This window comes from Phoxinus phoxinus, assembly GCF_949152265.1.
Source record: "Phoxinus phoxinus genome assembly, chromosome: 25".
Classification (NCBI taxonomy): Eukaryota; Metazoa; Chordata; class Actinopteri; order Cypriniformes; family Leuciscidae; genus Phoxinus; species Phoxinus phoxinus.
In genome coordinates this window covers 19595286-19739464 of record NC_136900.1, presented here as the reverse complement: position 1 = coordinate 19739464, position 144179 = coordinate 19595286, and the positions used below count along the sequence as shown (strand labels likewise).

The window sequence follows — 144179 nt, the reverse complement described above, 5'->3', positions numbered from 1 at the left end:
TGGCTTTGCTATTTGAATAGATGTTTTTATATGAGAATAGCAATGAGTATAGCAAACAAAAAGGTCTGTGATCAACTGTCTCCTGGTGCAATATCAAAGCCATATTGAATACAATGCACACAAGGGCTGCCAAATTAGATGTGGTGTAATATTGTTTGACAGAGAAGAGAATCCTTGTGACTTTTTATTAGACTTGTTAGACTCGCATAGCATTCAATTTATTCATGCCATTGATGGACTAATGTATTGATATTTATATCTACCACTGTAGGCCTACATACAACTATCAAACGCAAGAAAACACTTAGCATTACGCAAGTGTAACACAAATATAATTGTGTGTGTATAATCTGTGCATATATATATATAGTTAGTTAGAATATATATTTTTTTCTTTTTTTTAATCAATCTTTAAATTGTCTTTTAAATAATTTTTTTAACATACTTTCTGCATTTTTTTTTGCCACTCTGCCATCTAGTTATCAGCATTGTCCATTGAAAAACCTTTAACAGTCAACAATTTATATGTGATCAGTTGAAACAAAATGCTTTAAGACAAATGGAATACAGCAAACAAATATAACCACATTTATTTCTGAAAGTATAAAATATTACACTATAAAGGCCACTTTGCAAGGGTAAATTAACAACTTTTCCAAATATGTACACAGTTAATACCTTTCCCTCTTAGATATTGTCCAGCTCTGTGGCAAACCGAAATGTCATTTTTCTCACATGACCACAGGAAGTAGTTGGCAAGAGTTTCAAATAATTTACTTGATAGCAGAAAATGAATGGCAGGAGTTTTGAAGGTTCCTGATTTTGTTTTTGTACATCCTTCAGAGGCGTCAGGTATTCTGGATGGTTCACGCTCTCCCTTCAAAACCAGTGAAGAGGCACAGTTTGACATCGAATTGACAGGCACTGTATGCCCTTGAACTGGGAGGCTTTAAAACAAAACAAACCAAAAAAGCGAAAATTTGCAGTTCACATTCTTTACAATGGCACCAGTCAAGCCTCCGGAGCTTTCTCTTGTTAAGTGTTAGTTCGGCGTGACAGGCAAGTTTCGCTCGCTGTATTTATGCGCTTTATAAGTTTCCTCGCTCCGAGTCTACTTGCATGTACGTACGTTCTTACTGTATCCATACACTACCGGAGATGCGGTGTCAGAATGAGGTAGAACCGTTGTACCAAAAACATAGCTAGAACTTTAAACCTATGAAGTAACAGTCACATCAAATCAACTCTATAGAGTGGATTTAAAGATCAAACTAAAGCAAAAAATTCACATTCAACCACACCTACAATAGAGATCACTAACACGCTGGAATATCTGAAGTGTTCCCAGAATAAATTCCTCCCTCTTTTCCCTCTTCCCTTTCTGGAAAAAAGGCTGCTTTGTTTTGTCTAGAGATTCGCTTTTTCACAGATACCAATATGCTGCCTCATCCGATGTTGTCGCCACAGGATAAATTTCCTCTTTCTTTGTTTCAAGAGGAAACCAACTCAAAAAGGTAAAGTATGAAGTTGAGCCAATATCACAAAACCTTACTACCCCCACCCCCCACACACACACACTGCTACAACGCAATCTGCAGTTCAACAGAAAGGGAATAGACGCAGACGTACACATCAGACACGCACAAAAATCACACTCCGTCACTTTTCAGTTTGTAACTGAACGCGTCACTGTTTTGCTGGGCTGAACTCCCTCTGCTTCATTCTGTGCCTCTTCCCAAGGCTAGAATGGAGGCAGGGATTGTGCTGGAGTCGGGTGACTCCAGACCAGCTGGGGGCAGTCATGCTCAAGCTAGGCTCTGATCTCCCAGAGCCCTTTCACGGGACTAAGACCATCCACTAGCTGCCATGCCACCGAAGCCGACTGGGCCTTTCTGGGAGATGATACTCTCTGTGGATTTAAGAAGTCTCTCAAGGCATGGCGCGTTAATCTTGGCCGGAGGCGGTCGACTGGGAGCAGACTCTGTCTTACATAGACGGTCCGTGCTGGAGGACACAGAGTTGTCCTGTGTCGCGTCACTGTCCCTGTGAGCCTTTAGAGCGTTCCGAACCGTCTCCTGAGCTTGTTCAGCCGTCGGGGAGCAGATGGGTGATGTGTGGAGCCATTTTAGGTTGGTTGCAGAGTAGGGCCCTGGGGGTGTGAGGTCGCTGACTCTCATTGCCTTGTTACCCATTGAAAGGGCACTTGTGGTGGCAGGGTTTGCAATGCCAGTGAGCAGGGGAGATGTAGCTGGAGACAACTGTAAAGTATCAAAAGAGGGAGAATTACTTAAGATTTCAATGCAAAGCTTTCCTGAGGATCTCTTTGCAATTGGTTTTCTATGATATGCTTGAAGAAAATACTTTTAACTTACCAAATTTAAGAAAACTAGTTTTAAATCTTCTAAAAAATCTAGAAATGTTGGTTTCATATGGTTTTAAAAAGCTTTTATCCCAAGTTTACATTTAAAAATGTCATGTGGTGTAACCATCAAGAACTAATAATACATTTCCTTATAAACTAATTTCATGTAACCTCACCATATCCATCTTAAATATTTTTTAAAAGTTGAAATTATTTTTAATTAATAAATTTCATTAATAAATATCATGGTTTTCTGGGAGTCGCACCACATGGCATTTTACAATTCATATTCATGAATGAATAATTAAGGAACATATTTACAAATCATTGGTTGTATTAAATGCATTTTTACATGTATTTTTGCATTAACAGATCTAGGAGAGAGAAAACTATTAACTATTCCAGTCATTAACTATTACAGTAATAACTTGTGTAGGGGTATACAATCAGCATGAGAATATCCTTTTACCTTGCCGACTTCTATCTGTCCTCTGAAAGCTTTCCAAAATTACCTGCTCTTTTCTGTCATTGTTCTTAGTGAACATGAGATGTGCATTTTATACCTCTGTACTGTAAAAATAGATTGTAATCCCTTCTTGTCTGTCCTGTTCCTCTCTGGCCCAGTGATTACAATATAACAGGCATTTCAGTCTCTCCTTTTCAATCAGCCTGGTGTCTTAACTTACACATGTTCATGACAGCTCTCAGAGAGTCTTACCTTATTTTTCTTAGATGGGGTCGTCTCCTCCATCAGCGCCGCAGTATTGGCTTGGTCGCTTCGTTGAGGTTTTATGTGAGGGAACCAGTTCTTCAACATTTCCTCCATTTTCAGAATGATGTTAACATATCTCTCTCTGCATGGCACAGGAAGGACAATATTTGAGTCTGGTAACCCACAGAAGCACTAAAAAAAACTGTTTGAGACTTAATGTGACTGACGTGACTAAAAATGTTCTGTAACCTTGTTTGGTGTCAGGCGAGTTGAAAGAGCACTTAACCGCAAGTACACTGCATCATGCGTACATGTACACACAGACACAAACGTGTTTCTCAAAATGAGAACAGATCCTGTGTTTGATTCACATGTTAGTACACACACGTGGCCTGGAGTGCAACCGTTTCCCTCGCCTCTAAATATAGACTTAAGCCTGCAGCGGGGCACTGACGTCCACGTCACGGGGAAAAGAAATAGTAGCGCTAAGGAGCAGTGATGCAGACTCACGCACATGGTGCCCATTGACTCGCACCAGTCCCCGACAGATGGTTAATGGGGATTAGTGCAAGTCACATGACAAATTATCTGCTATGGCCCCATTCTCAGCATTTCAAATTTAAATGGCTACTGCCGTAAACCTTACTTTAATATTCCCTATTCTGATGCACCTTTGCGTTGGGGGACTTGCCAGCTGGCATGACGGAATGGTTGAATGATAGCAGGGGTCAGGTGGTGGGGACGCAGCCACGCCCCCACTTGTGTCAGCTTGGTTATGGCTTGGCTCAGTGCCTCGTTCAGATGGCCTGAATAAGTACCCCACCCAAAACCCCATCATCTATGTATTCAGTGGCTGAATACCCACTTCAGGCGTATTTTTCGCCAGGTGTGTTTTCATGCCGCACAGTTTTCAACACTGCTGGACGTGGCCCAAAGTACACCAGTGATCTAGATGTTCTAGACTCTGCTCTCACACGTGAATATTGGACTTTGTGGAGCAGCACAATGCAAAACAATGAGAGCAGATCTGGGCTACGTGCCAGGTGCTGTTAAGAGGAAAAGTAAATGACGCACCTAAGCCCAGCCTGACCCATTATGAGGTCATTCAATGCAACAGAAGCACTGACTCCCCCCACCCCCCCACCCCCCCCACCCCAAAGACGACATCACAAACTTTACATCGTCTAGCCAGAGGAGGGCTAATTAATCGGATGACAGGCTACTCCCTCAAGGAGCTGGGACATTTTTAACGACCCGTGTTTGAGTTCTATTCTTGTCCAGCCATTTTTAGATTTGTGGTGGCAGGTCCGCACTGGCCTAGCAGCCGCCCCTCCCCTCCTGCTGCTCTGGACCAAGCATCATGCTGCGAAGCCATGTGTTTTCACATCTCCTTGTCTTGTTCACTTATACCCTCAGAGCAAAGACATTCACAAGACTTCCAGACAGAGCAGAGGGAGTAGAAGTCATTCGCAAATGACGTGGGATAATTTAATCTCGATTTACTGCTAATGTGCGTCAACACACAAACAACGAAACAACGTTGCAAGTAGTGGATTGAAGTAGATTAGGTAAATGAACACAACATCTCTCAGATCGATCTGCGAAGGAGTGCTGTGCGGACTAAAGCCCCCCCACCCTCAATTGGCCCGTGAGTGAAGTAAAAGAAACCGTAGGGAACTCACCCCATGCAGGGATTCTGCAGGACCCCCATTATCCTCTGGATGCGGTCCATGGCCACACTCTCTTGGAAACTGCTGAGGCCTGTGAAAGGAGAAGATACAGTTTAAACCTTTTCTTTTATGAGCAGTGCCAGCTTATTGTCTCTGACAGGCTGTGCTACGTCTGCGAGGCAGATGGGTTTTTGTGAAACACGTGGGACGACAGACTTGCTGTCTCTCTGGCCAGGAAGTCCAGTGTCACCCAGAGCCCTTGCATTGACAGTAGTCCCAGACTCATGAGCAGGTCCGCCTGGTGCGCAACCTGTTTTATAATACATGTGGGGCTCTAGCCAATAAAACTTTTCTTTAAGTACCCAGTAACGCTAATACCATCTGTTGGTGTTTTACAGTAAGGTCAAGCTTGAGCAAGTTTTCTGAGTTTTAACCAGCCGTGACGCGACATGATTCCAGTAACAAGTAATTTTCCTGTCCGCACTGAAAGTGAAAATGCTTTGCGATGAAACGGTTAGTCAACCAGAATATTGTGTGGGTGGTTCTCTGTTTGCATGCGTAAACTAAAGAACAGTAACGCCACACTTTTCCATTTGGCATCAATTTCACGGTTTCGTACCTTCCACAGCTAGTATATCTTTTTCTAATGTTTGCTGTTTATATGAGGAATGTGATTTTAATCCAGTGTAGGCAGGACTACATAAATGAGAACCAAGTGACCTAAACAGTTTTTAATCACGTTTTGTCGCCTTGTTAGGACAGTGTGACGGTGGAGATTTTACTGTCATTACTTGGATCAACAGTTACAATAGCCACATTAAAAAACTAAATGTTTACAATATTTCATCCCGCTACGCAAGGACACAAAGGAAACAGCTAACCCAAACCCCTGAGCTTATCTCTATAGTGTCTTCGGTATTTCATTGGAGCCTTGCGGTTTGCACTGCTTTAGACATTTGTCTTTCAACCATACACGTTTTATTATGACTAAGCGAGGCAGCATGTGCCACCAGGAAATTACTGTGGTTGATTTGGGTGCCTCATTTTAGTTTCATGACAGATCTCTGTCCCAAATCTCATGGTTCGAGAAGCGTGTCATCACCTGCTGCCTCTAGTTTGGCAGTTCTCCTTGTATACTGATTTTTTTTTTTTTTTTTTGTCAAGTTCTTGAATCAAGGCTGATGCATTAGACCAGGGGTCACCAAACTCGGTCCTGGAGGGCCACTGTCCTGCAGAGTTTAGCTCCAACCCCAATTAAACACACCTGAACCAGCTAATCAAGGTCTCACTAGGCAGAAACTTTCAGGCAGGTGTGTTGGACCTGGTTGGAGCTAAACTCTGCAGGACAGCGGCCCTCCAGGAGCGAGTTTGGTGACCCCTGCATTAGACTATAAGAATGAATAAAGTATTACTTACGTTCTCTGTATCTGCCTGAGCGGAGGCCATTAAGGATTGAGGACAGTGGGTGAATGTAACACTGCAGCTCCAAGCACTGCAAAACAAAGAGCATCATTCAGTATTTCATTCGATTTTGGGATATTAAATTATTGTTTAGCATTTCTCTAATAATTTCTAGAGTTTTGCGGTTTCATTTCAGGGTGTTGACAGTACACTTTGCCAATTACCATAAACAAACATCAAGTTAGGACATTCCTTTGTACGGCTCATAATTTCCCAACAACAATGACACTGATGCAAAAAGTGACTCATCTACTCTCACACATTTATGCAAATGGAACGGAACGGGTTATCACTGCATTTGTACAAGGTAGAGGAAAACACTGCGTTTTTTTCATTCAGTGGCCTCGTGTGACTCATTCACTTTTCACCTCGAAAGAACACATGGAGGAGGGGTCTTCCTGGAAGTGGTTTTGCTTTGAGTATTTTTTATATTTTATTCTGCTCGTTGGAGAACTGGAGATAGATCATGTAGGAGATCTTTCAGAACACCATGTCCCTTCTCTGGCATGCCGGCAAGTCAAAAAAGTAGTACGTCTCACCTTGCATGCGAACAGCCTGTCTTTCTCCATTTGTTCAGGTGTGAGCTGCCTCTCCCTTTGCTCCGGCACCATGGAGCTCCGTGTTCTCTTCAGCGCCTGCCTCTTTTTGCCTATAGGGCTCTCCGGGCACCGGCTGTAATTGGTCCGATCCCCTTGTCCCGGGAGAGAATGGCTGCCATCCTCGCTGTAGTAAGAGCTATTGCAGGTAGAAGGAGAACTTCCCCGAGAACTCATGTTCTCTTTGTCCATTACCTCCCCTTTATCTCCATTCCTCTTTGAGAGCGACTGGCAAGTTTGGACCCCCTGGACGACCCCCGAGGAGGGGGATTTTGGCAAGGTGGTTTGTCCCTGCACTTTGGTACAGTCTGATTCTAACTCGCTATCGTTGTCCTCATCGTCACTGGCCAGCCAGTCAATGGAATAGTCCGAATCTGAAGCTGACATCTTAAGAAGCAGGGTCTAACCAGCATGGACCATCACTGACCTAACAGGGGAAACAGAGAGTATTTTAATCTCCAAATTCAATACACGTTACTAATGAACAACATTATTACACAATACAACACGAGTTGGCATTAAATTGTGTAATAGAAAAGGAATGTTTTCGCTTTCATTGTATTGTCTTGGCACAGCAATATAAAAGCAAAAATTACACCTTTATTAGTCGACCTATTTGCAAGATTAATAGTCTAGCAGATACCAGTGGCCCAAAATGAGAGCTTAAGCATGCATCTTCAATAAAATCCTGTGGGATACTGAATTCATGCCAGCTCAGACCAGCGTGTTTTCCAGACACACCACCTGAGTCTCACACACAGACTAAAGATAAACAGCGGCCATAAAAAAAAAGAAAAGAAAAAAAGACTTAGGCTACTGCAGTTTCACGAACAGTGCAAAGAACGAATGAAACTGACGTTTATGGTTAATTCTTATGTTTTCAATGACAACACCAATTCTTCTGTACATGAACATAACCAAAACAAACCCTAAAAGAATAAATGCTATTACACAAAAAACTATATTAGCCTTATTCATGTGTAATATTGTAGCAACAGGAGACAGTTTTTATTTATTCAAATCTAAGATGTTTGAAATAAGATTATATGCTGCAGTCTTTTTAGAACAATTTTGCACCCTGTGAAGCACGCGTTTGTTTGTTCTGATTGCACCTAATTGAAAAACACTTGAACATGAAGCAATACAGAACTAACAGTCTGTGTTGAAGCAGGTGATACAAAAACAGCACATATTTAAAGCCCTGTTTGTTTATTCAATGCGACCAGAATGCCGCAGCCATGGTGACCACCATTTGACAGAACAAAGGGCCTAGAAATAAACCGTTCTTTCTGCAGAATTTCATTAATAAATTGCTCAAAATCATACATTACTTGCACGTTCGATTTAGGTGCAAGCTGGTAGTGTATGCTGCTTACATTTTAGTTTGTGGGCATGCTTTTAAAAGAGGGTGATTTGAAAAGAGTCTAGGAACACACAGCTGGGACCAGATCTGCAGCCTTGAGCATTACCAGTAATTTTTCAGCTCGTATTATCAATTCCATCACTCCTTGGTACTTCATAATAGACATGCCTTAAGGAATACGCATTAAAGGAGTGTTGACAACGTTGATTAATGAGCCAAACCATGAATATTTGCTTAAAGCATATGTTTAACAGAAGCTACTGCCGACCGACCACTCATCTTTTTATAGACGAGCCAAGGGCTTCTTGTGAATTAACAGGACATGTATGATGCAAAAATATGTTATGCCTAAATGAATAAAAACCCCAGGAAACTGCACACACACTGCATTACACCGTCCTTAATTAATACCAAAAATAGTTGTTTTTAATACAAAAACAGAATCATTGTTACATTAGGTTGAACAAATAAAGTCATTTTATGGGATTTTTTACAGTATAACATTCACTTTCGGTTATTACAAAAGCATTGGGTTTTTTTTCCAAAAATATTTTTAAATGCACTCTAAATGTAACTTTTACATAAATGAAAATACCTTATTATACAATAGAAGTACTTAAACTTTATCAAGCAACTTCTCGTAGTCATTGTGCACGCACGAGGATTTTCAGATTGCCTAAGCACATTCACATCTCTTGGGCATTTAATCTGTCCATCAGCTGGTCGGTATCGTTGCAAACAAATGGACTGCTGAGGCAGAGTTCTGCCCTGCCAATAAAGCCACATTATGTAATAGCTCTACCTTCAAGCACGCGACTAATTGGCTTTATAACAGTTAACGTTACACAACTCTGCCTTCCAAATGGATGTAACTGCTGACCAGCTTTTTCCTGTCAGTACTAGTTTCACCAAAAGTTTAATCAAACAAAACGCCGCGTTTAGCACGACTGCCGTTAGCGAACAAACTCCTCTTTCAAATCGAAAAACTGCCTACATCGGATACTTTACAAGTTTTGTCGACAGCTGGGGACGGGGATGAAAAGGCCCTTTATTAGTTTGTGGTTACAGCTAATTTGACAAAACAAAGACAATCATTGAAAGGTTTATTTTCACAGTGTTTACGTTTGGTTACCAGTGTAAAGACAAAGCGGGCACGTGACAATTATTTAATAGCGGCATTTAGCGCAACGGCAAATGTAGGAAGTCATGTAACCGAGAGGTATTTCTTATACGCCTGCACGTAATATCGGTTGCTATGGGCAACACGTATATTAATATTAAAAAGACTATGATATAAAACAAAACCCGTACAGAATTAATGTAACGTTACCTGTCTGATATGAGGGTGGGGCCCTGGTGATGACTAACACCTTAATAAACCCTTCCAGGACAAGACCACCGCAATTTTTGGCATTTTCAAACACATTACAAAATGTTTAGGCTAACTTACCTTTATGCCTAGAGGATTATAACGTTATTATATTAAAACGAATACTCTCGCAAAAAACGGACATGAACAAAGCCACGAACTATTACTTAAAAGACACGATTGACCAAATAATTATATCAAACAAAAGCTACATTTAATACAATGAATACATGATCAGAATGTAACGTTAGGCTAACGTACATTAAGAACGCATGTGTATTTGTATAGGCGGATGCCTCTGTTCACGCAGCTGCATCTTCCAACATCTCGCACATAACGTTACATAAAAAGCCCTATACCTCACTGTTATTTCTAAATGTGGAATTGTTACCCCACAAAAACATATTTTCGGAAGCAATCGCTGTTATTTAAAACGCGTATCCTACCTCAAGCCGGATGGGACGAATGGCCGCACTGTCCTTTGTTTCAGCGGTATATCCAAAGACAACTGGAGCGCCCGATCGAGCCTCTGTTGAGAAGCGTACGTGGTTTCAGTGATGTAGACCTGCAGTTGTGTGGCCCCGTGTTACTTCTCCCAAGGCAACGTGTCTGAGAGGGCGGGCACTAAAACGCCGAGCGTTCCGATTTGTGCTTCCAGACCCGAATCTGACAAATAGAGATTGCGTTGGAAGCCAGCTCCGGCTGATAGGGGAGACGAGCTTACATATTAAAATAATATGCAAATTGACAAAACACGTGGACACGCGGATCGGTTTCATTCCAACAGGCGGACAGAATGTCAACTGCTAGCGTTTTTTTTTTTTGGTTGTTGCTCACAGTTACTAACTTTTTTTTTTATACCTCATTAGCTCGGATGCGAATCATGCGATGACGCCAGATATGCACCTCCCTCTTATATTTTTGGGTTGAGTTGCTTTTAAAGTCACCATAAAATCAAATTGGACAATTTCAGTATGAATTATGTACATTATTATTTCTGTAATTCTAAACTTCAATCAAAATAACGTCCTCTCCTTGTTTTGCAGTGACATATCTTATTATCTCTGATGTCGTATTTACTGCCGCGAGGGCGGGGCAACCTGTCACTCACATGAGATCAACCAATAGCAAACCACAACCATCTAATCAATTCCTGATGGACAAAATGAGGTCCCATCCTAAAAAAAAAAAACTTCTTTGACTCAGATGTAGGCTACATCACAGTAGGGAAGAATACTATCGCTACTTCCAACTTTAAACCGTATGATGTTTGTTCATAGAGCAAGGGTGTTAATTAATGGGGGAGGGTCTGACACTCCAAATAAAGTAAAAGTTTGTAAAAGTAGGCCACATATATTTTTCACTTTTACTTGTTGCAACAGGGGTTTCAAAGGTTAAGTTAAAGTGCAAATCTACAAATAGATGCAACCAGAAATCATGTTCACCAGATTGAATAACCACAACAACAGTATGTTGCATCTGTTTCAAGAGGTATGTATCATTATGTATAACTTTATTGTGTGTATCGTTTGGGGGTAATTTGGCAGCTAAATGTGTGTGTGTGTGTGTGTGTGCGCGTGCGCGCGTGTGCGTGCGTGTGTTTGTAGATGTTATATGTAGCCTACTTATTTTGTTTATAATTAATTAAAATGTTTAAAAATGGGAACTATAAAAAAAATCAAGTAAAATATCATGATATATAACATTAATGAGTATTTGGGAATAAAGGTGAACAATAACTTTCACAAAAAAACATATTGGTCCTTAAATGGGCTCCTTTTTATAGACATTGGTACATTTACTAATTGGATTTTTCAGTTTTATTTCATGATATTGATCTATGGACTAGGAATTTACAACTTCTACTAGTACACTTTTAGGTCTATTGATAATTTTGCAACTGTAAACAAACCAATGTGGAAACATTTGCATGCACCACGAGCCAGCGACACATGTGTCTAAGGAGCGATTCAATGTGCGCATTGCTACTGTTGCTCTCTGTTTCACTGCATGCAGACGCCCCGTAGCGGCGCTTATCCTTACCTGTCCCCGACTGACTGCAATGTGCACAGCTGCTCGTATGTGGACCAAGTGGATGTGAATGAATGAGGCTGAACGTGATAGGCCACATTCTGTTTCGTGTCGGGTTGCACACGTGCTGCCTTTACGCTCGCACTGTTTTTACACAGCAGCCCGTGGAGTTTCCATGGTGAGGGGGGCAGGGTGGAAAAACATTCACTTGCTGTGTTAAGAATGTTGCGCCTTCTCTAAAAGCCTCACAGCAGGTGAAGTCGTGTAGATCTATTCCGTCATACGTTATTCAGCGCACTTTTTCAAACAGCCCAAACGGGGGGAAAAGGGCACGCCGGGTGGTCTGTGTCCACTGGTATGTTCACGCTCATGCTGTGGTGGTTGTTCAAGTTGGTGGCTGTGACGGTGAGAGAGCAAATGAGGACTCGCAGTCTCTCTCTGGGGGGGGGGGGGGGGGGGGGTGGGGGATCTCTGGTTGGAGTCCAGACAAAGATTCAACGGCTGGAGCCAATGAGTCATAGTCCTCCTCCCCGGAAAACGTGAGCACATGTGAGAGAAAAAACCCACCCATCTTCTGTCTCTCCTTTCGGCTTTGCACAATTGAAAGTCATAATTGATGTGAACTGAATGTTTCTTCCAAATCTCTCCCTCTCAGTTCCTGTCGGTATTTGACAACCAGGAGAACGTTAACAAAACATTGTGGGTTCTGAACCTAGCCAAAGACGCCACCCAGATGGATTAGTGACACAAACTGGTCTGGTTTTAAATGCAGACTTTCTTCTGGGAACGGGTCCTATTGAGGCCAGTAATAGCATGTTCGGGCCAATTTATAAGGTCCTGCTGTGACTGTTTCTCGATATAAAGGCCAGTTAACAACAAGGACTATAATTATAACGATAACTATATCTGTAAAGTTCTAATAATTGTTCTAATTCTATGAGATTCGAGAAGTCCACACCACAACTCTAACGATAATGGCACAGAAGTGTGGAATCACTTGCCGTCCGAAACTTTTTTTTCGCTCTAGCGGTTAATAAACAGAACTGCATGCGTCTTGCGGAAGAACATTGTAGCAGGATAAGACAAAAACACGGTTTGAAAAAATGGATTCATGATGTACTCGCGTATTATATCATTTTTGTAAATTTTGAACAAAAAAAGTTACGGACTGCAGCTTTAAGGTCACATTTACCGTTGCTTGGTGAAATTTTGCAGCTGAAATTCAGTCATTTCAATAGGAATCTGTGCTCTGGAGTTTTGCCTGTGCGAGCGCCAAAAAGAACGTTTTGCAGAAATTAGCTTGGTTTAAAAGTGTGAGCTGTGCTTCATATCGCTATAGATAATGGACCTTTTTTGCCTGCGAAATATAATTTATGTGACTGTAGAAAGATTCTTTATAAGGGCTTATGTGTGGCTCAGCAGATTCTATTTGAGGTTACAACGAGAGGCAAGGGATTGATAACTATATTTCTCAACATCATCTCTTTTAGATGCGAAGAAGGTGTGATGCAAACACTAGACGTGCTGCTAAAAACAGCAGCGGTGACCCTCCCTTTTCGGCGGAAGTCAGCAAATATAGCAATATGCTATTGGCCGACAATCTTTACTCTCTTGTTCTTCCTTTTGTTGGGACACAGTGCAGTCGCACTCGTACATTCTTAACCTGTTTACGGTGTCCAAAACACCCCGCAAAACATCGCTTGAAACGATGGAAAGAAAACAACTGAAAGCTATTTGGAAAGGGGGTTTTCTCAGAGTGCTCAGCTTGGCCACTTTACAATGTATAATATGACGAGAACATTTAGTCCTACGCTGTCAGGCTAAGCAAATGACACAGCAGTTAAGTTTGCAACTTGTGGGAATAAAAGTCCAAAAAAGGAAAGCCTGAAACATAAGCTATGATTCCTATTCTATCAGTCATTTCTCTACCACAATTAGGCAATCAGCGATGATATGTTTCTCTGAAATATTTATTGAAGACATGTTCTAGTTTACAATCCACCTTATCAAAATATACATAGTCTGTTTACATAGAAAGAAACAAACTTGTGGTGTATACAAGATTACAGTGTAAGTGGGAGATAATTATTGGTTTATTGCATTTAATCATAGACCATGAAGATCTACAGTCACCTCAAGATAATGAAAGCTTCCATGAGAGACATATACAGATGTTACATATTGAAGTAGTTACAGAAAAATGTATCGTGCGAAACTTGTAAAGAGCATGTCCGATACTTAAATCAATCATCAGAATTAAAGAAATATAACTAAATAAGAAATTATATTGTTCTTAAAGACAATTAAGCATTTTTATTATTAACAGTCCCATTATCGTTACTTTTTTCATTACTTTAATGTGAGAAAGAAACCGTAATATAGGCTCTCCAGATTTTTTTGGGCTCATTTTAATGAAATGTACTGTATTAAAGTAATGAAAATATGGTGAGAAAAAGTCCATACCCAGATGTGTTATAATGAAAGTAATATGAATGATCCTAAAAATAGTCTTCAGTTTCTTTATGCAATATAAATATATTATTAGTATTATTAGTATTATTATTTCTTATTTTATTTCCTATTTTATATATTTATTTTATTTTATGAAATAAAACCATTTATGTATTTTATTATGTATTTTATACACATTCCATACATTTGTAATCGTGAACAGCTACATCCTTGACTTCCTGAATCATAATCATTTCAAAATGCTGTTAGGGAGCGACTGCTTTCACACTCGGCAATTACAAGGTCCATTGAACACTTGAGCATGTTCTAGCGCTTTTGTATTGGTCTCTCTGCCACACATATTCATACAAGGCATTGATGCTCAGCCCATCGTCCGTGTGGCTGGCCTATACGATGAGTCACAGGTGAGAACTGGCTTGGTGAATTAGCACTGTCTGACGGACCCTGATGATTCACTAGGGAGGATTGCGGGGGGATGCTGGATTTCTCACTGACTTTCTTTATCTCATTCATAAAAAAAAGAGAGAAAATCATCCTCCGTCCTGAATTTCACTTCCACAGGGGGATAAATGAATCTCTGCTCTCACTCTGGAGAAAAGTTTGGTTGGTTGATCAAAAACAGTTTTTTTTTTTTTGGTGTGTGTGTTGGGAGGGTCACTTGGACATCTTGTTCTTGACATCTTATTCACTATATTTAGCTGTGGTTTTGTAGATGCATTGCACATCGTCCATGGTTGGTGACCTCTCACTTCATTTGCTTCAGGGTGGTTGGAAAATAGGAAAATAGTGCCTACCATGGCATGAGGGGGACACTTGAATTGTTTTCAACTGTGCATTTGAAGTAACATGTCCCTTTATTGCAGACAAAAATAAGTTTGTTCAAATGTGCTATTACTTTTCTAAACTAAATTGAGTATACTTTGTCTACTTTTGTATGTACTTCTCAGAAATACAGGCTACTTAAAATTATACAAGTATAATTGACTTTTGACTGAAAAGTATATTTGGCCTGTACTTGTATATCTTTTGATAGAGATATACTTAAAAAGTAAAATTCAAAATAGTTGTTTACTCTTTTGATTGAGTAGCTTTTTTTCACATCGTTTTAAAAAAATCCAAAAAATGCTGGCAGGGAAAGAGTTAAAGTTCAGTTAAAGGTATATTTCAAGTATTAAAAAAATACCAAAATAGGAACATAGTAGTACTTAAAGTGCAAAAAATAATATATAAATAGTAAACTATAAGTATGATGTTAAGTTCACTTAAAGTACTCTTCATAAACAAAAAAAAAATTGTAAACTAAATAGTAAAATAGTTTAACTAGTAAACTATAAGTATACCTATAAATTCACTTATATAAAACAGTTGTAAAGCAGTACTTAAAGTTTACTATTGTTACACATTATATACTGTATACTTAAAAGTGTACTTTTCTTCACTGAAAAGTGAGCTAATTTAGACCCAATTAGTTTGAAATAATACACAAGTATAATAGTAGGACATTGATATTAGTATACTACTACATAAAGTATACTTTAAAATATACTTGAGTATAGGGTAAATTAAGTTTGGCACGTGCTTCTCTGTGTTATAGACTGAACCAGGGCTCTGTGTGTGTAAACGTGAGTGATGGCAGATGAGCACACAGCCTGTGGCCCACATCACAAGCAATCATAAAACCCATTCAGCCCACACCTTCATAGAAATAACGTGCGAGTAAGTTAAATCGTGCCGAAGGGGTGAAAGAACATGACACTCCGAACAGAGTTTTGCGGTGAGCAACAGGCCGTTTCTAAATCTAACAGGATTATTCCAGACGGAGACATTGTTCGGGGTGGAAATCCATGTGCTGTGTTTATTGATTATGTAACTAAGTCAGCTGTACATAACAGGCTTTGAGATCTTCTGCTTTTACTACTCCTATATGTTATGTGATCTTCAACTTTGGGCACTTTTCTGTAGGAGTTGATATATATATATAATTTATTTTTGCTTTTATAAAGAGATTTTTTTGTACCTGTGTCCTAGACCGAGACAATCTTGGGCAATCGAGGCAAAAACAAAAGTGTTGCGTTTATAATTTGTTCAGTGTAGTTTTATATTTAAGATACTTCGAATGCTATGGAATTAATTAGCAAAACAAATGCTATTAAACGCAATAAATTGCGGAAATTACAGTGTTTTGCGGAAATGATCGTGACTTTACAAACTAAGAGACCGTTTTCTTCTGTGATGCATTCACCATCCCCTTTCACACCGCAATCCCGGTAAATTACCGTAAAATTACCAGAACTACTTTTCCGGTAAATACACAAATGCGCTGTTCTCACAAGCAGCGTTCCGTCTTTTTTTACCGATAAGATACCATTCACATATAGTACCAAAATACCGGTAAATCATCGGAAATTACCTTTAAACGATTAGCCTTTTTCTTCATCCAACTGGTCCTGGATGAGAAGTGCGTTATTTTTATTTTATTTACATTTTTATTTTTATTTTTTTCTGAGTGACAGGCGTAAGGAGACACATAATAGTTCATACGCTAGCCTACTGCAGTTCCTATAGAATGCATTAGTACATACAGAGCCGCAGTGCTGATAAATAATAAAGAAGGCAAGGGTCTCGAGCACGAGGCATGGCCGAAAGGATCCACCTCACCCATAAACAACCCTTATTTATTCAACAGTTATTAATATTAACCCTTGTGTTATGTTGGATTTCTGTGTACACCCCTTATGGTTCGGGTCAAATTGACCCTAATTGGATTCAATACAATTCCTCAAAAATGACACTATGAAAAACAACAAAGATTCAGGTACAAATTGTAAACTGTTAATATAAACATTTGTCAAACATTACAACAACAAAAAAAATATGAACATATGATTTATGAAAATGTTTTTTAACCATTTTTTAAAACTTTTTTTGTATTGACAAAATGTTATTATTATTGATTAACAGTATACTGTTTTTTTTTTACGTTTTCATTTTTTTTTTTTTTTTTTTTTTTATGCTTAGAACATCATAACTGATAAATTAAATTTAGCTGTATAATTAAAATAATGTTTACTTTTCCTAAGTTGGCTCAACTTTTATATATTTGTAGACTCATTTCATAAAGTCAAGAAGTTACTTCTGACATGATGAGCACACAGCAAGTGTGTGTTTTCTGCATATGAATTTCTTGCACTTCACACACGGTGCTGGTTTTGCTCTCACACTTGGATGGGCACACCTCACATCACAAGTGCCCTGCCATACATAAAATAAATGTTTTTATTTTGTGTCTGTACAGTTTCTTTTGAATATCTGTCTATGAGGGTCAAATTGACGCTATTAGTAATAATATGAACGTATAGTAATTTTGTTTGTATATGTCAAAACACATCAGCATGTTGAAACTTTGCATGCATGTTCATGATGATAAATGAGAAAAAGTCACAAAATATCAACAAAAAAAAAACAAAGGTTTATTTTTATTTCAGGTAGCTTGAAAAAAAAAATGATAGCTAATTTTTACAATCTGGCTGACAAAATATTTTTCTGTATTGAAATAAATATGGACAAGCTAATTCTTTAGCTTCATAAGGTAGTAAAAAGCCACAATAACAAAATATAACCAATAAATGTTATTATTTTGGGTCGGTACACTTGCCTTAGAGCGTTAAAATATGCGGGTCAAATTGACCCGCGAACATCACGAACGTAATAGTAATTTTGTTTGTATATGTCAAAACACATCAGCATGTTGAAACTTTGCATGCATGTTCATGATGATAAATGAGAAAAAGTCACAAAATATCAAGAAAAAAAACATAGGTTAACCAGTATTTCCAACAACTAGAAAATCGAAACGGGTCAAATTGACCTGCAACATAACACAAGGGTTAAAGACACGTGCATAACTAATAGATGTGACCATAGAATGACCAGGTGGTATAACGCTGGTGAACTGGTGATCAGGCTCATATTTGTGTGCCAGCCCAGATGGTGAGCCTGCGTGTTTTCAGACAGGGCTGGCCAGATGTACCCGGGTGATTATGTGGTTTTTCACGTCAGCTCTGCTCCTTAAAGAGATCAGTCATGGTTGTCTCTGTTGAAGTCATGTCGAAATTGTGTATGACGTGCCCGTCACCCATTAGCTAAACGCACACAGCCAAAAGTACAGCAGGAAGTGGAACCAATCATGCTTTCAGGAGGCCCGCACTGTGACTTTAAAGGGCTGGACGTCCTGCTCATTTTCTCTTTACGCGTGTGTGTGGGTGTGTGTGTGTATGAGTGTTTTCTCGTAAGACTCAGTCACATGTGCTCGGAGAGAGAGCTCTTGGCTCGATTTTCCACAGACAGTTCACATGCAGGCAGGGCACTGAAACTCTGGCAACGAATCACAGTTGAATCTTTAATGGCTTTGTGCGTGTGTGTGTATGAGTGTGTGTGTGTGTGTGTGTGTGTGTGTGTGTGTGAATGTCTGAACAGCTGCCAGCACGGCCCTAGCGGCAGTAGTCTCTCTCTCTCTCTCTCTCTCTCTCTCTCTCTCTCTCTCTCTCTCTCTCTCTCTCTCTCTCTCTCTCTCTCTCTCTCTCTCTCTCTCTCTCTCCTCTCTCTCTCTCTCTCTCTCTCTCTCTCTCTCTCTCCTCTCTCTCTCTCTCTCTCTCTCTCTCTCTCTCTCTCTCTCTCTCTACAGGGCTGAATGCTACATGTGACTGGGGGTGTATTTTAACTGGATTATGTAAGTGCTCTGGCCGAGTCTATGCACAGTGCACGGATAAAGACGGCTGTACATGATTCAGAGGCGTGCTTGCTCTCTTACCGGTGTTCATTTCCAAACAGATTAAGTGATTCTCGCAAAGAGCTGTCAGTTACGACAGACTTGGGCCCTTGTGTTTGTACACCTGTCCCGGTGCATGTGCACGCTATATTTTTGGCACTGTATTTTGACACTTTTTCAGGAAATCAACCGAGATTATAAGTAAATTAATTACTTAATTACTGTACTAGTTGACGTACTTATGGTAAGACATTAAAAAGGAATAGAGGGAAAAATAACATCCAAAAAAGTATGCTTCACCATTAATGTCAGATATTTTTGTTATTTCTATACTGATACATTTAACATTTTGAATGTTAATGTTTGGGTTAATATTTTGCCTGGTCTAGAATAATGAAATCCTTAAGCTAAATAAATTGATAAAGCTGAGGCCTTACCCGATTGGTTATAATATGCTTGACCTCAAAGACCAAAAACATTTCATACATAAACATTCAGTTACTTTTTATTATGTAGGCTATAATTTTATACTGATAATTGCAAACTAAAAATGCTTACATATAAAACATGTATATGTATAATTATTTAAAGAATATAAACAGGAGGGAAATATGTATTAGTTTGTATTTGTATTAATTCATTCATATTTTAACGAATTAATATATTTTGGTTTTGCAATTTTTTTAGTACGGTTTTTACGTTTTAGTATAGTTTTGTTATGTACTGTTCTCCTTTAGAATAATTAATTTTTATTTTTTATTATTTATTTATTATTATTTTTTTTACTATTGAGCTAATTTCAGGTTTAGTTTTAAGTTCTAAGTTCTCTCTCTCACACACACACGTATTATGTAAACATGAATTAAAAAATAATAATTTATGAAATGACACACAAGAATCTTAAACTGCCGGTAGACTATAAATGTCTAAATGAGTAAGTCATTCATTCATGCATTCGATTCGTTCAAATGTCTGATTCATTCAGGAATGAAGTAAGTGGCTCTCTTTATGAATAGCTTGTTTGCAGTCACATGATTCTGATGATGATAAATGTTAAATCAACAGCCCATGCAGGGGATGAGGCATAGAAAATAATCAATATTAAAAGAATATAACAACACAAACATTACATTGTTACTGCCTTTAGATATTATTTTGGAATAAATGTAAAAATCCTTCATTAAATTTATACTTGGTTTTAATAAATAGAACATTACATAGTGCAAAAATACTAAATAGAATTGTATTTAGTATGTCTTTTTTATGTAATGTGTAATTTAACCAGGAACATTAAGTGTAACAGTGACATAGATTTATATTTGATATATATATATATATATATGTAAGATAACTTTGCCTCATTTTAAAACACCACCACACACCACACACACACATATATTAAAATAATATTGTATATATATTAAGCACCCACATGATTCTAATGCGTGCAGGGCCAGTCCTGTGGTGAAATGGTGGTGAACTCTTGTGTGAAAACTGCAGAGTCAAGTGAAATGATCCCAGATCAATTAGACGTGTTTATGGCCGACTGAACCCTGATTCGCTCTCTCTCGCCATGCAGAATGGCTGACTTAATGCTATCAGTTCACCAAGCTGATCACCCACAATCCTTCTGCACCCTGTAATTCAATCACAATGACACCAGCCTGGACTGAAAGCTTCATTCAAAGCTCAAGGTCTGGTGGACTGATATAGTGGCTGTTCTGGAGACCAACATGAGGGACTTGTCAAGCATTAAAACCTGTAATGATACCAGCATAATTTAATCCACAAAAAGGACAAAATCTTTTTCTCCAGTTAATTTTTGACCTTAAATGACAGATTATGATAGGCAGATAGAACTTATTCATTATTGTTTATAGAATATGTCAATGTCAATCATCCAGTGGTTCTGTATAACTCGTATTGACAGCAAAAAAACTAATGTTTGTGTTCAGAATGGGATACTAATAAACAGTTTACCCTAATACTACTGAATAGATATACTACTAATCTACATTATTGCCAAATCACATTACTATGTTGCATGACAATTCAGCCTCAGGCTTTCAGGTAAAAAAACATTATTTTGTATTTTATTTGCATTATGTCTTGGCAGTCCAAGAAGTATGTTAAAATTATATATTTATAATTATATAACAGTTACATTCCATCCATATCTTTCTCAGTTCCCATAGTTATTCTGTTCTCAAGCAGGTCATCTGATCTGAACACCACAGACCTGTTTATAATGCCAAATGAAACTAGATCTGTCAGCAGCAGAGGAGGAAGTACACAGATCGACAATATCGCACTGGTTCTTCCTCTACTCAGATCAGAGCCAAGCTGCATGGGTTCATCTGACATGAGCAGACGTGACCGCGTATGGGTTGGCATAAGGTGGCACCCTGCGTTCCCACAACCCTGAGCTTCCAGTCTCCACAGGACACAGAGCAGGCATTAAAACTCATGCTCACGATGCTTACTTGGGTTTACAGGCGGAGAGAAAGAGAGAGCGTCTGCAGACTTTGCAAAACTTTCCATATTGCTCATTAAAAGCATGTTCTGAAAAGAAATATGGCTTCAGCTATCATTTGCCATCCTGTTCTAACTTGAGAGGGTCGTTGTAATATGTGGCTCCGTTTTCCATTTTGGAAAGAACATTTCTGTAAGAATTTAATCATTCTATAGAAATTTGTTTAAGCCATTTCAACATTTCAAGTCATTATGGCTCTGCTCTATTATGAAGCGTATGGCCTTCAATCATTACCATTCAAGAGTCAACAATTGACTCTTCTATACATATTAAAATTTAAAACGACGACTTCTTTCCGGACTTCTCTAATCATTCTGTCCACTTTGGGCGTTTTCACACCTGAAGGTCCGACCAAAGTAATTTTTTTATACATTTTATACATTCGGTAAGTTTTGGTTTGGTTTCACGCTGCAATTATGCGAGCGCACTAAAGAACTTTATGTGACATGCTTGCGTCCTGTCGTCATCATCTCTGTGGACGTGCGTCTGACCTCAGCGTGTTGTCAAATCAGCGGTAACTTTGACAACAATGAATGAACAGACGCATATCGTTGAAACTACATTGTTATTATTATGGTATTACCACCTGCAGCACCAACTATACGCGAGGCTAGTTCAAATTCGCCAAATGAACGTCCTCGTCGTGCGAACATTTGATCGTCGCCGGCGGGAAAGGAGGAGAAGACGGCAAGCGTTTTTTTCCAGTTGACTTATGTCGTCAGACCATATTTCAAATAAAAACCTTGTCTCCTCCTCTCCCCATGTCCTACCACGGCTCATTTTTCCTGCTATCTATGTCTTCTTCGGCTACGCGGGAACTACCGGAACTTCCTGTAAATGGTCTGAAAGTCCGAACCTTACAGAATATGGCTTTCACACTAAAAACAAACCAAACCTTTTTTCAGTTTGACCCTGACCGAGACTACCTCTTTTCATCGGACCAAATTTTGTCTGTTTGGTCCGGGCCGTGGTCCGGGGGGAGGTTTCACACCTGTTATTTTGGTTCGGATCAAACTGAAAAGTCCGAAAATCCGGACCAAACAAGGTGGGTGTGAAAGGGCCCTTAAACCCCGTCCTTTTCTTAGATCTGCCTCTCACCGAATCAACAACCAGTGGATTGAACCAAGACACCCGTCCTATATTCTTTATCTTTTTGATAATCTTTACACTTGGATGTACACTGCCCAGCCAAAAAAAAAAAAAGTGTAGCTTTTTATTTCTAAAACAACCATGAAGACACATCATGGTCATATTCCAGGTCATCCTTTGTCATCCTTTAAAGAGTGCTGGACTCTTGCATTGTCAATACAAGATCTTGACCAAAAATGTATGCACCTCTTGATGGAAATAACATTTATTTTCATCCAGAGGTGCATGCATTTTTGGTCAAGATCATGGATTGACAATGCAAGAGTCCAGCGCTCTGTAAAGTCTCCTCCAGCACATCCCAAAGACTTTCAAGGAATTTAAGGTTTGGACTATTCAGACAATTCATCTGTGAAAATTATTCCTCATGCTCTGTCCCACCCATTCTTTCACAATTTGAGCTTGATGATTCTTGACATTTTCATCGTGGAATATGGCCATGATGGTTGTTTAAGAAATGAAAAGCTATCAAAGGTTAGAAGAACTGTTGCCAAACATATAACATGCTAGAAACATAATAATCACTGCAATAATGATCCAATCATAGACGTTTAAGCATTTACTGTTTAAATCCAAACAGTGACTTTTTTTTTGTCTGGGGAGTATATTTCACAATACAGAAGATCGGTCATTTCTATCTTCACTTTATTGTGACTTTAATCTGGCAAAATACTTTCATATTTTTGTGTTTTGTGCCTTGCATTAAACGTTGTGGACACAAATGGCACTCATTTCATGGAATGCTCCACATCCCCTCCTCACGGGGCACGGCCACAGTAATGAGAGCTTTACATAAGTTTCTTCTGTTTTTTTTATTGGACTGTTCCTCTCATAGACTTGCATAACTTTAAGAGGCCTATACCAGGGCTGTATTTCTTTTGTTTGGATTACTTCCCAAATTTCAAACACTAAAAAATCGCCTGGCTCATTTCCAGTCCTGAGTTCTGTGGGACAGCCTTGAGACTTGGTGGCGGAGATACCAAACCGGAGTTTTCTTTCAAACATACGTCCTGCTGAGCGAGAAAAAAAAAGCGTTTCTTTTAGGGATGTGAATCGGCTTTGTTTACGAAACCCTCAAGACTGTCTCAACCTTTGCTTCACACAAAGTGCTTTAGATCTTCAGATCCTGTTTTACACGTTTATGAATAACTAGTTGTATTTAAATAGTTGTGAAGTTTCCTGCAGGAAAAAGGAGATCTCTTTGATTTCACATTGACAGCAATGAGAACAAATGGAGAGCAAATGCAGACTCAAGCTTACTGTAAGTCTCCTGCTTCTGAGATGTTTCACATATAAGAAAAAGACCCCAGCAGTCTTTTCATCCCTATCCCTACACCTCGTAACTCCATTGAATCCTCAAACTGTCGGTCAAACCTTGTAACTCCGCCCGCCTCTATCGTGAGTGAAGTGCCACAAACGCAGTTTTGACTGTCTTTGCTTGTTTGCACTGCAAGGGTAAATAAAGAACTGAAAAAATACTTACTTTTTCTTTAAAACACTGTAAAGCCTAATGTTTTATGTATTTGAAGAGCGTAGAAGAGTGTCGTAGTCTTGCATTTGTCGTCGAGTCATAGCCAGTACTGTCTTAAATAGCCTGTGCGAAGCACTTCATTTTTAATAACATGAGCCAAATGACAGAAAAAACTGAGCACTCGCATAACTACAGTAAACTTAATAACCTGTAAGTTGATAAAAACGTTACATGATGCACTTACTGCTTTAGAAGAAGCCTTTCTAATGAAGGACAAAACACGTAGGCCTATGTACGAAATTCTCTGAAATTCTCTGGTCAAAAACCTCATAACTCCAGCTTGATTTTGGTCAAATGTTAATAATCTTATGACAGGCAATTGTCTGACCATGTATAAAGCTACAATATCAACTTTGACAATGTAGCGTTTGAGGTTTCCGCCCGACAAAGACAATATTGGGTATGCGTACAATATACATGATGTAAATTTAGCCATTAGGAAAGTATGCACATATTTTTCATGCGTACTCTGGTTGCACATGTGCATTGACTTTATTTCAGTAATTAGTTTATCCACAACACTTAAAAAACTTAAACAACTTAATAAAAATGACCCGGGTGCCTTAAAATCTTGAGCTTATTGAAATGAGATTGGTTTAATCAACAGAAACTCAAAACATTATATAATCTAAACCACATTAATTATCTAAGTTGATTTGACAAAAGAAAAAGTTGTGATAACAAATCATAAAAAATAGTTTTTTACAGTGAAGGTGGCAACATTGGCCCAGGCCATTGTTTCACAGTCGAAAAAGAAATGACGGAGCAACAACAAACTACTTGAGACGCAACAACAATAGATGTCTGCATTGACAAGCGCGTGTGTGTGAGGGGTTTAACTGATACACAACTAGTCTAAACATGTATAAAGATCCTCTTTATCTGTCATATCTGCTGGAGAGAAACAGATGAAATCTGGACATGGATGAAACTTTGTAGCGCCCATGTGTCAATCGAACACTATCTCACGACCACTTCGTACGAATTTGTACGAGTGATTAAAAGGTGGCTAATTCGTACGAATTTGTACGACCTCACTCGTACGAATTTGTACGATTTGTCTAAACCCACGTGACGGTTGGGTTTAGGGGCGGGGTCAGGGGTAGGTCATTCGTATGAATTCATACGATTTTGGCAAATCGTAAAATATGTACGATTTAGCAAAAAACGTACAAATTCGTACGAGTGAGGTCGTATGAATTGGTACGAATTAGCCACCTCGTAAAATTCGTACGAATTGCCGTGAGATCGGGTTGGTCAATCGCATCTGTGAAAACTTTGAAAAGCTGCGTTTTCGACTACGCTAGCATAAGTTAAAAAAAACAGAGCATACTTTAGGCTTTATGTATTTGAAAATATGCAACTGTGAATGAGTAAAGACAGAGGAGATGTTTATTAGTGAATAACAATTTCAATTTGAGTCTGTTCCTCAATTAAAGTGCTGTACAGCTTTAGCAGACTTGAGATCATGCGCAAGTCATATTAACTACTTTTATGGAGCTTTTTGTCCTTTTTGGAGCCCCAGGTCACCATTCACTTTCACTTGGAAAAGAGCATAATTTAGGAGAAACATTTGAGACAAAGTCTGATCCCACGGTGATTTGCTTCAAGGAAGTGAGCTGAATAAGACGAAACGAGACAGAGGGAGGTGTTAGGGCAGCATGAGACTGAAACACACGTAGAGAGACGTGACAGACGTTTCTGCGAGGTTCTGGCTCCGCTCATGCGATTGCTGTGTCTAGGGACTGCCCTGTGAGGGGTTTTGCACTTTCTCCAGCATACACGTGACATGTGGTCCCTGTCTCAGTCATTCCCCCTCGATTCCTCCCCCTGCTCTCTCCTTCTTCTTACCCAGGCTATCTCTCACAGTTTCTTATCTCTCCTCACAAATGGCGCTTTTCCACTGCATGGTACGGCTCGGTTCGGCTCGGTACGGTTCGTCTCGGCACGGAACGGTTCGGCTCGCTTCGCTTTTCCACTGCGTGGTACGACTCAACTCGGTACGGCACGGTTCGGTTCGCTTTAGCTCGGTTGCTTTTCCACTGCAGTTAGTACCGTTTCAAAGTGGGTGGGACTGATCGTTAATATGTCGCCTCTAATTTGTCCCTACACTGTTTGTAGGTCCGGCGGCAATCAACGAACGTCTGCACCTTGTCCACTGACCACGATTCAGCCATTTCTTTTGTGATTTTTTTTTAAACTTATTTTGTCAAGTAAATACTCTAAAAACAGTGGCTACTGCGTTGGCTGTTGTCTGGCTATTTAAATCTAGCGGGTTTAGTGTCTCGTGTTGAAAATACAATGACGCTGAAGTGACGATTCTGTCTGACCAATCAGTGATCTGCAGTGTTTTCACGTCACGTTTAGTATCGGTACGGTACGCTTGGAACTTCAACAGAGGTGGTACCATTTAAAGCGAGCCGAAGCGAGCCGTACCGTACCGTACTATGCAGTGGAATTGCGCCATAAGTGAGCCGTACCGAACCGAGCCGTACCGTACCATGCAGTGGAAAAGCGCCAAAGCGTGCCGTGCCGTACCGTACCGTACCATGCAGTGGAAAAGCGCCAAAATGTGCACATACAACGCTACGCTAGCACCAAGATACCAGCGTCACTGGTGTAACTACATGACTAGCTTGAGTTAAGCCAGGGAATGTTAAACTTTTACAGCTTGGAAGAAATTAGTTCACTAAATGTATACCACATGTGCTTTACCTACCTGAGACGCTAGGCTTTTTTCCGCCAGTCTAGTGTAGATTATATATAGATACCAAGTTCTATCATCAAACTAGATGGTGCAGGCTGATGTTGGGTCCTTAACGCAAACCTGGTGACAATCACATCGTTAACTACACGGCAGAAGCCGATTGGTTCCTGCTGCATCTGTAGCCAATGAGCTTGCTGATCAACATTTAAGTTAAGTTATTAACGTAATTTCGGGAGGAGTTCGCCCATCAAATGTTCTAAATATTTCCAAGGTATAAAAACCAGCCTCTTACCACTTCTCGTCGTTAGTTCATTCGGCATCCGTCCTCCTCCTCTTTTCCTCCTTTTGTACCATATTTTGCACCTTGAAATAGGGGGAAATTGGAGCTCAAGTAGAATCTCCTCTCTGAGGCCCTCTATAGCAGACAGCAAGCCAAATCCGTTTACCACTTATGCTAAGATGATATGGGCACACAAACTGGTGAAATAGTTGTTGAATGTTTGTGTAGCAGTTTGCAGAATGCTTTCAGAGTTCCTATGAAACCCTCCACCTTCCCCAGCTCCACCTGTATAGATCTGCTAGGGTTATTTCCCTGAGAAATCATTATAATATTGCTGATTTGCTGCTCAAGAAACATTCTTTGAAAAACAGCATTTATCTGAAATAGAAAGCTTTTGTAACATTATACTGCCGTTAAAAGGTTTTGGGTCAGTACGATTTATTTATTTTTATTAAGGAAGGATGCATTAATTTGATCAAAAGTTACAGTAAATACATTTATAATGTTACAAAAGATTCTATTTCAAATAAATTAAATGGAACTTTCTATTCATCAAAGGATCCTGGAAAAAAATGGTCCACAATTGTTTTCAACATTGATAAAATTTTGAGCATGAAATTAGCATATTATTATGATTTCTGAAAGATCATGTGACACTGAAGACTGGAGTAATGATGCTGAAAATTCAGCTATGCATCACAGAAATAAATTACATTTTAGAATATATTCAAATAGAAAACAGTTATTTTAAATTGTCATAATATTTCACAATAATACTGTTTTTTATTGTATTTTTAATCAAATAAATGCAGCCTTGGAGAGCATTAAAGACTTTTATGAAGAAATCTTCATAAGATTAAGAAATCTCACCGATCCCAAACTTTTGAATATTTGCAACTGCATTTTTTTCTTTTGATTTGAATCACTCACATCGGTAAACATCAGACTACCATTCTTACAATTGAGGTAAAGCAGTTTCCTTATACATTTTCTTTGTCAACCGGAGTGTTTATTTTGAACCCAGCTCTTCCCAAAACCCTACCCAACTAGGTCAAGCTGAGCTGACCTATAGGAATTGCAGACAGAGCATAAAAGGAAACTGAAGGTCATGGGGGAAGGGATGCCTCTGCTGCTGGGGTCCGGTCTTACTTCCCAAGGTGAGGACAAACTCCCTTTGCGTCCCTAATTTTATCCCCATGCACCCTCCATACATTAACCCTTCCATTAAGTCAGCATTCCTTAGCTGTCTGCCGAAACTCGCCATGCAAGTGGTTTTACGCCACCAATTAGGTATCCGCAAACCAAGCAGGAATGCTTGAGCCCTCAGTTAATCATAGAGGACTTGAGCCGTTAACGAAGCTTTGGTTTCCCATCCTTATAAACTCCAAGATCTGCTTAAGTTTGTTGCGCATGAGTTTTGTGTATCCTATTGAGGTTTCGTGTATTGGGAGGATGATGACCGGGTTGGTTTTTGGTGGACTGTGGTTCAGTTGGGCACTATTCATTTCTGCAGAAGCCTCGTTTCTGGAGAAGTGTTGCATAAGGAGAATTCACGAATCAGTCATTTGGGATTAGGAAGCATCTGTCTTCAGAGTGAGAAAGACTAATTCAAGCCAGTAAAAGCTCTGGTGGGCTTAATCAAGGTTGTACCGCAAAAATGTAAAAGCAGAGTTTTGAAACTTAAGGGAAAAAAAATCTATACTCTTGCATAATGATTGAACATTTGGAAGCCTATTTACATCTCATAATTAAAAATATATATGTATAAATATATATATATTGCAATTACAATAATTTTTCTCATAATTGTGTCTTTTTTATCACTTAAATGACAAAATTGAACTGTTGTTTGGTTTTCAAGGAATTGTGACTATATCTCACAATGTGACTTTTTAAATCTTGCAAATTGTTTTCTTTTTTGTCTTATAATGGCAACTTTTTTCTCATAAATTGCAACTATTAATTTGTCTTTATATCTCATGACAACTTAATTATCATAATTTTCTCACAAAGTGACTTCAAATCTCACAATTGCGACTTTGTTTCTCGTAAATTGCTATATCGTACAATGAATATTTATATCTCATTCTGGCTTTTTCTCATAAATTATGACTATTTATTGTTGTGCCATTATACCTATAGCAACTTTTTTTCTTGTAATTGCGACATTATATGTAACAATGTACATCTCCCATCTGTGAATTTATACATCAGTGCAAATTTATTTCTTATTTTAAACAATATCTTACATTGACCTTTTTATTCGGAAAAGGAAATACACTTCTATAGAATCAAGGGAACTGATATGATTGCTTTTTTTAAAAGGTGCAGCGGGTAATTACAGCATCACCAAACAAAGTGAAAAAATGCAGGGAAGAAAGGAATCACAGGTTTGAAAAGACATGGGGTGTGTTACAGTAATGATGTGAGATTATTAGTTCGGCCACTTTTATGATTGAAAGAAGTTATGGTGAATTAGGGCTGACTTTGTATCTTCTCTCTTCCACTTTAAGGTGGCAGAGGGCTGAGCTGAAATCATAAATCACGTGCGGTGGAAATTCCACGCTTCAGTTCACTAAATATAAGAAATGGAGTATGAGAGAGAGGCTGAACTTTGACTTTGTAATCTGATTCTTTTAGCCTAATTATAGGGGGCAGTTCAGCTGGGTCAGGGTCACTATTCAAACCAGCACCTAAAGCTGCAGATGACCCAAATAGCCAGCATTGCTTTGTAAAGATTGGCAAATACTGGAGGAGTGATGGGGGATGGGGTTTCTTGACGTCAATGAGCCTGTGCCAGAAATGTGCTTGTGCATGTGTGTGTACGTGGGTGTGTGTGGGCATAAAAGGTGAGTGTGTGTGCTGTTTCCATGTGAGTGTCTGGGAGAGATAACACACAAATGAACCGTGTGTGTGTGTGTGTGTGTGTGTGTGTGTGTGTGTGTGTGTGTGTGTGTGTGTGTGCGCAGAAGCTGCAGTCTCAGCAGGGAACATGGTCAAATTTTAAGTACACCCTACTGGAATTTGAGCAGACAAAGCCCATTTTTCCTGTACTAAACAAAACCTATGTGACGCAGGATTTCACGAGACACCATTGGAAAATGTAATTGTTTGTTATAATAGATGTGCTAGCACTTTATCATAAGCTTTACAGTAACTATACACCACTCTAACCTGTATAACTGTGATACAATCCATCTGATTACAAAAACACACAACATCTTCTTTTGTAAACATCCCCTCAAAAATTAAACATTTAAAAACTTTTTTTTAAATTTGTATAAAATTAAAATATTATATTTAAAATATATTGTATGTAGGGTAATATTATATTTGTTTATTATAAATGTGTGTCCATGTTTATTTAAAACATATATATTTGTGTAAAATAAAATGTAAGAGCTGTAAAATGTAATACTAAAAGTAAAAATATTATAATATATAATGTATACTGTATATATATATATATATATATATATCCAATAATCTTCCTTAAATTTTTTAGATTGTATATAAATAAAAACCTATATTAAAAATATGAAATTAATATATATATTAAACATTGGATTGGATTTTCGAATTCTTTTTTCAAACATTTTTAAACATTTGTTTTCAATTGTATAGAATTGAAACATTATATTTAAAATATATGTGATATGGTATTATAAATATTCATGTTTATTTATGTAATATTTCAAATTACATAAATTATTTAAATACATAATTGCTTAGATGCTAAACGTAATAATGTAAATGATAAGTGGTAAAATAGTTGTTGTTATTTACAGAACCCCAGATTAGTGTGGGGAAAAGCACAGGAAGCGAGGACGGCTAATTACACGGCGATAAGGAGTATCTCATTTCCAGAGGAAATGTGTGGAGGTTGTTTGTGAAAGGATCTGTGCATTCACACAAAGAAGAAAATAATTTAAACCGATCTTACTGCAATGTCTTTCATCATCGTAACCTTGCTTTTGTGTTTAACTCTTCCAAATACATAAAAGTACAAAAGCATATAGTCAACCATGCAATAGTGATTCTCAATAATGATGAGAAAGATGACGATATGCCTCTTAAATGGTAGTTCATGTGAGTTATAATCTTGAGGTCAGAGGTTGAGGACCAGCAAATCTGGACACAATCAAGACAAATGATGCCTTCATTCAGCCGTCCAATCACATGAAAGCGGCACTTGTATGACAGGAAAGCTCTTGTGGATCATGACTCACCTACAGCATCTGTGTCATAATACTCGGAAAACAGGATTGTTTAATCACAATAGAAGGAAAATTCATTTAATCAATCAATATTTATTTATATAGCACACTTAAAAACAACACTAAGTTGACTATATTGCTTTACATTCCCAACATTACAAAACAAACACCAATACATATATGGCTTGACAGTAACACCCGCTATTGAATTACAATACAGTAGCCTGTGTAGCTTATATAGCCTACATTTTTCAATTGTAGTCTTTCAAAAATGCATCTGAAACATGCAAATGATACTGAAATATCTGAAATGCTTCCAATACTCATTTTCCACAGAATAGAGACACTATACCAAAGTTTCATTTTCTCTGGAATAATATTGTTGGCGTTACGCCTATATCTTTCCTGGACAAGGTAATCCCATAGCCTAATGCATAATACATATTCCAAATATTTCGTACTGAAAAATAACAATAAAAATGGTTCAGTCACATTCGTGCTCAATATTTGTGTTTTCTGTGTATTTTGATGCTAATTAGAGTATTGTGTTGTTAGTAGCAACATACTAATGTCAAACTCTATTGAAATAAATACTATGAGTCTCCTGTGCGAGATGCTCCCTATAAAGTGTTACTAACAAGGTTCAATGATGATTAGGATGCTGTCTAAAGGCACGTTCACACCAAGAATACTAAATATAATGCTAACTACAGCTATGCTAATGCATGATAAGCGTTTACTATAAGCGCACTGCAGTTTTGTCGCCTGCCGCTTTAAATGCTTGAGCTCTTTAAAATTACATGGATTTTGATTGACTGTAAATGTTTTTATCGTTCATCAGCTGGAAAAAAATATATTTCTGAAAGTGATTCCACTATCAACGATTCTGAATTCTGAAACGATTCAATCATCGTTATGGTGGGGACTTCCCTATTCTCATAGAATCAGAATGATTATTAAAACTTGATGTAAATGTACCTTAATAAGTGTACTCCCTATGTAGACCGTAACATTTTAGAGCAAAGTTAACAATTGGAACAAAGTTTACGTCAGCAGTGTCACTGCGGAGTCGTGAACGCAGATTGACAACAGACCCGGAAGAGAATACAATGCTGAATAAAGTCGTAGTTTTTGTTATTTTTGGACAAAAATATATTTTCGATGCTTCAAAAAATTCTAACTAACCCACTGATGTCACATGGACTACTTTGATGATGTCTTTATTACCTTTCTGGACATGGACAGTATACCGTACATACATATTCATTGGAGGGAGAAAGCTCTCGGACTAAATCTAAAATATCTTAAACTGTGTTCCGAAGATGAACGGGGGTCTTACGGGCTTAGAACGACATGAGGGTGAGTCATTAATGACATCATTTTAATTTTTAGGTGAACTAAGCCTTTATTGTCATTAGCTTAGCAGCATGCTAACATGAAACACTAATGTAATCAATAGAAAGTAAGATCTGTGCCTGACATATGAAGGTTTTTTTTTTGCCTATAGAGTCACTATAGTGAGGTCCCAGGATGGTTGGGATGCTGCCTTATACAGTTTGTACTAGCAATAGGGTGTCTTTTAAGACTGATGAACTTTAAACAGCCTTAAAGCAACACCAAACCTGACCGTTTGCATGTTCAAGCAATATCTATTTTAGCGTCTCCTGATCTTTGACACAATCCCTGAAATATTAGACAGTAACTAGATACGGTTTGAACTCTGAGCTGTTCTGAACAACTAACTGGACCAGGGGTCTGTTTCCCGTAAAATGACTTAACCACGGTTGTACGATTCATTGTTAAAGAAATTAAAGGGATTTAAAGTTCACCCAAAAATTACTTACTCACCCTCAAGTTGTTCCAAACCTGTGTGAATTTCTTTCTGCTGTTGAACACAAAACAAGATATTCTGAAGAATATGGGGAAAGAAACAGTTGATGGACCCCATTGACTTCCATAGTGTGGAAATTAAAAACACTATGGGGTCCATCAACTGTTTGGCTACCGACATTCTTCAAAAATAACTTCCATATTTGGCTAACCCCATTTACCCCAGAACGGTTGCACCATTTCAGCTTGCATGGCCTCGCTAAAATGACATTGACTTAGCTGGTGCCCCACTTCCTCTGCCACTTCCTTTCCTGTCAGCCACAAGCTTACGGGAACAGTGTGACGCAAGGCCAAACAGAGCAGTGCTAAATGTTTTAGCAACTCATTGCTTGAATATCAGTCAGTCAGCTGTATATCACACACAGATTCCAAACCTTGCTCTCTCACTCCTAACAGAAACAATCATTCATCATGTTCAGCCTCAGGCTGCTCACAGACATGCAGAATCCACCCCTGCAAACCACATCAGCACAAAGCAGCTTTACATTGGTATATTTTCACGATTGTGTCACTTGATTTAGCAATTGGAGGTTGATGGGTCATGGGTTATTAGGATTGAAAAGGTTGGTGACATTAAAGGAAAGTCATTTAAGAAGCAGAAGTTATTCAATTTTGATGACAGGTTATGAAGAGTTGACCATTTTCTATTATTATTATTATTTATTCAATTATTTTTTACTTTAGAAGAGTACAATGATGAGTGGTACACAATAAGGCCTGGGACATGTTTTTATTTTGGTAACACTTTAGTTTAGGGCCCGATTCCCACTATTAACTGGTTGTTTATTAGCATGCATATTACTAGGATGTTGTTTGTTTATTCGTACTTATAAAGCACATATTAAAGCCTTATTATGCATGACCATATCTGCATACCTTAATCCTACCCAATACCTAAACTTAACACCTACTTAACTAATGAGCAGTAATTAGGAGTTTATTGAGGCAAAAGTAGTAGTTAATAGTGAGAATTGGACCCTAATCTAAAGTGTGACATAACTTTTTTCTACACCGGTATAAGAGATGTACCATACTCACCCTCACATCATTCCAAGTATGGCTTTTTTTCTTCTGCGTAATACAAACAAAGATATTTATTTTTGTCCACACGACGCTCAAACAAAACATTGGATCCCATTGACTTACGTGGATAAAAATACATGGAGACATTTTCCAAAATATCTTCTGTCTTCAGAAGAAAGAACAATTTATGACAATTTTTTATTTTTTTCATTTCAATGTGTGATTAATATATTTTACTCAGTAGAAAACAAGAACATTTTTAACAGAAAATTATTTTGCGTAATGGGTTACACAGAGTTCTCCCATATACTCGCCCTCATGTCATTTTGAACCTGTATGATTTTTTCTTCTTCTGTCGGACATTATTAAAGAAGATATTTCGAAGAATTTTGGTAACAAAGATTCACTCAACAGCACTCAACAGCTCCCGTTTAATTTTATTGAAAAGAGCAGTCAGGACTCTCAAAACTTGTATAATGTATAATTTACATTTCAACCAGTTTTCATTTTTTAGGTACGCTATCCCTTTAAATTTTGTCTTTGTATAACAAAACTACTAAAGTTGAAAACTGGATATTTTTCAGAATGTTGGTAACCAAACCGTTTACTATTGTACCGTATAAACAAACAAACAAACAAAAAAAATATATATATCTTTTATGTTCCACAGAAGAAAGTCATACAGGTTTGTAAAATGACACGAAGGTGAATAAATAATGACTGAATTTTCATTTTGGATGACTATTTTTCAAGTATGAAATTGTGCACTAATATACAGTACATTTGTTACTGAGTAAACCTTTTTTAATAAATAATAATAAAAAAAAAATCCTGTAAAGGGTTAAGTCCGAAGAACAATTGTGTTGAATCTCAGCAAGGTTGCCTTGACCTCCTCCACTCGCCCCGTGTCCCTCACTAACGCAGTGTTTGTTGACGAGGCCCTTATCGTTGCTTCTCATTACGTTCAGGATCCCATGTGCTTGTGGCGTCTTGGCCATGTGCACTTTGTACTTATCCTCCCACTCTTTTTTTCACATGGCATCTGCTCTGTCCTCCTCCTGCACCGATGGCGTCAGCAGCGCTCAGTCATCCGACCGGCATGAAGCACTGGAGGCGGTCACAGAGTACACCAAAACCCCCTTTTACCCTCCTCTTTCCTCCGCAAGAACCCGTTCCTGTGCAAAACGGCTCTCGGCACCTGTTTGAAATCCTATTATGAATTATGTTATTGATTTTTTTTTATTCTTTAATTATGCTATTCTTGCTGTAGTTTTATAAAAATCACTGTAACGCATGGCCTTGAGTGGGTTATTTTTTTACTTCAAACCCCTCTCGTACTGTAGCTATATGTTTGAACTGCATCTGGGCAGAAATGATGGTAGATGCAATGACAGACGCTTTGAGAAACAGGTCCACAAATAGACCCGTTTTCTGGATCCACAAGAGAATTCGAGCCCCACTTTACCACAAGCGCCTCTCATTTTTGCTTCTGCCCCAAGCCAAAAGAACCACTGGGAAATTAAAACAGGAATTATTAGATCACCTACTAACACACACACTGTAGAAAAGAAAAAGACACATGAATAAATACATATTGTTTAAAAAAGTTACAAAAATAGGTTCATTTTAGGTAAGACGTCTGGGGATTTTGTCTATAAAATTAAGTAGCAAGAAAAGTTGTCCGTGAAACACAGAAGAAGATGTTTAACAGATTGTCCTGGCTGCTCTTTTCCATACAGTGAAAGTGAACGGGAAAAATGCCAGAACAACTCAAATGGGTTCTGATGACAAAAGAGTGAGTCAATTTTATTTTGAATCATTTACATTTCAACCAGTTTTCATTTTATAGGTGCACTGTCCCTTTAAATTTTGTCTTTACATAGCAAAAGCGCTACAGGTGAAGACACACAATTTAATAATCCGTCTTTTGCTCTGGAATCAAAATGAATGTTCTTTCTCTGATTTCAGTTTGGTGGGTGCACAGTACAATATAAGTGCAACTTATAGCAAGAACAAAGTCGTCATGTGTCTCAAAAGAGCAGAGATTCAGCTACAAAGAAAGATGTGGCCCTTCACTCCTTCAGGCTTCAGATAACAGACAGTGCTGAGATTACATTACCACCCTCAGTTTCTCACAGGGAGCATCATGCGTCACACTGATCTAGGCTAAACTTTTCCCAACCGACTGTATATCTGCAATCTCACACAAACGCGGCTCAGATCACCACACAAGTAGGGATTAGTGCAGGTGTAAAGTTTCCCAGTTCTAAGTATCTTATCAACTGAAGCTTTCTTCATATGGATGTAGAAGCGGCTCAGACTGGTTGTGAATGATATATCAAAAGAGATTGGATTTCAGTGTTGTGTACTACTATGAGCTCGAATCAAATTGGAGTTTGCTGCTTTGTACAAGAAAAGAAAAAACTGAAATACCTGCGCTTCCCCAGGGATAATACTTGCTGTGGGTAGACCTTTTTCTTGTAGCCCAGGTATAAGCATTATTTATGGTAATAGAGCCCCTAAAAATGAAATGTCATAATTTGCTTGCCCTCAGAGCTTGACACCCTATGCATTCACTTTAATTATTTGTAAAAGAGCACCTGATCTCATGAGAAAACATAAAGTGCCCCTATTATGCTATTTTAAAGGTTTCTAACTTTCTAATTTTGTTTTAGGTTTATATGCTTTCACAATCAAAAAACACTTTAGTTTTCTCGTGATATACATTGTAGCATCACCTCTTCTCTCACAGTGTTGATGTTTGAAAAGATGAAGGATCATGTCTCTCTAAACCCCTCCTTTCTGAGAATCTACTCTGCTCTGATTGGTCAGATGGCCCAGTCTGTTGTGATTGGTCTACTCTACTCTGCTCTGATTGGTCAGATGGCCCAGTCTGTTGTGATTGGTCTACTCTACTCTGCTCTGATTGGTCAGATGGCCCAGTCTGTTGTGATTGGTCTACTCTACTCTGCTCTGATTGGTCAGATGGCACAGTCTGTTGTGATTGGTCTACTCTGCTCTGATTGGTCAGATGGCTCAGTCTGTTGTGATTGGTCTACTCTGCTCTGATTGGTCAGATGGCCCAGTCTGTTGTGATTGGTCTACTCTGCTCTGATTGGTCAGATGGCCCAGTCTGTTGTGATTGGTCTACTCTGCTCTGATTGGTCAGATGGCCCAGTCTGTTGTGATTGGTCTACTCTGCTCTGATTGGTCAGATGGCCCAGTCTGTTGTGATTGGTCTTCTGCTCTGATTGGTCAAATGGCCCAGTCTGTTGTGATTGGTCTACTCTGCTCTGATTGACCAGATGGCCCAGTCTGTTGTGATTGGTCTTCTGCTCTGATTGGTCAGATGGCCCCGTCTGTTGTGATTTGTCTACTCTGCATCTTAATTTTGTACTAAAATGTAAAAAGTAAATCTAAATGTTATTTTTGTAGACTAACATTTTATTCCATTTAAGTATGAGTAAAATTAAATAAATGAATGACAATCTCAAAATATTGACTTAATTTTTGCAAAAATAAATTAATTGGTTAATGAGGACAGATTTTTTAAGGTCCTATGACGTTGCTCTGTTTGTGAGTTTTATGACAAATTACGTCTGGTCTTGAAATATAATGCTAGTTTTCAGAAAATTAAAAGGTGTGTGCGTTGTCTGTTGCTGTTATGTGCACAAGTGGGTGTTTGTGAGTGTGAATCACCGGGCCGTCTGTGTGTTTCTCCACTTGTTTTTTTTGGCAGGCGGATCACGTTGTGTGGCAGACGGGCTTTTCTGCCTAGACGACACAGCTGGCCTGTCCTTGAAACGACCTTGTGCTCACACACATACCTGTGTGCACTCTTTGTCCGCTCCTCGTCCACCGTGTGACTGCGCTTGCTCAAGTGAGCAGGCTTTGTGTGAATGCGGCAGTTAGTGTCTGACTTCCATAAAGCGGCATCTGTTGTACAGGGGCGGATAAAGCCTTTTGAGGGTCGCGTCTCAGATTACCACCAGCAGATTAAAAAATAAACACTGCATAAACTTGAGCCAGCCTCTCTTTCAGGGGATACACACTTTGGCAAAGCTAACAATGCATCCTTAAGAAACACTGCAATGATACTGTGGAACAGTGGCTGACTTAATCTAGCACTAATACCTTTAGACATAATTACTATTTCAGCTCTATGACTCTGCCTATTTAAAAAAAAAAAATTATGCACAATGTTTAGGTATCTTACAATTTCTGGCTCCATTTCTCAAAACTAGCACACAACATGCAAAACGTCACACATCTCTTGCAAATTCAAAACTATTTTAGCTATTTTAAAAATTTAGTTTTTTGCTAGGGATGCACAAAAGGAAAATTTTGGCCCATACCGATAACGATAATTATTTATATATGAAAGCTGATAGTCGATATATATTGGCCGATAATTCTAAATCAAACTTTTTGAAACTGAGAGCCTGATTACAAAATCAAAAGTCTCACCGTTAAAGTCCATATCCCAAGCACACAATTATAATGTTCTCATTATAATTTGATGTAGCCTATGACAGACTTGCACTGCACACGTTGCACATAACTGTATCTTAACTGCATCAACCAATCATATTTCAAGCAATTCAAAAGCATCACGTCTCAGCTGTAGGAAATATCGGCTATAAAATATATTGGCTTTAATTTGATAAAATCGTCTTTAACATATCAACCAATTTTTCTTATTGGGCTGATAACGATAATATTAAAAAAGAACATGAGCAGATACCGATATTGTGGCCGATATATCATGCATCCATATATATATCAGTTATTATTCATTGAAAATCTCTCTCTTTCTGTGTAGATGAGTACATTCAAATGGTGCTTCAAGATGTCAAATATTCCCAAATAGAACTGATTAAAAATAGACAGACTACAGTTTTCTTTATCATTTAAAAAGTTTTTTAATTTAGTAAGAACACAATGGTGAACTACCGATTAGCATAAAAAAAGTTATGTTGGATAATGTCTATTGCAAATAAAGTTTCATGAAGCAAATCTCATGGCCGTGCTGGTTATGCAGCTATAGGTCCACTGTATGCCCTGCTGCTTAATTGACGCCCTGTGGTGTGTGAGCATTGCTTCATCAGGAGAGTGATTGACAGGAGAGCTGATGGCTGAGGCAACACGGCCCCGGGCAGAGAAACTGACAGGGAGATCCATGGGGAGCCAAGGAATATTGTGCACAGGAGCAGTCGGCTTCAAAGCAGGCTTACTGTGCATTATTAAAAGCCTCCTCGACACCTGCACAGTCGGCAGGAGACGCGACAGACGAGGGCAGGAACACGCTCTGGGGGCGAATGCATGAATGTATACGTCCGAGCGCACACTGTGCAGGTGTGAAGTAAAGATCAAGCCAGGATAGAGGTGCAGATGGAGCCGCAGGTACACAGAGATATCCTTTAATATGCAGACACCACCTATGACACTGGCCAGTTTACTGTATAATGACTATATCGTATAATTACTATATTTCTCAAGAGTCTTCTAATGGAAGCACATGTTTATACTGCAAAGAATTATGGGGAATTATGTTACGCTAGGATTTTGTAGTCTAGACGTGAAGGTTTCCTCACTCAGCATGATGTCGTCTACTGAGAATAAAGAACAGGGGGAATTTAAGTTCACTCTTGTGTTTAGTATCCAACTAATTTTTTTGTACGTTTGCACATGAAAAAAAATTCTGCTATGGTTTCCAAAATGTGTTTTATGGTTGCTAGGGTGTTCTGGTTGGTTGACAGACTGTTGCTATGTGGTTGCTAGGGTGTTCTGGTTGGTTTACAGAGTGTGGCTATGTGGTTGGTAGGGTGTTCTGGTTGGCTGACAGACTGTTGCTATTGGTTGCTAGGGTGTTCTGGTTGGTTGCCAGAATAATGCTTTGTGGTTGCTAGGGTGTTCTGGTTGGTTGTCAGACTGATGCAATTTGTTTGCTAGGGTGGTATGGTTGGTTGCCAGACTATTGCTATGTGGTTGCTAGGGTGTTATGGTCTGTTGCCAGACTGATGCTGTGTGGTTGCTAGGGTGTTCTGATTGGTTGCCAGACTGATGCTGTGTGGTTGCTAGGGTGTTCTGGTTGGTTGCCATACTGATGCTGTGTGGTTTTTTGGGTGTTCTTGTTTCTGTTGCCAGACTGATGCTGTGTGGTTGCTAGGGTGTTCTGGTTGGTTGCTAGACTGATACTGTGTGGTTGCTAGGGTGTTCTGATTGGATGCCAGATTGTTGCAATGTGGTTGCTAGGATGCTCTGTTCGGTTGACAGACTGTTACTATTGGTTGCTAGGGTGTTTTGGTTGGTTGCCAGATTGTTGCAATGTGGTTGCTAGGATGCTCTGTTCGGTTGACAGACTGTTACTATTGGTTGCTAGGGTGTTTTGGTTGGTTGCCAGACTGTTGCTATGTGGTTGCTAGGGTGTTCTGGTTGGTTGCCAGACTGATGCTGTGGGGTTGTAAGTGTGTTCTGGTTTGTTGTTTTTTGCATAATATTCTGTATTCACTATTCAGCATCTGTTACCTTCAGCTAAATAAGTAATGATAATAATACAAATTATATCCATTCTAATTATTGATCTCCCAGATCTGGCCATTGAGAAAAGACAGAGGGCCTGAGGTCTAGACAACATTAAGACAATATTAAGACAACTCTCCGATGAAATGTGGACCATATTCAGACACAGAAAAAAGTATTTAAAAAACAGGCCTGGTATTGATGTTCCCTCTCTGTGGACATATGAGATTACAGAAAAGATCAGATAACGCACCCTCGCTCCATCCTCGATTCTGGGCCGAGGAATATAAAAAGACTGTCCGACCTCCACCCATCTCCATCCACTCGCTCTGTATTTTTCTCATATTGCTACACAATGAAACCCAGCACTGCAGCAACTGAAGCAGAGCAAAAAGGGTAGCTCACATTTGAACCCACTCCCCCATTAAGAAAATCTATAGCGGATGCTTATACTTTGACAACGAGACCTCATAAATAAAGCAGGAGGGGCTCGTCTTAATGGCTTACTTTCTCAGACACTGTCACACAAACACACAACTAGACCTATTACACACTTAATCTCTCCATTACCATCTACTTCCCGTTCTTTATCATTATCCACTAAAGGAAAGAAGCTGTTATCGCACGTAATAAAAACACACATATTCACTTCTATAGGCTCATTATTGCCTGGTCGTAATAGATGGAAATGCATTTAAACCTGCACAGTGCTATCAGACATGTATATTGAAGCATATCTATATAAAAGACATCAAACCCTTTAAAGCAAAAGAAAAAAAAATCGCTCATATTGTGTCAGGCAAGTGAGATAATTGGAAACCAGACCTTTGTAAGGCTGGCAGCTCTTTGTGTTGTGAAGAATTAACCGCGAGAGAGGAAAGCACAACTGCAGACACAGAATCCTGAACCAGCTCGACAAAGTCTAATTCAAGTGGTGTTTTTGTAATATTTATTCATAATTTTAACTGAATTATTCACATTATATGCAGATTCATTAATCAAATGAATCACAATTAATAGCATATATAAATATTTGGCAAGAAAAAAATTAAGATAATTCACACCTAACATAAAAGTTTGCAAATATATTATGTTAGATGCGATTAATCAATTTGGCGTGTGTGTGTGTGTGTGTGTGTGTGTGTGTGTGTGTGTGTGTGTGTGTGTGTGTGTGTGTGTGTGTGTGTGTGTGTAATAGCAGCTGAGTTTCTAGACCAAATAACTTGCTTTGAAGCCAAAGCTTCAGCAACCAACGTTTAAACTCAAATGTACCAGAGTCATTATCATTATGCAGTCTTCTTTGCATACAATATAACAAATGATTTAGAGTGATTAGCCTGTTTATAATTTCCTAGCGTCTGGAGGCTTGTTCCCGCTCAATTTTATTTTCAAACGAAGAGCCCGTTGCTGGAAATGCGTTCTGTAAAGTGAGCAGCCATGAACACGGCCAGGAAGCGTGAGCTGCCATTTCGCACAGAGGAAATCCAAGGGGGAAATGTTCCTTCTGAAAAATGTGGCTGCCGTGGTCAAATGACCTCCGTGAAAATCGGAGTAAATTGGATAACGACTGGCTGTTGTCAAAACTTGTTTGCTTCAATTCATTTGCGAATAACAAGCCGCCTGTGGAAGTGCACTAGTTTTGTTTGTCTTCTTGCAGCTCACTGCACTTTGACAAGTTGATGTACATGTATAAACTCCAAAGGTAAAAATAATTTACCTCGTTTTACAATGCTGTGACTACTGCTCCTTTATTGAGTTTTACTGATCTGTGCTTGATCTTAAAGTCAACATGACATTGAAATTGACTTTCTTTGATTTATATTCTTAATACACATTCCTGGTCTTATTGTGAACGATTCATCATTGCATGCAATTCGAAAGAAAAGTATGATTGTCTTCGTACCTTTCATCAAAATGTATTAACTTGCTTTGTCTCTGAAACGGCTTCAGTCGACATCACCATATTTTTCAACCCCTCCTCGCTAACCACCGGGCTCCAGAACATGGCGGACACAATAAATGCAGTGTCTGCTTTGAAATGACTGAAATTATTATGTTTTCATTTATATTAAAACTAGCTATGTCTCATGTACAAAATAGATAGTACTGTACAATTACAATACCCAGACAGCAACATAGTGTTGGCCCAGATCCAGGCCACATCTGGTACAGTACATGTGGATTCCACTCGTACCAGATGTGGGCCGTGACACTATTTTGCTGTCTGGGTTTAGCCTAAATAATCATCAAATTTTCATTATTTGTTTCACCTGAAACATATGAATGAGGTCGTACGAATTCATACCATTTCAATTTGCCAAAATGTTATGAATTGTCATGAGATTGTGAGGACTTACGCACAATAACACCCACTATGCAATCAACACTGTGTATAAGATTACGTTTTTTCTACCCACAAATTTCCCATGGAAATGCATCATTTATTCGTCATTTGCACAATTTGCACTGGGGAAACTGGGCATTGAAATGCTTGTGATGAGGCTCAGACTTACATTAACATTAACTGGAGCATACACAAATTTAGTAAACATGACCATAAACACAAAGTGGAGGGCACTGGGATGTTAAAGTGACATGTGCTGTATCGTAGGCAGAACAATAAATACAAATGAGTAGCAGTAACAAATAGTAAAAAAGTAGTTAGTAGTACTGGTAGAAGTCTCAGTGTCCGAAGTGGCAGTAAAAAAGTGTTTATGGAAGTAAATTGGGTTGCACACGCTGTTTCATGTGGACTTTAATAGTAAGGAATTTTCATTGGTTTCTTCTCATTACTCTTTATCAGTTGATTTATGTGCACAGAGAGGTAAAAAAAAATAATTTCTAAGTGAATATCTTAATCCATATAGATGTAGCATAGCCAATCAATTTCCTCAGAAGTTCCACCGGACAAAGGAGAAGTGTGTGTGAAACTCTTGTTGTGTTTGTATTGGCCAACGAAAAAACCTGCATAGAGCTAACGTGGAATGCGTCTTTAAGGACAGATAGACGCATGTTTGATTTACATCGGTTTTACTCGACTAAAATGGAAAAGAAGGCAGATCAGGCACGTGTGTGTGTGTGTGTGTGTGTGTGTGTGTGTGTGTGTGTGTGTGTGTGTGTGTGTGTGTGTGTGTGTGTGTGTGTGTGTGTGTGTGTGTGTGGGACAGTGATTCTCTTTGAGGTTTTCAAATAAATGAGAATCATTGAAACCTGAATGTTGCACATTAAACACCTTTTTCAACTCAGGGAAGGCCATCTCAGTTCATGTGGTACTAAAACCCTCAACGCCAGCCCACGGTCTCCAGTCTGCAGACATAACGCATGAAATAAGTCATAGTCTGCCACTTAACTGTCACACTTTTACCAACAACAAAAAGTCCTAACTAAACAAGTAAAAGACATTTGGAGGCTAACACTACATATAGCAAAGCTTCTGAGTGCTGTGTTGGGCAGTGTATAATGTTGTGGAGTAAACTTAAGCAAGCATTTGCTCCATTATGTGAAATTCTAAAGCTCTGTTTGTTATACGCGTCTCTCCGCACACATTTCACAAGCATCCTTATGTAATGCCCTCACAAGGTCTACTGCCCGATCTCAACCTATCACAAAGACAAATCACGTTGCAAACATGTGCACCAAATGAAGGCACTGCATTCTACCTATATGTGCTCAATTAATGTATGGATTCCAGTCAGAAACATTGTGTTTGCGCAGATCCAGGCCACATCTACATGTGGATTCCATGCGTACCAGATCTGGGCCGACACTATGTTGCTGTCTGGGATAAATGACTGGAATCAAAATTTGTTTAATCTTTTGAGATACAGAGTTGATCGAACTATAAAAACACAATGTAGCCTAAGTTTAACTTAAAAAAAAAGATAAATGTATAACCACACAAATTTACATGTCGATGTTCATTCGATGTTCAGAAACTTGGCCCGCCCCCTTACACTGTAAAAAAAAAGTTGTTGCCTTAAATTTTTTAGTTATCAACTTAAATGACATTAAACTGACTTAAAAATTATTTGAATCGTGTATAACTTGTATAAAAAGTTGAAGATTACTTCTGTAAAAACATGTTGTCATAACTTTTTGATCATATAATTTACAGTGTACTGTGCCCAACATTAGAAACAAATGGCTAAAGTACATTTTTAACAAAGTCTGAAATTGTGTAATGTTTTTTTTTATCACAATCTAATGTACTATAGGCTCTGCAAAGGGACAGATAACAACTATATCTGACATGTTTAATGGCAGTTTAATTCTTAATTTTTGACTGTTTTTGAATAAAGAAACGACTAAATGTGTGGAGAAAATTTAGCAAAAATGTCTATATTGTCAATTTTGTATACACAGCTCACACAGAAGTCACTTTCAAACCAAGCAGCTTTCTGTCAACTTGATGAAAAATCTGTGTGGAAAATCTTTAGCACTCAAGCGAATTTTCTAATTGCGTGGATTCCTATTGAAATGAGTCGATCAATTTGCCAAACAATGGTAAATGTTATAACACAGGTGAATCACGGGTGTATATAAATACAAATAAAAAAATTTGAATAAAATAAAATAAATGTACAATATGACCCTTTTAATGAAGATCCTTCAGGCACAGCAGCTAAAAATACACCTCACATTTTATGAATCCCAACAGACCTGCTAAATCCCTGGTAATGTGCATTGCAGGACATGAGAGATGCAGTAGGAGTGGCTATATGGATGTGTTCTGGGGTCTAAAAGAGAAGCCAGCGCACCAGCAACCATTCCTGGATGACATAAATCAACTCCCCCTCCCCTTCTTTTCCGCTCAGCCTGTGAATTTCACTACAACGTGACTTCCCTCCCACAGTTTTTACGAAACAGCTCGTGGCCTGAGCTGCCTTTGCATTCCTCCACCCAGAGGGAGAGAAAGAGAAGGAAAGAGACTGCATGTTGTACATGTATGTGCAGATCTTATGTCACAACTTGCCCATGTGCTTCAGTCAAACCAATAAACATCCAGTAGAATTTATTACCCTCTGCAGCTTGTTTTATCACTTTCCTCACAACCTCACGTTCGGTTTATATGGCATATGAGGACGAGCAATCGAGGACAGGCATATGTACAACATGTGATGTTCTTTCAGAAATGAGGAGATGTCTGGGTGGTGCTTTGGGTCTATACGCAAGCATACATCACAGGCCAAAAACGTGAGGGAATGGAATTCACCCGAGACATTGCATAAATGCGTCAATGTCACTTCTTACAGTGACCAGTCTTTCTGGTTTGCCATCGAATGCATACTTTTCTGGCTAACATACACACAGCTGTTGGTCAAGACCTGGATTAGACATTTAGATCTGACACGTGGAGACTCTTATAGGTTGATGCAGACTAATAATTCATTTCTATATGCAGCCTGAACTGGCTCTTATATGGTCTTAAGGATCTGGCTCAACCTCATAATCCCACATGAACGGTTGCATCTGGAAAAAACGGCTGTGGTCCATTTGAAGCAATTTGCTTTGAAGTTTATCTAAATTGCTGTAAGGTATTGAAGTTCTTGATCTGAGAACAAATTGTGGAATCCTTTGTATTTTGACAAAAAATAGGTTAATCGTGCAAAATGAGAATTATTCTGATTTATTGAGCATTTCCTAAGAATTCATTAGAGATTTGGGCGTATTGAGATTTCGGACATTTCGGTCTTACGTTCGTAAAAATGTTGTATGGATTGAGACAACCTTCGGACGGACACGTTAGTGTCTCAATACCTTATTTTCTCTTACAAACTTTATACGAATGCCTGACTAAGGCCTTAAGAGAAAATGTACGCATTATCAAACGCAGTAAAGATTGCATTCAAATAAAGTCGTGGGAGTTGGAAGCATACTGTGATATTTTTGTCAGCTATTTTCTTGAAGGTCGTAAAAGAGGCAATGCATAAAGACAGCAATGTTACAAACTTACGAACTGCAGGTATTTGTAAGAATGTTGTTATAGATGGCAACAAATTTAGGAAACAAGATTTCTTTTTTTTTTTACTTCAGGCATTCGTACAGTAAGCATGGTGTAATAAACAACAACATATTGATCCAGCAACTTTCAGGCTCACAATCTCCATCAGGCATTCATAAGAATGTTGCAAAAGACAGCAAAATATTGAGACAGCTACATTTGAAGGTCCTTGTTGTCTCAAAAAATATACATATGAATATAAAAACTTCTGCCATTACCATTACCAATATCTGTCATTACCAATATCTAGGCTAACTCACCTGCCTTTACATAAACTTTCTGATACTGAAAAAAGAATTAAACAGAACAAACAGTTCTTGTGATGTGAAGCATGTTTTATGACCTCCTCAGAGATTGTGTTTGCCCACAGTAGACTTCACAGATGACATGCTTTACAACTGTAACCTCAGCAACACAAACCCGTGTGCTTCAGGCAAATCACACACATTAGCGGCCCATTGCTGTCTACAGCCAATCAACACCAACCTTAAAGTTGCCCATGGGTGTTAACTTCTCAGTTTTGAGAAAAAGAAGGTCTACACTCTGGCAATAACAACTTTTTTTTTTCTTTGAAAGACTACTACAGTTTCTTGGCTTCACTTGCTAATTGCTTACACGTGATCGTGCACATAAATAGTGGCTAATGTTTTCAGCCTTTCTAAATCTGTTGGCTCGATCCTTGATGTTATCAAACGCTAACTGGATTGCATAACCACTTGGAGTGGATTGACATCCACAACAAAGAAATACCTGATTTAGGCAATCACGGCATGCTGATCATGTTTTGCGGCTCATTTCTAAGTCTTACGAAATATCACAGTGCTTGATTTCACGAGGCCCGAGACAATAGTTTTATGGGTGAACCGTGAGTCACAGGCCCTCGTCGTCATCCTCCATCGATGATTATGGTCATGGGAATTATTGTAAAGTTAGACAAACGTTATCAACAATCTCCATTTGTAACACAATAACAGACATTTGTTTTACAACGATAACTTGTTTTTTTCTTCTTCAGACATTTACTTATGTAACTTGACAAGAACAAGAGTTGGAAATTGATACTGATAACAAGAATGAGAGAGAAAGAAAAAATTATCCTAATATTATTTCACCCTCCAGCCTCCAATCCATTGCAGAGAACATCCCGTGGAGACATTGGCTGTAAAACAAGGGACTTTCTGTTAAGACTCATTAGAAATGATTTTGTTTATCTAAATTTATCTCCAATAATATTACAGACTAAGGACAGAATGTGTGATTGTTCTTCATACAGTCTTGATGGTGCCCTGAGGGTTTGAGGAAACTGTACTTGTGTTTGCTGGATTGCATGCACTTGAAAAAGGTCAAACAGGCACAAGAGTGGAAGAACCAATTCTGTAACTCCAAGCGGCAAGAACAACTATTTTTGCTGCAATTACGATGCAAAATAGTGTGGTCACGTGGACAACACAGACACTGGCCAACCTACTTCCACACTCCACAGCTCTTACATAATAGCTTTCTAATCACAACGTTGGAAGACTTCCAACATGGCCTCAAATAACTCTGTGGAGGCATTAGGTCATAAATCTCTGTTAAGGCAGACATGATAGGAGGGACAAAACAACCTTCATCAACGGTCAACAGGTAAGTTCGTACATCGAAGTGCATAGTCTCAATGTACAGGAATTATGCAGTACATAATAAAAAAGTTTAAAAAAAGATACGTATAAAACAAGAAAAACAAACATTATTTTACTAAGAAAAAGCATTGTTACATGATTCTGCTACAAAATACAGTAGTTGATATGTAAACTGAAGTTTGGTCTCTATGGGTAGCCATATATAGGCTACTGCGTGTTTTAGTATGGCTAAAACGCTGTTGACCAATCAGCAACCAGGACTGGAACGGTTTTCTAAAACAAGATGAATGAATTTGCTTAATGAAATAAAGTTTTATAGGAGCAATAAGGCATTCAAGGCCCTATAGTGCCTAACATGATATGATTCACCATATGACTATATTCACAATATAATACAGCCTCACACACCTTATTGCTTAATAAAAGTCATGAAGCAAGGCTATAAACCTGTGCTCGGTCAAATATTGTTCTTGCATAACTAGGAGGAAGTCCAAAACCCACAATGAGAATAACCAACTATGACTTGTTCCAGAACAAACCTTGATTATGCAAGCAAAAACAAGCTGTGCTTTTAAGAAATACTGCAAATGTTTTATAATCAAAACTTAAGATTTGGTTGAAATGTGTGGATTGGGCCACTGCCTTGCATATTGAATACTTAGTCTTTGTACTGTGTACTTGACCGGGGAGTCATTTCATGGAGCCAAATGGACAAATAAACAAGTGAAAAACAACCCATGACAGCAAAGGTATAAAAAAAATGAGTTTGAAATGAGAATGCTGATCAAATAAACACAAACAATTCAAATTAAATGAAGACTGTGTGTCACTTTTGAAATGGCAAAATAAGGAATTACAAGAGAAACCCCATGTGTAATATCAATATCAATAGTGAGATAAAAAAAATGAAACATTTGTAATAGTACTGGGCAATGTTGTGAACCTCAATTTGACATGAAGTCTCTCAGTAGCTTCTAGCTGTCAGGAGAAGATCAAGAACTTCTGCAGAGCTCTCCTGATCTGTGTTTTCTCCTCAGGCTTGCTGTCTGGAATCATATCTGCACTGTGTAATGCGCTCAGGTGCACTTCTGGTCTCTTGTCTCTGACGTCCTGCAGCCCTGCCTGGGTCACGTTCCGGCAGAAGTCCACCCTCACCTCTGTGAGACTTTTACCGTGGTCCACCACAGCCTGGAGGACGGAGTCAGTCATCCGAGCGCAGTTTTCTAGACTAAGGCTATCTAGCCTCATGCAGCTTTGTAGCACGTCGATGACATTTTGATCCGTGATGTGTCCGCATCCAGACAGAGTCAGCGAGACTAGATTCGGACACCTAAAGAAACAAGAGGCAGAATTTATCATGCTATATGACAAAAATAACAAGTCTTATTTATAATAATACAAAAGAGTGATACACAGTGCATATGTTTGCTTGCTATTTGTCTGAAAAAATTTATTTGAATAGTGAATTATCGAATCACGAACAAGTGTCCGTTAAAGCTGAAGTGTGTAATTTCTGTGCTGCTATTTTTCAAACAGGTTTCCCTAACACTCCCCTTGTATGTGACTGGCCAATTAAACTGATAGCCCCGCACCCAAACTCATGCTATTGGTTGATACCGTGTTGCTATGCAGGCTTGTCGGGATTTTCAAACAAATAGCAATGTTTTGAAAGCACCACAGAGACTGTGGGATTCAACATACAAATGACTAGATTCCAGTGGATTCCATTATACTAAGATTATACTAAGATAGAAGAAAGTTATTAAAGAAAACATTATGTGACATAGAACTTAAGTAAATTAATAATTTGCTACGCTCATATTAGAAGCGCCAAAACCATTCAAATGTTTTCAGAACGCTTCCCTGTCATGCCATTGGTAAAACAAAAACGTAGCTCCGCCCCCAAATCACTCCATTGGAGTCAGTGTTGCCATGTCATGCTCAAAAGAACAGACGATTCAACAATGACTAACTTACACATGTACACTGCATCTTAATAGAAGAATAGAACAAAAGTAATTTAACAAAAAACTTGGATAGAAGAAAGTAATTTAACAAAATAAAAATACACACTTAAAACAAGCTGCATTGTGTGATACAGAACTTAAGAAAATGATTCATCTAATTGGATAAGATCTTAATTGCACTAATAAAATCAACAGCATTCAAACAGGTTTCCTGAATGCTCCCCCATCTGCCATTGGTCAAACAAACAGATAGCTCCGCCCCAAAACTCACCCCATTGGTTGAGCCAGTGTTGCCGTGTCAGGCTGGTCTGAATTCTCTGTCACTGTTTTGAAAACAGTGACAGAATACTTTTTTTCGGGGGGTGGGGGGGGTTGGATTAGTTAACATCTTAATATTGCCATATTAATCATCTCAGCATGTATTGACATTAATCTGGAATCAAAGAAAGTATTTTCATTCTTTTTTTTTTTTAGACAGCTTTAAGTGACAGTGAGAAATATATGAATTTCAAAAATGTAAACAGCCGTCAAAGATTAACTGGCTTGAAAACACACTAGTTTACTGCATTGCGAATGCTTTTTATTCCTCAGGGGACACATGAAGTGGTAGACTGTATGATGAACGTGCCATGCTGTCAAAAACTCTAACCCAAAACTGTTTAGGCAGTAATTTATGTGGCCCCACTAGGCATTTGCAGTGTATTATACCAAGCATACCTGTAGCATAGCAAAAACCATTCCCTTAGTCAGTGTTTGCTGCATCAGCTGTTTTTGCCACATAAACACAGCTGGTGCTCTTGCTAAATCGCACCAGCTGAAAGCCGAGCCATTTCCCATGCCCACACCAGTGAGCTCGGGCAACAGGATCCTTCTGTACTGGCTTCTGGTGAGCGGCCCTTCTGTGTGTCCGTGTTTCTCCTCTGCTGCAGCCTGCCGGTGGACTCACACTGGGTCAACACTCACACGCTCACATGGAGCGAGCTAATGGCTGGAGCTTTGAGATGTCATTCACGTTTACTGATGCAGATTATATAAACTCTTACATAATCTTACCACTTAACCACATGTGAGACCGGCACATTCCAGCCGCCTGTAAGTGTTATGTCCCAATAACCCTGGCCATGGGGCAGATCTCACGCTACACGTGCCATTGCTTTCATTATCACAGACGGACATCTGTGACACAGACGGTCTGATAACGGGATCAACGGGAGAGGAAGGATGAGAGAGGCTCACAAGAATTCGAAGCCTCAGGGATCGGTTGGTTTGACAGTTTCAGCTGGAGCAGCTTTCAGCCATTGTGTTTGAGCGGGAGGAGTTTTCAGAGTTGGCCAGATGAAGTAAACACACTAGATATATGCGTCGCATCATCTCCGGTTACATAAGCATGTCTTCCTCTCGTGGCTCCGCCTTTCTCTTATGCAGATGTTTGGTTTGGTTTTTTTTTAAGCACAGATTTCCTGCAAACAGGCTTTTTTGGTTTTGTAATGAAAAACTAATATAGACTTTTAAGTTTTATTTTACTTTGCTTCTGAGAATGAGGCTGGGTGTAAAGGCTTCTCCATGAGGATGTGGCCTCTATAGACATCCCACACGTGGCAGGACGTGCGCGTGTGGTATAATTTACCAGGAATTCAATCTAATGCTTTTTCTTTGAACTCAAAGAGTCATCACAGTGACAGTAGTCTTCCTATAGGCTAATGTCTCTCTCGGGACTCTGGAGGGTGTGTCTAGGGCCACAGGACTGAGTCTAGAGACTTCTTTTCCCTGAAGCGGCAATAATGATCGGTCTGCGCCAAGAACATCAACAGAAAAAGTCGGATGTGGTCAGATGTAGTTACGTTCTTCGTTTTCTTTAATTCTTCATTTCTATGGGCCTGTTTGGATAAATGGTGTTATTCATCATGTGCAATATCCATGACAAATTATTTGTTGTGGAGCCAAAGGTCTAAGCCATCAAATCGTTGAAATAATTTTTTTAGTGTTAGCATTTTTGGCCATGAAAATTTCAGAATCCGGTTCTAAATTTTAGTGGACGGCAACAGTAAGTTGCACTAGGTGTTCAAGAAAGATAAAGAAAGCAATTATTTGAAGAATAAAACTAGATCCCTACTTGAACTCAATGACACGATCTGAGATTTCCTCTTCCCTAGGCACTGTTTTATTAAAAGTTTCCTGCAGCTGAAATATATTGCCACAATGGCGTCAGTCAGTCAGCGTGTGTGTGTGTGTGTGTGTGTGTGTGTCTTTGTAGGAGAGTGAGCGAGACATACACACGTGCACACACAGTGCACAGTGACTGTGACGCACATGTGCATTCCACCCTCATCAACAAAGAACTGATTGTAGGCTCCACCTGCCAATGCAAATCATGAGAGGAGAGCGCACAAGGGAGGGACTTCTCTCCAATTTCATCATGTGTTGCTCCAATGTTCTCTAGTCTATCTTGAGTTGCATTGGATCTTTGAAGAATTGTGTACCCTGATGTCATAAGAGAACCTTAGAATGGTCTGGTTCTTGTGTTCTAACTCTTTATACAGACCAGAAAGTAGCATGCTGATCTGAAGAACCTATAATGAACATCAAAAACTTAACCATTAAAAATACAGTATAGCCAACTCAAGAACCCTACTGATTTCATCGTGTCGTTCCATAAATCTCTACGATGTACATCCATATTCACACTTGTCTTTCATTCTTAAAAATAAAGGTTTCAATATTTTATTCTTGAGGAAGAACAAAATTACCTAGAAACCAATACACTGACCTGAGGAACTTATAATGTAACATAAAAAAAAGAATTCAAGTCACTATTTACTTTGTTAGCGCACATTACAAATCTTGTGGTGAAAAATTAACCAGTGCAAGTTAATAGAAAGAAAGACATCGTTTGTAGTGGTAATCTTTAATCGAAATCTAAATATTTGCTTCAAATCTGGAATGGCGTTTGATGGTGTTTTCTTGCGTTTCTTGTTTAAAAGTCCCCTGTAACGTCAGTCTGCTATGAGCAAGGGATGGAGAGGAGGAGTGCGAAAATAAAACCCCACCCTCTATCAAATGTTACGTTTCACTTGGAAATACGTCATAACACTGAAGTAAAGTCAGTTGCAACTTCAAGTTCACACTGACTTTAACCTCCCAAAAACCTTTAACATCTTGAGTTGACGAAATGGTTCTTCAGAAGTAAAGAGTTCTTGACGTTTCATAACACATTCTTCAGATCAGTAAAGGCAAAGTTTGGCTCTTTTTCTGAGGGCAATGCAGAGAATTACTGAAGAACCATTTTTTTTAAGAGCTCTGCCAAATCCCAGAGTTTCTGTTTCTTTCTCTCTTTTTTTCTTGCAAGTGAGTTTACAGTGCAAAACAGCAGCGGGAGAAACCGCAGAGCTCCATCATGTCTCACGTTATTATTGGCTGCCTGGAAGAGGCTGTACAGATCTGCTCTTAAAACTCCAGAGGGTAATTCAGCTGTGCACTGCTTGCTACACCGCAGACCTCGTGTCATTCAAAACTTGAGGCAAACTACATTCCCAGCCTCAGCACGCTTTCGAACGCAAGCCGCATCTATCGGTGGAAGACTGTGATGACGCGCATGCTTGAGGCTAAAATGTGTTTATGATGAACTTTTAAGGAATGAAGGTTTGAGTAGATCTCCATTAGTCAGACACTGGCGGAGTTAAATGGCTACGGGAGGAACATTCATGCTGAAGTCATTTCAAGCTTTCCACCATTGATGTCTGTTCCTTGAAAAATATCACGCTACGTCCTAATGTATCTGCGATCCTCAAAAACAAAAGTTTCTGAACGTTCTGTACTCATTTAAATCTTTTTTCAACCCATAACAGAACCTGCAATTTGCTGCAACTCACAAGAAAGTGGGCCAGTGTTGTGTTCTAGTCTTCCATACATTGAGTGACAGTCCCACAGCTGCTTGTTGACTGAGGGCCTGTGGTGTGCCGGTAGCTGTGGAGTGATGGGCCAGTTGTTGCAGGCAATGCGTGAAATTTTCCAGTTGGTGTCTTTGTTTCCATTTACAATCTTTTATGTAGAGATTTAATGAATTTATTTAAGCCAGCAGTTTTAAGTCAAATTTATTAAGCACCTTCATAAACCAGATTAATTCATAAACATTGAGTTGTGATTCGTTTTAAAATGGTTTCAAGATTTTGCGACTTGACATAAAAAATTGTGAGAACTAACTCTTCATTATTTACTACCTCATGCTTCAAACCTGTTTGACTCGCTTTCATCTGTGGAATAGAAGTTGATATTTTAAAGAATGTTCCTTCTACTCTTTTCCCATGCAACAAAAGCAGTATGAAGTCTGAAGGAACAGAACAAAATCAGCATGGCACTGAAATTTGAAAATTCGATTGAAATTCGATTTTATGCTGACTTTACTGAAAATTTTCCCTAGCTCCACCACAGCTTTCATATCTCATTTGCGCTTGTGCATATCAAACTTGACACGTCATGATAGGGTATGAAACGTCATCAAATGTGATTTGGTGTCATTGATGTAAAACGTATGTCCATACGCTTATGCACCAAGTTTGAATATATGCAAGTGCAAATGAGATTTAAGCGAAAACGAAGACGACTAAAATGTTGGTCTGTTCGACACACAAATCTATCATATTGCTTTTGTATGGACAACATTTACGTTAATAATATTGTGTTTTTTGCACTATTTGGAGCTTGACAGAGCTCTGCATATTCTTCTTCCGATGTTTGGAATAACACGAGGATGAGTAAACGATCACGGTAACTTAATTTTGGAGTCCTTTTAACGTTACTTCATCAGTCTAAATATATCAGGGTAGAACATCTGCCTGTCCGAGATCAAGCCAATGACAAAATGAATGTTGATGCCAAGACAAACAGAAACACTCACATGTGGCAAACACGCTCCAGGAAGTCACTGACGAGGCTCTCGTGCTTTCTGCAGAGGTCTCTCTGGAACGTGGTCTTCATCCAGTCCTCGATGTTGCACACTTTGACCCTGCTCGAGTGCCAGCATACAGCCAGGTACCTTAGCGAAGAGCTCAGAACAAAGTTGTCCCTCCTTAACTCGCATGGAGACCTGAAGTGAAGTAGCGTCCATAGTTGCGGGTCCAGGAAGACCTGTCTTAGACGTAGGCAAGTCAGGGACAGGCTGCGGCGACTGTCCTTGTCTAGGTACGAAAAAAGGTGTAGCAAACACTCCTGATTTAGTTCTGTGAGAAGCATAGCAAGACTGAAGACACTAACAGGCCTGCTAACAACCACAAAGCAACGAGACAACGACGAGTCTTGTGTGGCCTGGATTCGTGATTCTCCCCCAGACTGTAATCTAACTGAGGCCTTGCACATATAAGGTCGTAAGGAATGGGGGTTATTTTGGGAGGGACGCTGCAGGCACGGTCAAAAATGGAAATGTGTGAGGCACATGGACCCTCCCGGTCCATCTGTCTCTAACGCCTGTACAGGAGGCAGTGTGAGGGACGTTTAGAGTGTGGCAGCTTCTGTTTATCACTTGCAAGAGGCTTCACTCAGCGCCTTGCATCTTTGGGGATGGGGGATGGCGAGACACTCTTCACTCCTGGTTTTGCGTGCATTTTGGTTGATAAAAGACGACACACTTGGGCATGTTTACACGACAAAGATGTACTAAAAACAAAAAAATTATTCCTTCGCATTTTTCACATACAGGCGGCAATGTTGTCAAATCGATTCCCGTTCACACGGATCCGCGAAAACGATCCGTGGAAATAAAAAACGAAACATGCCAGGCCAGTAGTTGGCGATGTCACTTTGTAAAGCAACACTACGCGCATGTAGACTTAATATGTAATACGCATGTGCATAACATCACAGTTTTCACAAATTCACGTTTTTGTAGTTTTAAACTGAGATGATAGCGTTATTGTTTTCAAAAACTTGCGTTTTCAGGCCCCGAAATGCCGTTGTAGTTTAAATGAACAGCCAAAATTCATAAAAAGTTTGTGTAAACGGCCCCTTAAGGTGGTCAAAGAAGACATTCGCCTATTTATCCTGTTACTCACTTGTGATCGGATCGACCAAAAAACAGGTATAAATGGGCCAGAGATTCTGAAAAGGTTTTTCAAGCCACTAGGATTTTGTATATAGACAAAAATGCCAAAAAATAAGAGGATGATGAAAAATAACAATGACTACCAACTGGACTGGTATCAAGACTAAGGAGCTACAGACGTCAAAACGATCCCCATTCACACTGATCCGCGAAAAGGAATAAAAATCCTGTATTCTGCTACCAGGCCATTAGATGGCGATGGAACACTATGGATTGAACACGTAATACGCATGTGCACGACGTCATAGTTTTTATCGTCTTGCCTTTTTGCTGTTTACACGGAGACCGTTTTCAAAACCTTGCACTTTGAAACACGTTTTCAAAAGTTTGCGTTTTCCGACAGCCAAAACGCTGTTGTCGTGTAAATGAACGGCAAAAACGCATAAAAAGTTATGTTTTTATTTGAAAACGGTGTCGTGTAAACAACCCCTTAGACTCAGACAGGAATTGCATTGCGTTTCCATCTAGCATTTACACAAAAGGCTCTCCAGCAATTTGTCCACAAATTTCCAAAATTTAAGTGTAAACGTAAGTCGCCTTGTTTACATTTTTTTTTCAGTAAAAAGTTAGAAAATACCTGACTGAATGTGAATATATTTCGAACAATACTGGAGATAAAGTAATTTTGCGGCACCAAATGAAATTACAAAAATGCTGATGCACCTTGTCATCTGCCATTGGTCAGCCAAACATAGCCACACCCCAAACTCACACCATTGGTTGAGCCAAGATTGCTGTGTCAGGCTAGTCAGAACCCTCTGATAAACAATGTTTAGGGGGGAAAAGGAAGGCATTAGTTTTTGGCAACTTGTCAAAAAGAAAGTACAGAGTGAGCTGCAGTCCTGCACGTTTTGCACGCACCGAACAGAGTGTACTTCTAAATTAGCAAGGCTAGCATTCCTGCCCCTTACTGGAATTATCTAGACGATATCTACTACACTTGATATGTCATTTGCCGATACCACTTGCTATCATTAGGTGAATCACAGAGGACCTGGCAAATCTTTTTCCAAGTAAAGTGCGATTTCAGCCTGTAACGTTTGAGTCACTTTCAATGAGTCATCATGACATGCCGCGACTGACGCAGTGGCATTTGATAACACAAGCAACGTGATCTTATTGGCAGCTGTGACCAGAGAGAGAGAGAGAGAGAGAGAGAGAGAGAGAGAGAGAGATGTTCCTCACCTGTTCTTCGCTTGCACGTGGCGTGTGGGGAAGGCCCTAGTGTTTGTTCTGCCCCGGGGGTGTGTGTGTGGGTGGGTGGCAGCAATTGATAGAAGGAGTGAGGAGGAAGGAAAATAAATACTCACAATGGGAACAATGCACACCCTCATACGCTGTTGTTTTGGAGCGCTTTACGTCATTAAAAACCATTCAGCATTTACATTTCAGTGGGTGACACTGTAAGTGGTCATTTGAGAAAAAGATTATAGAGAACTAGTGTACTTGCCACTATATTTCAAGCGAGGATAAGGAGAAAGCTACTCCACCTGGAGCAATTACATGGGCAGAACAGAAGAAATAAAAGCTATCCTGTACATTGGGACACACTCTGACTGAACCCGCACCCGTATTTGAGAACAGTGCGTACCAGAATCATTCAACCCAATGCGAGCATATTCAAATTGAGTAACAGTTTGTCCTTTTGTATACAAAATACGCCTAAGTTATATAAACTTGAAAAGTTTCAAATGTTCTTCATTCCTGGTCACATGCGCCCAGGTTAAAATTGAAATCAATGGGTAGTTTATATATAATATATCAAAAATATATAATATGTATGTGTAACCTAATATTTTATTATCAAATGTTATATTTAAATATTAATATTTTACACACATAAATGTGTCGTAGAATTGATTACACTGGAAAGGCATTGGCAATGCAAGACATTGTATTGACGACATATGTAAATACGGCACATTTTTAGATTTACTTCCTCTAGGATTGTTTTTTTTTCATTATTAAGGTGCTCTAAGCGATGTCACACTTTTTTTAGGCCAAATTTTTTTTTGTCATTTTAAAAATATTTCTGGTCTCTGTAGACAGCCCATGCTCCACAAACGGCAACAAAAACAAACTGGGCTAACCCGCACCACGAAACATAAACTGTTCCGGCCAATAACTGACGGATTTGGGGGTGGGGTTTGGGGTTTGGGGGGTTAGTGCGCGGATGAGGAGGAGGGAGGGTCTAGCTAGCCTCCGTTTTGTTTGACGAACGTCAACAAGAAGTGACATCACCCAACATTACTTAGAGCACCTTTAACAGATTATGATCTATTATTTTTTTTTACCATATTTGTAATGACTGATATGGAAGTGGGGCATAGCTAGTCCCAGCATAAGCCGACACACCCACGGACCATCTGATGCGTATTAGCACAAAAAAATGCCAAGCACTTCCTCTATTTGGCAAGCTATTCTGATTGGCCCGGTTTGCACAACTTCTGGAAACAAAATCATGTTAACAAGGTTGTGAGGAAGAACGAATCACTGGATTTCATCTTAACCCAGTCCTAAATAGTACCAAAATGAATGGTTGGTCCTTTTATATGTCAGTCAGAACCAGGGTTATAATAGTTGAAGGGATAGTTCACTCAAATATGAAAATTCTGATGAATTACTAACCCTCATGTCGTTCCAAACCGGTAAGACGTCCGTTTATCGTCAGAACACAAAGGAAGATCTTTTTGATGAAATCTGAGAGCTTTATGTAGTCTCCACAGACAGCTACGCAACTGACACTTAACACTAAAAAAAAAGCTCAGAGATCGTAAAATGTATCCATATGAGTGGAGCGGTTTAGTCCAAATTTTCTGAAGACTTGATCGCAATATTTGATGAACTTATGTGCTTTTATTCACATATAAACATTCATTAACTAAAACAGAAAACGGAAGTTCAAGCATGTTCGCTCGAACCAACGAGGTTCCTTGTCGTGTTACGCAGCACGTTTGAGCTTCAGCAAGAATCAATGAGGTTCATTCTCGTGTTACGCAGCACGTTTGAGCTTCAGGAAGAACCAATGAGGTTCCTTCTCGTGCTACGCAGCACATTTGAGCTTCAGGAAGAACCAATGAGGTTCATTCTCGTGTTTCGCAGCACGTTTGAGCTTCAGGAAGAACCAATGAGGTTCCTTCTCGTGCTACGCAGCACGTTTGAGCTTCAGGAAGAACCAATGAGGTTCATTCTTGTGTTACGCAGCACATTTGAGCTTCAGGAAGAACCAATGAGGTTCATTCTTGTGTTTCGCAGCACATTTGAGCTTCAGCAAGAACCAATGAGGTTCATTCTCATTACGCAGCACGTTTAAGCTTAAAAAATAAGCTTCAAAATGGACCAGTAAATACAATAATTCATTGTATGCGTTTTAATTATGAGAATATAATAAAAACACAAATCAACTTTTGCACAATATGAATCCCTTTAATTCTAAAAGGAAAGAACCTTTACATCAGGTCAGACATTTCCAAGTGTAAAGGAAACTAAATGAATCGTGAGCTATTGGACCCTTCTCTTTAAAATTCATTTTCACATTAGTGAGGTGATAGCTGTGTTTGAGTCAACTACTGCTTTGTGATTAAAAAATGACATCTTGTTTTGTTACGTAAAATCATACATTTCAAGTTTTGGTTCGGAAATACCTCCCAACGCCAACCTAGATCAAATGAACAGCAGGCTCAGAGGACAAGAATGAATTTCCAAGCTGAACAGACAAAAAAAAAACTTCCTGGAGCAGCGAGCAGATCGTTGGCGTGAGTAGGAAACGTCAAGTGTCTGACACAAAAACGAGACCGCTGTCATCATTTCAGCAGACGGAAAAACACTCAAAAATCAATTGTGAAGCATTTTGTTTCTACAGTCAATTTTTTCAGCCCCCTGAAGAATTGCCTTTGGAATCTCGTTTCACACCGGTGGCATATGAAAACAAAAATTAAAACTGGGACAGTCTATTAAACGCAAGTCATCAAGTCAAAATGTAAGCAGCAAGTCGTTTTATACTGAGGTTCTGTGACGGAGAAAACATAACTGGATAGCATGGGACATGAGACGGATGACGGCACACGTATGAAGGTCCAATAACTGAAGTCTTAAAGCTTGGGTTGACTCTCTTGATCGCTGTGCTCGGTGTAGAACAGAATGTAGGCCTTGGCTTTCAGCACAGCCTCCTCATTGACCAGAGTGACCGTGCTGTCGTTGAAGTGGTACCATCGGCCCTCGTGACGCCCGTATGCCGTGTAATGTCCTGAGCCGATGCTGCGGGAGAGGATGGAGATGGAATATCATATAAATATATATCTGTGATCTAATTATCTGTACAGAGTGTGAATTGATATAACAGGAAATAATAGGAGACAGCTACTGATATAACATCCCCCCCTAGTGGATGACAATGAAACTAAAGTTCAGGCTGGTGAATGAGTTGAATACTACAAGCTTTTACTTACCCAGACCCATGATGCACCACCACTGCAGCAAGATCATACAGGCCTCTCTCAGGCAAGCTGTTTTCAGGCTGAATAGAATTACAAAATTGTTATATTTTATATAACAACAATCATATAATAAGTATATTTATTATATAATAATTGTAATCATATCGATTAAAGGTATAATTACTTTTATTATTATTCAATTATCTTAAATTAATAATTAATCAATTTATTTATAGTATAGTAATATGAATATTACTTTATTATTTTACTTCTTTATATATGAATAAATAATAATAGTAATTGTATTTATCATTATCTACTTATGTTTATTTAAATATGAAATATGACAAAAAAGTATTACAATTAATATTTAATAGTAATATATTTGATGTAAATCATTTTTATGTTTTGTATTTATTTTATGTTGAATATTATATATGAAAAAATATAAATTATTATTAAATTATATTAAAATGATATGGTAATATATTTTAAGGGTAATAGGACTAATATATATATATATATAAAATTATTGTATTTTTTAATATTAGATAATGAATATAATAATATTAAAATACATTTTAATTACTTCATATATAAAGTAACAGCATAATAAAGTTATACATTCATATATATATATATATATATATATATATATATATATATATATATATATATACATATTCATAATGTACGCATGTATAACTTTATTATGCTGTTACTTTATACACATATACATATATATATATATACACTTTATACTATTATAATTAGAAATAATCTTTAATTAAATGAAATATAATGACATTTATATATTAAATAAGCGCATAAATTGCCCCAAAAAACATTCTTCAGTTAGAAGTAACATTATTACAGAATTAAATGGTTTGCTCTCACCTCTAACAAGTAGCTTTTCATGTCAAGGCCACGCATGGGAAACTCTACATAGGTGTCAATCTTATTCCTCAGAAACGCTGTCCAGTGGAACCTCTTCAAATGCAGACAGAGCACCTGCACAGGCACAAGACATCATATAACCGTTACAAACTACATGAAACACGAGAATTAAAAATGAGATATTTCTATAGGCTACTTCCATCACCTTGGGCAGTTTCTGGATCCAGAATTTCTTGGTGGACTTTTGTCGCTTTTTGCACTTGTGACACATGTACAGCTCAGTTTCATCAAGTTCCTCAAGGTCTGTGAAACTATAAAGGCAATCTGTAGCCGGCAGAGAGACGGCACACGACCTCTTAGTGTTGCTGGAGAACAAAATGAACTGAATTTAATAGTTTCTAATAACATCTCTTACCTCTCAAAGTGCACGTCGGCCCCGGCTCTTGGTCTTTTGTGGTCTTGATTCTGAACTGGCTGGGAATGTCCAATGAGAGATCTGGAGGGGAACAAGATTTGGCATAACCATGGCAACAAAAGCTTTTAGAGCTGATGGACAGATTGACGACTCACCTAGGAATGGATCAAATTTCCGAGACTCCGTGCCACATATCAAGCAGTACACCTCATTCTGTAGGATGCCACTAAACACAGATGTAACGATAGTGGAGGTCCCGTTTCTGGCAGAAAAGCAAAACCACTTCGCATTATTAAAGGGGTCCTATTATCACTCCAGTGGGAGTTTTGCACACAGCACACTGTTTCTGAACTCCCTGAAACGCCTTGATTGTAGTCTTGAGTTTTCGTCAGGGATCGAACACGTCACAATATTCCTCATTTAAATAATTCCCACCCAAGTCATATGCCAAAAAAAGGGGCGAGGCCTGATTGAGTTGCGCTAGTAGTGTGTTGAAACTCGTGGTTATTGGTAAGGGCTGTGACATTTCCCAAACACGCTCAAAGCGGTTGACCAATCACAACACACTGATCCAGTCAACCAATCAGAGCACATTGTGCTTTTTGGAAGAAGGGGCTTGTCAAATGTCAAACTTGTGAGAAATAATGTTTTCAAGCATGAAAACCTATTCCAGTAGACCCCAAAAAACAACATGAAGACTTTGAACAGTGAATAATAGGGCCTGTTTAAATAAACCGTTTCCCAAATGTGTTCAACAGAATCAGGCCCTTGTGAAAGCAAATTTAGTCCGTCTATTCACAGCAGGATTAACCTGCCATTTTTTTCCGCACAATCCAGTGAGCACGACACAACACTGCACTTCCTTTTCAATAACCCTGCAAATGCACTCAGGTCACCCTCACAGCCCAGGCCGGGGGCTTCCTCACTTGTCTGCTGCTATTAATACAAACACAACAGGGTGGCTCTGCCTCTAGCAGCAGGCAAGTGTGGGAACAGCAGTCTCTGTATACGAGAGAGACTTCCCTCTGCGTGCCGTAAAGAGTTATCTTTATCACTGCTGCCCACGTACTCGCTAAACTAGCAGGGAAGATATAGAACGAGGGGCGGCCTGCTGAGATAGACCTACCTCGAATTAGAAATTTGCCCCGAACCATCTGTGTACCGCTTTGACTAGAAAAAATGTAGTTCACTGAAGACAAGTTGTGCATTTATATTATGTATGTATATATAAAGACTTTCCGCTACTGTGGCGCTTGCAAAAAACACTGCGTTTGTTTGAGTCCAAAACATCAAGTCCTTGCTTAACCAGTGGCGTAAAGCTGCCTTTCCAGAATTTCCGAACATGCGACAGACCGGAAGTCGTTAATTTCTAATGTCGAGTAGTACGGGAGCTTTGTGGAGTTCCAACCATATGCATATGCAGAAATTTCGGATCGGAAACGTAATCAACACTGAGCGCGAGGGGAGAATAACTGGTATTTTTCCATTAAAACATAATTCTTTAAACACTATTTCTATAAAATGGCGGTTATGAATAATTCAAAATGCATTCATTATTGAAGAATTTTTTACATTGTTTCGCCCAAGAAAACCTACTTTTTCTTTCAGACATGTTGGGTGTCATTTGTTTTGTGTGGATATATGATTCACACGTTCATTCAAATCATTCATTCACGTAATACATTTTTATGGGCCGACAGATAGCGGATTTTCCCTAAGTTGCACTTTTTCGCCTCTAGTGGCCGCTCTCAAACTGTATAATGACAGCGGGCCCCTCTCAGCCACTCAAGCAACAGATGCAACCCGGAAAACTATCAATATGGATTTTTGCTGATCATTCCAGCAATCGGTTATCGGTGCCGATTAATCAACAAAACCAATCGATCGACTTCTATTCATTTTAACAGTGAATAAGCAGAGGGTACCAGTTGCTTTATGACCAATTTGAAAGTTACGTGCAACTGCCACTAGGGGAATAAATGTGACAATCGTATGCGAATGTCAGATAATGGAAAGGCGTCTTAAGTTTTGGGCAGGACTATCTGTTTGTCCAAACAAAGGAGGACATGGGAGTAGAAATGACATATATATGTGTTTAGAGCGGTATCATACATGCAGCATTTGCTCTCGGAGGCATGTTTGGGTCGTTCCGGGGTCAGGGCGGGACTGGGTGACCCGTTCTTGCTCCCCTGCATCTCTCTGTGAAGATGATCCAGCAGGTAGCGCAGGAACTCGTGAGCGTCCTGTTGCTGGTAACCCCTGCAAAAACATCAGATAAAAGTCCAAATTGATCCCAATTACTTTCTGTAAGATCTTCTTAGCATTTTTTGAAGATTCATCAAAGGAAAAACATTTTTTTACTTCGTAAACTATTTCAAAATTAACCCAGAAAACACTTTGCTTTTCTGATGACATCACTGAGGCCATGCAGGCTATTGGATAATGTTAACCAATAATCAAATAGCTATTTAGGAATTAGTTTAGAATTTTTTTATATATATATTTCACAATCAAGGACACATTTTTCTCTTTTAATATTTTAGGTCACTAATATTACTAATTGTTACAGCAATAACTTGTGTATATTTAATGATACCTGAAACTTGGCATTATTTTCCAAATGACATAAAAGAGGGCGTCTGGGCTGAAGGCGGTCTGACTCCCCTGCCAAAGTGAACAGAGTGTTTTCCTGAACTCCTCAACCAGAGATCTGCACAACAGAGCAGAAAAACACTGGGATGTTAGTGGACATTACAGGGACTGATACGTCAGGCCTGTTCTGAGGTGGCAGAGAGCAGAGAAAAAAACGTATTAATGCAAAGAATACAACGTATCTAATTGTGTGATTAGGATAACAAAATATATGACCTGCTCTCATCCACGAAAACCATAAACAAACTACACAAAGTAAAAAAAATGAAAAGAAAAAAGACCCAAACTATTAAATAAGGGTTGTATTAAGGATAACCATAGATTGCATCAACCACATTGTGTGTTGGCCACCGAGAACAAGACATCAAAATTTAACATAAAAAACATGTATATTCTTAGGCAAAACAAGTTTATAAACACTGTATTTGTACTTATTTTACGTATAACAAATGAAAGATTAAAATATGTATTTTGTACAGCTAGCCGTGGATTATCCCTTACGTATATGATATTGTAAGAGCTTACACACACAAAAAAAGTGTGTTTTCCGACAACTTTCTTTCTTTAAAATAAAGGGCACCATTCGAACCCCCCTCTTTGCCATTCAGTGGAGAGGACCTTACACACTGCTGTCCCCCTGACTCCTGGTGTGGTACATTCTCCTTCCTGCAGTTTTCCCGCTTCGTAAGGCCACCGAGGGCAGCTCCTTGAAATAACAGCTGAACACCTGGATGTTACTGGAGACAGGAAACAAAAACCAGCGATTAACTAAACAGATCTGTCTCTAACATGACTCAAAATCCTTACGCCCTTTTAGTATATCTTTCAAAATGCAAACTAAACATTGACAAGAATCCTCGGAAACCTTGCAAAACCAGCAAAAGTCTGCAAATGGAAAGGTTTCTTTTAGGTAGATTTAAACCTTATCCAGGCCTTAAAACCAATGCAGCTTATCAATAAAAAATGACAGGTTAAAAATAATTATGACACTATAATAATTAAAAGTACATTACTCGAAGTAAAATAGCTTTTGCGATAATCTTTTATCATTCTGTAACTTGACAAAATCCATGGGAACAATAAGACAGCAAATAAATGACGACAATGTTCAATGCTGCCCCTTCACTAGTTCATAATAACACAGGCCTAACGGTTTATGATATTTGGCATGAACTACTCGCTGCGGTTTAGCCAGTGTAAGGTTGGCTGCGGTGAGCGGGCAGACGGCCTAATCCGTCACCTGGCTTCCCATCAAGCTCTACTCCAGCCAGCTCACTGGCCACAGAGAGCAGAGAGCCAGCCGGGCCACGCACACACTGCCAGGACACACACCGCCGGCTGCCCTTGGCTCGGGGTCGTGAGGGTTGCTCTTACCTCAGGGACTGGAGAATGGCGTTCATGAAGCAGGTGTTGCCCAGATTGCGGAGGCCTGTGGCACAGTGTGCTAGAGTGCCGTCCTGTGTGGGGACATTTCAGAAAAAATATGGAACCAGCACACATTTGAAAAAATTATGCATATACATAATTTAAACGAAAAGTGAATGTATACACACCACTAGTTACATTTACAAAGAAAAAATCAAGTACTTCTTAACAGTGACATGACCAGAGATTTCTATTAACTGTACGGTACCTTATGTATTTTTATTTATATATTTACTACTTTTAAGTTATATTTCATATGCGTCAATGTATATATAGTTGTTTTGGTTACACTATTTTAATATGACATAGTTACAGTGTAATTATGCATTTAAGTACTGAGTAATATTAATTAACTACATGTACTTACTAGGGTTATGGTTAAGAATAGGGTTTGGTTTAGAGTTAGTTGCATGTAATTATGCATAATTTATAGTTATTACTATAGTAATTACATGTAACAAGGACACTTAAATAAAGTGTTACCGTTGTTTTATTATTTGTTGTATTTTATTAAAATATTACATTCAATACACAGTAATAAAAAAAAAAAAATATATATATATATATAATACAAAATAAATATTTTTCTAATAAATAAAATTCTAAAGCTCTATGCTAGACCTACACATGTAAAATAATTGGCTTCTTTTGGGCTTAGAAAGTTTATAATAATAATACTAATTAGTTATTTTATATATTATATATTAAATAATATACAATATATATATATATGTTCAAAATGTTTCCAACAATGATAATAACAGAGTATCAAATCATCATATTAGAATGATTTCTGAAGAATCAAGTGACACTGAATTCAGCAAAATTCAGCTTTGCATCACAGAAATACATTTTATTTTAAAGTATATTCAAATAGAAAACCATCATTTAAATTGCAATAATATTTCACTAATATAGTGGCATCATGTTTTTCAGAACCATTTCTCAGCACACTGGCTCCTTTGCACACATATCTAGAATCAAACTCAACTTACGCTGTCTTTCTTCAGCTTGCTGTCGTGAGAAGAACTGTCTGACAGCTTTCTTTTCCTCTGTCTGTCGGTATTAGACACAGAGCTGAACAAAGAGAATAAATCGTTTCAAAAACAGTGTATTCATGTGATGATTATTGTTGAATGGATGCACTTCGACAAACATCAGTCTTACTTTTCCAAACTCTGAAGATGTTCTCTGACCCTCTGCACATTTCCTAGTTTTGTGTCGTTCACCACAAATTCGTCACATCTGTAACTACAGAAAAAAAAAACAATGTGAAAGATTAACAAACACTGCTCACTGAATAATGTTGTATGTACTGTCCCTTTAAGAACACTCTTATATCTTATGAATGTATTTGTGTAAAGAAACCAACCAGTATGTGCTAAAACTGTTGCAGTCCATACACACAGAGTGCTGCTGACTCTTCTCGCTCAACTTCTCTCGCTCTGGCTTCCTTTGACCGCCGCCTGGAGCCTGAATGTCCTCAAAATGCTTTTTGGCATGGCCGTTAACATACCTGCCACAGCAAACAGATGCAAAGGAATATTAATATGTGTGAAATGTAATATATTATTAATCATTCAAATTTGATTGATTTTAATTCAATTTACTTACTCAAATCATTTGAATACAGCTAAAATATAATTCTTCACAACAGCAAATCAAGGAACTCTGGATTTACACTTGAATGTAATATTTGCTGTAAATCATAAAGGAAACCGCACACACCGAAACCACACAGACTAAAAATTTTATTAAAAATTTAGACAATTTAAGCACTCACCTTCCGCAATGCACGCTCAAGCACGTCAGGCAAACCCACGGGCTTTTGTTTGACCGGCAAACTAAAAAAATAAAAAATAAAATCTAGATTAATAAATAATATATATATATATATATATATATATATATATATATATATATATATATATATATATAATATTCATGATATAACATGGCATTTTACAAATGTATAAAACCAGACCATCTTTTCTTATTTTGAATACCTTTAAAAATATATATATATATACAATAATAATAATACATCAAATTTTCAGCTTCTCTTGGGGTTATATATATTTTTTCTCTCTCCATTTGTATAATTTTCTTTTTATAATGTATATTTTTTCTTTTTTTATTAATTAATTTTCTCCCGATTTTTATTAATTTATTTAATTCATTTATTTAAGCCATTTATTTATTACTATTTCAATTATTATACATTTTCCCACAAGGCATATTTTAAGCTCTATACTAAACATATACATTCTTTATATTTCAAAATATTTTCTGTATTTGCATAATTTGTATAATATTTAGACACACATTCTTCCCTTCGGGCTTAATATTGCAAATATATATATATATATATGATACACACGTTTTTTACTATTTGTATAATTCTACATACTTTTTAATAAGGTTTCCATACATTTTTTTTCCCTTCAAAACATAAATCCTAGCGTATAATAATAACAACCACTTTTGCACTGAGCTGAAGTGGCATGTTAACCTCATGTGAAAGTAATCTCTAGCTGTGTCCTGCTGGGAGAGAGAGCTTTGTTCTAATTGCCTTGATCACCTTCCCTTCTGAGTGCACAACAAGCATCTGAATTAGCCGTTGCTAAGGAACGGTCCATTCTGGTGAATGCTGGTCTGTGCACGACCCAACAAATGTGGAAAAAGTCAATAGACCCCGTGCGTCTCCTCGTACCTGCTGTGCGCTGACAATGCTGAGCTATTGTAACATGCTTTATATAATGTACTTCATACAAAAGAAACCATTCTAACAAAGTCCGTTTTATTAGGAACAAAACCACCTAGCAGGTACAATTTGTATGATTTTTTTTCAATGAATCTGCCACAAAGTAGTGTATAATTGAAGCTATCTTGGTATAAGGTAGTTCATAGTTCTGTTTTACTAATTTGATTATTTTAAGTGAACATTAATGTATTTTTAGTAACTAGAGAGGGTCACTGAAAAGACATTTTTCATAAGAAATGTGTTAAACATGAGATATGGGGCATTTGTCATGTCCCGTGGGTGTGCTGAAGGGCCACTGGCGTCACGCCCCAAATGTTCATGTGTTTTCAGTGTAATCTAACATGACAATTCATCTCAACCAAAAATACACATTATCATGCACTGCGAAAAAAGATTTTTCAGAGATATTAAGAAAATACTAGGCTATTTCAGTTTCTAATAGGGATGCATGATATATTGGTGACGATATTGGTTTTAACTTATATTTCCTTCATTCGAAATATGTCAATTAGTGTGAATGGCGTTCAAAAACAGACACGACAATAAAGATTTATAAAAAGTCACCTGATATGGGTTTTTTAAATAGTCTAGGCCAACATCTAAAGAGGAAGATGGCCAAAATATACATCTACACAATATAGGTAGGCCTATTTGTATGTATACCGGTACATATCAGCGGTCCTAAGACAAGAACAGGCATTGTTCAAAATTCTTGTATAACACACATGAATGTAGCCTAGTATATAAATATTAAAGTATATTATGTGCATGATGTAGTGAACCCAAACCCAAAACGAAGGTGAGAAGATAGAACGGTTTACAATTTAGATCCTCTTATATTTCATTGTTTTGATCCTTTTACACATTTAAGCACTCATTTAAGGCCATGAATACATTAGCAGCATTACACTAATGTTGCAACAACGTTTGCAGACGTTATTTCCGGTTTATTTTGATATCAAGGTCTGCATCTAGACAGCTAAATTTTACCTCCCAATAATACATAAAGACCCATTTTAATAATTTACTGTACATCAGCAGGTCTGTAGTCTAACTGTTATATTAAATAAACAGCTCGACATAAAATTGAAATCCAATCGAAGATAAAAAGCCAAATCTGTCTCACTCAACTTTCTGAAGCAAAGGACAACACAACATTTTCTGTACAAAAAGGAGAGTAAATGTGACAACCGTTTAATATTATTTAAAAACAAGACATTGACCCGAAAATATGTCCATAGAACAATAGCTTTGCGCTTAGCAAGTTTTAGCGAGTTTGAGTGCTGTGTAAAGCTAAACTACTTAGTTTGGGGTTTAAAATGAGTACAATTACGAAATATGATAATTTCACATCATATTATTATAGTTTTCTTCTAATTTCAGATATATTTGTTTTAAAAAACACACACACAAAAGTCTCCTAACGCGAGCTGCAGTGAGCAATAAAGCACTAGCCGGCTCGGCTAGCTCGAGCTATTTCACAGGAAACGGACTTAACGTTAATTGTAAGTGATTATTAGTGAATAATTGTCAGTGATTATTAGTGAATAATCATTTGTATCCGCATTTAACTCACCAGAACAGCACCATGAGGAAGGGGAACCGTTGGGGAAGCGGCTCGGATCCACCGTCATACAGACACTGGAGTTGAGGTGAGGGCACTCCATGAGCCTGTGTGCTACTGCTAGCTAAAGCACTAGCTAACACAGTCTGTCCTCTGCTGCACGATTTCTGTGTTTAAACTCTAAACGTGTATGTTTAAAAGCCACAAAATGTGTTTCCGAGACGCAGTGTGTATATTCCTAAACGTATAGATGTGTTAGCAGTAATGTTGCTCTGCTAAGTGGAGACAGTGTTGTTATGTTAAGAGGGCAGACATGCATAGACTCGCCTTGTCTCAAAACCCGCTGAGCTCCCTACCTAGACAGCAGAAATACAGTCTAAATAGGGAGCGTACTTGACAATCTTTAAACTTTACTTTTACTTTGATGGGATGTATACACAAGCGTGTGTTAATCGAGAAAAGACCAGCCTAAAGATCTAGGGTCATAGGGAGAGCAATAATGAGATAAAATTAAGAGATGTGTCATAGTGGATGATAAATGAGAAAGTGTAACTAATTTACAAATCAATATTTTACTGCAGGTGTTTTCAAACTGTTTGATACCATGGGCGCGATATATCATTATCCCGGTTTGAGTCCTCTCCTTAAAATAAAAAGGTAAGCTTTAATAAAAACCTGTGTATAGGCTACAGTGAATTAGGCCTTAGTGTAAAATAGTATCTGACAAATGTCTATGATGAGGGATGGCTTTTCTACCCACCATGAGCATATATATATATATATATATATATATATATATATATATATATATATATATATAACATTATAATTATGTAGGTAATCCTGAAGAAAAAAATTTAACTAAATAAAACATTTTTTTTATTTATTATTTATTTTTTAATCTTTAGTGTGTAATAAAATAAATTATGTAAATGTTAACTTATTTAATTGTATCATTTTATTTTATGAAAGTAAGGCTAAAAGTATAATAAAATCAATTATGTAAATATGACCTTTTTTATTATTACATTTATTTATTTCATTTTTATTTATTTAATTAATTAATTAAATTTATTAAATTAATATTATTTCTGAAGAGAAATGTAAAAATATGGCTAACAATATAACATATGTAATTTTTTATTGATTAATTTATTTTCATTTTACATTCATTTTATATTATTTATTTTATTATTATATTTTGTCCTTTTACTTCTGACGAGAAAGATGGAACCGTGGCTAACAACAGAATTAATTCTATTAATGTTGTTTATTTATTTTTTTTCCATATTTTATTATCGCAATTTATTTATTTAATCTTAAAAAATGTTTTAAGAGAAACACAAAACTATGGCTAACAATATAATTAAATGAATTCTGTAAATGTTAACATTTATTTATTATTGTATCGCAATTTATTAATTTTGAATTTATGTAATTATTATTATTTTATTTTTTTAAATAAATTGTATTCATTTTATTAAGAGAAACATACAACTAAGACCAACTATATTCTAAAATTAATGTTAACGTTTTATTTATTGCAATTTATTTCTTTTATTTTATTTTATTTCTGAAGAGAAACATAAAACTATGAGTGCTTTCCATAAATGGTAACTCTCTATTTTCACATTGTTACACTATCTTTCTCTGAACTTTTCCGTTCACCCCTTTACAGCCCCATGGGGTTCCTATACCCTCCAGCTGCTTTATCACCATACACTGATGTTCTCTCACAGACAGACAATGCCACAGTTGTACATTTGAAACCATTTAAGACCACACAGACATTTTTTACTTAAAATCTTTATTGTGATATGACCAGTTTGACTGACATATAAAACAATGTAAATTAGAAACTTCCAAACATAGTAGACACAAGTATAAAGTACAAGTAAATAAGCAACAGAAATGTTATTTGCCCTTTTTTTTTGTCAAGCCCTTTGCTTCTTTAAAAAAAAAAAATCACTTTACCAAAAGAAAAAGAAAAAAAAGGGCAAAAGTTTCAATGTACATTTGTGGTTTAAAATGTAAATTCGGAGATTTCAAGTTTGGATTGTAGAGATTTCCAGAGTGGCTGGCTGTGCTTCCCCTCCTCCCATCTCAATGGCCTGCTCCTTCAGCGGCTGCTCTGCTGACTTCCCATCTTTCTTCTCACGTTTCTTCGAGCTAGGCCTGGGAAATAAAAAAAATTGAATGATAGAAATTTCAGCGTAAATACAGAAAACGTGAAGTAACAAATAATATGGCCTAACACAAACAAAAATGTACTGTAATGACATACTTCTTCTTGAAAGCAAAGACAATCACCACAATGAGAATAATGGCACCAATAAGACCAAACACAACGCCCAGGATAATTCCTGATGGGATAATAAGAAATTAATATCAGTTGATAAATGAGTTGTATGAGTTAAAAACATCATATTCGAGTTTAACTTACCAACTGGTACATCTGATTCACCTGAATAGTCCTCGTGGCCTACATCTATTCAGACAAATGTACATTAATATACTTCTCTCTCTTTTTTGCATGTAGATCTCTGGGTAAAATCACTTAGTTTAATTTCATACCGATACCGTACCTGCTGCATTGAAACACGTGGCATTGCACCAGTCAGAAGAGAGGAACCGGTTTCCGTTTCCCACACATCCGGTCCAGTAGAAAGACTTGCATGCGTGATGTTCAGGACTGTAGTAATACCGCAGATAATGACCGAAACATTCCCCTGTTTTTTTTGGAAGAGTGCAAGCTTTGCGTTCTGCAAAAAAAAAAAAAAAAAAAAAAAAAAAAACAGTTTTTACCACAGGGTGGCAGTATTTTCTTCAACAAAAAATGTTACGCATAAAGTATCGTTATCGTTGCCTACACAAAACAAATGAATCAATCACAATGCATTTCACATACAAACTATTTATGTTGCATTATTGCAGAGGAATGAAATGTGAGTAGAAAGATTACCGTCTCTAGGGAACAGCTCTTCGGCTCTTGAAGAACAGTTTCTCATGCACTGCCTCTCTATAATGAAACGGTTTGCATTCCCACCCTCCCCTTTGTACCGGAATGGAAAACAATTGTCTTTTTCTTGATCGTAGTACATGTAAACCACAACCTCAGATTCACCCGTTCCTTCATCTGGTTTCAGACTGCAGGCATCTAGATTTGGAGAAAAAAATTACGTTCTTGTCCAAGATCCAGTAAAGCACTATTTAACCCCCACTATTTGAACACAAAAGATGATATTTTGAAGAATGTCAGTAACCAGCACGGCAGTTGACGGCACCCATTGACTTTCATATAGAAAAAAAACTACTATGAAAGTCAATAGGGCCCATCAACATTCTTAAAAATATATTTTGTGTTCAGCAAAACAAAGAAACTCATACAGGTTTGGAACAACATGAGGGTGGGTAAATGACAACATTTTATTTTTTAGGTGAACTATCCCTTTAAAGCAGGGTGTATTCTGATTGACTGTCACACTATCATAGTTTGTGCCATTATCGTTATAGTTGTGTTGTGGACTCTGCTATTCTTTTTTTTTATCGTTATCGTTCTTAGTTTGAACGGGCCTTTGTACACATGAGATGCTACGAATCATGATTTAGTCACCAATTGGGAAAATAGTTATAAATAGCGAATTAATTGCCATGATATTTTGTTGTACATTCTGCTAACTTGGTCGGAACAATCATAGAAATGGGAGTGATCTTTGTATCTTGAATGAGTAGCCTAATGTGTAACTAGTCTGGATACTGTCCACACCTAGTTTTTATGATGGTTGTAAATGTTGTCATTTTTTTTTACAGATAGACACTTTCGTGTTAACGATTACACACATTTTAAACCTGGACAACATTACTGTGGCCTACAAAAACCTGAGACAATGGTTTTATTTGTGCCTGTTAGTACAGTTAAAAAATATTCTCTTGGATGTGTAGTTGTAAGTCCACGTAAATTTGCAATAGTAAACAAACACAAACATACATTTGTTCTCATTAATATAATCCATTGCTAAGCCCAGTGTTGTAGTTTACACAGGTTTTATGAGTGAAGTCTGTTAAATTTGTCCGTTCTAATCCGTTTGTATGCATTCTGGATATGTGTAGGCCTACTGAGTGGTCTGTACAGATTGTTATGTTTTTGTAACTCCATTAACCTTTAATTTTTATTCCCAATTTTTAATGCGACTGATTCTTCTTGTAAATATTGTGCAAATTCCGTAAAAAAACAACAACGCCAATTCACTGCACTATGGATTTGAATTGAATTGGCCACGCCCCACAGGAAGTTGCATAGAAATGACAGAAGGTGGAATTAACTGATTTAAAATTCAAGCAAATTCGAACAAAGTGTTCGGCCATATAATAAAAGTTAATTTGTTAAATATAAAGAGGTTTTAAAAAAATTAAGTAGGCCTAGGCCTATACGTTTAGGTAAAAACATTTTGTAGGACTTTTTAAGCAATAATCCAAGGTTTGTCTCAACAAATTTTCTAGGTGTGACGGGGCTCCATAGACGAAACCTTTGCTCATGCTTATATATCTTCTTCACTTTCCTTAATTTCATCACACAGAATACACGATACAACCTTGAGAGTCGTATTTTCAAAATTAATTTTTTTAATTAGTTAAAAACGAAGACCAAACCCATAAACCTTATTATAACTCACAAAACAAATGAATATATTTACCTTTCTGTGTTTAAAAAAAAAAAACCCTCTTACCTGGTTTCTGAGTTTGGGCCTGAATGTTGTGGTTCAGAGCAAAAATGAACAAAATAATGCCAAGTTCCCTCATAGTGAACCACATAGTTGTGTGAACACTAGTGTAGATGAACGTTTGCGAATAATAATCAGTAAGGGGAGGATGCTTTGCACTTTGTACTTCCTTGAGATAAGAGCAATAAATGTTGAGGAGGGGACAACACTAATGTTACTGTAGATTCACAGTATGATTTCTTTCAAATAACTTGATTACAGAGACTTATAGCGCCAAATGAATCTTTATTGTTTTGCAGAATTTGAAATAAGTTCACTTACAGATATAGCAGAAGACATAGTTGATTGGACATTAATAAGTGTATATTGACAAGTTTAAAATGGTTGATTTGTTTTGCACTGCTCATATGACACCTGGCGGTGGGAAGACTTCTTCTTGACAGCAAAGACAATCACCACAGTGAAAATAATGACACCAATAAGACCAAGTGCAACACCCCAGATAATTCCTGATGGGATAATGAATGAATTGAATTAATATCGGTGGATAAATTAAATTAGTTGAATGAGTTGAAAACATCATATTCAAGTTTCACTTACCAACTGATAGGCTACTCCTGATTCACCCGAGTCCTCGTGGCCTTGATCGAATCAAACAAATGTACATTAATTATGTTTTTTTGCATGTAGATCTCTGGGTAAAATCACTATTATAAGATTAATTTCATACCGTACCTGCTGCATTGAAACACGTGGCATTGCACCAGTCAGAAGTGAGGAACCGGTTTCCGTTTCCCACACATCCGGTCCAGTAGAAAGACTTGCATGCGTGATGTTCAGGACTGTAGTAATACCGCAGATAGTGACCGAAACATTCCCCTGTTTTTTTTGGAAGAATGCAAGCTTTGCGTTCTGCAAAAAAAAAAAAAAATTCCACAGGGTGGCAGTATTTTCTTAAGTCAAAGATGTTTGACCTGAGAATGAGTCAGAAAAATTTAAATCCGTTTCATGCAAAAATATTTTATGTAGCATTATTGCAGAGGAATGAAATGTGAGTAGAAAGATTACCGTCTCTAGGGAACAGCTCTTCGGCTCTTGAAGAACAGTTTCTCATGCACTGCCTCTCTACAATGAAACGGTTTGCATTCCCACCCTCCCCTTTGTACCGGAATGGAAAACAATTGTCTTTTTCTTCATCGTAGTACATGTAAACCACAACCTCAGATTCACCCGTTCCTTCATCGGGTTTCAGACTGCAGGCCTCTAGATTTGGGGGGAAATGAATAAGGAGAGTTATTTACTGTATTATATCTCTGTCCAAGGTCCTCAATTAAAATGTTGTAAAATCTACACTACCGGTATATATCCTACATTATTCTAAAGTTCGAATCATCCATGGAAATTATGTTAAGAGAATTCGTTTTGTATCTTGAATGTTATTTTTAACTAGTCAGTCCACACAACTACAGAAACGACACTGCAATCATCATGACTTTTTGAGTGGCCATTTTTTATTTTCAATATGTCTCTTTTTTTTTTTAGGAGCGAAATAAACCTAAAATTCTCGGAACAGCAGCATGTGTCCAAATTTTAATCTTAACCGTTTTATTTGATCAGAAACGATCTGTAAACAGGGCTTTAAGTGTAAAATACCGAACTTGTCCTTTAAGAACAATGTGCATTTACTTTTAAATTGGAACATATTTAGATTAAGTTTAGCATGTGCAGGATGATGATGCATGATCCAATGTGTTATTATAGGAAATAAATATCATAGATCACTATTTTCCAGAGACTTCGCCCAATTCTGAAATGCACACTGTAGAAATTATTGCGATTTATACTGTAAAAAAACTGTTTAAACTTAACAGTTTGTTCTCTTACTATATGGTTAAAAACTATAATAGACATTTCAGGGCATTTCATATAATTTTAAATGTGGTTTTCTTATTCAAGTAAAATACCAACTATATTATAATGTAGGCTACTGTGAAAAATGTAAATTGACATTCCCAGAATTCCCTGCGTGACACTTTACATTTGATGGTATTTCATCTAAAGTCCCCCTGTGGTGAAAATCAAGTTTTTAATGTAGTTTATATGTCTATGTGGTGTTTTTTAATATGCTTTAATACAAACCATGTGGACATTCATAAGTCAACACCATTGCTGAATATATTTTCCTTAAAACTGCAGTGAACAAAAGACAGTCTCCAAATCGCGGTTTGAAATCGCTGGTGTTTCTGACGTCACAAACTACCTTGCAACCAATCAGGTCAATGTGTGATCGACAACGAGTGGATCTCTGAGCTGGTGTGAGTGAGTGGAGGCGGGGCTAATTTGCATATTCATAGAACCGCATATATAAATGAAGCAAATGAGTTACATTCAAGCTATTTTAAGGCATGAATCATTTTTTTTTAACTTTGTAATTTTGGTGGGTTTTAAGGGATACAGTTATTGACTAGGGGGACTTTAAATAATTGTGTTTCTTATTAGTTTTGTAATAAGTTACATAAATTAGGGTTTTATGTTTCTACATGAATGTTTATTGCATTATTTTAGTGTTACCACGATGGTGTTTTGTATGTGTGTGTAAATGACACTGCTTGCACCTTCTATATATTAGTATTTACGTCATCTTGTGATGAACTTCGATTCGTCGTGTGGCTTTCTCTTTACCACCTGTGTTATTATGATGGTTGTCAGTATATGTTAAAGGATCAAAACAGATTTTAGTTGCAGTATGGTTATGCTTATTCAGCAGAAAAGGACTGTTGGATTTACTAGTTTATTTATTGTTCGTAAATTACAACAGTTTTAAACTGTATAATGTACAGGTTGTTCTGTAAAGTTGTTTACATTTTACTGTATTTTTACATAATTATTCTGGCAATCACAGCCAGTTTTTTTTTCGGTAAAACTTTTCTTACACAGTTTTTTTTTTTTTTTACACAGTTCTTAAAATTCTTCATCTTCTATCAAGTTTTGAACTTGAACAATTAAAGCTTTTTCATCAAGACTGTGGAACAACAAATAGTAATATACTGATGTTTCATAATTGCAAATTTGCCCCGCCTCCACTCACTCACACCAGCTCAGAGATCCACGTTGACCTGATTGGTTACAAGGTAGTTTGTGACGTCCGAAACACCAGCGATTGGTCTCTGGTTCACTGCAGTTTTAAGGAGAAAATACTCAGCAATGGTGTTGACTTATGAATTTGCACATGGTTTGCCTTAAAGCATATTAGTAACTCCACATAGACATAAACTACATTAAAAACTAGATTTTTTTTTAGCACAGGAAAGGGTCAAAATGAACTGTCACTAAATCTCTCAAATTTTGTGGGAATCTCTTCCATGTTAACGATTACTAGCGTTTTACACCTGGGTAACAAGTAATTGTGGCCTATAGAAACTAAGACTTAATTTTCTGTTTGTACTGTTTGCTGATTTGCAGTCATTCCTAAACACAAACATTCAATTGCCAATTTCAATGAGTTTGCATGTGACACTGCCAAGTACAGGGTTATTACTATTCTACTGGTATAAAACACAGTGGTTAACAGAACAAGTTATTATAAGATCAAACCAGACATAAACCTTGTTAACAAATTCATTTATTAACCTTTGTGTTTTATTTATCTACATTTGACAATAAGAACACTTACCTGGTTTCTGAGTTTGTGCCTGAATGTTGTGGTTCAGAGCAAAAAGGAATAAAATGATGCCAAGTTCCCTCATAGTGAACCACATGTGTGAACACATGGTGTACATGAATGTTTGATGATCAAGTTATCTAAAGAGCAATAAAACTAGGGAGGAAGGAAATGTATGATTTCCAATAACTCGATTATACAGTGTGTAGCGTCTGGACCAATCAGACACGCACTAACTATTCATTATATTTAATGAATAATCCAGCAAACTCACTCTCCCAACAAAGGTCTATGAAACTCCCCCCAAAACTAACATCACAAATGAAGCTTACCCACTGGCAGAACCTGGTGTCCTGCTACAGGACATATTAAGACTGATAACAAGTTTTACGACACCAAAAGGAATTTCCAGAGAGTTGTGACTCTCGCTTAGGCTAATTCTTACTGAGAAGGAGAAACAATCCTATATGTATATATAACCACTTGAGAAATGTATAAACGTATCTAATTTTCCCATCTCATGATTTTCCTTTTATGTGGTTTGGCCTATGTTTTCTTATAAACTCTAATGGGTTAATGTTTCAGACTTTGTATACTATGGGTAACCAAAATCATATGTGTAGCATGTTTGGTCTCTATAAATTCCTATCTTCGTCGCCCATTTGTTAATTTACATTACATTCTGCTAACTTTGTGACGCATTAGTATTATAAGAATCTTGAAGATTCTTTTCTTAAACATTCAAATGCCTCCTAGAACACAATGGGTCATAACATTTTCCCTCCAAAGGAAACAACTTCTTATTGGTTCACACACACACAGCCCAGTGGGTGTGACATCTTCACGCGTTAGAAATCACTGATCACAAGATCAGCGCTCTCTTTTTAGCCTCTTAGCTCTCTTGCTTCTAGCTTCTTTTGGTCCTTCCTGAGAAGTCCTAATGTGAAGATGATGCTGAACTAGAAGTCCCCGAAGGATCCCCAAGCTTGTGCCAGGCTTCGGCCTTGTCTTTCCATTCACCAAAGAGACTCTGACTCCCACTGGTTCTCTCTCATCAAGATAACATCAGCAAAGATCAACTGGAGCATCAACAAATTGCTTCAGGACAGTTTAATTCAAATGGGCGAGACATGCAATTATCAAAAACTTAGACTCATTATTTGATACTTTAAGTATCCTTACCACTTTTAAAGAAGGGCGTGTTAGAACTAAACTGATGGTTTTCTCAAGGCTGATGATCTGCTGAATTTCAAACAATGCTATACTTCTTGCTTTCCTGTATTCTGCTTCAGCTTTCTTTCCCTTGATAAACTGTATGCATGTATGTGTGTGTTAGAGTAGTTTAATGTTAATAAAGTCTTCATATCACACGTAAAGATGTCCGTGTCTCAAGCTTATATCCAGAGTCAATAGATTTTTGGCTACTTGCTCTTAGTAGTAGCCTACTAAGTAAGAAAGACATTTCCCATGCCCCGGAAATGTACATTTCTATTAACCAATATTGAGGGTTCAGACAGAGGTTGAACTGAGTAATTGGTTGTAATGTAGCTACATCAAGTTAATCCGATTAACTGATCCAAATATTCATACTACTGTGCTAAGTATAGCCTAAAATGAAACCATTATGGTATTTAGTTAAAGGGATCCTATTATGCCCTTTATTCGTGCATTATTCACATATTTTTCATTATTACAGCTCCTCTCTCCCCAGTCTGGTTGAACGCGTCATTTTCGACGAAGCCCCTCCTTCCGAAATACAAAATGTGCTGTGATTGGTTAGCTGGCCCAGTGTGTTGTGATTGGCAGCACTTAGCGAGTGTTTACGAAATGTCATTCCCCAATTCATAACCACAAGCTCTACTCAGATGTAGGAGGGCTTTAATTTCAAACCAATTCAAGCCTGATTCAGACCCTGACAATGTTAACGAACAAGAGGATTGTGCTGAACGGATTTCAAGCACAGACTTTGCAAGCACGGATTTCACAGGACGTTTCAGGGTGATATGTGTTTTTTGTTTTTTTTCTTAGAAAACACAACTACAATAAGACACACAAGTTGTGATCCATAAACAACAGGTTGTCCCGATAAAACGGGAATGGCTACATCTTTCAGGAGAAGCTTTTGTGCGAACGTTGCGGTTATAATGTTCAGGAACAGTGTTAAAAATAAATTTTACCCTCTCGCGTTTGATATACGTCACCACCACTAGCACACGGATCCCGCTAAACATGCCTGTGTCTTTGGTGCACTTCACCGCCTTCTTTCAGGGAGAGGACAAACTAGTTGAGCGTGGTGAAAACCACTTCGTTTGTGGAGGGAAAATGTGTTATGCGGTGACGTCACATATGCGACGTGTAGTCTTTCTCGTTATGTCTATTCCACAACTGCTAGCCAAAGAATCATACAATATACTGTCAAACTCGTTACATGAGAAATATATAAAAAATTCACAGACAACATATGTTCACATTCATGGCACAAACGGGATCAGAAAATAATAATTTTCTCTCATTCACTTGCATTGACGCTTTTTCAACCTAGAGGTCCACTTGGAGTTTTACGGATGGGCCATTTTTGTAATGACCATTTTTATGGACCAATTTTTGTAATGACCATTTTTTGTAATTTTTGTAATGACCATTTTTATGCACCTCGCTATGGGAGAATTCTTCAGAGGTTATGAGTGAAAATAATATCTAGCCTATGCCAAAGAGGCTCCACAAATCATGTGGCAGATTCAGGTTTCAGTATTGGCTGTTCCTAATTCCTAATAGTGGAACATTAACACACAATTAAATAAATTCAAATCTGCAGTCCCATCATAAATAAGATTATTGAAAAAATATATATATATTATGTAAAAATGCTAAATATATTTATTCTGGAGTGGATCAGTTCAGCTGGTATATCACTTCTCCCTCATTTGACCTTTGATTCACTAAACGATCATCCATGTGTCTCAGTGGGTGATTCACATAGTATGTGACATGTATAATGTGACAGATTTAGCTTGGAGTGGTTGGGAGCTTGTTTCCACTGTGTAATAAAAAAATATAAAAAGTGTAGTTTTTAACTCACAATTGCGAGAAAATAAGTCATAATTGTGAGGTAAAAAGTCGCAATTATAGGCTAACTTTTTTTTGTATTAGTTTTTTCTGTGGCGGAAACAAGCTTCCATATAAAGTAGGCTATATCAGTGTGTAGCCTATAAGAAACAAAATCTGAACATCATTATCTCGCCATTTACAATTTTTGTTTCAAAATATACAGGTAAATGCTAAATGACTAAATGTAAATGTAATACAGGTAAACAAACAGATTTTTTGAATACATTAACCCTTTGTGTAAAAGTGTGTGCATATTACATATGGGTAAGTTGTTGCATTAGGGAACCTGCTGTTTATTTACAGTGAAAGTTGAAATGACTTAAACATCCAAGTTGATTGTACTTTAATTTAACGCCGCAACTTTTTTTTTTTTTTTTTTTTTTTTTTTTACAGTGCATGCATTACATCATTAGAGGGATAAAGCATTGCAAAATTGACCAAACAAAGGTTTGATATGTTATTATAAAATTATTTTGCAAATTTTTTGTCGTTTTATTAAACTTTTTTTATTTTTATTTTTTGCATTTCGTAAAGAAAAGCTATGATGCTTATGTTTAACTATATAGCCTGGCTTTCCATAATAGTAATAGGCTAACCTGAAAGGGAATGTTCTCAGAACTTCCCTGACCAACTTTCTAGCAAGGTTTTCTCAAATAGGCTATTGAAGAAATGTTCTTCCAATAACGTTAAAATAACGTTTGTTTAAAGTTATCTGGTCTTCAATAGCCTAATGTTATCAAAACGTTAGCACAAAAACAATACATCCAATGATTGTGGAATGTTTTTTTCCCCTCTAATAACGTTTAAATTCGATGTTCGTCTAACATTTCTAAATATAGACCCATTTGTTGCAACTTCGCACAACCAAGAATAGGCTAATAATAAAAAAACGTAACGTTTTGAACGTTCAGAGAACATTAAGAAGTAACTTAAATTAACTTGACGTTTCATCTTAATGTAACGTTATCAAAACGTTCTTATAACATATTTTTGTTTACTGGGAATAATGAAATAATTCCAATCCTCGAATTTGATTGGCTATAACTGCCTAGATGATAAATGTAGCAAAACCATGCAGTCAAAGTTAATGTATAGGCTACATTTGCACATTAAACACATAGACACCTATAATAACGCAGTGTGTCATTTGCGGCACAGTAAACACCGAGTAAATGTTACAATATAGAGATATTATCTCTGTCATAAGCTGTAATTTTTTTCTCATATCACATGACGCACCATTGTACATTGTTTGCGGAGTTTTAAAATTACCGGTTTGAGAACGTGTGGCTAATGGCTATTTAGACAAAGTTGTGCGCATCTGATGCCTAAAAAGCGGTCTGGGTAGCAGCAACACTCGAGGAGGCACAGCCACAGATTTGTATGAAGTCACTGCGAACGAGCGAGGCGCTGCTCTGTCATCGGCGTGACGTCAGTTTGTTTAACTCGCGAGCGCACCATGCTTGATATAAGAGACGGTTCCGACAGCTATGTCAAAATTTCTCTCCTCTGAGTCGACTTCTGAGTGTACGTGAGAAACCTGCACTTCTCTGCAATGACAATTACACTTCTATTCATCATCTTCATCGCGTGTCCCCTCGCGTCCAAAGGTAAGTTAGTCTCGCGCACTATGTCTGCAAAGTCTTGCAGAGCTCACTTTATAATAAGCCGAAACTTCCATTGATAGGTCAAAAACATGCTAAGCTGTTTACTACTACATGTGCATTCAAAATTGTAGCTTACATATGAGGAATAAACGAAAATGTGATTTATTCTTGATCTGTTAAACATTAAATAGGCTACCTAAAATGTGGAAATGTTTGCTAATATGATTAATGAAAGTTATTAGTAGTTTTTGTTGCCGAATAATGGATTATTATTTAATTGGATAAAAATGCTGCAGAAATGTACTGTTTACTCTTCTGTTACATTATTTTAAAACACTCACATTTCTGAATTTTTCTTTATTTGCATATGTTAATGTTAGTAATTAAAAAAAACTAATTAAAAACTGTGAAAAATAGTCTTATCTTATTTTTGATTCAATATGATTCAATACATTGGATTTATGATTCAATACATCATAACATTTTGCATCACTTTAAGTCGACAATATAGTCTCATATTGGTGTAAGCAGTAATTTGGGAGAAAATTGAACATCAAATATAGATTCCTGGAAGTTCATTTGAGTTGTTAACATAATGAGTGGGTGAATGTTGTTTCCATAAATGAACAACCCTGGGAGTAAAGTAAGAACATGTCAAATGTGTAATTATAAACTTGCAGAACCCCAAAATGCTCTGAATTAGCGTGAAGATTTCTGTCTGCAGATCTGACAAATGGCCTTAAATGACCCCAGTGTATTGAAAACCACAGGAGGAACATTTGTCACGCCAAATTAGCGCCCAGGTGCTGACTTAATTGCACTGCTGATATCTTGTCTGTAGATCTTCCCTAAAAGGGCCAGTTCAGGAAAAACCTGCACTCCCACAATAGCAAGGAAGATTAACTTTTATGAAAGAAAGTGATGACCAAATTGCTGAGGGCATTTTTGCGCCTTCCTGTTTGGAGTCTCAGTCTCATATTGGGAAAAATATCATAATTTCCTGTGTCATTTAGAAACATTTCCATCACTGTACAGTTAATGCGTGGTTTTCCTGTAAGAATAAATAAATAGCTGCACCATACAAAAATGGTTTTAGGTTTCATCATAGACTAGACAAGTATGTCTTTTAAATCTTAGTTTGGATGAGAAATGCCTTGATTTCCGTTGACTTGCTCTTCAGCATTTTTAGCAGTGGCAGATTATACACGCTCCCGGGGAACCTCGTTGTCAACCAGAAATCTGTGGGAAAGACCAGCAAGAGTCTGGCTCAGCCTGTCCGTCAGATTGACGGAGAATAGCCTGCGATGCCCAGAGCAGCAGGTTGCAACCAGAATGGAGTCCAGCTGCAGTGGAATGCATTATCTGACTGATTTATGACTGGAGTTCAGTCATTCTATTAGAACTGCATGAAAACAGGTCTGTGAGAATGAAGCTCGACGTCCAGTTTCAAAACATTTAATAATTATGTCCATCTCTTTTTCAGGGGGAAAATGGACATATAATGGTAAGTAGGCTATTTTGTTTCGTAATTTCAATCATTTTTACAATGTAGATTCAACGTGTTTCATGTAAGACTGCCATGCTTCCCACACTAAATGAACACTAGAAAGAATATTTTATTTTTAAAATGTATATCCACCAATATAGCAATACATAGTCATAAACAGTAAAATATACCTGCATATGTACAATTTTTGATAAGATTTTTTTTTCTCAGCAAGGCTGCATTTATTTGACCAAAATTGGAAAAATTTAAGTTGAAATGTTATGAAATAAATATGAAATGTTTTAATATATTTATTATTGTAATGCAAAGCTGAATTTTCAGCATCATCCCTCCAGTATTCAGTGTCACGTGATCCTTCAAAAATCAGTCTAATATCCTGATTTGCTGCTCAAGAAACATTTTGAATTATTATCAAGGATGAAAACAGTTGTGCTGCTTAATATATTAATGGAAATGGATACACTAAAAGCACTAATTTCTTTTTTATATACATACAGTATATATATATATATATATATATATATATATGTTTTTTTTTACTAAAACGTTTTAACATGACAAATGCCATTTAGAGACATCTGCACACATTCATGAGGTGATGACACATACTGTTTAAAATAGTTCAAATTAATCAAACAAACACCATTTTCACTACTGAGACTTAACACTGTAAAAAACTATATGATCAATAAGTTATGATAACATGTTTACATGGCTTTAACTCATCCAAATAAGTTAAGCAGTTTTCAACTTTTTTAAAATAAATTATACAAGATTCAACAATTTTTCAGTCATTTTAATGTAATTCAAGTTGAAATGACTTAAACACCCAAGTTGATTGTACTTAAACATTTAAGGCAGCAACTTAAAAAAATAGGATAGTAAAACTAATGACATTTAGGGAACATAAATACATTACAATGTTGCTTATGATTTTTATATCGCCAGCAAAATCATTCAAAGTGTAATGTGAATATTTAATATTTCACCTTACTGTAAGTAATTGAGTTGTAATGTGTTTCCTTAATGGCCAGATGCCGTCGTTTTCACCTCAGTAAAAAAGGTCATCCAGTCACACGGAGACCAACAGAACGTGCTCTTTACACGTCGAAGAGCTTTAAAATAAACATGCTTAATCACGACTGCTGTCGCAGAGTTCTGGTCAATTGCTTTCACCTAGGGAACCAATCAGGCTTCTGGTTACCATCCTCATGAGTCAAGCCTATTCCTGGGCAGTCATTTTAACCGTTATCTCTAACAATCCCAGTATGCCATACCAGTGTGGACATGGAGACCCACTGGCAGCCATGATGAAGGTATCAAAAAACAGGTTGCTGCTGGAAAAAGGGAACTTGTGGTGCAAAGTTGACCTCGTTTTGACCCCCTTTGGCTCTCACGGCTCTGAAATGATTCCCACAATGTCCCTCATGTCATTCCTGTTAGCTTCCCCCTCGGCTCTCTCCTCGTGCCGCTGTCACTCACGTGTTCTCATTGGCTTTTCAAGGAGACCATGTTGAACTGTAGGTTCCATGATTGAATTACACATATTTACGTCATTACATTACATGTCTAGTTTTGATTTATTTTAAAGCTGGGTTGAACTAAGATATTAGGCAACTCAAGGGACCTCAACTGCAAAACAGAGCTGTTATAATGGCTTTATTTTGGGAAGAGATTGTTCGTCTAATTGCTTGGCTGTGAAATTTCATAGCTCTCTACACTTAGGAAAGAACAATGCATTATATTATTCTGTCTTTGTGTGTGGCACATTGCAATTTACAAGCTGAATCTCTTCTGTCCCTTCAGTTATACTCCTGTGTGCAAATTTACAGTGCCTGCAAAGTCAGACTACCTTGTAATGTGCTGTATTTAGGCTTGTAGACTGAGAATTTTAGACAACGTGATTATCAAACCAAGCACCCCCATTAAGCAAATTGCTAAGTTTAGCTGCTACTAAAACTAGATTTTTGCATTTTCTGAAGAAAACATGAGCTGTACTCATGCAAAAGTCAGTGGTTAAAATGTGCGGTTGCTAGGGTGACCCGATTGGTTTCTAGGTGGATGTTTGTTAGCAGAAGCGTTGTTTGGATGTTGCTATATGGTTGCTAAGCTGTTCTGAGTTGTTTCTATGCCCTTGCTAAGAGGTTGTTTACTGGTCCAAGTCAGACGAGCCTCCAACTTTGTTACATGGTTTCTAGGGTGTTGCTATGTGCTTGTTTACTGGACCAAATCAAAGGACGGCACCCTCATGTCTCTATAATACTCATGTGGTTTCTATAGTGCACTGAGTGGTTTATAAGTGGTTGTTTGTTAGCAGAAGCGTTGTTAATGTGTTGCTATAAAGTTGCTAAGCTGTTATAAGTGGTTGATATGCCCTTGCTAAGGGGTTGTTTACTGGTCCAAGTCAGACGAGCTTCGAACTTTGTTACATGGTTGCTACGGTGTTGCTATGTAGTTGCTGGGTCGTTGCTATGTGGTTGTTTACTGGACCAAATCAAAGGACCTCACCTTCATGTCTCTATAATTCTCATGTGGTTGCTATGGTGTGGCTAAGGTGTTCTAAGTCGTTTTTAGGCCATTACAAGGTTGTTGTTTAGTGTCCCAAGTTAAAAGAGCCAAAGTCAAAAGACCCTACCTTCATGTCTCTTTAATTGTTATGCTGTTGCTAGGGTGGTTCTATGTGTTTCTAAGTAGTTGACATACTAAGTGGTTGTGTACTGGCTCAAGACAATTCAAGATATAAGTCTATATGGGATTTTTTGCCCGTTAAAATGTTAATATATGGTAAAATATAATAATATGTATTATTTTGTATATACAGTATGTATGATGTATATTGAGATGTGGACAATGTGATAATGGAGTGAAAGTGTCCAAAGCACTGACCACTGCTTGAAATAGCATGACGAATTTCTCAAAGAGAAACACTGCAGTGATTGTGCTGCTGTGTAGATGTTATCAAGCATATCAAACAGAGCTCAGATGAGCGTTGTCCTTTGTGTTGGCTAACACTGAGAGCTCTTGACATTCTGAGCCTGAATTAATTCCGCTGAGTCAAGGCCTTTTATAGTCACTTAGAGGGACGTAATGACGTCAAACATCTACTGCCTAAGATGAAAACACATATGCACTAGTACTCAAAAAAGTTAGCTTATCTTAGCATTATTTATCCTGGTCAGACACAGACATGAACGATACCTCAAATCATGCTTTTTTCCAGTAGAGAATATCCTAGACACCTGGGACTGGGCTCTTTCGATTTGGACTGTGAGCAAGAACCACGCATTTTCTTCATAAAATGTGAAATAATTGTATGTGCTACTGTATTTTATATCATATGCCATTTGCAGCAAACCCCAAATTAACTTTTTATTTATACAAATTTTATTTTATATTTAGAATATATGTGATTTAATTTAATGTAAACAATATTTTATTTTGATTTAAGGTTATTACCACTGGTTTTCTCAACTTAAGGGATTTGATTCGCTGCATGAGCTCAGCTTCCAGCGGTTCAGTGCGTTAATGCCAAACACGTCCAGACCAGAGAGCTTCAGATGTTTTACTGTAGAGGCCTGCTCATTATGACTACATCACAGGCTGACAGTTATGATTTCGTGTTATGACCCTCTACGGGCCCAGCCACAGGCATCTGATGTGATTATGATGGAGTCTAGATTAAAAATGAACTGGACGGTGAGTAATTACGACCGCAAGGGAAAGTTAAGCGTGTTAAGCTACTAAAAAAGACAATGTGTACTTTCGCAGTCACACAGCGGTCCAGAAAACAAAAGCTGCTCATAAAACCCTGATCATCATTGACGAAGAATACGCAAGAACTCAATGTGATGTTTTTAAGCACACAGCAACAACAAATCACTCTTGCTGCCACTGTTTACAGAAACAGAAACCATGACGATTGCATTTAAAAGGCTAGAAATTATCATGTTAAGGAACTTTGCTATGTTGTTAAAAAAAAAAAAATTCTCTAAAAGATCCACAATGCACCAGAAATGTCTCTTAGACGAGCATACACTGTTGGAGTGACTTCGAAGCCTCCTCCAAAGCAACAAAACATTATCTTTTATTGTTGGGTGTGGTATTCATGTAAGGGCATTCATTTTGTAAGGCAATGTTCTGTGACCGCTGACCTTAGCTTGTGTCTTAGCAAAACTTGTGGCTAATGCACTTCAATTCTGGCCACACCAAGGGCCAGATTTACTAACAGCTTTCGCCAGCGCAAACACTCTTGTGGCGTTTTACTAAAGGGATTTACTAAACACATTACAACTCAATTACTTACAGTAAGGTGAAATATTAAGGATTTACTAAAGACACGCAGTGAAAAATTAGCGCTGAAAAGGCATGGGCAGTTATTTTTGCGGCTGACGTTACTGCATATGCATTTGTAGTAGTTTCCCTTTCAGATGCAAAATTTATGGGAGGAGAGTATTTAAATTAATCATACTCGTCAATTTACTGGTATTTGCGCCATTATTTAATGCCCAAAAAACTTAAACCAGATGCTAATTTGCGCTGTTCTTGTTAGATTCTCTCATTGGTCATTGTGGAAACGATACGGTTGCGTCTGTATTCTTTAATTTGCGCGTCGTCTTTCCACTTATGGAATTGCAGTCTCACGGTAATTTATCCTGTTTTTAGAAAATCTGGCCTCAAATGTTTAAATGCACACCACTAGATAAGAATTGGGCAGGGAACGATATTTTGTGACCACAACTTTCTTTGACTTTTGGTTTCAGGACCTGATGGAGAACACGACTGGTCCAGCAAGTACCCGTTCTGCGGAGGAGCGTTCCAGTCGCCCATCGATTTCCAAACCCAGCTGCTGAGATACGATCCAAACCTGCCGCCCATCCAGGTCCAGAACTACAACCTGTCAACCAATGAGCAGCTCACTCTCGGAAACACCGGACACTCTGGTTGGTGCAGTATGATTACAGAGCATGATTCTGTTTTTAAACACGACTAATAACTATTGTCACAATACATGCATTTTAAACATACATTTTTAGATAGGCTATTGCATTTCACATTGTAATGTCTGAGGCAAAACATAGACTGGTCATTCGAAATAATAGATTAAAGGATTTGTGGTTGTTAAACTAATGAGACCGTGCATCAGACATAAAGGTAAAATAGTCTTTCTTCTCGAACTTAATTTCTAGGTCAACGTGGAGAAAATGATAGAAGGATCTATTTGGCATCTCTGCCATAGCAATTTTCCACAATCACCCGCTTATTATGATAAAACAAAGCTGTTTGTATTTTAGTCTAGCAAAGTTTTGATTCGAGGTAACGTCTTAAACAACATAACAAGTGACACTTTTCTAGGTAATGAGTACTTTCTGCCGTATTTTTGGTCCAAGGTGCACTAAACAGACTGAAGTTGTTCCCTCTACCATCTCCTGACTGTGATTGTTTACTTTCGAGACTCTTTTATTTTATGCACTCTCACTCAAAAGAGACATTTCTGGTCAGAAAGAGAGGGAAATGTTTAGTTCGCTAAATGTGCATTGCTGCCACGAGGATGAATACTGATGAAGTTTTCTGACAGTGAGTCACTGAACTTTAATGTTTAATGAACTTATTAAACATTACATTCAGTAATGATTAACAGATCATTATTTAATATAAATCGAAACGCATAGAAATTCAATTCATCATGCACTTCTTAAAAATCTACAAATGATTTTGGCCGATGGTTTACAATGATTAAAAACAAATCATTAACAAACATTATGTAATGCTTAACAGATCATTAGTTCATATATATTCAAATAGCTATGAGATTGAAATAAACTTATTAAAATTGCATAATGATCAACAGATCGTTATTTAAAGTATATCAAATGCTAACAAATCTCATTCAACTTAGATTCATATATTATCTTATGTACTTTTTTTACATTTACAAATGTGAAAAATGTAATTAACTAATTTTAAAATGACTTTAAAATGCCCATCTAAAATTGAAACTATTAATTATTTGTAAATGTTTATAAACGTTTACTAATCGTTTAGTACCTTTATGGGCATTGAACTTTTAGCTACTGTAACAACGTTTGTGTAAAGGGTTAAGTTCATCTAAATACTTGCTAAAGACATAACAACAACACATCATTGTAATTTTTGTGCAAAACATGTTTTTATTGCTTTAAACACTTAGTGTACTATATTCTTAAAGAGGATATTTTCAGTTGAACATCCGGATTAGTCATACCTACCAAATACTTTTTTGCATATGTATATTTGTAAATGTAAAAAAGTGTATTTGGTAATATATGAACTGGAGTTTATTGACATTTGTAGATTTTCAAGAAGTTCATATGAATTGAAAGTTTAATGACATTTGTAAGCATTTTAATTTATACATTAAATAATGATCTGTTAACTAATCAACATTTAACGTTTAATAAGTTAATTAATAAACATTAACAAGCACATTATCTCATATTTCTAGCTATGTGAATATATATATTAACTAATGATCTGTTAAGATTATATAATGTTTGTTAATGATTTATTGATGAAAGTTAAGTGTTTATATTAGTTTTTTTTACTATGCTGGTCCACTAGCTAGACCAGCACTATAACAGCTCTAACCAGTATAAACCAGCCTGGACCAGCATGTAATTCATGCTGGATTTTTCAGCAGGGTAGTGTAAGAAAAAAATATGAGGACGTTGAAGATCTCGATGAAGAAGTTTATTGCAGCATAACAGTGACAAAGTACACAAAGCACCTTGGGTTGAACACCTAATAATACAGGCTCAAACATTTTATACCATTTCTACACTAGTCTTCCCTCTCACCTTGTAAACAAGGTTTCGTTTTAAATGTAAATTTGGACAACCGTTGAAGAGATAACCTTCCGTTCCCACATCACTGGTGTTGTTACAGGTGTGATCACCAAACGGTCGGTGGGGGATGGCTTTATGACTGGCAATCACGGTCACAAACTCTTTGTCACAGGATGGTTCTTGAGGTCCTCCTGCCACTCCCATGCTAGAACTGATTAAATACCATTCCGGTGGTACTATTCTCATATTACTGAGACCAGAGCAAACGGTCTCTAAGATAATTAAGCCATTTTGGGGACGAGCTTTTTCTAACATGTGTTTTGGAGTGGAATCTGGGTTGGGGTAGTCTATTATTTCTTACAGTAGTAACCACTTAGAAGACCATATAGCAACAGCAATGCCATCCGCCATGTCATTGTTAGCCTCAGTAATATGAAAAAATGATATGCTGTGACCAATATTTGTTCTTCGATGAGTTAATTTGACACGTTGTGGTCACATTTGCCTCTGCATGGACTAATTTCAATAATAATCCGTGAGTTTGAGAATTTGATGTGAGGGCGAAACATTTCACCATGCAAATTTTGTATTAGGTTATTGTTTTTCCACACAAATTTGCCACATTGACTAACAAAATGATGCTTGTCTGAAAGTTACTTCTGTGGAGCATTCTCCGAGCATCTCTACACTATTGACAATGAACCTTTCTTGCCAGTGAAATTTTTGTGAATTTTCCCCCCCCCCAAAAAAAAAACTTTTTGGAAAAAAAGGTGAAGTGTATTTATTTTTCCCTTTTGTACCCACAGTGCTGTTGTCCTTGCCGTCTCACATGTACATCTCCAGCCTCCCTCACAGATATTCGGCAGCTCAACTCCACTTCCACTGGGGCTCCTCCAGTCTGCTGACTGGATCAGAACACACTGTTAATGGCAATCGGTTTGCTGGAGAGGTAAAGCAAACCCCAAAAACAAGACCATACCATTACTGTGAACACCTTTAGTGCTTGAACAAATGCCCTAAACACCATTATAGAGGATTTAAAAAGTGAGGACTCAACAGTGCATGATGAAATGTTCGGTAATGTGTATTGAGGTGTCAGAAATATTTCCATCTCTGTTTATCACTTTAGGACAAGGAAAATTTCTGCACAGTTTGTGTTCCTAACACACCTAAATATCCAAAGACAGGTTTATAGTCATTGTGGCTCTGCACTACAGTCCTCTTCCCTTTAAACTGGCCTATTGCCTCTCCTTCTAGGGGCCAGAGGTTACATCCTGTGAACTGACCTGAAAAGACACTCAAATTATTTTGCTGCGTTTACACTGGCATAAAAAATCCGATCTTTTACTCACATCTGACACAATTCGGTATTTGTTGCTCACGTGTAAACACGCACTAGTTTCGATTTTTTTCGCATCTGATCTGAGCAACTTCCAAATGTGGTTTTAAATAATAAAGATACATATCTGATATCTGGACATCCGACCTATGTCTAAACACGCATATCCAATTCCCCTTTGAATTCCAAGCCACCACAAGGCGAGGACGACATGTTTATTCACAAAGATAGCTTTTTAATGTTGTATTAGAAGGCAGACGTGCCTGTACACGGTCGCTCACAGTTTTTTATTGAGGTGGGAACTTTATATTTATCTTTGTAAAGAAAAAAAAATGCGCGAACACAGAAACATTCAGGAGCTGGCTTTCGACCTCTGGCAACCTATGCCTGAGACTTTTATAAATAAAACCACTTCACTACTGAAAGCTACATTATATTTCTCAGCAATGTGGTGATAACTTTGCTGTAATTAAACCAACACGATTCACTAATAGCACGCGCGCATCTCTCTCTCTCTCTCTCTCTCTCTCTCTCTCTCTCTCTCTCTCTCTCTCTCTCTCTCTCTCTCGTTAATTAATTAATTAATTAATTAATTAAATATATATATATATTACAGGGCTACTTTATTTCAGAATTCTAGGTTCAGATTTCCGGACCATATATCTGTTCCGTCAGATTTTGCGCTGCAAAACATTCAGAGTCATGACAGCTGTTATCTTGTCCATACTGGCAAATAATCATGACCACCCGAGATGAATTATATAAATAATTTTAATAGCACGGCCATTCAAAACCAGTGTCTACCATGTGTATAGTAAAACAATCATCGAAAATCATTTTAGGCGGGAATTAATGTAAACACAGATATCGGTCTCATCAGTGAATGTAAACAGATGGGCCAAAAAATCGGATATGGTCAAAAGATCGGATCTGTGCTTTAAGACTTGCAGTGTAAATGCAGCCTAAAAGTCTCTAGCCAACCAAACAGCATGCTAGCCTGGTCCTACCAGAGTCTCGTACATTTCATTTGTACAGAGAGTCTGGCCTCTCTCCATTGACAAGCGTTAACTTCTTTGTAGGCGGGTATTCAATAGTTTAACACTATTGGATCTGCCCAGAGCCACTCTGGATCCGCATTGACCAATCGCTAACGTTTGGTCGTGACGAAACTTCAACTTCAATCTCAATGTCATCGTTCTCAGCCACTCCCTCTGTACGCTGATTGTACCGGTAATTTTTTTTCGCTGTGCACCGAATGGTACTTCCGGCATTTCCATCACCGGTTTTGATATTATCATTGTGTTGTGTTAAGAGTGATTGCAAAATACATTTTGAAATATGATTTGTGCAGCCAGAGTGTCCAGACTGAGACTCGAAAAAAAATCTGATTGGAATCGGATCTCCAAATGTGGTTTGAATCAGATTTAAAAAAGACATTCTGATGGATGGATGGATGGATGGATGGATGGATGGATGGATGGATAGATGTACTTATGATTCCTCATTAAAGGCAGCCTTTTCTGTTGTATCCAGATGCATGTAGTACACTTCAATTCTGACAAATATCCAAACATCTCAATGGCAGTGGACAAGCATGATGGATTGGCTGTGCTGGGAGTTTTCATTGAGGTGAGTCCGGACCTTAAACAAACCACTGAGACTGATGTGGTGTAGTGGTTAAGACTCGGGCTGATGACCGGAAGGTTGCTGGTTTGATTCCCGCAACTGAGCAATGGGCCATCACCACAAGGCATTTAACTCCAGATGCTTTAGGGTAATTGTCCCTATAATAAGCTCATTGCTTGAAAGTCACATCAACAAATTTCCCCAGCATGAGTCTATTTTCTAATCAGTCAGTGTTTTATATTGTTTAGATTGGAGAGTTTAACCCTGCTTTTGACAAATTCTTCAAATACATAAATGGGATAAAGTACAGAGGTACGTTACTTTTCATATAGTTTAAAATATATTTGATTATGATGTGCACAACACAAGTATGCTAACACTCTCCTATTAACCTGTTATCTGACAGATCAGAAAATACAAGTCCCAGCATTTAACGTCCGTGCACTGCTACCAGCACGTCTGGACGAGTATTACCGCTACGATGGTTCTCTGACCACGCCGCCCTGCTATCCCAGTGTGCTATGGACCGTGTTCAGGAAACCTGTCACCATTTCAAGAAAACAAGTAAATGAATCATGCTTATTGTTCAAAAGCTTATCGTGCTTTTTGGCGTGTTCGCACCACAGGATTTGAGAATGATTTTAGTTCTAGGAATGCCTTTTGGGGGGACTAAATTAGCTCCTGCTTCAGAGTAGGGTATAAACCAGCACTATAGGAACTACCAGTGACGTGTACGCACGCGAAACACCGGCACACGCCATTTTAAAAAAAAGCTTTGTACACACACAGATTATAGCATATATATTTACTCCACAACCTAACTCTACGAACATGGAAAATGGAGATAAATGGACCTCTCAACCTTTACGCTAAGCCAAGGAGAAAATCCAACGCGACTTTGAGGGGACCAAGCGAAACATGATTATGTATTTCTGCTCAGCTAGCGACATTGGACATCGACCACACGGCAAACACTAATATTTTTTCATATACTGTCTACTTTCTATGCATAACAGTTCTATCTAATAACATATAAGACAGGACTGGTAAACAAATGGGAGCACTGTGTGCTTAAAAAAATCGGGCAATTATTATTAAATGTACACTTTCTCTAAAAAGGACTATAATACCTGGAGCTGAGCTATTCATTAGCATTTACATTTAATGCTAAAGAATGCAGTTGAAATCTGCCATGCTTGCAATTAACAACTAGCAAAGTTGCTTGGAAAAGTTTTAGTCAGAATGCATGACTACTTTTGAATGGTCATGAACAGTAGTACATCTAGTTACGGCATCTACCAGCAGGTGCTAACTAGCCAAACCTTGACACTTTGAGTGTGGTATGCACCTCTGAGGCAATAGCTTCAGCTGTCCATATTGTAGTAATGTTACTGTTGTGTCTTTACAGTTTTTGGCATTGGCCACAGCTCTGTATGCCTCTCATGCCCAAGATTCTGCTACCGTGCCACTTCATGGAAATTACCGGAAGCCACAACTCACAGACAACAGAGTGGTACTGGTTTCTTTCAAGGACGGTAAGTAGAGTTTAGATTGCAATTTGAATGTGTATGATATTACAAGGAAGCCTAATAAAGGGCTAAATCTTAAATGCTAAAATGCTGCAGTGCTTTATGTGAGCATCATGGTTTCCTATCAAATAATTGATAGGAATGTGCTTTCAAGATGGCTTTGTCTCTCTCTCAACGTCTGCTCAGTTTATGCACTCTTACGTTTTTTCCTCAATGAAAGACCTTTGCTTCTTCAGGCTCCTTCGAAACATATGCTGGGTTTTAAATTAGATGCTTCCATTGACATAAATCTTTTCCTTTGAACCGGAGTTGGTGCATAACAGAGTTTGCTTCTAACTCTCAGGCATTTTGATGCTATGAGAGAAGTTTGGGATTGCTTGTTATCTTCTTTAGTCTTGCTGTTTTCTAACATCTTTGCATGAAGGCTCAATCCATCAATATCCAAGGCTACCGCTTGCTGCGTTCTTCACTGCATGGCAATGTTTCCTAAAAAGCTGACTTATTAAGTAGAAAGGTTGGTCCTTAATCTTTCCTTTCGGCTCCCGCGCTAGTAAGGCTTTGCCCTGGCAGTCCTTCGTTGCAATGCTCTGCTTGAACACCCCTCTACATTGTGTCTGGTGCAGGACTGCACAGTATTTTTTCAGTGGCGTCCCCCTTTCAGAGGAAGCAAGTCATCCAGAAGCTTCTGGTGGGCGACCTTGCGGACTTGGCTGACGAAGGACTCTACCAGCTTCTGCCAAAGTTGAGTCCCCAACCGGGAGTGGAGAAAAAGTGGAAGAAGAACAAGAAGCAGGGACAGTGGAGCCAGGCAACTCAAAAACAGCAGTGGTCGAACAATAAGGTACCAAGCAACACTGGCTACTCCTCTTCCATTGGGAAGAAAACACCAACACCGTGGTATATGGGAGCATTGGGTACGGATAAAGAGATGTGCTTTGTATCCCTGGAGGAGAATGTCGTTCACCAGCTCGAGAGATACCATGCAAAGGGTCTGATGGTCGAAGCTCTGAGAGAGGTTGTCTTTCCTGAGTTGAACCTCAGGAGCTACTTGCACTGTCGGTCTGATCTGGACCTTCAGACCATAAAACAACTCATAAAAGGAAGATCTCGGGATGAGGCTGTTGAGCTCGAACAATCACTGACTAAAGCCATGCTGAGGCAGATAAGGAGGCAGATCAAACAACATAGAAACCCAAACATGGAAACCACCATGGGGCATTCTCAAGCTACATTCCCGAAGGACTACAACTCGGCCTTGACTTACCACAGACCTCAACGTGTTGAATGGGAAGATTAGACCATGAGAAGACAGCAAACCTCCCAGAGGGCCTAAATTTCCGCAGTACGCTGTCACGCACAATATTTAGTCAGCTCTGCTCCTAAGGCTAGCACATCATTTGACTAATATTTATTTAGTTTGATGGTACCCCTCTAACACTGTCTCAGAGACTCTCGAACTAGTTGCTTTTGCAGTAGCAAATAATGAGCAAATAATGTTCATGATATGTTATGCCGCTAATTGCGAAGAAGTTTGTAGTTACTTTACAAAGAACTGGACAGTATGCTAGACAACATTTGCTAGATGGCTGTCGACAGGACCACAAAATAGACCTTTTTCCAACCTCCATATTAACTCTCTAATGATTAGTCCAGACTAAAAGCTGATCTGTTCTAAGCATTAGAGATTTTTGTGGGAGAGTATGGCTTAAACAATCTTAATTATTATATGCAATGCACAAAAAGACAGAAGACCGTAATTTTGAGGGCATATTTTTACATTTTATTGAGAACAGTTGAGCTGCATATTGCAGTAATTGTATTCGGTGGTTGAAAAGAGTCATTTGAAGATGAAAAGGGACAAAAGGACAAAATCAGCACTTTAAGTATTTTAACATTCTCGAACTCTGTGTGGTACTGTATTTTTTTTTTTTTTTTTGGGTGTGATCTGAGATCAGAGAGAAAGCAGACAGAGTAATCTTTTTTGTACACTGACTCAGATTTTGGTCTGTATTTTTTTTTTTATGAAATGTCTAGATCATGGGATTGTAAAATAAAAGCATAACGTCAATTAAAAATGTAGCACTTCTTCCACTTGTAAAGGAGAACCATGTCCCTGTTTTTATTCTAAATGGTGTTCAGAAGTGATATGTGAATATTATAAGGGATTACTGTGGTCATATTTTTTTATGTTTGAATTTGTATTGAGTTAAACGTTTTTTAGTCAATTATCAGAAACTTATGTTTTGACCTTACAGGGATATTTCACCCAAAAATGAAAACTCTGTCATTTCAACCCTATTTCTTTTTCCATTTGACTTTATTTCTTCTGCTGATGAAGATCTAAAAAAGAAATTTAAAAAAGGTCCAATGTTGTTTTTGGACCCCATTGACTTTCATTGCATGTATAATGGGGGTTAAATAACTAATTTGGATGTGCAATATGTTTATAAAAACTTTCCTCTCAATTCAGTTTTCTTTTCTTTCCTCTAAGGAGACTTTACTTGGATGAGCTGGGGTATGTTATGGTAACACAGTTTGTGCATGTGTGTGTGTGTTTGTGATGTCAGATACTTCTTCCTCACCTCTGGCTAACAGACGTGACGTCTTGCGTTATGACACTCATATGCGAGGCGAATTGCTGGTGGCCATGCACTGACGTGTAACTGCAGTGTTACGTCACTCGTCTTTGACCACAGCATAATTGCTGTTGACATAAGATTGAACATATGGAGAGGGCATGTTTGTTCATTTAGCATGACTTTAGGACCTTATCATTGACGTATCTATGGTTTAGTTCTAATTGTAGTGCTGCCGTGCCTGACAGTTATCTTTACTTTAAACCACTGGGCCCATGAGCATGCGTGTCTCATTTGACACTACTGGGTTTTGTCACCACATGTGTAATCATATCCACATTTGTGTATTTTTGTGCATTATGCCAGTTGTGTAACATTTGTGTGTGATGACTGCTAATCATACTGAAAACAGCTAACCAATAAGCTAATCTGGTATTATAAAAGTGAACATTATTCTAAAGAAAAATGATCAAAAGCACATCCACTTTTCACAATCCAATCAATTCCCTATTGATAAAATCAAATCCTGCCATGTTTTCTTGTTTAATATCTTGTTTCACTCAGAAATCCATTATTTTATGAATATAAAATGGATTGCAAATGCCATTTCATGTTGACTTTAATGTCACTGGCTTTGATTTGATGCACATAATTAATTTTAAACCAGGTTATGATCATATTCGTTGATAAATGCTTAAAATGGCAACTTTGTAAACTTATAATACAAAGTTGTACAAAAATAAATACAAGGAATGCTGCATTAAACCAACAATTGAGGGTAATCAAACATACTGTTAATTAAGAGGTAAATTCTCCTTTCAGGTTTACTAGCAACAATAATAGTGGCCTCCGTAGGACTGCTACTGATCATTACACTAGTTTGGTGTCTTTTGAGAAAAAGGTGAGTGTTTAATTCATACCAAAATGAAACAAATGACATAAAGATGCAGTCACATCTACCTTCTGTGAATTTTCAGTCGAAATCGTGTCATTTCAATAGTAATCTACGGGATCGGGAATCGATTCACAAGTTTCCCCACTCATAGATACTGGTTCAAATGGGTCACTCGAATTCGCAGCATTGACCAGAAAGCTGCTTGGTTTGAACAAGACTTTTGTGTGAAGCGAAGGCAAAAAAAAAAAAAGTTTCCTTGTAAACTTTAACCCTTAATCATCTTAGATATTTTGACATAAAATATAGATCCAACATCAAAAGTATAAAGATGTTTTTTTTTCTGTCATGTTAGTTATAGCTGCTTCTGCAGAGCAAATATGGGACTTGTTACTGCCAATACATACACAGACACGCTACTGTGAAAAATTAAGACATGTTGATGCTATACAATATAGCATAAATAAATTATTCATAGCATATCTATACATGTGGAGCTGGGGAAGGTGGAGGGTTCATGAAAGCAAGTTAACTGCTTTCATGTTCAACTGCTAACAGAAAATACTGACCAGTATTTCAAGGTTGAGCAGCGAGTTCAGCAATGTAATAATGTTGCACTACATTGCTCTTTACATCTAAATATCTTAAACTATGCGCACGAGAAGTGAGTGAATCAATGGTTTTAGTTTCAGTTTATCTCTGAAAAGGACAGATGAGAGTACCGGCAGTTTATGCGAGCTGCCGGTTCACTAGAATCGCTCCCGGTATTATGCCGCACTGCCTGCACAAACACCGGGACTGGCTATAGACCCCTTTTCAGTTAGTAAACATTGTGATGTCTTTTGAGGGGCGGAGCTTAGGTGGAGGCCACTTCAGTAACGCTAGCAAATGTGTTCCCTCGCAAATTGAGCTTGTTTAAGTTGGTCGTGTGAATTTTCCGCACTGATGTGACTGCATCTTAATGTAAGGTTACCTGTTTTATCATTTCACATATTTCCACAATTAACTGCCCATCTCCTGTTCTTTTAACTAGATCTAACACCGAAGAGCAGAAAGAAAAAAACAATGCGTACAAACTGGCTGAGAAAGAAGAAAACATCTCCAAAGTATAACCTCTCAACATCTGATGAAACCTGAGCAAATCACGCTTTGAAATCCACATGCAGTCGATCCGTTTTTCCGTCATTTGCGTTTCTGTCCTTGGCTCATGGGCCTGGTCGCTAAGGAACCGTCTGGTTGCATGCAATATTTAGATCAAAAATGTTCAAGGAACTCAGACTATTTGAATACCGAGTTCTTCTTCCACCACATTCTAATCCAGCAGGATCCGAAAACCTAAGATGACACGAGAGGAGAGTAAAAATATGTCATTTTCGTACAGTATGTAATTCACCACATGCGAATAACCCACCAGTCAACATCAAACCTGGTGCTTTGCGAAGCAGAAACCATCACACAATATTCTGCAAGGGTGGCCTTCCTTTGCTGTCCAGCGGCATGTAACATCTCTCCAGGCAGATGTGGTGGGAAAACACAGCTTCTGCCCGAGGCAACGAGGACGTTCTGGTTCAGCATGGATATGTGGTGGCCTGAGATGGGTAGTTATGATGTCCCCACCCTATATTTACTATTGTGCTGTTCGACCGATTAGAGTAATGAAAGGGTACGAGAAGAGCCACGCTCTCGGTTCCCACTGAGCTTGCCACAGAACTGGCCTATTGTTCCCCAGCTTGCGTGTAGGTTGACCTTTGACTTCTCGTTGCCTGAGCGATCATGAGACTAAACGCCCATGCACACCCAGTAACCCGTAGAAATATAAAGTACTGTAATGCTCAGACTTGTAACTGTGAAGATACTGCATAATGTCTGGAGTGATTAGCTTGATGAACACTATGGGGGCTCGCTCCTGATTTTGAACCTTCACCTTCACCTACTTGTCATTTTCAAGTAAACAACGATCTTAATTAGCTGCTTGATTTGAGGCTTCATCTACATTTTATTCCAGATACAGCACATTTGAAAATGGTGTTTTAGTTGAAAAATGCTCTCTGTCCACAATAGCATTTCCAAAAGTTACTTGTCCACACTGAAACATCTGATAATGCTCTCACTGTACATTAATGAAAGTTAACGAAAGCTCACTGAGATGAGAGAGACCAGACATAATAAAGTTAGGAATGCATTGATATTAAAATTTAGTCCGAAACCGATATTTCTTTATTTTGAAATCCGATCTAAATCTAAATACAACTTTTTTAAAATAATTTTTAAGAGCCTGATTATAAAAACAACAATCTCACCATTAAAAGACACAAATATAATGTTCTCATTATTATTTGATGTATCCTATATGACAGTACATGTTGCACTAAATTGTATTTTCCTTTTTTGAAGTGATTCCAATTATATTTCAATATAATTCAAAACCATCATGGCGAACATCTAATATTCCATTATTTATCTGCTTTAATATATCAGCCAAATTTTCTTATTGGGCCGATAATGATAACATTCAAAATGAACATATATCAACCGATGCCGATATGGTGGCCGATATATCGTGCATCCCTGAATAAAGTTCTCACAGTAATCTTCTGGCACGATCACTTTATTAGCGAAATATCCCATCACTCAATGCTGCGTCTCGCACTCAGTCGCCATTCCATGTCTGGTCTTTGCCGCAGGACAACAATTGTAAGTACATTTTCTCTGACCTTTGCAGGAATGTAAAATGCAGATTGTACAAAGAAACATTCATTGACATTTTTAGCAGCTCTGTGAAAGTGCCTTCACGCCATGTCTTAATAACCGTCATCACAAGATTTCAACTTGTAAAAAGCGTTCACGTCTTTGTAGTGCTCGTTAATTACAACTTGTGAGCTGGGAATGTTCTGAGAGCTCCTATTTGTACCACCTGACCACTGTAGATTCATCTAAGCGTTGATAGTGTTGCCATAAAAACACATAATTCCCAGTCCGAGGACGTGAACAGCTTTGAGTAAAACATCATTGTAACAAGGTTTAATAGTTCAGGAGGCGGACAAGGAGGCTGAACCGCCGAACATTCAATGTAACTTTAATATAAAATAAACAAACAGAAAACCAAAGTAAAGCACGAAAGTAAAGCGGCAGCCCCTCACGGACGACTGCCGCACAGACATAAACAAAACACAACGTAAAATAGTCCAGGCCTGGTCCTCTCTCGTCCTTCACTGTCGTTTTATCCATCCGGAGCTCCTTCGTGAGACACTTGAGGCCGGTGTGGCGCGCATTAGACGTTTGCCTGCTCCCCATGGCGGAGGGCAGCCACCCCATCTCAACCCAAGAGCTCCACTGTGAGACACTTCATGCTCATTAGCAATCACGCCACCGGCCTCGCTCTGTTCCCACAGCTCTCGGCCCCGCCCTGCAGTCACGTGTTGTCATCTCGAAATGACGTAATTACGACATGGCGTGAACGCAGCACAAATTAATCCTTTTCTCTATGTTTAGACCTTCCATCCACTCTGAGACGGCTCTGTCCTGTGAAAATTTTGCTTTTTGAAGACACTCTCTAGTGGATCAATTTAAAAATGCAGTTTTTATATTATAGTGTGGACTGTGAAAACTGAGGTTTTTGAAAACGATGACATGTTTTGTCATGCGATGCATATTGTATCGATGTACAGTATGACATTTATACCGGTCACTTTCACAGTGTTGCTAAAAATGTTATTAAATGTTACTTTGTACAATCTTCTTATTACATTCCTGTGAAGGTGACAGAAAATATACTTTCGACGTTTCAGTGTGGACAAGAAACTTTTGGAAAATGCTTAAAACCCCCAGTGTTGACAGAGCATTTTGAAATGAAAACGCTGTATATGGATTAATGTAGATGTAGCCTAAAGATAATTGATGTCAAATACCTCTTTAAAAATACAGTCCACACTACAACACAAAAATGGCGTTTTCAAAATGACCCACTTTAGTGTCTTCGAAAAGCTCAGTTTTCACAGGACAAAAGCACTGTCTCAATGTGGATTGAAGGCCAAAACATAGGGTACGTTTACACGACAACGTTGTACTAAAAACTGAAAAGTATTTTCTTTGTGTTTTTGAAAAGTTTAAAACGTTGCCAAAACGATCTCGGTTCACACGTATCTGCGAGGCCGACTAAAAACGCTGTATTATTCATGCCAGACCAGTAGTTGGCGATGGCACAATGTAAAGGGAAAACTACATGTCTCTAAACTGAACACGTAATGTGGATGTCCATGACGTCACCGTTTTCACAAATTTGCGTTTTTGTTTTTTACACTGAGACGTTTTCGTTTTAAAAAGTTTGCATTTTCAGGCCCCCAAAGCGGCGTTTTCATGTAAATGAACGGCCAAAACGCATAAAAAGTTACAATTTTAGTTAAAAACTGTGTCATGTAGACGCACACGCCCAATAGAGAAAAAGATGAATGCATTTTCAAATGTATCTGGATTCGTGTAGATGTAGCCTGAGTCGACTCATAATATTCAATAATTATCATATTGATTAAAATATGACTTTGGAAATCTTTGAAACTGTGATTTCTGTAGGACACTAAGCAAATAAAGTCCATATTTCCATAATTCAGTGGGATTTGAATCTGGAAATAGACTGTCCTCTGATGGAAAATGTGAAAAGAAAGGCGAAAGAATGTAATTTTGATTTATTGTATGTGGGTTAGTTGTGTGCACATAGTTGTGATGAACAGTGTGAATTTTGAGGTGTTACTTTTCATTGTATTTTTCCTTATTTGTCTTAAGTGTCTTAAAGTGTTTTGATATTGTGAACTAAAGTGTTGTGATGTTTTTTGTGTTGCTAATAGGAATTGACCCAATAAAAAAAGAAATCTATATTTTTTGCATTATTTATATTATTTTAATATAAAATTTAGTATTTTTATAATGCAAATTGTTGTGTGTACACCTTTAATCTTTTATTACTACTATTATATGAAATATGAAGTACTTCATTTTGACTTCAAATATTAAAAATCTCCTCAGGATAACATAATCTTAGTTTTACATCTAAGGCGTTCGACTCCAAAGCATCTAATGATCTTATTCTTATGTCAGAAATTAACTGATTGTAGCTCTAAAACCTAAATAATTGCATAGTTATCCATATAATAGTCTCTTAAACAATAAGTCTACACAAGATTTGCTAGATCGTTAATAACACCTGCTATAAACCTCAATCACAGAAGAGAATAATAATTATTAATTAGCCTATGTTATTAATATTATTTCATATTATTATTATACTAATATAATTTCAAAAATATTCATATATCAAAAACAATAATACAAATTAGAAATACATAAAAACATTTGGACAATAAAAACATTGTGATATTTACCTTGTCTTTGTTCTATTCTCACATCACATCTCTTATTTCATCTCAAGCTCTTCACTGTTGTCTCCTTGGCAAACATGCCACAGATAGATTTTTTTATTTATTATTTATTTATTCTGCTGAACACAAAGAAAGATATTTTGAAGAATGTCAGTAACCAAACAGTAGTCTGTACCCATTGACTTCCATAGTATTTTTTTTTCCTACTATGGAAGTCAATGGGTACAGACTACTGTTTGGTTACTGACATTCTTCAAAATATCTTTCTTTGTGTTCAGCAGAAGAAATAAATTAATACAGGTTTGAAACAACTTGAGGGTGAGTAAATGATGACAGAATTTTAATTTTAAAGTGAACTATCCCTTTAAGTTTAATGTTAAATGTCCAAATATTTCAGTTAGCCTATTAAAAGAATGTAATAATTGCTATATTATTAACTTAATAGGCTATATTATTAGATTATTATTGTAACTAACAGTTTATGTGATAGAAATTACTTTCAATTTGATTTATTATGCACTATTAAGCTATACATATTTTAAATTAATATCGTTCGTATGTACAAGTATAATCAATAACAGATTGTTGAGAGGGGACTCGATTTTTATTTTTCATGACACCGGCCATGCTTATATTTTTGGAAACACATGGTGCAATGGCGTCCTCTAGTGTTTATCACGGCATTTACAGATGATTGTTATTGTCAAAGTACTTCCGGGTGTTGCTAATACAGAGACGCGTCTGGAGCTGATCTGTTCATTCATGATTATATTAGTTTTTAATCATGTACCACCAACCCGTACTGAAAAACAGACGGACTCTACTGGAGCGAGCGGAGAAGTTTATCTCCGATATATATTTCACAGACTGCAATCTCAGAGGAAGGTAAGTTAAGCCAATGAACTTCTGCACACTGTTCTTCTAATAATGTCTGATGTTTAATTATTAGTGTTCATGCAAATTCACTTATCAGTTTTAATGATAAACGAACTATTCGTACTTAATATGTCTTTAAATAATGAATATTTGTATTTTTTCCCCTTGTAAACAAGTTATTGAAGGTTAATGAAAGACCTTTGACCTTGTTTGGTAGTTTGTTATGAGCAGTGATGTAAACTCTCTCATTCACTGCAGACTGTTTGGAGACACTCATCCACTTGAGTCCATCACTGCGTTCCTGTCGGAGAAGAGAATTCCTTATTCTGAGGCCATCCAGCAAAACTTTCAGCCTTGTAGCGTTGGTGATACATTCGGACCCACGTAAGTCGTGTAAATGTTTACTGTCCAACAAACTTTACAGCACTAGTGTATTGACTAAAAATGTTTGGCAGATGGTGGACGTGCTGGTTCAAAGTGGTCTTGAAGATCCCAGAGGCCTGGAGAGAGAAGGAGGTCCATTTGAGATGGGAGAGCGATGGAGAGGGAATGGTGTGGCGGGATCACCAACCAGTTCAGGTGTGGAAACCCAAGACCAGATCACGATCTCATGAATGACACTTAACATTTAAGAGTTCACGCATTGTGAATTATTTTTCAGGGTTTGACCAAAGAAGGTGAGAAGACCAGCTATATTCTGACCGAGTGCTTGAAGGACAGTGAACCTCATGGGTTAGTGGAAATCTAAAGTCTGACTCTACACTGATATACATTTGCTTCCATTTTCATGTTTTAATCTCATATTTCAGCATTACCATATACGTGGAACTTGCATGTAATGGACTTTTTGGAGCTGGACAAGGTTCCATGATTGCCGCCCCCGACCCAAAGAGGAAGTTCACTCTCCAGAAGGCCGAGCTTGTTGTTTTCAATCAAGATGTTAGGGAGCTTCTCACCGACTTTGAGATGCTTGTGGACATTGTCAAGGTATTGTCACATTGAACTGTGATGTTAAAGGTAGGGTAGGCAAGGTTTGGAGCGGCTAGCAATAGCGAGCTAGCTTTGAAAGCATGAGATCCCTCCAAAGCCACGCCGCCTTCAAAACACAAGAACGAATACAGCAGAGTTTGCAAAGCGTCACGAGACGAGAGACTGCGTTAAACTACCTCATGTCTCAAACCACATAACATTACAATAATAATGAACATAAACAACTTAAAGAGCTCTGACCTGTACCACCTGACTGCTGCAGATTCATTCGGCGTTGATAGTGTTGACATTGAAACGCATACATTTCGAGTCACTAACCACTCCGAGTATAACGTCACGGGTTTCCTACTACCAAATTACAGTACCGGTAGTTATTTTGTGAACGCAGCATAAGGTCTTTGTTTTGGTTCAGGAGGAACTGTAAAAAGTTGCTGCTGTTTTGGTTGCGGTGCCGAATGCAATGATCGGACGTACATTTTATGGTCCTATGCCTTCCACAGACGTTATATATATACACATATACATTTAGACCGCTTTACTTAGTGATCGCTATCAGGATGTGAAGAGACTTTCAACCAGCAAAACAAAAAATGTTTCTGGAACCAATCGCCTACCCTGCCTTTAAAGTGAACAGTAGAACTAAAATGTAAAAATTCCCGGTCAAATTTTGTTTGCTATGTTTGCAGTTACTAGGAGAGGGAGAACAGCGTGGATTCCAGGCCTTGTTTACAGCCAATGAGATGGTGAATCTGTGCGATCCAGCCAATCCTAGTTCATTCGCTGCTGCTCGAAGTCTGGCCCAGAAGTTTTTTGCCCAGAAAAATGGGGAAAGCCAACATGTGGTTCATGCCATGGGCCACTGCCATATTGACTCGGGTAATTATTACTTCACTTTGTTATTTTTTTTATTTTTATTATGACACTTTTGGCAGGTGGAAATATACAATAATGTTTAAAAGTTTTTATTTTTGAAAGCAATTATCACTTTATTCAGCAGGTACACATTACATTGATCAAAACTCAGATTATAGACTTTTACATTGTTAAAATATATATATATTTTAAATAAATGCTGTTTTTTTCTATTCATCAAAGAATAAAAAAATTTTTTGCCTCCATAAAAATATTAAGCAGCACAACTGTTTTTAACATTGATAGCATATTAGAATGATTTCTGAAGGATCACGTGACCATGGGCGTCAGTTTGGTTTGAAATGTGCTGGGGACAGAGACGCATTCGGAAGTGCATTTTCAGAAGTGCTGGGTACAATGACGCATTCATTTTTTTTTATCTTTCGCTTAGGTCATGTTTTGAAAGACGATGTCCTGAAGCTACTAATGTAAGCTCTGCAAGCTACTATGCAGTGGCGGCGTTTCACAAAAACCTAGTATGGCATTCCGTCTGGCAGAAGCGGCAATTGCCTGGGACCCCGCATTTTAAGGGGCCCCCCGAGGGCTGATCACTTAAACAACCAGAAATATTAATATAAAGACGCAGCAACATCAGTGGGGCCCCTCGCTACTGCTTTTACCCTTTTCAAACTGGTGCAGCGCTTACTCGCGGTAGGTAGAAAATGTATGATTTGATTTGTTAAACATGAAAAGGACTTATCCATCTGGCATGGCAGCTCGCTCTAACTTTAACCTAGATAAATGTTCGCTATTAGCCTATATGGATATTAGGTGCATATCCAAAGTGTGTGTGCGGAGTGTGCGCGCACTGCATGGCAGGCGTCGGCGCGAACACTTGCATTTTCCTAGAGGAAACAACTTTAAATACTCAATCTTTTTTGAGGTCCAAAAGGAATAACGCATCAGTCGCAAGTAGCCTACTTTTATTTGGGTAAACTCACAATTACAAGAAAACGTTGTGCTTTTGTAAAATAAAATAAAACAAACAGGGCGCGCTATAGCCTAATTATCTCCATGGCGTGAACTAGCACGTCTCAATAATGAACTGAAATGCAGTGTATAGCCTCAAAAACGTGATGAATATTTCTATATAAAGCTCGAAATATCCACTTTTAAACGAAAAAATTTGAATCGAAAGCAAATACCGGCTGATTAGGCTGTAGGCCTAATCCATATAAGGTGCATTTCTATCTAAAGGCGCATCCACTTTACAGTGGAGATGTATATAGATATGTTTGGAGCCCACACTGATTTAGAAATATATATTTTATTAATAAACAATAAAAATGCCTCATTATTTTTCAGACATATATCATTTGCCTGCTTTTGCGGCAAGATTTATGCATGCGCTTGAGCGCGGATTAGGCTATATTCCTCCATACACTCATTATTTTAGCAGAAATTAATATAAACGTGAGAAAAAAATAAAACGAGCTCCACAGAACATAAAATATTAATTTTGTTAATCATTTTATTTAGTTCGCATTTATGAGGAAAAAACAACGTTATGGACGTGACCGCTCTGAAATCGGCACTAAAAGATGCTTTAAAACTTTCACAGACCTCAATCAGAAAGCACAAAGCCTTTCTTTAAAGTGAATTTCGTTTTGTATTAATTGTATCTTAATTTTAATCAATGTTTCATCAACCGATTGCCTGGATTTAATAAATAATAAGTAACGCAGATAGATAGCATATCACGACGACACGGAGGCGCCTGCGCATGAACAGGAGCTTGTCTCATAAATGAACCGAAACTCAGCACAGCCTTGCCTCATAGACCTGAGAAATATATATATATTATCTACAGAACGCTTTAAATCATACTTTTTAAACATAACAATTCAAAACGAAAGAAAACTATGTAATCCGTATGAAATGTGCATTTCTCTCTGCCGCGTTCATCGTCAACTTCATCTTTGCAGCGACACAGAAAACACTTGTTTATTAATAAAAATGTCTCCTTTCTATATTTGACATATTCAGATTACTTTTGCCAGTTCTTTGTGGCAGCTTTTAGGTGCTTTATTGGCAGCGCCACCCTTATGGTGCGTTCACACCGGACGCGAATACCGCGTCAGGCGCGAGTGATTTCAATGTTAAGTCAATGCAAAGACGCGTTACATGAACGGGTCACCACTGCATCAGCACCGAATTTCTTTTTACTTTATTTTTAAATCCCCCCAAAAATCGTGATACGAACTGAATCGTGGGTCAAAAATCGTGATACGAACCGAATCGTGGGTTTGGTGTATCGTTACAGCCCTACTAGCAACCCTAAAAAGTGGTGGGTACAAAATGACTCATGACGAAATCTGGTGGGTACGCGTCCCCCCCGTCCCCCCCGAAATCGACGCCTATGCACGTGACACTGAAGACTGGAGTAATGATGCTGAAACCAAACATTTCAAAATGTGATCAAATAGGACAGTCATGTAAAACAGTTTTTACTGTATTCGATTAATTGCAGACTTGGTGAGCAGAAGAGATTTTTCTCAAAAACATTAAACATCATACCGACCCCATACTTTTGAATGGTAGTGTCCATAGGAAATGTTAAATCTTGTTGAATGTGTTTAATCCCGTCCTCAGCTTGGTTGTGGCCGTATGAAGAGACCATCAGGAAGTGTGCTCGCAGCTGGGTCACTGTGATCAGACTGATGGAGAAGAACCCAGAGTTTGTCTTTACATGCTCCCAAGTACGTTTTTGTTACAGATTTTCATTCTTTTTAGGCACAATGAGAAGGAATTGCCTTCACTGTGGCCATCAGCCAATTGAAAATGCTTAATAAACATACTAAATGTTGGGATAGTTAAAATGTAAGCATGCAAAAAAAGTTTTTTGTAAAAAATCATTTTTAGGGTTAAGGGATAAAAAAATATAATTAGCTCAGTACAAAGCAATGGATGTCAATGAAATGATAAAACCACAGATGTGTTTGTGCAGGCACAACAGTTCCAGTGGGTGAAGAGCTGGTATCCGGGTCTGTTCTCAGAGATCAAGCGCTTTGTGCAGAAAGGCCGGTTTATTCCAGTCGGAGGCACGTGGGTAGAGATGGTAGGACACCAATTGTGTTTGTATCTTTTCTGCATAGTTTCCCCAAAAATGAAAATTCTGTTATTAATTACTCACCCTCATGTCATTCCAAACCCATCTTCTGAACACAAAATAAAGTTATTTTTGATGAAATCCGAGAGCTTTCGGTCCCCTTCATTGACAGCAACGCAATGCTCACTTTCAAGGCCCGGAAAAGGTAGTAAAGACATTGTTAAAATAGTCCATGTGACTCCAGTGGTTCAACCTTAATGTAATGAAGCGATGAGAATACATTTTGTGCACAAAAGAACAAAAATTACTACTTTATTCAACAATTTTCTCTCTTCCGTGTCATTCTCCGACGCGGTTAACGTGAGCACCACGACACATGCGTGTGATGCTGACGCAGGAGCCGGCCAATACCGTTTTTACAACGTGAACAGCGTCAAAGAGAAGAAATTTGTCATTGTTTTTGTTGTTTTTTTAGCACTAAAAGTATTCTCGTAGCTTCATTACATTAAGGTTGAACCACTGGAGTCACATTGACTATTTTAACTATGTCTTTACTACCTTTCTGAGCCTTGAAAATGGGAACAACGTTGCAGTCTATAGGGGAGTCAGAAAGCTCTCTGATTTCATCAAAAATATCTTAATTTGTGTTCCGAAGATAAACAAAGGTCTCACGAGTTTGGAACGACACGAGGGTGAGTAAATAATGACAGAAACTTCATTTTGGGGTGAACTAACCCTTGAACAAGCTTATTTGGTCTTTGTCTTTGTATCAGGATGGAAACTTGCCATCTGGGGAGTCCATGGTCAGACATTTTCTACACGGCCAGAACTTCTTCAAGGATGAATTTGGACTTTACTGTAAAGAGGTACTTCTGTTTGTCTAAAAACAAATGGGTACATTCAGTCCCATAACAATACAGTTTACATTTAGGCTTTTTTAACATCATTATCAGTGTTGAATTTGATGCAGTAACTCATGGTCAACCAGGTCTTGAAATCTTTGAAATTTGCTGGGAAAGAACCGATTAAGAAAGAAAAACAGTGCATATCTTCTCTCCTCGAAGGCTGAGGAGGCCATGAGAACCTGAAAGGAGGGCACATGAGGTTGTATATCTGTCAGACACAACCTTGAGATTAGATAAAGTAACAGAGTACAACGACAAGAAATTCATCTTAATTAACCAAACCTTTTAAAAGTGGTCCTGTCATGAGAAATCAAATTTTCCTTAAACTTTGTACCATTAAAACATCCTGCAAGTGTCATAGCTTAAAATGTCTTTCACATGGGAAAATATGTGCAAAGACATTTGCATATGACTCCCTCCAGAACAAGACATTGACAAATAGTTATGCATCATCACACCATAAGCATAAGCTACTGGCGCTCAGTCGCTTAACGGCGGATACCCGTCTATCCATCTTTTTCTTAATGAGCCTACTGCGTTTTTAGATTATGGGAAGCACTTCCGGTTTGGGGAAGTTCCATTCAAAAAGACTGAGACAAATCATTTCAACTCATTAGGTTGTGCCACAAATAATCCTTATCCGTCAGTTTGACTGAATGTGCTGAAAAAAATGTCCTTTATATTCTATTATCAGACGTCAGGAGATTAGTAAATAATAAATAAAGCGAACCTTTTGCTAATTGTTTACAGTTTAACGGAAGTTACTCCCATAATTTGTGCAAAGCATCATGGGGCTTAGGAAAAAGGTGGATACCAGACGCGAGCATTATGTTGCAGACAATAAAAACAAGTATTTCCTAGGACTTAATGTGCATAAAACTATATAATAATTTACTGTACCTCGCACAGTTCTGGCTGCCAGACACCTTTGGCTACTCCGCACAGCTGCCTCAGATCATGAAAGGAAGTGGAATCTCTCGCTTCCTTACTCAAAAGCTGAGCTGGAACCTTGTTAACACATTTCCGGTGGGTGCCAATCACATCTGTACATATGAAAACCCTTATTATGGTTGTTTGTGATGTTCTAAATCACATGATTCCTCTTTCCACCAGCATAACACATTCTTTTGGGAAGGTATTGATGGGACACCGGTTCTCACTCATTTTCCTCCGGGTAACTCCTATGAGATGAAGGGTAAAGTGGAAGATGTAAGTTTTTCATCATGTGACGTATAATTTGCGAGCTTCCTCTAATGAAGGGCCAGCTCATTTATCCTTCCTTTGACTCAACACAGCTGATTAACACGGTGAAGAACAATAAAGACAAGGGACGAGCTAATCACAGCGCAGCCCTGTTTGGTTTCGGCGACGGTGGCGGTGGCCCAACACAGCTTATGATTGACCGCCTACAACGTGTCCGGGACACTGATTGTCTGCCTAAGTCAGTTTCCTTTTCATCGGTCTGAGGGTGTAACACATTTCCTGTTATTTATACAGACTATTTAAAAATATATACCTTATAATGTACTTCCCTGTGATGCATTCATGACGTTATTCAAAAATTCTTACCAGAATAAGCCGTCCTTCAGTTTGATGTGAGATTTAATTGTTATCCAGGGTTCAGATGTCAAGTCCTGACGTCCTGTTCTCTCAGCTGGAATCGGACTCATCCCTTCTGTGCACATGGGTTGGCGAGCTCTTCCTTGAGCTACATAATGGCACTTACACCACACAAGCAAAGGTGTGTGTCCATCTTCCAATCCCACAAATAGTGCTCTTCCCAACTGCGTTCATTTTCATTGTTGATTTGATAAAGATGCATAAAACGCGTCAACTTTTTTTGATAGTCAAGATTTTGTATTAAAAACAGTTTTGTTTTACTTTCTATTATCTCTCTGTCATAAGAGGAAAACTGACTGATTTTGGTTACTGTACCTTTAAGACTGTGTAAATGACTTGTGTTATGATTGGCTAACCTCCACTTACTGATGTAGCTCACAACATTATTCATCGGGAGGTCTGCTGAATACTTACATAGGCATTGATGTGTAAGGGAGTTGTCATTTGTTTATATGCCAATTGTTCCGACATTAGACTGTCAGTTTCTGATTGACCAGCTTGTTTTTTTATTTATGTTTATTTAGTCAACTTGGATGGGAAGGCCCCCTTTAATTTGTCTTTTTTTTTTTTTTTTTTTTAGATAAAATTGGGAAACCGCCAATGTGAAGTTCTGCTTCATGATGTTGAGGTGGCTAGCTGTCTGGCCTTGTGTAAAAGAGATAGCTTCAAATATCCAGCATGCAAACTTCAAGAACTGTGGAGGCAAGTGCTCAAGCATTGAATATTCTGATAAGATAAGCCTTTGGAGAAATTCGTCTTATCGGCTGATGATAAGAGCATAGCTGAAATCTCAAGTAGCTCTCTGCATGTCTTTTTTTTAGATTGCTTCTACTCAATCAGTTCCATGATGTGATTCCTGGCAGCTGTATTGAAATGGTTGTTGAGGATGCTTTACAGTACTATGACGGTAAACCATCTGCATATTTTATAGAGACGCACGATGTTAATTTTAATGTTATCGGACCATGGCCGATATATTAAAACCGATAAATAATGGATTATTTCCTTCAGCTGAGACACTTAAGATGTGCATCATGTTCGCCGTGATTGTTTTGAATTGCTTGAAATATGATTGGAATCACTCAGTTAATGCAACATGTGCAGTGCAAGTCCAGTGTATATAGGCTACATACAATTATAATGAGAACATCATTATATTGTGTGCTTGGTACATGCCTTTTAATAGTGAGACTTTTGTTTTTGTAATCAGACTCTCAAAAATTATATAAAAAGTGTATTAATTTAGATTTATCGGCCAATATATCGGTTATCGGCTTTCAAAGAATAATCGACGTGCAACCAAAATTTTCATCCCTAATATTTAGTTCTAAAGTTCTGTTTTAATATTACAATCAGTAATGTTAAAGAGATACTTGATAATTCTGGCATCATTTACTCAACCTCATGTTGAAGTATTAAAATATGCCATGTGAGGACATGTACTAGTTTTGATGTCAGAGATGCCAAGTACCACTAGTTCTCACAGGTCTTGTAACCACACATGCTACCTCAAATTTGAACATGCAGAAGTGTGAATGAGAGCTTTGCCAAATATGCACAAATTTCAGAAAATGACTTCAATTTCAACACACAAAGCTCTCATATAAATTTTTTGTTACTTTTGAGTTTTTTTAAAGCTAGACACACACAAGCCAACTCTGTATTATTGTCTTTTTTTCAGTGGAACACAAAATAAATATTTTCCATACAATTAAGATGAATTGGGCTTGTCTGTGTCTAGCTTTAAAAAAAACTCAAAAGTACCAAAAAATTTATATGAGAGCTTTGTGTGTTGAAGGCAGCATGTGTGGTTACAAGACCTGTGAGAACTAGTGGTACTTGGCATCTCTGACATCATGATTTACCAATGCACAAAAAAAGATGAATTGCACATCATCTCAAATTATGTTTGTCATCCTGAAATGCCTGAGCCAAAGCCCGTCATCAAAATGAGTTATAATTATTACCTCCCAGAACTCTTACAACATCCTATTATGTAAGGTTTGGAACAAAATGAGGATGAGTAAACGATGACAAATAAAAACTGATATGTACAACATGTTAACTGTTACTGTTTTTAAAGTATGACAAAGCTAACATAAGTGATATCATCTTGATGAAGATCACCATGAGCATAACCTAATGAACTTTGTTTTCAGAGATACGCACCACAGGGTCTAGACTACTTCTTGCTGCTTGTGAATCACTGGGATCCTCTCCTGACAAGGGTGTAGGATCAAGCACAGCTGTTTTGAACACTTTACCCTGGGAGAGAACTGAAGTCATATCACTGCCAGGGGAGGGCACTAAAACAAGATTAGGTACTTCCCTCTAACAAAACACCATTGTTCAGATGACCTTCTTTTGGGTAAACTCAAATATATCTTCTATTCATATCTAATGACAAGGTAAGATTTTATTAAAGTACAGTAAGGCTCATTGAAGCACATCCCCTATTATAGTTTCCACCTGTTTCCACAGCCTTGGTGAGAGTACCTAGCGTGGGCGTAGCTCAAGTTACCGAGATGGCTGAGCCTACAGTCTCCGTCACAATGATGGTACTTAATTCCCTTGGACATTTTCCATCATTTCATGATTTTCTTCATCCCACACATTTTCGTCATTCAGTGCTCTTTGTGATGCAGGTCGATGGGACCATTATGATGGAGAATGGCCTTTTGAAGGCCACAATTGACCAAACAGGTCGATTGATGTCCCTGCTTTTAGTCCAAACAAACAGGTGAGTCATAATGTAGGCCTTCAAGCAGAGTGCACAATCTTGTAGGGTTGTTTATAGAACTTACTGCAAGCAACTATGTTATGACTTCAGGGAAACCATTTCTGAGGGTGGCTTTGGAAACCAGTTTTCTTTGTTCGATGATGTGCCTCTGTATTGGGACGCTTGGGATGTGATGGACTACCACCTTCAGACAAGGTGAGCATGTTTCTTGTCACATCAGTGGGTGGGATCGGATTCGTATGAACCCAGCTTTGAACTCCGTGTGAACCCAAGTTAATGTCATAACCTTGATGGCAATAAATGTACTTTCCCAGGAAGCCTGTAATTGAGCTTGTCGAGCCGGCCAAGGTAGTGAGATCTGGGGGGGTTCAGGGCAGCGTCTCCTTTTCGCTAAGGATCAGCGGAAACAGCACTATAAGACAGGAGATTATTCTGGATGCTTGCTGCCCCTATATTAAATTCAATACGGAGGTGAGGAATGATGAATTACAACTAAGTTTGTCATCTTATGCTTGATATTTAATCACCCAGCTGTTCAAGAAACTCTGTAAAGCGTAATGGATGTCTTGTTTCCAGGTGGACTGGGAAGAGGCACATAAGTTTCTGAAGGTGGAGTTCCCCGTGCAGGTGCGCAGCCCAAACGCTACCTATGAGATCCAATTCGGGCACTTGCAGAGGCCCACTCATAGAAACACCTCCTGGGACTGGGCTCGCTTTGAGGTACTGCAAACTTAGTTTATTTTCTGGTCATTGAAGTATAGCCCCTATCTTTCTGAATGGCCAAAAACTGGTCCTATTCTAAATATTGCATTTAATCCTAGCAGTCTTCCTCAAGAGTCCACTTTCTGGTGACATTGCAGTAGTAGATTGTCGAATAGTAGTCTGCCAGGGACAGTGGCCCTCCAGGACTGGAGTTGCCTATCCCTGCCTTACTTGTTGGCCTTGTGGACTTGTGTGAGAATAGGCTACAAGATGCCCAAGTCCACGTCAAATACTTTATTTGGGACTCTATTTGCCAAGTGTACATTTCAGTAACCTGTTCAAGCACCAATAAAATCGACCAAAAATGATTCAAGGTAAACCTTGAATCTTTAGCTCAAATCAGGCTAAAAACTGCCTTTTTCTGGTTTATTCGATGAAAGGACTTGCACGTTCAAAACCAAAAGGACCATGTCTTTCCCAATGGGATGACTGGTTCTTTTAATTTGAAGCTAGGCCTTCGCTTCCTACAACCCGCCTTTTGAACGCTGCAATTTCTCCCATGGGTTTCTCAGCAGCTGCCATCTCTCCTCTTTATAATGTCTGTGGTTTAATGTTCTCTTGGAGAATATTACGTTATTTCTATGATTTATTTAATAGGTGTGGGGACACAAATGGGCTGATCTGTCTGAGCATGGCTTTGGCGTGGCTCTTCTTAATGACTCCAAATACGGCTACTCGGTCCATGAAAACATCATGACCTTGTCCCTGTAAGCTACCCATCCAGAATGAACAAACATGGCAGTACAGACAGGTCATGAAGATGTTTTGCTAACACCACTGTTTTTTTTTTACCACAGATTACGGGCTCCAAAAGCGCCAGATGCCAATGCAGATATGGGCCGTCATAATTTTACCTACGCATTGATGCCACATACAGGTTGGTACATCTCAAATCTAAACTATTAGTCTATTATTATAACTACTATCTATTATTATAACTACTAGTCTGCTATTAAACTAAGTCATTTCCAGACAACCATTAATGAAATCATTGTCTGAAAAGGCCCCTTCCAGGAAGCTTCAGTTATCCAGTATGCCTACAACCTGAACTTCCCGCTCCGTGTCTATCATGGTGCCATTTCTGAACCCTTGAGTGCGTTCTCTGTAAATTCGCCCGCTGTCATCCTGGAGACCATAAAACAGGTGCCAGTTCATGAAATGACCTGACAGTAACCTTTCCTAACAGATTTTGCCCACTGCGTCAGCACGAACTCGTTTCATTTTTTTCTCACAGGCGGAAAGAAGAGAGAATGCCCTTGTTCTTCGCCTCCATGAGTCTCACGGAAGCAGTGTGACTGCGACTTTGTCAACTTCCCTTCTAGTGAAAGAAGCCTGGCAGTGAGTACACAATGAATACTAACCTTCTTTTGTTTTATTGTCAGTAACACTAACAAATAACTTACTATTTTTATAGTTGTGATCTCCTGGAGCGTCCTGATCCCAGCACTCCTGTGTCAAAGACCAGCTCTGGTATATCTTTAACGTTCAAACCCTTTCAGATCAGATCTCTCCTCTTAATTATAGAGTGAACCATTTAAATACTTATCGTTTATGACGGCGGTACTTAAATCCCTTGTAAGTCCCTGAGTAGCTGCCATCACTTTTGGAAAATTTACGGTTGCACACACACATTTTCACCTTTAAAAAAAAATAATTTACTTTTTTTCTATAAATAAATTTCAATGTTTGATTTACAATGTATTGTTCCTGTTATTATTTCCTCTCAACTCTCTTATCCTTTAAGTGATATTTTAGAGAGAGAAAAAGGCAAGATGGTCGATTAAACAGTAGAATTTAAGGAAATATTTTTTAATATATTTCAGGTAATTTTTTTGTATACATATTTTATTTTTGTTAACAATAGATTATGAAGTATTTACTGAATATAAAAGGTCTGAGTGGTCCATTACAGTAGTTTCATCTCCTTTTGAAAAGTATACTGATTTAAGTCATCATCTTGAACGGCCTCGTCTTGTGTCACTACTTCTCCTCTGTGGTTTTGCTAGAAAAGAATCCAGAGAAAGACTGAATCAGCAACCCAAGACACCACAACTCACTGAGCACAGCACGCTTCTGTATTAAAAGGCCACGACTGAATTCATACCTTTTGTTGCACTTTCCCTGCAGGTGACGGAATTCCTTTTAGTTTTAATCACTTCCTCCACATGTTGGCCTTTGATTTTGTTAGATCCAGTCCTTGGAGTAACTTGAAAAAGAACAACATTGCAGTGAAATCACTGTATAATACTGAAAGTAAAAATACAAATAGAGTAAGATTCGAACCTTTTGAGCTTCTCTTTCCTTGTTTTTTCGACTTTGTGTTCTCATCTGCAGGTTCTGTACTGACCCTCTTTGTGTCTTTTTTCTGCCTTTTTGAACCACTTTGTGCTTTAGAGATTGCACTTTCTTTCTTTACCTTTATGTTGTCCTTTTTCTTGGCAGGCTTTTCTATCGCAATGCTCTCGATGTGAGTCTTTTTGGCTTTCTAGAGTGAAGCAGACGTTTAATGTTCATGTATCTGTCCATGAACCCAAGTTTCCAACAAAAAAAAACTGCTTTTCACCTTTGAATCAGTATAATCGTGATCTTTCTGTATTTTCCACTTAAATTTGCGAGATTTGGCACCTAATGGAAAATAATTTTTAGTTATAAGTGACTCAAATTCTTAGGAGTAAATCATCTGTTTAAATTGCAGAGTGGTTTTACCTTTGGGCACCATAGGACCAGGATCCCCCTGAAACAAAGCATTTTAATAAAATGTTTCCTAATGGTTTCCAAGTTTAGAAATACAATTTTACATACTTTGAACCAAATTGTCCGTCCATTGTGGTCACTCAATGAGTTCATTCCATCCACACAGTAACACTGCATCCAGGCTTGTAGCACAGAATATTCAGCCTTTGCTGGTGTATAGCCATTTTCACCTAATTATATAAAAATGAAATAAAAAAATCAGTTGCACGAATACCGATGTGAAGCTAAAAAGACAATTTGACTGACACTACGACTACAAATCTGAGATAACATGTTATTAATTCAGAATGTGATGGGTATGCATGTACCGTCATACACAGCTGTGCAAAATAGTAGTTGATAAATGAATGTATCACAATTAAATGCAGTGTAAACCCACCCAATTTCACCACCTCCAAGGGAACAGTGTGACACAAAGAAAGGAGGTCTGGGGTCTCAACCTTCACCCCCTTCTTTCCAGCAGGATCTGTTGTCTGGATGAAACCGAACAGAGCCATGATTAATGCCAAACAATGTGCCTATTAACTGACTATAGGGTCAGATTCTTCAGCTCTAAAACTGTAATGACCTTTTTGACCTCCTTTTTATCCTCATTTATCATCTCAATTCCCTCTAGAACTGTCCGTGCCTTCACAAATGGGGGGATTTGTAATCTGAAAAGGATGTGTGGGAAAAACACTCAGTTCCTTTTTAATCATAATCAGATTTAGATTGGCATGATAGTAGGCCAACAAGAGGAATATTTCAATGTTTTAATGTACAATTAAGTTAAGAAAAGGGGATTTTTCCAAAAGACAATGTGGTTTTATTCTCAAAGTTGAGATACACAATTTATTTTGAACATAGAAAACATTGGAAAGTGAGTTACCTGAACAAAATCTCTGCTCGAAGATAGTTCCCGATCCCGTTGAAATACTTCTGATTTAAGAGAGCCTCACAGATAGATTTGTCAAATGCCTTGTCAGACAGATTTGAAAGAACTTTCTCCCTGAAATATTTAAACACACATACTAAGTTATCAACCATTGCATCGTAAACTGGCCCTTTCATATTAATCGCATCTCCGTTGACAGTAGCATCAAACTACTAAACCAGTGTCACGTTGTGCCTGTGAGTAACCTTACCTGACAATTTCCGTGTAACTAGAGATTCATTGAGTTGTACACCACAATGTCGAAGACACATCATGAAATATGCTTGGTATAAAATATATCTAGAGCTGGGTTGAAAATAACATTTTCTCGATTTGAATCGTTCTTATCTTTCTGGACCGACTGATACTGAAATCCCATGAATTGATCTTTTATGAACAAAACATTGTTTGTATAGCGCACCTCCCATCCAAATCAGAATAATCTGTTACTTTTTATATGAAGCAAAGTCTCAGCTTTCAAATTCAAATTCTTCTGACTGCCGTGATCAATCACTCTGTATTTTTTGGGAAAACATTTGAACAAAAGTGGACAACGTGCGGAAATGAATGTGTTTTTCCTGTAAGATGCCTGATGAAGGTTGTGAGACCGAAACGTTGCTAATAAAACGTTTTCTTATTTGCAAGTACCGATAGTGTGCGGGAATTCTTCAATTCCTGTAAGGGTTTAAAATTCATATAACACATGTTAATTGATGGATATGAAATATAGTTTCGTTTTTGGTCGATATGCTGTTCCATCCACTTTTGCATTTTGTCTAAATCTAGGCTACTGTACGATTGGAAATGTATTTTCTTGCATTTGAAATACAATTTGAAATATATTTTTGTAGGCTAGTTGAAGGTTGAAAAAAAAAAATGTCACTTTCAAAAATATATTTTTTTTTTTACGTATGGGTACTGTACAATTTCTGCTTTCTTACTAGAAACCTAGCTAAATCAGTTGTACTTATTTCTGTTATACGTTTAATGTGTACTATGATTATTAGAGTCACCTGAAGCTCTCGTACTCGAACAGGACGCAAGGCCCTCTGTCTTTTTGCCATGTCCCATTTGCTTGCCAGCTGCCAAATCTGCGTGTGTCCTCAAAACTCAGAACCCTGCGTGGGCTCTCGTTAGTGTAGAACCGCAGGTGGGCATGTTTTGGAAGATCGTCTTCTGAAGTGAAGCGGAAAAACCCTGACATCCCAAATCGGAAAACCACATCCATCGGATGCTGAGACTGATGTTTGCCGACCTTGCGCTTACTGTCACCATCCTTTTTAATGGGTGTGAGTGTGAGTATGACCTCTTTTCCTCTGGACTGGGCTTTGATGATGTAGGCATCACAGCAGAACGGGACCTCAGGATTTTTATTAACTTCAGATTTCTCTACGGCTCCAGTAAACACAAGCCCTTCACACATCCTGTTGACAAACAGGCTAGCCAAATGAAGCTCAGGACCCTCCGGCATTCTCGAACATGAAAGGAAAAACCTAAACATAAGGGGTTCAGATGTTGTTGTTGTTGCATTAGACTAGTAGAGACTTTCCACAGTCAGGTTCAAAATAGGACCTAAAACTCTTAGTCGTCACTCGTCACAATGACATCAAAATCGTTCATTTGTTTTTTTAAATGGAATATTACAGTAGTTATTATATGATTTATCTATGCACATCATTATTTTGTGCCCTAAAAATCTTTCATCAAAATAACTCTCCCATTTGCAGCAATTGGCGTGTGGCACAAGGGCATGCAACCTGTCAATCACATGAGATTGACCAATAGCAAACCACAACCATCCGAACAAGTCCGATTTTTCTTGTTCGAGGATATAGCACGTCACAACAGGGAAGAAAAGACTAATTCAACGTCCGCTTCATGCTGACTTTAATAATTTAGGCCTATCTTTTTTTAAAATCAACAAATGATCAGTGAAAGTTCCGGTAGGTTAACTTCAGAAAACGCAGAATTAGATTTTAAAAACTCAGGAAGTCAAACTAAATTGTTTTCACAGTCAAACTAATTTGCTTTATTTCTGAGTTAGTTTTGTTCTTTCTTTCTTATTTTGCAGTCAAAACCAGACCCTAGAAATATAAACATCATGATGTCTGTTTTTACAACTTTCCAGGAAAAATATGGCAAACTTTGGGAAAATATGAATACTTTTCTGATCAAATGGGTAATGGAGTGGAAGATTTATCCTAAATTAAGCATGTAGTCCTACTAACACATTTTAATACAATATTTCCGATAAATGACTTGCGTATGAAGCTCGACACATTCAGTTACCGCTACAATCCGTGTAAAGATTACTTCCTGCCATTTGTCAGTTTCAATAAATGTTTTTGATAAACGGTGGAGAAATAATGGGTATTGCCTCTAATGCTTAAAAAACAAGAGACACCAAAGTGGACAGATAATAGTTCAACGGGACTGTATTGTAATCTAATTGAGAGCGTCTGATAAGCGTGCTGTGCTAGTTTCACAATCATTTCCTGATGTTGAACGATGCTGTTGTTATGAAAGTCTGCCGTGAGCGCTGAGCAACTAACGTTAGTACCATAGACAGTATATAAGAGGTTAGTACAGGCATGTTTAGACGCTACGTGCAAAGTTCACGAATTGTCGCTTTGCAACGTGCGAATAGTCAGCAAGATCATGTTCAGTAAATCGCTGGTTTAATTTAATGAATCGTGCACCAACTCACCTTTGCTCTTGATGTATGTTATATAATGGAAATTCGCGCGGTGTGTGCTAATGTTTATGAAACGAGCACGGGAGGATCATGGGAGTTGTAGTTTATGTCCAGTCCATTCATATATTACCAGATCTGAAGATTTCCAACTGGTCTTAATAGAAATTCTCAATGCCAGGGGAAATAAATAAAATATCTGAATAAACTCTAAATAGTATATATTTGCATTTTAAAGATGGCCATTCCCATTTAACCGCAAAAACTGTTGATTACATTAGTAACAAAACAAACAACAAAAAATGTACCAAATGAAATTGTAAGTAACGTTATGGAAATGGAAATGTTGTTATTACATATCATTTTTTTAAAGAGAAAAAAAAAACAATTTATTTAAGAAAATGCACATGATATTAGGACAAATACATGAGGGGAGATGAATCACTAAGAGCTTTTTGTTCTCTGGATGTCATTCAACCCGTGACAAAATTAAGTTTCTAGTCACGTCTGGTACAAAAAGAAATGAATAAAAATGATAAATCTGATTGATGTGCTTTTTTTGAGGTCAGTGCTCATTTTGAGCAACCACATTTGGAGACCTCTACAAAATACATAATGTTAGAAAAACATTTTTCTTTTCTTTCTGAGAAGCACATTTCATGTACACGGACAGATTCTGTGCACGCGCACATTTCATCAGTACTCTTCAACAAAGGATGACTGGTTCACTGTAGTGCATTCATCATAGTCTGTGCTTGTTTGAGTTCTGGAAAACAAAAAACAAGGAAATTTACAATATGCATAATACAATATATAATCACTGATACCAGAAGGAAAATGACTCGGCCACCTGTTAGCAGGACTCTGAACTTGTCAGCAGTGATGGAGACAACGGTGGTCTCTGTGGAGTCGGTCTCGGGGTCCTGAGCCTGAAGTCTGAGCTGGACTGTGGGTTCATTCACTTGCTTTATTTCACTAGAGCTCAGGGTGTAATCCACACGCCAGTTCACCGCTTCCAGACGACCCACTGACACATGACATGGATCAGGATATTATATGTAAATGATTAATACGGGATGGATTTCCTTTCTTTTTTTTATTGGTAATACTCACATCGTAGGCTGCTCTCCCTCAGCTTTTCCTGTAGAGCACTGTGTTTATCTTCATATGATTTACACAGTCCTGTGGCGTGCTCTAAAAACAAACAAATACATGATTAAAGCATTACGCTGAGTAATACAGCTGTTTGTGACTGTAAAAGGTCTGCAAAGTTTCAAAGATCAAAGTGCACTATAAATGGAGTTTGTGCCTCCCACAAGAAAGAACCGATTCTGAAGTGCCTGAAACGAGTCGCCAGTAATTCCAGTCTTACTTCCTGATCGAACAAATTTGCATAATGCCCGTCTGTGGTCTTCACTGGCTGCTCGTGAATAACATCTACTTTGACCCTCAACCACTGTAGCTGTAGCTGAGACTGGAAGAGTTTGGTGCATGTTGTCGACGTGTCGAGAAGACACTGTTTTCTGCTCTGCCAAAGCAAATCCACTTTGATGCACTTCAAAAGGATGAGGACTCGGCTCGAATCAGAGTAGAGTAGACCAATCACAACACACTGAGCCATCTGACCAATCAGAGTAGAGTAGACCAATCACAACACACTGGACCATCTGACCAATCAGAGCAGAGTAGACCAATCACAACACACTGGGCCATCTGACCAATCTGGTCTACTCTGCTCTGATTGGTCAGATGGCCCAGTGTGTTGTGATTGGTCTACTCTGCTCTGATTGGTCAGATGGTCCAGTGTGTTGTGATTGGTCTACTTTGGTCTGATTGGTCAGATGGCTCAGTGTGTTGTGATTGGTCTACTCTGCTCTGATTGGTCAGATGGTCCAGTGTGTTGTGATTGGTCTACTCTACTCTGATTGGTCAGATGGTCCAGTGTGTTGTGATTGGTCTACTTTGCTCTGATTGGTCAGATGGCCCAGTGTGTTGTGATTGGTCTACTATGCTCTGATTGGTCAGATGGCCCAGTGTGTTGTGATTGGTCTACTCTACTCTGATTGGTTTATGAAGCATTTACGGCTTTTTTTGAATAATAATTACAGATAGAATATTCACAGATTCGAATATTCGTGCACATCCCTAGAGTAGACCAATCACAACACACTGGGCCACCTGACCAATCAGAGTAGAGTAGACCGATCACAACAGACTGGGCCATCTGACCAATCAGAGCAGAGTAGACCAATCAGAGCAGAGTAGACCAATAACAACAGACTGGTCCATCTGACCAATTTTTGACCTTGGTTGCATGTAAACCTATTGCAGGACACTGTCAAAACAACAATAGAAACCTTTAAAATAGCATAATGGGCCACTTTAGTATAAAGTAAAAAAATGATAAAGTGCATATCCTTACCTTTAGGCAGGCCGAGCTGCTGTAGTTCACTGGAGAGAGATTCACTGTCTACATCATGTTTAGCAGCACTGGACAGAATAAAACTCAGCACAGCTACACTGGCTTTAATGTCTCCAATTTCTGGGTGGAAAAAAGACAAATTAGCATGTGATATGGCATAAAATACACACAGACAACAGAAAATACATTTATGTATGTATATCAGGTATATAGTGGATATTTAATTGTTGCTCATGTCCTATTTTTTTTGCAATTACACTTTTGCCATCATCTAACACTAAATTTAATGAATTTAAAACACATAACACTTAACACATAATTTAATAACAATGTTAAATGTTATCTTTAGCAAATCTCAAAATCAATATCCATATCCAGCTTTCCCACACTGTGACTGTACATACATTATAATGCTGTTTAGCCTAAATTCAGTTGTAGCATTTAAAACTACTAATTTTAGTTTTCATTTAATATTAATATTTATTAACATCAAATATTATTTGAAAATCATTTTTATATCAGCCATTTACTGTTATAAGCCATAACATGAAAATAACTATTAGCTTATCAGTATTGAAACATTTGATTTATAATAATAATCTTATTTGACACATCACTATTACTGAGAATACATGACATAAAAACTGGGTTATACTCACCAAATTTTGCATCTGTGGTCAGCTTTGAAACTTTGTCATACTGAAAACAGATAATTGTATACAGTTACTAGTTAGATGGATATTAATTCAGTTTCCAGTATAGCAATCTGCTGTAGCCAGTGCTCTCTTACATCAATGCCTTCATCCAGCAGATCTTTCATGACTTGCACACACAGAAGTTTCATCTTGACGCTCGACTGTGAAGAACAGCAATAAAGCAAATTATTTACAGTTAAGGTTTAGACAGAAGCTGTCAAAGGGAGCATCAAAACACCTATTACATTTAGACAAACCGCACTTACTATCCTAGCTAAGGTGCTTATTTCTGCAAGGACCCAGTCAGGACAGTCCAGATCTCCACAAAATCGGAACCTCTGAAATGAAAGAGCAAAATGAATGAAGAATATGTTTACTTCTGTTGCTCAGCCTTTAACGTTAGACTACACTAACGTTAGACGATTAACGTTAGCGTGCGCTATCCACAAAAATCCACAAAACAAAGCGGTCACATATTATAACTTTTAAGGTTTCAGATGTGAAACCAAAATAAACCTAGGTCCAATAATAAATAAGATAAATACCATTTTGACAGTCAGTCAGCTGTTCTTCTTCTTCTTCTGGTATGTGGTGGATGGTGTCGTGCCACCGTGCCACCTAGTGGACTGGAGAACGAGTCAAATTGGAAACAGAATAATAGATATTCTAGTGTAGCCTACCGTATAGTTCCTTTTATAAAGTTAAGAAGTTCGTGATACAATATTTGACTGATTTGGGCCATTATTGTAAGTCGCACTAACTAAAGTGACATTTTTAATAAGACAAATTACTATTATTCCGAGTTCCGACTGAAATCGAAAGATTAAACTGCAAATTATTAACGGTGAATGTTTAGAAAATATTAACAACACACTTACTGTATATAATTAGTCTAGAACCGTATACATCTCATTATGATCTGTCTGTGTCTGTTAATGAGAAGTTAATGACAATCTTTGCCTGCACTTTGTTTTCACTCCTCCCTCATCTCTATGGAGCTAAAAGAGTCTAGTGCTCTGTTGTCAGTCTACACAAGTAGCTACTCTGTAAGATGAGATGTGCTCGAGCTCTGAGCGAATAGACTCTGCAGGACAATGCTCCTAAAACGATATTTCTCTGTCGACATCAAAGGCATTTTGGCTTATCCTTGGTTTATTTATGGAGCGTGCTTTCAGTGCGTGTTTTGCTCTTGTAATCCCAGATTAACACTAAGACAAGGTAAGAGAACATAGCCTACACATTTACCCTGTAGTCAGACTAATTATAGTAGGCTAACATTTTTGTATATTTTTCTATTGTTTTTGTTCTTGTTTTGTTTTTGTATATCAAATGAAATGATGCATCTTGTGTTTGTGTGACAGAAGATTATATCTTACGACGACATAACTTTTGTTTTATTTTATTGTTCTCAGATGATTCTCTACTGTTATACAACACGAACTATAGGCATACAGTCTTATTTCATCAAGAAGGATATAAGAGTATTTTGGTGGGAGGATTAAATATGGTTCTACGTGTTGATGTAGACACTGGACAGATTTTGGAGGTAAATGGACATTAATTGTAATTAATTGGACATTAATATGTAAATTATATGTTATATTTATATGAATCACAATGCATCTATATGATTTTGCCATTTTCTATCAAAAATATAATAAAATATTAAATTATTATTAAAATAATACTATTTTTATCCTATTCAACCCATTTTTCAGAGTTGGAATATAAAGCATAGACATTATTATTTTTACCGCTTCAGTTAAGACTGAAGTTAACTGAAACTTTTGGCAGTGGGAGTAATTAGTAAATTGAGCCTAGGTTAAATTATATATCGTGAATAGATAGTCAGAAATGACGCACACAGACAGCTGGGTCCACTTCGTGTCTGTCAGTGCAGTTTAATTCAGGCCATTTAATCAAACAAAAGCAGAATGTCAGGTGTTCATGAAAGATTTATTTCCATCAACATGTCCAATCTGTTGCTATGGTTACAATGCATTATTTAAATGTTAATTGTGTTATTGATTAGTGAGAAAACATGTGATCTGTTGCTTTGTATATGATTTGTTAAATAATTGTACAGTCATAGTACTCAAATATGTAAAATTAAATTAAATAAAACACATTTTGAGGAGTGTTCAGAAGATTTTGTGACCGGGATAATCAAATAAAACACGGTTTATTGAGATTCGAACTATACAATTTATTCAGATGATGTTTTGTTTTTATTTGTAGAACTTCACTCTGAATCCAAACTTACCAAGATGTGGTAATGTGAGTTAAAAAAAATTTTTTTAAGTATTGGTGGGGGAGGGAATAAAAAATGTATGGTTTATAACAGTCTTTCTAATATTCATCCATCTATACAGAGCTCTTGTGAAAATGTAGTCACTGTAATTGAGAGATTTCGAGACTACACATTCGTATGTGGGACGAATGGAGGAGGAGAGCCAAAGTGTTGGAAACTGGTAAGAAACAAATGTAGAGCAAGATTTTTGCATAGCTTTGCGACATATTTAGAATTGCGCAGTTTCTGTCAAATGTTGTTTACTTTTTTTAGTAAAGTAAGGCCATACTGAGGAAAAAATATGTGTATCTTGACTCAACTCTATTTGTGCATGCAAAATATCCAACAGATTCAGGCAATATGTTTACGCTGTAAAAAAAAAGTTGCTGCCTTAATTTTTTTAAAGTACAATCAACTGGGATGTTTAACCCTCAAGCTCCTCGTGTCTTGTTTACATTCCTTGTCTTTGGGGTGACCCCAAAATAATATGACCCCAAACGTCGATACACACCATTTTTCAAGTTCAAGTCCACTGACTTTAATCTACTAACTGGTTTGGTTTGTTTGTCGGACAAAAATGGTGGATATCTGCATTATTATTGGTCAGATCGCCTGTCAATCAAACTCCGGCGAAAGGTCTCAACATTGAGCTCTTAAATTAATATTTTAACCTTTACAAAAGGATTACAATGTATAGTTGCAGTCATTCATTTACCTATTGTACATCTTTTAGAATCTGCAAGGTAATGCTCAAGAATGCAACACGATGGATTAAGAGCCAGGGGTAAACTTTTGAGCAAGACGATGGTGATGTGTACATTTTTCTTATTTTCTTTTACATGTTAATATCTTATTTAGCCTATGAAGGGCAGTACTAAACGAATTAATGCATTTTTTTAAACAAAATAAGAACAATTTATACCAACCATGCTGTTCAAAAGTTTACACCCCCTGGCTCTTAAAGCTGCAGTCGGCAAGTCTGGCAGATTGAGAGGACTTAGCCAAAATGTTTAATGTTTACAACTCTCAGGCCCCTCCCCTTTTTTACAGTGTATTTTTATGTACTTTTCGTAGAGTGCATTTTTATTTATAGGGAGCATAGGCTGCAGCTAGTCATTTTAATAAAAAGATGCCCAAAAGATGTCTCTCTCACTCTCTCCTGCTCTCTCTTGCGCGAAACTTTCGCCTCAGAGAGCATTCGCAGCAAATCTTCGCCCAATCAAAGTGTCCCTTTTTCAAAACGAATTAAACACAGCGAACGTTTTTAATATAAGCTTGGACTCTCTGCAATTTTGTGTCAGCTTTACTGGCTGTGTGTATGTCTGGTTTCAGCTTGTCGTAAATTTTACCGCAAATAAACTTTAGTGAAGTAATTTATGTGTGACATTTACATTCAAACATTCAAATATGTGATGATCATATGTCTTACTAGTTCAAACGCCAATTTGACTTTTAATTCCCAGAAAAAAATAATTTTTGAAATCAACATTCAAATTTCCTGATATCATGATTATCATTTTTACTTGTTAAAATGCCTATTTTTGATATCAGTTATTACTTGCAAAAAATGTGAATTCTTAATATAAAAATTAATTTTGTAAGCACTTGACATCTCAACTTTAATTTGAACTACATTTGTAATTGTATTTTCAATTGTAGATTTATTTCATTCATATCATCAAATGAATAAATGTTAAAATGGCTTGCCATATCGCTGCTCTCAAAAAATATTTTCTCTTTTCATAGTTTGCCGCAGAAAGCAATCATTCCACTGAGGCTGTAGACGGCACAGGGATCTCACCTCACACATGTATACAAAACTCGCTGTCTCTGATGGCAGGTGAGTGCAGAGCACAAGCAGCTTAATATTTTGATCTGCATAGGCTTTGTGAATGAGCTGGAGGATTGCACTTGCTTATCTAGCATAGGCTTTCATTAAGCAGATGGACAGATCCGAGAAAGTGATTCAGCTCTTTTTGTAATGAATGTTGCCATTTTATATGTTCAGATGGAGACCTCTATGCAGCAGCTCCTCTTTACAGTGATGGAACCCTGCTGCAGTTTCGAAGAAAAACTGGAAATCGAACCAATGTATGGATGCATGACCAGTGGGTCTCAGGTTGGTGGAATCACATATTTTCACTAAAATTACTAGAAGAGCATTGTTAGGCAAACTCGTATTTTATGTATGAACTGTTTGAACTGTTTTTCTAATTGAGGACATCTCCAAATGTCCACAAAGAAAGGTTATTTCAGATTTAAGGAACTTAGGACAGATTAGTCTAAGTGAACTCGTAGATCTTACTCTGGTTAATGTAATTTAAAGGATGCACTTAAGTAATACACTTTAGTTTTGCTGACGAGTTTGCTGAGAAAGCGGAATATTTTCAATTGCTTACATTGAGTCTGCTTACAGCGCTTTGTTTTTCTACTCCCAAGCTTCAGCTGTCAAAATACTCCCTAGTCACTGTTTCTCACTTGAAGCTAAAGTTGAGGTTAATTGAAATGAGTAAAAATGTGGAATGAATAAAGAAATAATTCATGACTTATTCGAACTCTCCCACAGAACCCACTTTTATCTCCAGTTTTCTGGCCGAGCGCAAAAATGACTCCTTGAATGAGAAGATTTACGTCTTATTTCGTGAAAAAAACTCGGACACGAGCCCAGAAGCTGATCCTTGGATATCTAGAGTTGCCAGAGTTTGTAAGGTATGTTTCTCACTTGGATATGAAAGATGTGTCTGTTCTTTGTGAGGCTTCCTACATGTGTCTGAGAGAAAAATTATTATGGAAAAGTGACCTTCAAAAGCAATTGTATCGTCCTACACATTTCGAGGAAAGATGAATGGCCTTGACTTATAAAGGCATTTGCTTCTGAGATTGGTTACCATGATTATTGCAGAGGTGGTAAAGATGTCTCACAAAGCCAGATTGCATTTCAGCACTGCAAGCCTCTCTGGCGTCCAATTTGACAAGTCATCGCTCTTCTTTTAGCGCTTTTTGCTGAGAGCAAGGTTTAGTAAACATCAGTTGGAAACAAGTCAGTACAGAGATCTGTTACTAACAAAGCATGACCTGCAGAAGTTGCTTAACCAATAAAAAATATGCTCTAAGAACAGTTTGCTAACGTTCACATTATGTTGTGAAAACATTATTTTCATAAACCATCTTGTATTTTATGTGTTTTAAAAAAGTTTTTTCTTTGTAATGCGGATGTTAAGGGAATCATTTTGCAAACATTATGGGAATGTTCCAAATAAAACGTTTTAGAAAAATATCTCCATAAACATAGTTTTTGTGCTAACGTTTTGACAACATTATCAAAGACCAGAACACTTAAACAAACATTCTGTTAATGTTACTGGAAGTATGTTTGTTCATAACTTTGAGAGAACCTTGCTAGAACATTAGGGAAGATCTGAGAACGTTCTGAAGAGAAACAAAGCTTTCTTGGCATGTGGATAGACGTGTATATATATGGGATTGGAATTCAGCTGAAAATGTTCCACCTGTGAAGATACCAATCTCTCATAGGTGGACGAGGGCGGCCCCAAAATGTTCCTCCAGAACATCTGGACCTCCTTTCTGAAGGCACGACTCGTGTGTGCGATTCCTAGTGAGTCGTTGTACTTCAACCGCCTACAGGACGTTTTTGTCCAGCATGCTGAGGACTGGATGAAGTCGCGAGTGTATGCACTCTTCTCCAGCAGCTGGTAAACACTGCATTATCTTCTGATATTTAAATAGGATTTACTCTGTTACTTCTTGTTAAGAATGTTCAGCTTTGGAAACAAAGGTTTCGGTTTCGAGAAGAGCATTAAAATAGCATCTTTATCAATGGAGAGTTTATATATATATATATACATACTGTATATGCTTTCATCTTCTCATAATGAAGATGAAATAAATACAAAGTTCTGTCATGAAACACTAGATGGCACTGGCTGATGGGTCCTTAACTCAATTGTTAGCGATCACATCATTATCTACATAGCACAGCTGATTGGCTGCTGTGGAACCAATGAGCTTGCTTTCTCAACATTCAAATGCTTTTCATTGTTTTGGCACTTCTGAAACCCTCCATCTTCCCCAGCTCCACCTGACTATATCTGACTTTTGAGCTTGTCCACTTTCAACCACTTCCAGAGGTAGTCGAAAACGCATTCGACCGGATTGCTTTCGTAGTGTAAACGCTCATGTGGTCGAATGCATTCGAACAGCCACAAAAGACCGTCTACTCTCCACCTACTGATCTAATGCGTAAACATAATGGGAGGCGCGCTAGTGAGACAGGATTAAAAAAAAGCTTGGTTTGAAGATGAAAAAACGTACCAAGCACAATGTTCCCTCACCATTCCTGATTTCTAACACGCACTCACCGCGCTCTGCGTCGTCTTGCGGCTCTCAGAGCAGAAATAAAAGCTGGTCCCCTCCGTATGTTTTTTCGTCATCTTCGGGCACTTTGATATGTAAATTGCGTGAGCTTATTTTGTCCATTAGATTGAAAGATCAGAAAACCCCATATATTTACCCTCCCATAGACCTTCCCCTTGAAGAAACAAGGATATAAGTAGTTGAAACTGGACAAAGGAGACTATAATAAAATACAAGGTGTAAACGTGTTTTTTTTTTTTTTTGTCTAACTTGATCCGATTGACCAAAACACTTCTTAATACCAGGTGTAAACTGGGCCACAGTCTGTAAGTGATCAGTACAAACACAAAAAGTCAATTGTCCCTTGTTTATGAAGCTTATCAGTCATTGTTCCAAGCGGAAGGCTGAACTAAGAGGAAATTATATTCGCATCCACAGCAACGAACTATAACGATACTTTTTTTTGACGTTTTTTTTCACCAACCCTAACATTTACATAAACCCGCCCCCGGAACACGATTTATAGATTATCAAGACAGAATATGCCAATCAATGACTAGAAGATAACTCACATCAGCTGCATAAATTCATCAACTAAACATTCAGAAATGTCCTGTTGCTTCTACATGTTGTCACTTCTTCTCGAGTCTCTCCATCTTTTTGACTCCGGTTTGAACATAAAAGGCTAAAAGTTTTGGAAATTTTAAGTGTGTGTGTGTGTGTGTGTGTGTGGTAAAATAACACGAACTCTTGAAGCTCCGCCCCCTGTGCCGGAAGCAGCGGCTCATTTGCATTTAAAGGGACGAACTGAAAACGTTGTGTTGCTCAGCCTCAAAAAGTGTCACTTTAACATGCGATATAAAAATATCTGTGGTGTCACACACACACTCTGGGGACATCAGAGACTTATTTTACATCTTGTGAAAATGGCATTACACCCCCCCCCCCCCCCCCCCCCCCTTTTAAAAATGTGTGTTTCGTGTTGGAATGTCTGTTTTTGTTTTGGTCTGTGTGACTCCGCCCACTGCCAATTTACCCAATATTATTTTCGACACCCCGGGTTGCCAGTTGTCGGAAAACACAGCAAGTTGAAGCCGTGGAAGCCAGTAAACAAACTGGGTCAGGGATCGCAGATTGTATCCAAACTAAAAAGCCATCAGCTAATTTATTTGCATATATATATGTGTGTGTGTGTTAACAATCTGTTATTTTAACATTTGCATAGGAACTCTACTGCTGTCTGCATATACTACTTGAAGGATCTTGATTATGTTTTTGAGGAATCTTCCTTCAAAGGTTATACTGAGGCCATACCCAGCCCAAGACCAGGAACGGTGAGCAACAACATTCCTTTCCAGAATAAACTTAATAAACATCTTGTTTTATCATGTTTTTTTTTGGATAGAAAACAAAAGAGGATTACCTAACATAATTACATAAACAAGGTGAATAACTGCTTCAAGAGTATTTAAGCATAAATCTATTCAGCATAAATATATAAAAAAAGCATAAATCTATTCAGCATAAATATATAAAAAAAGCATAAATCTATTCAGAATTAGAATGAACACTTTGACATTTGCCATACGTAGTCCTCTATGTAGATTGCTCACACTTTGAATAAGCAGGGACAATTCCCGACTTATAAGTAACTTTTTACATGTTTAGGACGTTAAATAAATAACCATTTAAATGCGTTGTAAGAGTGTACAGGGAGACTTTGGATACACGCTGACTCAGTCGTTTACTCATTGAAATCAGGCGGTGCAGACTAAGTGACTTAATTTATGATGTCAGGAGCAAATTAATTTTTTTTTGTATACCTATAGAATATTGACTGTTTGTTCGCAATGGGATCATCCTATTTTATTTTATTTTTGCATTAAAACATCGTTCAAAAAACTGTATTGAGTAACATTTGATTCAAGTGAAGCCTGCTCACTGCAAATGTTTATTTAATTCACATTTTTCCTAAGTTTTATTTTTGTGTACCTGTTTACACCCAACAACTTCAATAATTTTACTCTTGACCCAAAGGTGAATCTTTCTATAGCCATTGTTGGTGAGCCAAGTCTATCGTTTCCTCACAATAGCTATTTTAAATCTCCTCTTATACTTGAGGATATACGCACGCAGTCATTTTTGCTTTGACCTTTGTCTTGGTAACAATGAGATTGTTATAACCTCAGACCTCAAACAATGCCAACTGAAATGACATTATAACTGATATAACTCCATCTTTTCCAGTGTGTGAAAAACAGCAATTCCATTCCACGTTCCACCCTCCATATTATTAAAGACTATCCAGAGATGAAGGACTGGATTCATCCCATTCAACAAGACAAACCTTTCTTTACAAGTAATAAGAACTTTACCAAGATAGCTGTTGACCGAGTCCAAGCTTCAGATGAAAACATGCACAATGTGCTGCTGCTTGCAACAGGTATGGATGTGGTAAATTGGTTCAAGATCTCTGTATATAGATGTTTGCTTCGTGACTTCCTTCATACCAGATAAAATAACAATACATTTGATATAAAAAGCCCTCCCCTCATTACCGGCTTTTGTCTTTCAAGTTCTTTGCACAAGAAAACCTTTTCTGACCCCTAGAAATGTTTTTCTTTTCTGCTGTGCCTTTAAGTCTCCAATTGAAACACTCCCTTTGGCTTTGCAATTGGCTTTGCACTCTTTTGTAAGCATGGGATCCTTCAGAAGGATATGCAGAGCTGGTGCCACACACAGCCAGAAACCGCAGTCTTTTTTGGACTCTGGGTGAAGGTTTAAGTTATACTTTCAGAGTATAATTGACTATTTTATTTCAAAAGATGAAGGTAAATTTGTTTTCTCGTCATATGTTCCCTTTAGAATGAGATTTTTGTATTATTAACCCTTAAATGCATGTTTCGCCAATCATTATTACATATTCAGGTCTTTAGCGACCCGGATGGATCTCTACCTGTCGCGATAATATAACACTCTCTTAATATTAAGAATAACAATTGCAGAAGAACAAAATAAAGCATATTTTGTTACGTCTTGGAGCTTGGAAGGGTTCAGTTTGAGCAGATGTTTAATATCATCATCACTGTCCTCGTCAGTGCTCATTTCCCAGTCAGCATGTGGCTTAAAATCATTGTATGTGCCCATCATACACTACATTAGTTTATGCTAAAGACTGATTTTAAGCAACATGTGTAGACTCCTCTAGAACACAAATCTGGGAAATAATCATTACGAAAGTCGTGCAGTGTATTCCAGCCTTAATAAGTTTTCCATTATATGAGCTTGTCAATTTTAAATGACTATTGAACCTGCTTACACTAAATGCTCTCACTAGTTCTTTCAGAGCACAGACTGCCTTACTCCCATTCATTGTCTTTGCTCCTCTTAGATAATGGCGAAATCCTCAAGATCCTGGAGGACGGCTCCGAAGCTTTTATCATCTCTGAAACGCATCTGTGCAACGGCTCAGCTCCCATACAATCAATGAAACTTGACTCTGTTCAGGTTAGTTTGTCCAGAGACCCTTTAATAGCTATTTTGAGAGTAAAACCAGATTCAATACAAAGAGCAGAGAATGTATCTCCTACGAATACTCCTAGTTGCTGCAAATAAGAACATTACAGTTAAAATGGCTTCATTAAATTCCTCCGACACTTGAGGAATGCCTTCGGACAATGAGGGAAATGTATGAGGTGGGAAAAATAACACACAGCCTTATTGTGTATCGTCAAACTATGTACGTTTTGCAAGAAGGCGTTGTAATCATGCAGCCTTGTCATTGAATACTTTGTAAACACAAATAACATCAGTTTTGACTCTTCAGTTGTGTTTTTATCTGCAGAAGAAGCTGTTTGTAGGATATCCTGCTCAGTTGTCCGTGTTAGACCTGCAGAGATGTCAAGACTACAATGCTTCCTGTGAGGAATGTGTTCTTTCCCGGGATCCATACTGCGCTTGGACTGAACGAGGCTGCACGGCACAAACTAAGTATGCTTTATCTTTTTATTCTTTTATTAAATATTATTATATCATATACATTATTGTGCTATATATTATATATATAGTTTTTGTGCTAGCGTTTTTGTGGTAACATTTTGAGAACATTATTAAAGACCAGGAGCCGGTTGCACCAGCTGGATGTAAAATGCGGCTTAAGACCTGCATAGAATTTATACCTGTTGCACCATCTGCACGTCTGAGACTAAATATTTTGCCTACTCAAAGGTATAGGGGTAAAGTGAAAAGTCATGACTTGTTCGGAAAAGATTACTCATGTCTGTGAATTAATTGTGAGTGAATTATTACTGCAGTTATAACTGTAATGTCTGAATTTCACCTGAATTAATGAAATTCTAATACGTTTAAGTTTAAATTTTATTGCCATTTGCACAGGTACGTTACAGTACTGGTACATTGGAATTCTTGTGCGTTTCTCAGAGTCAGCTTTTATTTAAAATATATATATATATATTTTAAGGGAGAGCAAGGAGCAGCAAACATTTTAAAAGTGCAAAAAAAGAGACAAATAGACTTTCTCATATAAATAAGTTCACATTATAAAATATAAAATAGATTATTGCACATTGTAAAACTACATAAGTAATATTGCACAAGTTATTACAATGATCTACGTCTGAATTTCAGTTATTCTGGTTGTATTCAGACTATATGTAACACTTTATAATGGTCACAAAGTAAATTCAAATGTAGTACCTACTCAATATGCGATTTTGGACACTGTCTTTGTGAGGGAGTCATTGAATTATTCACCCAACTGATTATCCTAAATCTTATGCCTAGTCAAAGTTAGGTGTAAAGTGAGGAGTCATGACTTGTTTGGAAAAGGTTAGTTACATGTCTGTTTATTAATTGTGAGTTCATTGTTTCTGCAGACATGAACTGTATGTTGATGGGTTAATTTATGATACGCGATATAACATCGTTAAGATGTTAAGGGTGTGTCTACTGCACATAGCCAACCTAACACAAAATGCCTGTAATGTAATTATGCAGGAAATATGAAGTATGAACATATCTGGGATTAAACACAGAAATTGTGTACCTAGGAAGGACAGCATAAATGCTTGGGAACAATATTTTGCAGTCTTAAACGCTATGTTCACACTGTCAGTCCAAATCTGATCTGAATTATTGACTGTATCTGTAGGCTTCAAGAGGATTTAAGTTGTATAAGCATAAATCTATTCAGCATAAATCTATAAAAAAGCATAAATCTATTCAGAATTAGAATGAGCACTTTGACATTTGCCATATGTAGTCCTCTATGTAGATTGCTCACACTTTTAATAAGCAGGGACAATTCCCGACTTATAAGTAACATTTTACATGTTTAGGACGTTAAATAAATAACCATTTAAATGCGTTGTAAGAGTGTACAGGGAGACTTTGGATACACGCTGACTCGTTCGTATACTCATTGAAATCAGACGGTGTGACTAACGTTTTAGGTCCAGCTGGTGCAAAGGGCCCAGATAACTCTAAACGATTTTATTCTAATTCTATTAACATTGTGGAAAGGTTCTCTCAAACTTATGAACAAACGTTGTTCCAGGAATGTTAGCCAAAGTTCTGAGGATGTTTTCTGTTAGCTGGGTTAGAAACTCCATAGCAACACCCTGGCAACCTGCTACAACACCCTAACTGTTTTAAATAATTTTCTGTTTTGTTTCAGAGGAGGAATACAAAACATTGCTGATGGACTGACTAACGTATGTCAACAAAAAACAGGTATGTTATAAGAATAATCTCGTAATTCTTTATCCCCGCAATATTTTACGACAAAAGACAAAACAATCTTCCTAACTCATGTATCATTTACCTGTTTTTTTCAGTGGGAAGATTCAGACGTGATGTGCAACAATCATCGACGGCTCCATTAAGTATCCGACACTTTGTGCCCACTGATGTCCCATTTTATCTCTCTTGTCCTGTTGATTCCCATCATGCCACTTATGTATGGGAACACGGGGACAAGAGAAGCCCATGCCAGCAGACTCAATCAGAATGCCTCCTCCTCATCCCAGCCATGCTGGCTAACATGTATGGAAATTACAAATGTATTTCCCATGAACGTGATTACACTAAAACTGTGAATGAATATGACCTTTTTCCTAAGCCTGCTTTTAATGATGCTTTCAAGTTCAGAACGCAGAACGTGTTTATGGCCGCATTTGTCACTAGTGCCTTCAATCTGCGCTCACTTTAAGGTCAAAGTAGTTCTATAAATGTCAGTGCTTCCGTCCTCCAGCATTTCTGACCTGTAAGCTGATATAAAACCATCATTAACACGTTGCCATGGTGTCAGTGGTGTTCTGGTGTTGACGGCCTTATCAAGTGAGGTTTATAGGGAAGTAAACACTGAAGTAAAAGTAAGAAAATGTCCGTGCTAGCAGATTATACTCTTGCCATCTGTTGAGTGTATACGGTGGGGTCCGAAGTCTGACACTGCAATAAAAATTTGGGCTTTCGTCTTCAGAACCTGGAAATTTCAGTTTCTGGAATTAGATTTTTTCTGAAAAACAAAAACAAACAAAAAACATTATGAAGTAATATTTAAAATGCTGCACTATTCCTAGGTCACAAGTCATTTGAAGTTGGTTCAATGCAGAACTCACAATTAATAAACAGACATGTAACTAACCTTTTCCAAACAAGTCATGACTCCTCACTTTACACAAGTTTAAAACATTCACCAATTTAGTGGTAGCCATATAAATTAGATGTGCAAATATACGTTAATAATATACTATGTTCACGAACGATAATGAACACGTTATCGTGGGCACTTCAAAATACCATGAAGAATTATTCATTACGAATTATTCCGTGCAAAAGCAAACACTGTAGGCTATACGCTGTGTTAAAGAGGCATGTGCGCAACACGCATGAGAACCGCATAGAGGAACAAGTGAAGGAGACGCACTGAATGAAAATGCACGTTCCCTCTTTGAGGGCAGTTGGCGCTGACAGAGCAGTAGAAATCCATCCAGCCGTTACCCTGGTAACCTCGTAAACAAAGCATCTATGCTACTTTCTATTTCTGAGTAGTATGTAAATGTTTTAAACAGCCATTCATATTTTTGTATTTGCAATTTTGTTGTTCATCACACCATATACTTTCGTTAATTAGTTAGTTATTGGTTAAAATTAGTCAAATCATTAGTTAACATAAAACTGACAATGAAAAATACTTCTAAAGCATTTATTAATCGAAGTTGTCACAGTTATCTGGACTCATTCATCTTTAGTTTCACTTTAATGGACTTTCAGGGTATTTCTCAAACTGAGATCCACATCCTGCATCTATTTCAGTCTTGAAGCTTGTAGGCTTAAAGGCTATTGCAGGTTAGAGTACCGTGAGCCAATGTATAGAAAAATAATGTATGAACTATATTTAAATATAAACATATACTTATAAAACGCTATTTAGGCTTCTGGAGTCGTTTTTGTGAGAAAATGTTACTTCCGCATTTGAAAACCGCCAAACCGGAAGTGACGTAACGGCAGGGAGAGAGGTCAAAGTAAACGCTAGAATGAGACGGTCTAGTAAGAGCGTATGGCTACGTCACACATGTCCACGCCCCCACGGTCATGGCACAAATTAACTGGCTTTTTATTAATGCAAAGTGAATGACAGTCATGACGTCTCCCGGTGGCTTACATTATTGGCAGTTTAGTGTTAGTGATTAATTTACATCAAAACAAAAGTTAACATGCTTTCATGTAAAAAAACATTACTTTTGTCTTACATTTCATAATAAACTCGGACAAACTCAGTACCGACTATTTTCCGTCAGTTTATTTTTGCGGATTGGAATGTGTGCAAAGGATCGTGGTTGATAGCATACATCCGATCAGTCCTTCAAAACGGGCCGAACTTTCCCTTGGACACTAATCCTCCAGCACAGCTGCTCATCATTTAGTCCACTATCTCTGTGTATTTAGTTCCTCTGTTTTCAGTCTCTGGTTGTCGGTTGATGTTCGTGTATATGGTAGTGTTTGTTACGTTTACATTTATGGTGTAGATTTTACTACCCGTTTGGATTGCTGCATGTATTTGATTATTATTATTAAACTGAAATCTGAATTTGATTGGCTGAGAGCCTTTTCCAGCCATGCGATAGTCCCACAGTATCAGCACTGGAACCTTTTCACCGTTTGTATCACTCCGCTTGATGGCGGATGAGCAAACCAACTATATACTTCTGTTATTGTTCTTTTTATTTCAGAATGGTTCTCTAAAGGTGTCTGGGCTATTGCCCACTTCATGGATGTGGAAGGAAATGTTTTACAACATGTTGAATTCTGTGACAAATTTCAAATTCAATGTACCCAAAAGAAGTTTAAACAGATTGTGAAAGCTCTCCCAGTATCACTTGTAGCTATGATTAAGCAGGATATAATATATTCAAAAATTACTCCTACCTTAAAGGAACACTCCGACTTTTTGGGACTTTAGCCAATTCACCTTATCCCCCAGAGTTAGATAAGTCCATACATACCTTTTTCACCTCCGTGCGTACTATAAGTCTGTTTGACGCACCCACCGCTAGCCTAGCTTAGCACAAAGACTGGATGTGAATGGTTGCAGCTAGCATACTAATCCAAATAAGTGACAAAATAAAACAAACATTTTCCTATTTACATGTTGTGATTTGTATAGTCACAGAGTCACATGAGTCAAAAAACAAAGTCACATGAGACACAGACATATTTTAACCGTATAAATACTGGGAACTATATTCTCTGAAGGCGAAGCACTGCTACTTGGGCGGAGTGATAACCGCAGCACCTGAGACGCGCCGTTGTTTCTTCTGTCAACAAAACCACGTGAGTGACTCTAGCTCCGCTCAAGTGTTATTGGGACGACAGAGCGCGTTCGAGGCAACAATACTAACATTACAGGGGATACATGGAGCCCGTAAACAACTGCAATAGTAGTTACCACCCTATTCATATAATAGTGTCACTAACGTTACATTAGATCTAAGTTAGCTAATGGCACTGTTACAGTAATGTTAGGCTAAACATTTAAAAAATATAACGGAACACTTACCGCAGCCGCTCCACTTTGTCCTGTATGTGATATCGATGGGATGGCTGTATCCTTCAGCGCACGTTTCATGGTCCTTGTGGCAAATTCCATTTTTTGAAAATAGTCGTCCTCAGTGAAATGTACCGAGCAAACATAATGTCCCTTGATAATCTCATTAGGTGTGTTTTGATCAATATCCAGAGCAAGTAGCCATTTCTTCATCCGGTCAGCGTTTTTAGTTGGAATTCTATGAAACATCATGGTATTACCTGGTATCCCCTGTTTATTGTCACAGTTCTATACAATACAGCGAAAATCCATGATTGTAAACTACGCTTTTACTATTTATAAATTGCTGACTCTGTTACCCAAACTCTGAACGAACTCTCTGCTCCTCACCACGGCGCGTCTCAGGTGCTGCGGTTATCACTCCGCCCAAGTAGCAGTGCTTCGCCTTCAGAGAATATAGTTCCCAGTATTTATACGGTTAAAATATGTCTGTGTCTCATGTGACTTTGTTTTTTGTACACTCTGTGACTATAAAAATCACAACATGTAAATAGGAAAATGTTTGCGTTATTTTGTCACTTATTTGGATTAGTATGCTAGCTGCAACCATTTACATCCAGTCTTTGTGCTAAGCTAGGCTAGCGGTGGGTGTGTCAAACAGACTTATAGTACGCACGGAGATGAAAAAGGTATGTATGGACTTATCTAACTCTGGGGGATAAGGTGAATAGGCTAAAGTCCCAAAAAGTCGGAGTGTTCCTTTAAGACAACTTCAAATTAATGGTATTCATTTTCAGAATTATAAATGTAACAACAAGTTTATTAGGAACTGTTTACTTAACTGTCAAACAAGCTCTCTCAAAAGAGAATATATTCTCAAAGACTTTGGAAAGGAGATAAAAAAAAAAGATTAGATGCAAATACTTAAAATTACCAGTCCCACCAAAGACGAAAGAAATGCATTTTAAAATTATAAATAGGATTTATCCAACTAATGATTTCTTAAAAATAGAGATTTAAAATGGATGTAGGAAACTGTAGCTTCTGTGAAAATGAGCCGGAAGATTTGGATCATCTTTTCTGTTTGTGTGAAGTTGTACAAAGGTTTTGGCTGGACCTTCAACATTTGTTCGTCTCCAAAGGTATTCAGATGATGAATCTAACAATTAATGATATAAAATTTGGTATTTTTCGCAATGATCACAATGATTTTGGCATTAACAATGTCATTTTGTTAAGTAAACATTTCATTCATAAATGTCGTTTTTTCAAGACAATTCCTAACATTACTCATTGGAGGAATGAGTTGAAACTTTTTTATAACTCTTTATTATTGATTAATAACAAGAATGCAGAGAAACTGGCTTCTTTTATAATCAATCTTATTGAATAATTGCCCTTTTGTCATTTATAACATGCTCCATGTTCTTCTGTTCTTTTATGTATTTATTTTCTAAGATATGCTCTGTGGGTCTGTAGTAAGATTTTACATTGTACCTGTTTTGTTTGTATTTGCTTCGTTAATAATAATAATAAAAAAAATAAATAAAATTCTGTTATTGTGTCACGGAATGTAGTTTCAAGCGTTGTGAGAATAGAATGTAATTATTTAGACCTCAAATACCGGTAGGTGAATATATAAACTTATTATGGCTTGGTTGAATTCTAATGTAGAATGCGGTCTGTTATTTCTTGATAACAGACCGCTGCTAAGTATAACACACCGTTTCCATGAAAAACAAAGCGTTGCCATGGACACGGTGTTCTTTAAGGGAAGCAATAGAATCGTTTTTAAAATCAATAAACTAATTTTTAAATCTATATTTTGTGTCAAATTATTGATTTATTTGGTAGGTAGCCATGTAAGCA

General features: G+C 37.8%; 10 protein-coding genes across 17 annotated transcripts; 3 read left to right on the top strand and 7 right to left on the bottom strand.

The window, feature by feature from the left end:
* Positions 1-402: 402 nt before the first annotated feature.
* ciartb (circadian associated repressor of transcription b) lies at positions 403-10583 on the bottom strand. Its single transcript, XM_079604256.1, has 6 exons — positions 9980-10583; positions 6745-7228; positions 6161-6236; positions 4757-4835; positions 3081-3216; positions 403-2258 (listed from the first exon to the last, which is right to left on the bottom strand). The coding sequence occupies exons 2-6, from the start codon at positions 7186-7188 to the stop codon at positions 1845-1847; spliced, it is 1149 nt and encodes a 382-aa protein (XP_079460382.1). The 5' UTR covers positions 7189-7228; positions 9980-10583; the 3' UTR covers positions 403-1844.
* Positions 10584-46679: 36096 nt separating this feature from the next.
* On the bottom strand, positions 46680-55732 carry fbxl22 (F-box and leucine-rich repeat protein 22). Its single transcript, XM_079604255.1, has 2 exons — positions 55138-55732; positions 46680-49606 (listed from the first exon to the last, which is right to left on the bottom strand). Exons 1-2 carry the CDS (start codon positions 55593-55595, stop codon positions 49258-49260), a joined length of 807 nt encoding a protein of 268 aa, XP_079460381.1. The 5' UTR covers positions 55596-55732; the 3' UTR covers positions 46680-49257.
* Positions 55733-59659: 3927 nt separating this feature from the next.
* On the bottom strand, positions 59660-71173 carry usp3 (ubiquitin specific peptidase 3). 2 transcript variants are annotated; one of them, XM_079602887.1, is made up of 15 exons: positions 70503-71173; positions 67946-68006; positions 67535-67678; positions 67330-67413; positions 67158-67239; positions 66112-66194; positions 65361-65474; positions 64682-64795; positions 64198-64344; positions 62241-62347; positions 62086-62166; positions 61876-61994; positions 61671-61784; positions 60786-60853; positions 59660-60594 (listed from the first exon to the last, which is right to left on the bottom strand). In XM_079602887.1, exons 1-15 carry the CDS (start codon positions 70591-70593, stop codon positions 60429-60431), a joined length of 1575 nt encoding a protein of 524 aa, XP_079459013.1. In that variant the 5' UTR covers positions 70594-71173; the 3' UTR covers positions 59660-60428. The 2 variants fall into 2 exon arrangements, with proteins under 2 accessions (XP_079459013.1, XP_079459014.1); XM_079602888.1 differs by lacking the exons at positions 67946-68006; positions 70503-71173 and adding an exon at positions 67777-67886 and having other exon boundaries at positions 59699-60594.
* ca12 (carbonic anhydrase XII) lies at positions 70501-101122 on the top strand. Of its 7 annotated transcripts, XM_079602895.1 has the most exons (12): positions 70506-70578; positions 71072-71147; positions 84768-85003; positions 85071-85091; positions 89855-90034; positions 92722-92864; positions 94788-94883; positions 95129-95192; positions 95287-95444; positions 96289-96415; positions 99808-99886; positions 100911-101122. In XM_079602895.1, the coding sequence occupies exons 3-12, from the start codon at positions 84994-84996 to the stop codon at positions 100987-100989; spliced, it is 957 nt and encodes a 318-aa protein (XP_079459021.1). In that variant the 5' UTR covers positions 70506-70578; positions 71072-71147; positions 84768-84993; the 3' UTR covers positions 100990-101122. The 7 variants fall into 7 exon arrangements, with proteins under 7 accessions (XP_079459018.1, XP_079459021.1, XP_079459017.1 ...); XM_079602893.1 differs by lacking the exons at positions 70506-70578; positions 71072-71147; positions 84768-85003 and adding exons at positions 83443-83590; positions 98901-98924; XM_079602891.1 differs by lacking the exons at positions 84768-85003; positions 99808-99886; positions 100911-101122 and adding an exon at positions 97033-98505.
* On the bottom strand, positions 72287-75324 carry LOC306993236 (boophilin-H2-like). The gene is made up of 6 exons (XM_079602897.1): positions 75218-75324; positions 73453-73647; positions 73076-73252; positions 72934-72978; positions 72775-72853; positions 72287-72665 (listed from the first exon to the last, which is right to left on the bottom strand). Exons 1-6 carry the CDS (start codon positions 75300-75302, stop codon positions 72536-72538), a joined length of 711 nt encoding a protein of 236 aa, XP_079459023.1. The 5' UTR covers positions 75303-75324; the 3' UTR covers positions 72287-72535.
* On the bottom strand, positions 75482-79093 carry LOC306993237 (kunitz-type serine protease inhibitor A-like). The gene is made up of 5 exons (XM_079602898.1): positions 78885-79093; positions 76280-76474; positions 75947-76123; positions 75812-75852; positions 75482-75720 (listed from the first exon to the last, which is right to left on the bottom strand). Exons 1-5 carry the CDS (start codon positions 78988-78990, stop codon positions 75664-75666), a joined length of 576 nt encoding a protein of 191 aa, XP_079459024.1. The 5' UTR covers positions 78991-79093; the 3' UTR covers positions 75482-75663.
* A 4784-nt stretch (positions 101123-105906) lies between the features above and the next one.
* Positions 105907-118803, top strand: man2c1 (mannosidase, alpha, class 2C, member 1). The gene is made up of 26 exons (XM_079603804.1): positions 105907-106134; positions 106384-106509; positions 106581-106704; positions 106787-106857; positions 106935-107112; positions 107802-107991; positions 110620-110726; positions 110975-111085; positions 111850-111942; positions 112891-113007; positions 113095-113190; positions 113277-113422; positions 113599-113722; positions 114182-114303; positions 114423-114508; positions 115761-115922; positions 116083-116159; positions 116247-116341; positions 116432-116536; positions 116656-116812; positions 116918-117061; positions 117701-117810; positions 117901-117980; positions 118107-118246; positions 118338-118441; positions 118518-118803. Exons 1-26 carry the CDS (start codon positions 106034-106036, stop codon positions 118630-118632), a joined length of 3081 nt encoding a protein of 1026 aa, XP_079459930.1. The 5' UTR covers positions 105907-106033; the 3' UTR covers positions 118633-118803.
* Positions 118804-118892: 89 nt separating this feature from the next.
* On the bottom strand, positions 118893-123595 carry neil1 (nei-like DNA glycosylase 1). The gene is made up of 11 exons (XM_079603806.1): positions 123478-123595; positions 121784-122263; positions 120726-120845; positions 120426-120510; positions 120237-120330; positions 119906-120027; positions 119810-119837; positions 119667-119728; positions 119387-119588; positions 119208-119309; positions 118893-119105 (listed from the first exon to the last, which is right to left on the bottom strand). Exons 2-11 carry the CDS (start codon positions 122239-122241, stop codon positions 119056-119058), a joined length of 1323 nt encoding a protein of 440 aa, XP_079459932.1. The 5' UTR covers positions 122242-122263; positions 123478-123595; the 3' UTR covers positions 118893-119055.
* On the bottom strand, positions 123478-127759 carry commd4 (COMM domain containing 4). Its single transcript, XM_079603807.1, has 9 exons — positions 127458-127759; positions 127125-127205; positions 126846-126917; positions 126675-126740; positions 126544-126583; positions 125885-126004; positions 124576-124656; positions 124313-124489; positions 123478-124228 (listed from the first exon to the last, which is right to left on the bottom strand). Exons 2-9 carry the CDS (start codon positions 127125-127127, stop codon positions 124188-124190), a joined length of 600 nt encoding a protein of 199 aa, XP_079459933.1. The 5' UTR covers positions 127128-127205; positions 127458-127759; the 3' UTR covers positions 123478-124187.
* sema7a (semaphorin 7A (JohnMiltonHagen blood group)) lies at positions 127607-141905 on the top strand. Its single transcript, XM_079603805.1, has 14 exons — positions 127607-127797; positions 127992-128125; positions 128818-128856; positions 128952-129050; positions 130616-130709; positions 130878-130988; positions 131436-131578; positions 132404-132582; positions 134469-134577; positions 135491-135686; positions 136635-136750; positions 137088-137233; positions 138939-138994; positions 139099-141905. The coding sequence occupies exons 1-14, from the start codon at positions 127674-127676 to the stop codon at positions 139470-139472; spliced, it is 1920 nt and encodes a 639-aa protein (XP_079459931.1). The 5' UTR covers positions 127607-127673; the 3' UTR covers positions 139473-141905.
* Positions 141906-144179: the final 2274 nt, after the last annotated feature.

Coding starts and splice junctions, on each gene's coding strand:
- neil1 (XM_079603806.1), bottom strand. CDS start 122,241: ATGCCGGAGGGTCCTGAGCTTCATTTGGCTAGCCTGTTTGTCAACAGG. Junction 120,511..120,725: donor CGAGCAGAGATTTTGTTCAG/GTAACTCACTTT, acceptor CATCCTTTTCAG/ATTACAAATCCCCCCATTTG. Junction 120,028..120,236: donor CTTGGAGGTGGTGAAATTGG/GTGGGTTTACAC, acceptor TTATATAATTAG/GTGAAAATGGCTATACACCA.
- ciartb (XM_079604256.1), bottom strand. CDS start 7,188: ATGTCAGCTTCAGATTCGGACTATTCCATTGACTGGCTGGCCAGTGAC. Junction 3,217..4,756: donor CTGCAGAATCCCTGCATGGG/GTGAGTTCCCTA, acceptor TGTGCCATGCAG/AGAGAGATATGTTAACATCA. Junction 2,259..3,080: donor CCCCATCTAAGAAAAATAAG/GTAAGACTCTCT, acceptor GATACTTTACAG/TTGTCTCCAGCTACATCTCC.
- LOC306993236 (XM_079602897.1), bottom strand. CDS start 75,302: ATGTGGTTCACTATGAGGGAACTTGGCATTATTTTGTTCATTTTTGCT. Junction 73,253..73,452: donor AGAGCTGTTCCCTAGAGACG/GTAATCTTTCTA, acceptor TTTTTTTTGCAG/AACGCAAAGCTTGCACTCTT. Junction 72,666..72,774: donor GTCTTTGCTTTCAAGAAGAA/GTATGTCATTAC, acceptor TTTATTTCCCAG/GCCTAGCTCGAAGAAACGTG.
- LOC306993237 (XM_079602898.1), bottom strand. CDS start 78,990: ATGTACACCATGTGTTCACACATGTGGTTCACTATGAGGGAACTTGGC. Junction 76,475..78,884: donor GGCACAAACTCAGAAACCAG/GTAAGTGTTCTT, acceptor CCCCAAATCTAG/AGGCCTGCAGTCTGAAACCC. Junction 75,853..75,946: donor CACGTGTTTCAATGCAGCAG/GTACGGTATGAA, acceptor GATTCGATCAAG/GCCACGAGGACTCGGGTGAA.
- usp3 (XM_079602887.1), bottom strand. CDS start 70,593: ATGGAGTGCCCTCACCTCAACTCCAGTGTCTGTATGACGGTGGATCCG. Junction 67,240..67,329: donor CATCTTCAGAGTTTGGAAAA/GTAAGACTGATG, acceptor CTCTTTGTTCAG/CTCTGTGTCTAATACCGACA. Junction 64,796..65,360: donor AGTCAGGGGGACAGCAGTGT/GTAAGGTCCTCT, acceptor TCTGTTGTGCAG/ATCTCTGGTTGAGGAGTTCA.
- man2c1 (XM_079603804.1), top strand. CDS start 106,034: ATGTACCACCAACCCGTACTGAAAAACAGACGGACTCTACTGGAGCGA. Junction 113,191..113,276: donor TGAAGGGTAAAGTGGAAGAT/GTAAGTTTTTCA, acceptor GACTCAACACAG/CTGATTAACACGGTGAAGAA. Junction 117,981..118,106: donor CGCATTGATGCCACATACAG/GTTGGTACATCT, acceptor TTGTCTGAAAAG/GCCCCTTCCAGGAAGCTTCA.
- commd4 (XM_079603807.1), bottom strand. Junction 124,657..125,884: donor GCAGCTCGGCCTGCCTAAAG/GTAAGGATATGC, acceptor GTTTGTTTTTAG/AGCACGCCACAGGACTGTGT. Junction 124,229..124,312: donor GTTCAGAGTCCTGCTAACAG/GTGGCCGAGTCA, acceptor TTTGTTTTCCAG/AACTCAAACAAGCACAGACT.
- fbxl22 (XM_079604255.1), bottom strand. CDS start 55,595: ATGTGCAAGGCCTCAGTTAGATTACAGTCTGGGGGAGAATCACGAATC. Junction 49,607..55,137: donor CTGGAGCGTGTTTGCCACAT/GTGAGTGTTTCT, acceptor TTGTTTCTTTAG/GTGTCCGAATCTAGTCTCGC.
- sema7a (XM_079603805.1), top strand. CDS start 127,674: ATGCTCCTAAAACGATATTTCTCTGTCGACATCAAAGGCATTTTGGCT. Junction 129,051..130,615: donor AGCCAAAGTGTTGGAAACTG/GTAAGAAACAAA, acceptor CTCTTTTCATAG/TTTGCCGCAGAAAGCAATCA. Junction 131,579..132,403: donor GAGTTGCCAGAGTTTGTAAG/GTATGTTTCTCA, acceptor AATCTCTCATAG/GTGGACGAGGGCGGCCCCAA.
- ca12 (XM_079602889.1), top strand. CDS start 83,536: ATGACAATTACACTTCTATTCATCATCTTCATCGCGTGTCCCCTCGCG. Junction 83,591..85,070: donor GTGTCCCCTCGCGTCCAAAG/GTAAGTTAGTCT, acceptor TCTCTTTTTCAG/GGGGAAAATGGACATATAAT. Junction 94,884..95,128: donor TGCTGGGAGTTTTCATTGAG/GTGAGTCCGGAC, acceptor TATATTGTTTAG/ATTGGAGAGTTTAACCCTGC.